The sequence below is a fragment of the Oncorhynchus mykiss genome, chromosome 16 (assembly GCF_057628025.1).
Source record: "Oncorhynchus mykiss isolate SJ-2025 chromosome 16, ASM5762802v1, whole genome shotgun sequence".
Taxonomy (NCBI): Eukaryota; Metazoa; Chordata; class Actinopteri; order Salmoniformes; family Salmonidae; genus Oncorhynchus; species Oncorhynchus mykiss.
The window spans coordinates 57,289,052-57,392,156 of NC_143037.1; the positions used below are offsets into that span (position 1 = coordinate 57,289,052).

At 44.9% G+C, this 103,105-nt stretch overlaps 3 protein-coding genes and 1 pseudogene across 6 annotated transcripts; 2 read left to right on the forward strand and 2 right to left on the reverse strand.

Annotated features, from left to right (window-relative positions):
* Positions 1-11,263: 11,263 nt before the first annotated feature.
* LOC149976932 (uncharacterized) lies at positions 11,264-12,468 on the reverse strand. The gene is made up of 2 exons (XM_090201614.1): positions 11,552-12,468; positions 11,264-11,342 (listed from the first exon to the last, which is right to left on the reverse strand). Exon 1 carries the CDS (start codon positions 12,466-12,468, stop codon positions 11,563-11,565), a length of 906 nt encoding a protein of 301 aa, XP_090057740.1. The 3' UTR covers positions 11,264-11,342; positions 11,552-11,562.
* A 1,380-nt stretch (positions 12,469-13,848) lies between these two features.
* LOC110491106 (semaphorin-3ab) lies at positions 13,849-52,025 on the forward strand. Of its 3 annotated transcripts, none has more exons than XM_036947311.2 (17): positions 13,849-14,467; positions 30,396-30,550; positions 31,904-31,966; positions 32,205-32,324; positions 33,542-33,635; positions 33,818-33,937; positions 35,015-35,160; positions 35,293-35,407; positions 41,896-41,968; positions 43,407-43,551; positions 47,009-47,228; positions 47,315-47,403; positions 47,524-47,565; positions 48,136-48,293; positions 48,605-48,666; positions 50,158-50,300; positions 50,414-52,025. In XM_036947311.2, the coding sequence occupies exons 1-17, from the start codon at positions 14,368-14,370 to the stop codon at positions 50,864-50,866; spliced, it is 2,298 nt and encodes a 765-aa protein (XP_036803206.2). In that variant the 5' UTR covers positions 13,849-14,367; the 3' UTR covers positions 50,867-52,025. The 3 variants fall into 3 exon arrangements, with proteins under 3 accessions (XP_036803206.2, XP_036803207.2, XP_090059610.1); XM_036947312.2 differs by having other exon boundaries at positions 13,973-14,467; positions 48,139-48,293; XM_090203484.1 differs by lacking the exons at positions 13,849-14,467; positions 30,396-30,550; positions 31,904-31,966; ... (3 more) ...; positions 35,015-35,160; positions 35,293-35,407 and adding an exon at positions 36,652-36,784.
* Positions 52,026-56,196: 4,171 nt separating this feature from the next.
* LOC110492313 (uncharacterized) lies at positions 56,197-66,693 on the forward strand. 2 transcript variants are annotated; one of them, XM_036947314.2, is made up of 6 exons: positions 56,197-56,310; positions 62,820-63,463; positions 63,670-64,036; positions 64,470-64,639; positions 65,302-65,385; positions 65,501-66,693. In XM_036947314.2, the coding sequence occupies exons 2-6, from the start codon at positions 62,831-62,833 to the stop codon at positions 65,624-65,626; spliced, it is 1,380 nt and encodes a 459-aa protein (XP_036803209.2). In that variant the 5' UTR covers positions 56,197-56,310; positions 62,820-62,830; the 3' UTR covers positions 65,627-66,693. The 2 variants fall into 2 exon arrangements, with proteins under 2 accessions (XP_036803209.2, XP_090059611.1); XM_090203485.1 differs by lacking the exon at positions 56,197-56,310 and adding an exon at positions 57,221-57,324.
* A 717-nt stretch (positions 66,694-67,410) lies between these two features.
* LOC110491107 (hyaluronidase Ba Hy-1-like) lies at positions 67,411-72,752 on the reverse strand (annotated as a pseudogene).
* Between the last annotated feature and the right edge of the window lie 30,353 nt (positions 72,753-103,105).

Sequence of the window (103,105 nt, forward strand, 5' to 3'; positions counted from 1 at the left end):
TTTGATTTGAGAGACTGAAAAACATCTTGTATCTCAAGGCCGTCACTGTTAAACAGCCATCACTAACAGAGAGGCTGCTACCTACATACAGACTCAAATCAAATGCCACTTTAATAAATTGGTCACTAGTCACTTTAAATAATGCCACTTCAATAATGTTTACACATCTTACATTACTCATCTCATACGTATATACTGTATCTTATACCATCTATTGCATCTTGCCTATGCCGTTTGGTCATAGCTCATACATTTATTTATATGTACATATTTTTTATTCCAACCCTTTAGATTTGTGTTTATTAGGTAGTTGTTGTGGAATTGTTCGATTTCTTGTTTGATATTACTGCACTGTCAGAACTAGAAGCACAAGCATTTCGCTACACTCACATTAACATGTGCTAACCATGTGTATGTGACTAAGAACATTTGATTTGATTTGAAGAAGACTCGAGGCTGAAATTGCTGCCAAAGGTGCTTCAACAAAGTACTGAGTAAAGGGTCTGAATACTTATGTAAATGTAAAAACAAAATTGTAAATATTTCTAAAAACCTGTTTTGCTTTGTCAACATGGGGTATTGTGTGTAGATTGATGAGGGGGGAAAGCAACGTAACAAAATGTTGAAAAAGTCAATGGGTCTGAGTACTTTTCGAATGCATTTGGTTCCATAATCATAGAACACAATGACTACATCATGCTTGTGACTCTACACATTTCTTGGATGCATTTTCTGTTTGTTTTCGTTGTGTTTCACATTATTTTGTGCACAATAGAAATTAATGGTACATCATGTATTGTGTCATTATGGAGTCACTTTTATTGTAAAAAAGAATAGCATATGTTTCTCAACAATTCTACATTAATGTGGATGCTACAATGATTAGGAATAATCCTGAATGAATCATGAATAAGGATGAGTGAGAAAGTTACAGATGCACAAATATCATACCCCCAAGGCATGCTACCTAACCTCTCATTATTAGGAGAGACCAGGGTTGGTTGTAACACTTTTCAGCTTTTCGTCAGTTTTCGTCAGTTTCTCAGAGATCATTTATGGTAGTGTACTCAAAACTTTATACAAACAACCTACACCTGTCCTTTACAAATTGGTGAGGTTATTATTTGAAGTCAGAAGTTTACATACACTAAAGCTGACTGTGGCTTTAAACAGCTTGGAAAATTCCAGAAAATTATGTCATGGCTTTAGAATCTTCTGAAAGGCTAATTGACATCATTTTAGTCAATTAGAGGTGTACCTGTGGATGTATTTCAAGGCCTACCTTCAAACTCAGTGTCTCTTTGCTTGACATCATGGGAAAATCAAAAAAAATCAGCCAAGACCTCAGAAAACAAACTATAGATCTCCACAAGTCTGGTTCATCCTTGGGAGCAATTTCCAAATGCCTGAAGGTACCACGTTGATCTGTACAAACAATAGTACGCAAGTATAAACACCATGGAACTAGGCAGCCATCATACTGCTCAGGAAGGAGGCGCGTTCTGTCTCCTAGAGATGAATGTACTTTGGTGCGAAAAGTGCAAATCAATCCCAGAACCAACAGCAAAGGACCTTGTGATGATGCTGGAGGAAACCGATACAAAAGTATCCACAGTAAAATGAGTCCTATATCGACATAACCTGAAAGGCTAATCAGCTAGGAAGAAGCCACTGCTCCAAAACCACCATAAAAAAGCCAGACTACGGTTTGTAACTGCACATGGGGACAAAGATTGTACTTTTTGGAGAAATGTCCTCTGGTCTGATGAAACAAAAATAGAATTGTTTGGCCATAATGACCATCGTTATGTTTGGAGGAAAAAGGTTGAGGCTTGCAAGCCAAAGAACACCATCCCAACCGTGAAGCACGGGGGTGGCAGTATCATGTTGTGGGGGTGCTTTGCTGCAGGAGGGACTGGTGCACTTCACAAAATAGATGGTATCATGAGATAGGAAAATTATGTGGATATATTGAAGCAACATCTCAAGACATCAGTCAGGAAGTTAAAGCTTGGTTGCTAATGGGTTTTCCAAAGGGACAATGACCCCAACCATACTTACAAAGTTGTGGCAAAATGACTTAAGGACAACAATGTCAAGGTATTGGAGTGGCCATCACAAAGCCCTGACCTCAATCCTATAGAAAATGTATGGGCAGAACTGGAAAAGCTGGTGCGAGCAAGGAGACCTACAAACCTGACTCAGTTACACCAGCATTGTCAGGAGGAATGGGCCAAAATTCACCCAATTTATTGTGGGAAGCTTGTGCAGGCTACCCGAAACATTTGACACAAGTTAAACAATTTAAAGGCAATGCTACAAAATACTAATTGAGTGTATGTAAACTTCTGACCCACTGGGAATGTGATGAAAGAAATAAAAGCTTAAATAAATCATTGTATCCACTATTATGCTGACATTTCACATTCTTAAAATAAAGTTGTGATCCAAACTGAACTAAGTCAGTGATTTTTTTATTAGGATTAAATGTCAGGAATTGTGAAAAACTGAGTTTAAATGTATTTGGCTAAGTTGTATGTAAACTTCCGACTTCAACTGTATATGTAAATCTGCAAATGCATGGTGTTGTCTTATATACGAGGAGTGAAGTGTTACAATTTACCCCATGTTCTGGGTTAGTTATAACAGTGCTTGGGATGAACAGAATGTAACATAATGAAAAGTGCATAAATCATGACATGCAACTAATTATTGAATGACTTTATTGAGACCATGAGAGCCACATTGCCATGTTTAACATTTTGTTTGGCAGAAATAATAATAAATACAAATAATAAAGTGTTTATTATTTTACCCTCCACTAAATGGTCTTTCTCAACCAAACAACAACTAGGCTAAACTACTGAACACCTGAATGTTTGTGGTGTGTCTGTTTGTATGTGTGTGTGTGTGCGTGTCTCTGCGCATGTGTGTGTGACTGAATGTTGGACATTTTCGCTTAATCAGAGTTAAAGTTGTGACAGTGCTGTCATGGGGTACAGGCTTGGTGGGACCATATTTTGCATTCTCAGCACTGCACCCAGACCTCCTTGGACTTAGAATTTTTAAAGTGCTCCATGCACACAATGGAGAAGTTTTCCTCGTTGGAGGGACTTGAATCTTCTGCATCAATATGTTCTGTTTTGGCTTTTTTTCTTATGCAGGACAGTTTTTTGTTGTTGTTCAGTGTGGTTTGTCTTGGCTTGCTTCTTTCCAGTTTTTTGTTGTTGTTCAGTGTGGTTTGTCTTGGCTTGCTTCTTTCCAGTTTTTTGTTGTTGTTCAGTGTGGTTTGTCTTGGCTTGCTTCTTTCCAGTTTTTTGTTGTTGTTCAGTGTGGTTTGTCTTGGCTTGCTTCTTTCCAGTTTTTTGTTGTTGTTCAGTGTGGTTTGTCTTGGCTTGCTTCTTTCCAGTTTTTTGTTGTTGTTCAGTGTGGTTTGTCTTGGCTTGCTTCTTTCCAGTTTTTTGTTGTTGTTCAGTGTGGTTTGTCTTGGCTTGCTTCTTTCCAGTTTTTTGTTGTTGTTCAGTGTGGTTTGTCTTGGCTTGCTTCTTTCCAGTTTTTTGTTGTTGTTCAGTGTGGTTTGTCTTGGCTTGCTTCTTTCCAGTTTTTTGTTGTTGTTCAGTGTGGTTTGTCTTGGCTTGCTTCTTTCCAGTTTTTTGTTGTTGTTCAGTGTGGTTTGTCTTGGCTTGCTTCTTTCTAGTTTTTTGTTGTTGTTCAGTGTGGTTTGTCTTGGCTTGCTTCTTTCCAGTTTTTTTGTTGTTGTTCAGTGTGGTTTGTCTTGGCTTGCTTCTTTCCAGTTTTTTGTTGTTGTTCAGTGTGGTTTGTCTTGGCTTACTTCTTTCCAGTTTTTTGTTGTTGTTCAGTGTGGTTTGTCTTGGCTTGCTTCTTTCCAGTTTTTTTTCGGCAACGAATTGTATTTTTGTCTTTTGAGTGCTTTACTTTTTATGCTGTTCTTCCAGTGACTGCTTGGTGGATGTATCTTCCTACCTTTTGTTGTAATTTTCCTGCACCCTGGTTTTGGGAAGGGGCGTACATCAACTGGGTTGTAATCAGAACAGTAATCAGGTTTTTCCCATCACATCCTGGTATGTGGGGAGGTGTCCTGTGAAGTGGCTTGAGAGGTGGCCTGGAAGGCAGCTGGAGAGGTGGCCTGGAAGGCAGCTGGAGAAGTGGCCTGGAAGGCTGTTGGAGCAGTGGCCTGGAAGGCAGCTGGAGAGGTGGCCTGGAAGGCTGTTGGAGCAGTGGCCTGGAAGGCAGCTGGAGAGGTGGCCTGGAAGGCAGCTGGAGAAGTGGCCTGGAAGGCTGTTGGAGCAGTGGCCTGGAAGGCAGCTGGAGAGGTGGCCTGGAAAGCTGTTGGAGAAGTGGCCTGGAAGGCAGCTGGAGAAGTGGCCTGGAAGGCTGTTGGAGCAGTGGCCTGGAAGGCAGCTGGAGAGGTGGCCTGGAAGGCTGTTGGAGAAGTGGTCTGGAAGGCAGCTGGAGAGGTGGCCTGGAAGGCAGCTGGAGAGATGGCCTGGAAGGCAGTGGGCACAGTGGCCTGAGTGGTGGCTGAAGAGGTGACCTGGGAGGAAGCTGGCAAGGCCAGTGTGTCAGCTGGAGCAGGGCGATCAGTGACAAGTGAGGGTACAAAGTCACATTCCTGAAATATATCAGGGTTGTATGGCCAAATGCCAGTGCAGCTGAACCCAGCCTGTATATTGGTGGGTGTTGTGGCACCTGGAAGTGTTGTTTTGACAATGCCTGGAATGTCATATATGGTCATGGTCTTTCCGGGGTTCATCCTCATCCAGGCATCACTGGCAGAGTTCACCATTTTCTTCAATGGCCCGTACACACTCCTTTCCAGGAGCTGGAGCTTGTGTGAGTGTGGGGGGAAAGAAAGCAAGACTATACCAGAGCGCCTACAGAAATGAATGGCCCTGATTGACAGGTGTGAGTTGTGGTTGAAGGACCACCTTCCTTTCCAGGCTGACATTGGTATGTTTGGCGAAGTGTTCAAGGAAAATGAGGAAGTCATCCTCCTGCATCCAGCAAGCTCCATTTCCACTTCCAACACATCCAAATGATCAATCCCGTACAAAGTGGACCTGGTTTACCTTTTGCATGGGAAAACAATTGTTGGGGGGATAGAATTTCCTATTGCATTGCCACGTTTGTACTATGGTTATTCCTGTCTTGTCAATATTCCATATGTCATTCCCAGTGGTGATCTGTCATTCAGGGCAGGTTCGACATTCCAAACCATGTGTTTAATAAGTTGAGAGGTCTCCAATTTTTACTGAAATGTAATTATATCCCTGAAAGATTACCTGTTAAATTGGCTAGATTTCACCAACAATCTTTAATGTCCTGGAAAATATGTTTCCTGCACAATTTTTCCCCACATTAAGCTCTTTTGTGGAATTGTTCAAACATAACTGTAAGGAATAAGTAATTGTTCTACCCCAGCTGGCATGAGAGGAATAGTGACTTTGTTCTTGATGTTTTCGGCAACAGGGGTAATATTCTTTCATATGAACAATTTACAACATTGAATGAGTTTCCAATACTTTTCAGATAGTTTATTTCTGTGATCAAAGCCATTCCCAGTGGTCTTACTACACTAATGGAAACGCATCTTAGCTTTGGTGATGATCACTGAGCTTATCCACAACTCAGTTTGGAAGGCGTGGATTTACTTGAGAAATCTTGTGGTAACAAATACACGAGACACATTTTCCATTCATAGAACCAACATTGTCTGGAAAAAAAGCTTGGTTGATGCCTTACAAATATTGTATACCAAACTAATTTAAGGAAGTGCACCTTAAGATTCTACATAAGATTTATCCATGTAATTCTATGTTATCCAAATGTGCTGATTTTGATATCTGCGTTTTCTTGTGAAAAAGAAGGTGAAAATCTGACTCACTTGTTCTATGAATGTAAATCTTTTCTGATATCGAATACAATTGCACATTACAATTGCACATTAATTGACATATTTTTTACAATATTAATTGAATATATTTATTTTAATGTAATTGACATATATATATATATTTTTTTTTTCTATTTTATGATTTTTCTTTTTTGTATGTTTTTAGTATTTTGTTTATACCTGTGTTTTGTTTTGTTAGATGTAGGGATGTAAGTTGTTGATAATTTTGGATAATTCAGTAAATACATTTTTAAAAAGGAATTGCAAGTGTTACTACCATCCCGGGTCCCCCCTACAATAACAGGGGAGGTTAGCATTTGGGGGGGGGGGCGGGGGGGTTTGTTGCGGATAAAAGCCTGTGCGTGATGATTTAGTGCACATAAAAATAACTTTTGCTGTTAAATTCCCATGTTCCGAGTAAAAAATACATGTTAAATAGGTTTCTATCGCATTTTCAACTCTACTGATTGATTTGTCATTTAAAATATTTCATCGAATGTGCCCATTTCTGGTATTGGCAAGTGGCCTATATCCAACAGCTCGCAGATACAGTGCGAGCTGTATGAGATGACTATGGACAAAAGAGCGAGATTATTTTAATTTGTCAAATGTCAGCCAAGCGTCGATCATCATGTCACCAGAATAATACCCTCCATATTTATTGGAAAGGGACCTCAAACTCATCACACTTTCACCAACCACCCTGTGAAGTTCATCATCATGTATTTTATCTGTAGGCTAATAAACTGCATGATTTCCGAGTCATAGTGTTCCACGTTTACTTCAATATGATCATGGTTATTATATCAATAGTTGCACATAAAAGCGTGTCCACCGCAATTGTTCGCATAATTCATTGTATCGACATAAAAAGATCCCACTTTGTGTAGCCTATTTTATTTTGTCGATATTTCCATCAGGCCTGTCATGACATTTTATTTATCCGACATGTAGGCCACTTTACTCGCATAAAAAGGTTGGATGGAAACCTGGTTATTCTACCGTTGAGACAATTCAGTCTGCTTCGAGCTTCAATATCAATCTGCTTTCAAGGATGCAACTGAAAAGTTCTGAAAATATACAACAGACAACCAACCATTGCAGCAGAAAAATCTGACACAGTTGCTAAAAAGGAAGAAACCTCGTCACCGAGCCCCCACCCCCTTAGCGGGCCACACCACACATCTCGTAAAAGGCCGAAGTATTGCACAGCTTCGCTCTTTCTTGCGCAAGGCATTAGCGGAGCGGTGACGTGGGCTAGAACTGGAAAATCCTGCGCCTCCGCCGACTTTTCATTCTCGGACGGTTCTCTCGCAGCCTCCACCACTGAGACCAGTTTAGTAGCCCTGTGCAGTCAAACGGCGTGTTTATATACCAGGATATTTTTAGCCTTGACGAGTGAAACTATATTGAACCAATATGAGCTCTTCTTTCCCTGAGCCGCCCAATGAGGGAGAGAGGGGGTTTGGAGGCGGGTAAAACAACGAGTATCTGTAGTGAGTGACTGGCTGGGAAGACTGAGACTGATTTTAATTTCTGCGTTTAATTTCCTTCCCGAAACGACACGAATTGCCCTGATTCACCAGCGCCCAAAATTCTTGGACTCCCACAGATGAAAAACACCAAGCCCATGGTCAGGTTATCTGTCTGAACTATGTTTCTGACATTTTGTTGCTTCTGGAAAGTCAAGAAGATGGGCCATTCCCACTGCCGACTGAAGTCAGCTATGTCAATCCACAAATTACTTACTCAGGCACCCCCCCCCCCCCCCCCCCCCCCAAAAAAAACGACAAAATAAAAGCATCCGAACATCTAGACCTATTTTTGCCTAGTACTCTCTAATATATAAACCATATTGAATATTATATAATATAACCAAGAAAATAGATTAGACATGAATAGTAATTCCATGCAGTACTGGCACCATCGAGAGCATCCTGACTGGTTTGCATCACTGCCTGGTAAGGCAACTGCTCGGCCTCTGACCGCAAGTCACTACAGAGGCTAGTGCAAACAGCCCAGTACATCACTGGGGCCAAGCTTCCTGCCATCCAGGACCTCTATACCAGGCGGTGTCAGAGGAAGGCCCTAAAAATGGTCAGAGACTCCAGCCACCCTAGTCATAGACTGTTCTCTCTGCTACCGCACGGCAAGCGGTACCGGAGCGCCAAGTCTAGGTCCAAAAGGCTTCTTAACAGCTTTTACCCCCAAGCCACAAGACTCCTGAACAGCTAATCAAATGGCTACCTGGACTATTTGCATTGACCCCCCCCCCCTTTACGCTGCTGCTACTCTCTGTTTATTATCTATGCATAGTCACTTTAACTCGACATACATGTTACCTCGACTAACCAGTGCCCCTGCACAGTGACTCTCTCTGTACAGGTACCCGCTGTATAAAGCCTTGTTATTGTTATTTTACTGCTGTTCTTTAATTCATTATTGGTAAAAAAAAAATTATGCTTATCTATTTTTTTATTTAACACTTATTTTTCTTAAAACTGTATTGTTGTTTAAGGGCTTGTAAATAAGCATTTCACTGTAAGGTCTACACTTGTTTTCAGTGCATGTGTGAAATACAATTTGATTTGATTTTTAAGAACTCAGTTCGTGGGGCTCAATATCCTATTGAGAGTTAGAAAATTAGTCTAGCCAGCTATCTAAACTTGTGCTTCTACCCCTGCATTGCTTGCTGTTTGGGATTTCAGGTTGGGTTTCTGTACAGCACTTTGATATATCAGCTGATGTAAGAAGAGCTATATAAATACATTTGAATTGTAATAATCATGGCCGAATACTGACCAAGCACACAGGACACGTGCCCAGGGGCCCTGACCTCCAGTGGGCCCCACTGATTTTGTTAGTCACTCTCACTCAGATATCATTAACATGGCATAAGTCATGTCAAAATTCTTATAATTTCAGGAAATTAGCTTTAAAACTGAAAAAATGTTTCTCCGCACTGTGGCAAAATGGGTAGAATTGCAGGAAATTAACTTTAAAAAGTAAAACATTTTCTCCTCCATCAAGAGGGGAGGCCACTAAACCAAATCTCGCTTAAGGGGACACTACTTGCCATGAGAAGGCCTCTCTCTCATGATTCCATGCCTGTTCTTCCATCACTTATTCAAATGTATCAAATAAAACATCCCATTAAGCATCCTAGACAATCTCTCTCTCTCTCTCTCTCTCTCTCTCTCTCTCTCTCTCTCTCTCTCTCTCTCTCTCTCTCTCTCTCTCTCACACACACACACACACACACACACACACACACACACACACACACACACACACACAGCTGCCGAAGAGCGCACACTTGAGCGTCTTTCTATGGTCCTATCATCCCTCCTTTCTGCATTTTCTTTCTATGGTCCTATCATCCCTCCTTTCTTCATGTTCTTTCTATGGTCCTATCATCCCTCCTTTCTGCATGTTCTTTCTATGGTCCTATCATCCCTCCTTTCTGCATGTTCCGTTTCCCATTCCTAGATTGTATTAGGCCTTATAACATCTGCTGCCTACAAGTGTCACCCATACCCCATCCCAAAGGGCTGTAAAATGGTGAGTAAGATAGCTCAGATATGACTTTGTGTAAAGAAGTGGCTTTGGTGTGCGACTTTCTTGTCCGACCCCGACTTGTCCTTCGTCCACCGGCATAGGTGACAAGAGACCTACATGTTGATAATTAATCCTATATGCGAAAACGCTTAAAAATTAAGTTGAACACAGTACATAATTATCGTGGCGATCAGTAGGCCCATTAATGGTTTATTATCAATTAGCAGGTTATTATGGTCAGACGGCCATTGGATAGTTGTATAAATTATTTTGAACTCTCTCCAAATTGCCTCCACAGGTGAGTGATAGACAGACAGTTGATAGTGTGATCCCTTATTGTCACATAACTATTGTAGGCCTATTGGACACTGTGTTAACTAACCTCTAAACAAGCTTAAATGCCATACAATTCTCCTTCTGTGGCCTCCAACTGCTCTTAAAAGCTAGTAAAACCAAATGCATGCTTTTCAACTGTTCGCTGCCCACACCCACCCGCCCGACTAGCATCACCACCCTGGACGGTTCTGACCTAGAATATGTGGACAACTATAAATACCTAGGTGTCTGGCTAGACTGTAAACTCTCCTTCCAGACTCATATTAAACATCTCCAGTCCAAAATCAAACCTAGAATCAGCTTTCTATTTTGCATCAAAGCCTCCTTCACTCACGCCGCCAAACTTACCCTAGAAAAACTGACTATCCTATCGATCCTCGACTTCGGCGATGTCATCTACAAAATAGCTTCCAATACTCTACTCAGCAAACTGGATGCAGTCTATCACAGTGCCATCCGTTTTGTTACCAAATCACCTTATACCACCCACCACTGCGACCTGTATGCTCTAGTCGGCTGGCCCTCGCTACATATCCGTCGCCAGACCCACTGGCTCCAGGTCATCTATAAGTCTATGCTAGGTAAAGCTCCGCCTTAGCTCAGCTCACTGGTCACGATAACAACACCCACCCGTAGCACGCGCTCCAGCAGGTATATCTCACTAATCATCCCCAAAGCCAACACTTTATTTGGTCGCCTTTCCTTCCAGTTCTCTGCTGCCAGTACTGGAACAAATTGCAAAAATCACTGAAGATGGATACTTATATTTCCCTCACCAACTTTAAACATCAGCTATCTTAGCAGCTAAACGATTGCTGCAGCTGTACATAGTCCATCTGTAAATAGCCCACCCAATCTACCTACCTCATCCCCATACTGTTTTATTTACTTTTCTGCTCATTTGCACACCGGTATCTCTACTTGCACATCATCATCTGCTCATTTATCACTCCAGTGTTAATTTGCTAAATTGCCTAAATTGGCCTATTTATTGCCTACCTCCTCATGCCTTTTGCACACACTGAATATAGACTTTCTTTTTTTCTACTGTGTCATTGACTTGTTTATTGTGTTATTGGCTTGATTATTCCATGTTATTCCATGTGTAACTCTGTGTTCTTGTCTGTGTCACACTGATTTACTTTATCTTGGCCAGGTCGCAGTTGTATTCAATCTCATGTTCAATATTCAATCTCATGCAACGAAACCAAGATAATGCACATCCTGTGCCCAGTCCCAAGACAATGTCGTTTAACCAGTTCTTTATATAGCAGTGCTTTGGATAGGGGTCGTTTTTGGGACATGAGAAGCTGCAACGTTTTTATTATTTTCCAGTCTTGCAGCGACGCACTTCGGTAAATTAATGTAGATGCACTTTGGCTCAAATGGTGTTGGCCACTGAGTGGTCTGAGCCACATGGGGGCGCCAAGACCCTATGATTATCAAAAGGACATTGAGTAGTCGAGACCCATATTTTGAGCACGGAAGTGGTCTGGAGTTGAATTCTTACAAGCGTCTCCTGGCACACCAAAAGCTGAAATATACAAGGACAACAGGAGGTCAGTAAAGGGTAAAGGAGAATTAGCCTAGTTAAAGCAAAATATAACTTGTAATCTTTGGGTCACACTTAACATTACAAGTGATGAACATCCCACAGAAAACTTTGACCATGATTTAAAAATTAAAAACGTCTTTCCTCGTTTTACTCATTCCCATGTCCTTTCAGTTCAGCTCAATATTTACCCTGGCCATTTTCAATGTTGTGATGTTGCCTCTAGAATTGGAATCTTCCTTCTCTCTCTTTTTGAACTTCTTGGCCTCTTTCTTCTGTTCCCTCTCCTCCCACTCCAGCGGTCCTCCAGCTTCTGCCTCTTCTGTTCCCTCTCCTCCCACTCCAGCGGTCCTCCAGCTTCTGCCTCTTCTGTTCCCTCTCCTCCCACTCCAGCGGTCCTCCAGCTTCTGCCTCTTCTGTTCCCTCTCCTCCCACTCCAGCGGTCCTCCAGCTTCTGCCTCTTCTGTTCCCTCTCCTCCCACTCCAGCGGTCCTCCAGCTTCTGCCTCTTCTGTTCCCTCTCCTCCCACTGCAGCGGTCCTCCAGCTTCTGCCTCTTCTGTTCCCTCTCCTCCCACTCCAGCGGTCCTCCAGCTTCTGCCTCTTCTGTTCCCTCTCCTCCCACTCCAGCGGTCCTCCAGCTTCTGCCTCTTCTGTTCCCTCTCCTCCCACTCCAGCGGTCCTCCAGCTTCTGCCTCTTCTGTTCCCTCTCCTCCCACTCCAGCGGTCCTCCAGCTTCTGCCTCTTCTGTTCAGCCTTCAGCAGCTTTGCCTGGTTCCTTTGATTCTGCTCCACAAGTGTGATGTCATACGCCCCCTTGTACATCCTTCTGTCATCTATGTGCTCCTCGTTGTAATAGGTTATCTTAATCCTCTTCTGGTAGCGATCTTTAACCTTTTCGTTCACCCAGCGATTCACCTTCCTTCGCTTGATGTTCCCCTTGGGCTCCACACTTCCTTCCTCCTCTCTGAGGTCCTTCCCCTCCTCCTCATTGGCACTCTCCTCCATCTCCTCAGTCTCAGCAATGAGGCTGGAGTACTTACTGCCATTGGATTCAGCTTCTTTCTCCTCCTCCTCTCTCACTAGGAAGGGCTTTGGGTTCCTCTTCATCTGGTCAATGTAGTTCCTGCATTAGGTTTTGTAGGTCTCAGCCTTGGCCTGGTGTTCAGCGTCCTTAGCCTCCTAGAGGAGCCGCTGCTTGGCCTCTTGGATCTCTTCAAGGGGAATGATCCGTCCCCTGTAGACCACATCTACGCCTACACATTTTCGCTCATCACACTCAATGTCCCGTACCTCACATTGGGTCTCGGCAGCAGCCATCGTGGCGTCTGGAGCTTGATTGTGCTCTGGATCTTGGCTGGATTCGAGAGTTGGGTCATTCTGGGTCTGGAGCCAACAGTCAGGTGTGAGCTCGACCTGGGGCCTCGGCTTGTAGACAATGAGCCTAGGCACGTGCACAGGCACAGCAGGCTCCTTCTTCTTGTTCTCATTCTGTGCCTTCTCCAAATACATCTCTTCCAAGGTTTTCTCCCACCTCTGTCACCTTTCCTCTCCAACTATTCTCTCCTCCTCTTTCATCTTCTACTCCCTAAAATCAGATAAGATAAGTCAATTACTTTATTATCCCTTGGGGAATTTTTGTGTGCAGATCTGTGCATACATTAAAACACATCATAAATCATGGACAGCGACATATCTAAACAATTATAGCTAATAAATACAAGTCTGGTCTTGTCCAGGTTGGTAAGAGTCTCCAGCTGTCTGAGTCTGTCCAACTCCCTCAATCTATCATCCTGCTGTTTCATGGCCAGGTAGGTCTCTTCCTCAGTCATCACAACTATCTCCCTCCTCAGTCTCTCCTGGTTCAAGGCTTTTGTCCTGATCTCACTCTGTTTCTGTAATTCTGAGTTTTACATGCTTTATCAACCATCACGATGCTACAACTAGCTACTACTACTACGGTACAGCTGTACTAATACAACTACTGTATTACTGTATTACTACTACTACTGCTACTGCTACTATTACTACTTCTCCATCTGCTTCTACATCTGCATTGCTTGCTGTTTGGGGATTTAGGCTGGGTTTCTGTATAGCAATTTGTGATACATCGGCTGATGTAAAAAGGGCTTTATAAATATATTTTATTGATTGATACTACTACTACTACTACTACTACTACTACTACTACTACTACTACTACTACTATTACTACTTCTACTAATACTCAGTGGTGGGAAAACTACTCAGTTGTCATACTTCAGTAAAAGTAAAGATAGCTTAATAGAATATTAAAGTCACCCAGCAAAATACTACTTGAGTAAAAGTCTAAAAGTATCTGGTTTTAAATGTACTTAAGTGAAGTGGTAGAAAAAGTAGTTTTATCATACTTAAAAGTAAAAAAGTCAACGCTATACATCAAAGGCCAACAAAAGGACTGTTTGATGCAGCGGAGTGAAAGTGACAAGAAAGCAAGAGGGGGTATAGTGAGAGCGAGAGGGAGAGAAATAAGATGAAAGGCACACCACATAGCAGTTGTCTTATTCCCATTTAAAGTAGGTTTTCCTGCAGCAGTGAAAAAGAGGGAAGTAGTGTGTGTGTTTGTGTATGTAATTTGGGAACTCTTCCCCCGCCTCCTCTTTGCCTATACGGAGGAGAGGAGGACTCACTGACAGAGAGAGAGAGAGAGAGGGACATCAGAGGAGATGAAAAGAGTACAGTGGGAGAGGAATCAAAACTCAACAAGGGGAGAAACCCAGACATAACAGAAAAGATACAACAGAGTGAGAGACGCATGAGACAAGTTACACGAAGAGAAGAGATGAGAGGAGACACATCTGATCAGTAGCTGTTTAGCTGAAGCCAAGTGGGAGTAGTGTGTTTTGTTGGACTAGATTTATCTAGGTATCTTTCCGAGCCCACACACATATACTCGTGAGGAGACACACTTGCCTTCCTCGTGAAGTGTGTGTTGTGCTCAGGACTTTGAGTGTGTGTGAGTGAGAGACCATGTGGCGGTTCGTGACCCTGGTCCTCCTAGGCCACCTGGGGAGCAGTCTGACGGGGGCATGGAGAGCCTCCCAGCCTCGCCTGCAGTTCACCCACTCAGGTAAGACAGAACCCCTCTCTCTCCCATTCACACCCTGCTGTCTCTTTGTTAGTGTGCCTCACGTGCTGTATTTTTGTATAGCTCTCCACGCACTGTGTTGTCTATTTGAATTGTATCCGTTCCTTCTATGTCCCTATAACTGCTTCCCTCATACCATTACATAATAAAGGATCAGCTATGTTTGGAAGAGTATGGCAGTTTTGTGTGAAGATTTGTGTGCATGATTGACAAAGTGCGATTTTGTGTAAAGATGATGTGTGTCGTTGAGAGGGCTAATTTTTGCTTCAAAGAATGTGTATGATTGTATATTCATCTGTCTTCTAACAGATTTTTAGTCTGTGCTCAGTGAGTACTGATTGATATTTGAGCTGCTCCATCTACTCATATCTGATAATGCAACAATAATAAACCCCAGTTGGGAGTGATAGTCTAATCGTAATGGTCTGTACTCACACCATTTAAACACACCCAGACATCACACAGACTCTGTGAAGTACAAATAAGAATCAGATTCAAGGCTGAAAAGGACATGGCCTAGAAAGTACAAAAGGAAATTATGCAGGGAGGAAAGCTAGTATTTCAAAATACTCTCAGGTGGGAATTGTCTCATTAATTTAGTTTAGTCAGAGCTAAAGTGACTCAACACAGAGAGAGGTTTTATTTTCTGCATTTTTGATCTGCTGTATTTCAGTGCTTCATCTGGCTGCTTTTGATGATGTGTACTGCCAGATGTGAATTGTGCTTAATACAAGGTGTTTCAAGGTGGTACTGTGGTCCTGTGCGTTAGAGGGAGAAAGAGTGTGTGTGATAAAGGAATTGCTGGGTGTCAGAGATGTGTGGGTGTGTGAATGTGTGCGTCTGTGCGTCTTTGTCTGGGCGTACATGCATGCGTGTTTCAATCCGATGCAGACAACGACACACAGACAGTGACTCTCAGAGGGAGTACCATGTGCTGGTCATTTCCCTCCCTACCTCCGATGTACGTCTGATAGCCTGACTGCCTTTTCCTCTGCTCTTCACGGGTCAGGGGTGCCTGATTCCAGATCAGATCCTAGAAGACCACATGTGATGGAGCTGGTTTTTAACCCCACCATGGCTGATTACCCCATCAGCTTGGCTGCCTGGTCCCTCTCTCTCCAACCCTCCTAGCCTTAATGACTAAATTATCCCAGTTATTCAGTCAAACTTCACATCAGCCAGCCAGCCAACACTGGAGTTAGACTGCCTGCCACCCCACTTATAATGACTCAATTATCCCAGTCGCTTGTAGACTCTGGGCCTGATTTCCCAAATGATAAATGACAGCTGGAGATTGGGTTTGTGCCCCCCACACACAAAAGGGGCATTTTACTGCTGCAGATTCAGTGAAATGTATAGCGGCACATACAAAAGGCTAATGAAGCAATCTCAGCGGTTAAGCCATGTGAAAACCGCACACAAGCGGGTTATAATAGAGTTGGGGTTTGATGATGCTTGCCGTGTCTGGTTTCCTTTACAGTTCACCTGCTGCTCTTGTGACCTGTGATGGTGTATTATTACCCGGTACAGTGATTGGAGAGGCGGCCATACTGACCTAGACTGGGAGTCATTTCATCATCTAGATGATGACACATTCTCCTTTCACCTGAGGGGAGAATTAGTACCCCTCTTCCTTGGTAGCACCCTTGACAACGGCAGACAGTGGTTTTGCAGCCTTGAAGTAAAGGTGTGCGGTAATACTCAGACAAGGACTCAGGCAATCTGATTATGATTTATATCTATGTATTCAGAAAGGTGAAAGGGCAAGGTGTCCACTTGTGCCTGGTTGAGTTGTGAAAGAATCCAGATGTCGGGGAGTGTGTGTTTGTCCGTTTCCCAGACATCTCCAGTCCTGCCTTTCTAATTGCACAGTAATTGGTGAAGTGATAACCCCATTTCCACAGGAAATGTGCCCCGGTTTCCTCATCTCTCTAGTGGCGCACCGAACTAAGTCTTCCTCCTGGGAACTGTGAGCCAGACAACTCAGCTAAGGGGCTCCCCATGTAGAGACACAGACAGCCTAACTCAGTCACACAAACACACAGACAGACAGACACTCACACCCACACACACACTTTCTCACTTACGCACAGGGGTGGGGGAGGGGGGTGTCATAAAAATAAATAGCATAAATACCAATAATTGTAGTAACCCTGAGTTTATAAACGTAGATATGGACTTTAACACTTCAGCATGGTTTTGTGGCACAGTGCAGAAGGTTGAGTGTTCACAGACCACAACGGATGAGCTCACTCTCCCTACCTGTGTCATTAAACTACAATCAGAGCCGGCTGCAGACAACGATCAGCTAGGGGAAATCTGATTTTCAACATTTTGATGCGATACCGTATTTATAATTATATAAAATATATGCCAGGAATTGTCCAGGTCTCTGTGCCAATGCACCACACACAACCAATAAGAAATGCATAGCTGTATACTGATTCCTTTGAGCGCTTGTAATCACGGTTTACGTTTTCAACACCACAATCAAGTAAAGCATGTCATCTATGTGGACGACTTGGGAGAATGATGATCGGCAGCAGAATGCGCTTCAGTATCAGAAGTAAAAATACAGCCAGACTGGCCTGCTACTGTGCCCTTCTATAATCTGTTCAGAGTCGATCCACAACTGATCCAAATGGAATGAAACACTCAAATAACAGGGTTTTTGCAAGAATTGGCAACTGCTGGACTAATTATTACACGCTAGATCATCTAGATGCAGGCGAAAGTGTGCAAGGTGGTATTGAATATGTCACTGTCACCTCAACCTTTTCGACCTGTGTGCACCTACGTTGGAAACTTTCACTCATAGGCTAGGTTGCAGCAACCTCATGATGGGTATAAGGAACATTTGAGTATCATGTAAACCTAAACCTAAACCTAAACCTAAACCTATCTCTGTTATATTGAACTGGGTGAATGGAATATGAATGACACTCATCCAATATGCTGTAATAGAAATAAGTCCATGCTCATTAAAAAATAATAGTCCTCGTTCATCTTAAATGGCACTGGATCAGCTATACCATATTGCAGATAGAGTGTTGCTTCCATCAATGTCATTTTGTAAATATATACAGTACCAGTCCAAAGTATGGACACACCTACTCATTTAAGGGTTTTTCTTTATTTTTACTATTTTCTACATTGTAGAATAATAGTGAAGACATCAAAACTATGAAATAGAATCCCCCCAAATACAGGTGTGCCAAACTTGTAGCGTCCTACCCAAGAAGACTCAAGGCTGAAATCGCTGCCAAAGGTGCTTCAACAAAGTACTGAGTAAAGGGTCTGAATACTTACAGTACCAGTCAAAAGTTTGGACACACTTACTCATTCAAGGGTTTTTCTTTATTTGAACTATGTCCTACATTGTAGAATAAAACTATGAAATAACACATATGAAATCATGTAGTAACCAAAAAAGTGTTAAACAAATCAAGATATATTTTAGATTTTAGATTCTTCAAAGTAGCTACTGCTTGCCTTGATGACAGCTTTGCACACTCTTGGCATTCTTTCAACCAGCTTCATGAGGAATGCTTTTCCAACAGTCTTGAAGGAGTTCCCACATATGTTATTGATTGATTGACTATGACCTTTCAAATCACCCAGCACTCTTCAGCCATTCCTGAACCTGTAACCAAAAACAAGCTACATATGGACAGTATCAAAACAAATTATCTAATGATTCTGTCTCTTCACAGCAGAATCTGCAGAGCTGGGATGGTTGTATCCCCCATATATACAACATTCTATTGGTTGCAAGAATGTTATATAATAATTTAAATTGGAAAATTCTATGTTTTGAATCCGGCCTGACAGCTATTCCTCTATCTTGTGGACTTATATTGAAAATTGGTGCAGATTCGTACGATTTTGTGTGTGGTATGATTACTATAGTCTATTGCAGATCTGGACAAACAATCCACCTACCACTATTGTCACTATGAATAGATGACAGGATAGACAGTTGACTGGTAATGTGTAGTAAGTAAGATGTAAGATGTATAAATTGAAGGTAAAAGCAGAAGTGTTTATTAGTTTACTCCAATTGGGGGATCGGTGGAAGGGTTTGCGGGGAATAATAATAAAGGTATATTCTTTAAAAAAGTATGTATGTCTATATAGGTATGTGTATGTATATACAGTGCCTTGCGAAAGTGAAGTGTTTATTAGTTTACTCCAATTGGGGGATCGGTGGAAGGGTTTGCGGGGAATAATAATAAAGGTATATTCTTTAAAAAAGTATGTATGTCTATATAGGTATGTGTATGTATATACAGTGCCTTGCGAAAGTATTCGGCCCCCTTGAACTTTGCGACCTTTTGCCACATTTCAGGCTTCAAACATAAAGATATAAAACTGTATTTTTTTGTGAAGAATCAACAACAAGTGGGACACAATCATGAAGTGGAACGACATTTATTGGATATTTCAAACTTTTTTAACAAATCAAAAACTGAAAAATTGGGCGTGCAAAATTATTCAGCCCCTTTACTTTCAGTGCAGCAAACTCTCTCCAGAAGTTCAGTGAGGATCTCTGAATGATCCAATGTTGACCTAAATGACTAATGATGATAAATACAATCCACCTGTGTGTAATCAAGTCTCCATATAAATGCACCTGCACTGTGATAGTCTCAGAGGTCCGTTAAAAGCGCAGAGAGCATCATGAAGAACAAGGAACACACCAGGCAGGTCCGAGATACTGTTGTGAAGAAGTTTAAAGCCGGATTTGGATACAAAAAGATTTCCCAAGCTTTAAACATCCCAAGGAGCACTGTGCAAGCGATAATATTGAAATGGAAGGAGTATCAGACCACTGCAAATCTACCAAGAACTGGCCGTCCCTCTAAACTTTCAGCTCATACAAGGAGAAGACTGATCAGAGATGCAGCCAAGAGGCCCACGATCACTCTGGATGAACTGCAGAGATCTACAGCTGAGGTGGGAGACTCTGTCCATAGGACAACAATCAGTCGTATATTGCACAAATCTGGCCTTTATGGAAGAGTGGCAAGAAGAAAGCCATTTCTTAAAGATATCCATAAAAAGTGTTGTTTAAAGTTTGCCACAAGCCACCTGGGAGACACACCAAACATGTGGAAGAAGGTGCTCTGGTCAGATGAAACCAAAATTGAACTTTTTGGCAACAATGCAAAACGTTATGTTTGGCGTAAAAGCAACACAGCTGAACACACCATCCCCACTGTCAAACATGGTGGTGGCAGCATCATGGTTTGGGCCTGCAAGGAGGAATGGGAAAAAATTTCAGTCTCTCGATGTGCAAAACTGATAGAGACATACCCCAAGCGACTTACAGCTGTAATCGCAGCAAAAGGTGGCGCTACAAAGTATTAACTTAAGGGGGCTGAATAATTTTGCACGCCCAATTTTTCAGTTTCTGATTTGTTAAAGTTTGAAATATCCAATAAATGTCGTTCCACTTCATGATTGTGTCCCACTTGTTGTTAATTCTTCACAAAAAATACAGTTTTATATCTTTATGTTTGAAGCCTGAAATGTGGCAAAAGGTCGCAAAGTTCAAGGGGGCCGAATACTTTCGCAAGGCACTGTACATGCAGACATTACAATGGAATCTCCGAGAAGAGAGAATTTGAGTTTGAGAGCCTTGGATTTCACCAACATTTTCACCAACATTTTCAGTGCACCTGCTAGTTTATCCATCAAATATTTCTAGCTGTTTTTAAAGGGGTACGTAACACTTTAAGATTGAAGAAGATTGTAGTTTTAACACACCACATGTTTTGTGGGCCCCATCGTGCGATTGGCAAAGGAGACAATGTCGTGGCGGGAGAGTATCTTGTTCTTGTGGGTTGTTTCCCTGCAAGCTCCACACAGCAGCTGGCTACAAGAGTGTGCAAAGCTGTCATCAAGGCAAAGTGTGGCTACTTTGAAGAATCTCAAATATAAAATATATTTTGATTTGTTTAACACTTTTTAGGTTACTACACTACTGGTACTGTAGTATCACACTGAATTCTGACAAACAACACTGCATATTGCTTTACACCAGTGTGATTTCCCATGTCATTGACTGAATTCATCTCATAAACAAACATGCTACTTAGAGAGCATATTTTCAGTCTTTTAAGGGGAGCTAGAGGATTGACTAGACTTATCCCACACTTAGTAAGGTCCACTGTAGCCTCTCACCCTCTCATGCAAGAGCATTGTAAATAGAATGCTGACAGCAACCCATAGAAAACAGAGCACATAGCCTATATGACAGAGCATTTAATATCCATGTCAGTAAGTTAGTTATGTCATGTTAAGCTTCATGTGATTTATGCTAAATAAACTCATATGCCTCCTGGAAATACCACCACAATCTCATCTAGTTTGCACTGACATTAACATATCCATATCTACAGTTCTTTCCACAGATTCTCGATTGGATTCAGGTCTGGACTTTGACTTGGCCATTCTAACACCTGGATATGTTTATTTTTGAACCATTCCATTGTAGATTTTGCTTTATGTTTTGGATCATTGTCTTGTTGGAAGACAAATCTCCGTCCCAGTCTCAGGTCTTTTGTAGACTCCATCAGGTTTTCTTCCAGAATGGTCCTGTATTTGGCTCCATCCATCTTCCCATCAATTTTAACCATCTTCCCTGTCCCTGCTGAAGAAAAGCAGGCCCAAACCATGATGCTGCCACCACCATGTTTGACAGTGGGGATGGTGATGCTGTGTTGCTTTTACGCCAAACATAACGTTTTGCATTGTTGCCAAAAAGTTCAATTTTGGTTTCATCTGACCAGAGCACCTTCATGAGCACCACATGTTTGGTGTGTCTCCCAGGTGGCTTGTGGCAAACTTTAAACAACACTTTTTATGGATATCTTTAAGAAATGGCTTTCTTCTTGCCACTCTTCCATAAAGGCCAGATTTGTGCAATATACGACTGATTGTTGTCCTATGGACAGAGTCTCCCACCTCAGCTGTAGATCTCTGCAGTTCATCCAGAGTGATCATGGGCCTCTTTGCTGCATCTCTGATCAGTCTTCTCCTTGTATGAGCTGAAAGTTTAGAGGGACGGCCAAGTCTTGGTAGATTTGCAGTGGTCTGATACTCCTTCCATTTCAATATTATCGCTTGCACAGTGCTCCTTGGATGTTTAAAGCTTGGGAAATCTTTTTGTATCCAAATCCGGCTTTAAACTTCTTCACAACAGTATCTCGGACCTGCCTGGTGTGTTCCTTGTTCTTCATGATGCTCTCTGCGCTTTTAACGGACCTCTGAGACTATCACAGTGCAGGTGCATTTATATGGAGACTTGATTACACACAGGTGGATTGTATTTATCATCATTAGTCATTTAGGTCAACATTGGATCATTCAGAGATCCTCACTGAACTTCTGGAGAGAGTTTGCTGCACTGAAAGTAAAGGGGCTGAATAATTTTGCACGCCCAATTTTTCAGTTTTTGATTTGTTAAAAAAGTTTGAAATATCCAATAAATGTCGTTCCACTTCATGATTGTGTCCCACTTGTTGATTCTTCACAAAAAAATACAGTTTTATATCTTTATGTTTGAAGCCTGAAATGTGGCAAAAGGTCGCAAAGTTCAAGGGGGCCGAATACTTTCGCAAGGCACTGTATGTGTATATGTATGCATGCGTGTATGGATATATATATTTACCCAAAAAATATATATGGGGGATTGGAAATGATGCAGACAATTACATTGATGGAACCAATATTCTTTCCGCAATATTAAGCTGATCCACCCCTAAAAAAATAATAAATAAATACAATATTTTTTAAATACAAAGGTGTAGTACGTAAGGGAAGTACCAAAACACCTTGATAGAGGAGGCGCATGCAAGTAGATTAGGAAATGTGGCTATATGGGACACATTATATAGTAAAATCAGCAAAATGGAGAATGTAAATCAAGGAAAAAACACACTACCCTTCCCTGTGCACAATAAAAAACACACTACCCTTCCCTGTGCACAATAAAAAACACACAACCCTCCCCAAAGCAAAAAAAAAGTTTGTCAACCCTCACCTATATTGGACCAGCCCACCCCAGTAAATGTAGAACTGTCCCTCAGTACCAGTCTGAGGAAAAGAGCCAGCTGTCCAAAAAAGGACTCCAACCACAGTGTGTGTGTTTTCACATTTGTCTCTGTGTGTGTCTGTAATTGCGCTTGTCTGTGTGTGTGCGCGCTTGTTGTGTGCGTGTCTGTGTCTCCTGATGCAGGAATGTTCTTAGCTGTGTCACACGCCATACATTTGCCCTAATCACATATACGCCCATCAGTGGCTCCCATGACTGAGGTTCTCTAATGTCAACTGGCTTGGGTCCTCCTGGTGCCACGCTAACTCACGGTCACTCCCGTCCTACTGGTGCCAAGCTAACTCACGGTCACTCCCGTCCTCCTGGTGCCAAGCTAACTCACGGCATCCACATTCACACAGGACAAGAGGAAGAGAGGGTGAAGGGTATGCAGAGACTCGCCCCAGAAATGCCACAGATATCAGGGGAAGTGTGAGGATTGTAGCATGATGGCATGGGGGCAGAGAGGATGGGGCGAATGGGCTGTGAAAATCTGTCAAACGTTTTCCTTGATTTAGATTGACAGGGTCAAGGTCTTAAGGACATTGCTGTCTCCTTCAGCTTGTCTGAGGATGTCTGCACTCTGCAGTAGAGGTCTTCACAGATCGAACCCGAAGACCCGACCTACCACCAGAGCGGCTGATAGACCTGAATGGACCCAACCACGGCTCTGCATAGCTTCTAGCATATTTATTTAATGCTAATAAGGTGAATTCATTGACTTATAGAAGGCCTAGCCAACATATAAAGACATATTTCTTCATCAGAAGAGCAACTTGTGTAATGGTCCTGTGTATGTCTATGTAGAGAGTCAGGCGCAGGACAGCAGATATGAGTAATCAACGTACTTTACTCAAAATATACAAAATACAAAGCAATATAGCGAGCCCACAATAACGGACTGATGTACAACGAACAATCACTCACAAACAAACATGGGGAATAGAGGGTTAAATAATAAACAAGTAACTGGGTGAGTGAAATCAGGTGTGTAAGACAAAGACAAAACAAATGGAAAATGAAAAGTGGATCGGCGATGGCTAGAAGGTCGGTGACATCGACCGCCGAACTCCGCCCGAACAAGGAGAGGGACCGACTTCAGCGGAAGTCGTGACAGTATCTCCCCCCTTGATACGCAGCTCCAGCAGCGACGACCCTGAGGACGAGGTGCAGGGCGATCCGGATGGATACGGTGGAACTCCCGCAGCAACGAAGGGTCCAAGACGTCCTCCACCGGCCCCTAGCATCTCTCCTCCGGACCGTACCCCTCCCACTCCACGAGGTACTGAAGGCCCCTCGCCCGACGCCTTGAGTCCAGTATGGCTCAAGTCCAGGATGGCTCGAACAGCATATGCCGGGGACCCCTCGAGGGGGCGGAGGAACCTCCTGCACCTCAGACTCCTGGAGTGGACCGCCACCACCGGCCTGAGGAGAGACACATGGAACGAGGGATTAATACGGTAATCTGGGGGAAGCTGTAAACTGTTGCATACCTCGTTCAGTCTCTTCAGGACATTAAATGGCCCCACAAACCGCGGGCCCAGCTTCCGGCAGGGCAGGTAGAGGGGCAGGTTTCGGGTCGAGAGCCAGACCCGGTCCCCCGGTGCAAACACCAGGGCCTCGCTGCGGTGGCGGTTGGCGCTCGCCTTTTGCCGCCTCACAGCCCGTTGTAGGTGCACATGGGCGGCGTCCCAGGTCTCCTCCGAGCGCTTAAACCATTCGTCCACCGCAGGAGCTTCGATCTGGCTCTGATGCCAAGGTTCCAGAACCGGCTGATACTCCAGTACGCACTGGAAAGGAGAGAGGTTAGTGGAGGAGTGTCAGAGTGAGTTATGGGCCATCTCTGCCCATTGGATGAACTCCGCCCACTCCCCCGGCCGGTCCTGGCAATGTGACCGCAGAAATAATACCCACATCCTGGTTTACTCTTTCCACCTGCCCGTTACTCTGGGTGAAAACCTGAGGTGAGGCTGACCGAGACCCCCAGACGTTCCATGAACGCTCTCCAGACCCTGGATGTGAACTGGGGACCCCGATCAGAAACTATGTCCTCAGGCACCCCGTAGTGCCGGAAGACGTGTGTGAACAGGGCCTCCGCAGTCTGTAGGGCCGTCGGGAGAACGGGCAAAGGGAGGAGATGGCAGGACTTAGAAAACCGATCCACAATGACCAGGATCGTGGTGTTGCCCTGTGAGGGAGGAAGATCTGGCAGGAAGTCCACCGACAGGTGCGACCACGGCCGTTGTGGAAGGGGTAGGGGTTGTAACTTCCCTCTGGGCAGGTGCCTGGGAGCCTTGCACTGGGCGCACACCAAGCAGGAGGAAACATAAACCCTCACGGCCAAGGTGGACCACCAGTACTTCCCATTAAGGCAACGCACTGTCCGACCGATGCCAGGATGACCAGAGGAGGGTGATGTGTGGGCCCAATAGATCAAACGGTCGCGGACAGCAGACGGAACGTACAGGCGCACAGCTGGACACTGGGGGGGAGTGGGCTCTGTGCGTGACGCCCGCTCGATGTCCGCGTCCAGCTCCCACACCACCGGTGCCACCAGGCAAGAGGCCGGAAGAATGGTATTGTGATCCATGGACTGCTCCTCTGTGTCATACATCCGGGACAGTGCATATGCCTTAGCGTTCTGGGAACCTGGTCTGTAGAACAGAGTGAAAACAAAACGGGTAAAGAACATGGCCCACCTTGCCTGGCGAGGGTTCAGTCTCCTCGCCGCCCGGATGTACTCCAGAGTGCTGTGGTCAGTCCAGATGAGGAAAGGGTGTTTAGCCCCCTCAAACCAATGTCTCCACACCTTCAAAGCCTTGACAACAGCCAACAGCTCCCGGTCCCACACATCATAGTTTTGCTCCGCCGGGCTAAGCCTCTTCGAAAAGAAAGCACAGGGGCGGAGCTTTGGTGGCATGCCTGAGCGCTGAGTGAGCATGGCTCCTATCCCAGCCTCGGATGCGTCCACCTCCACTATGAACGCCAAAGAGTGATCCGGATGAGCAGCACGGGAGCTGAGGTAAACAGGGCCTTCAGGTGACCAGAAGCCCTGTCCGCCTCACCCGACCCCTGCAGCCGCACCGGTCCCCCTTTCAGCAGTGAAGTAATGGGAGCTGCTACCTGACCAAAACCCCGGATAAACCTCTGGTTTGGCAAACCCTAGAAACCGCTACACTTCCTTTACCGTGGTGGGAGTTGGCCAATTATGCACAGCTGAAATGCGGTCACTCTCCATCTCCACCCCTGAAGTGGAAATGCGGTACCCTAGGAAGGAGACGGACTGTTGGAAGAACAGACATTTCTCAGCCTTGACGTACAGGTCATGCTCCAACAGTCGACCAAGCACCCACCAGGAACACATGCTCGGTGCGCGTAGCGGAATATATCAGAATGTTGTCAATATACACCACTACACCCTGCCGGTACAGAAAATCTCGTCAACAAAGGCCGGGAAAAGTGATGGAGCATTCATCAACCCGTACGTTATGATGAGGTACTCATAGTGCCCCGAGGTGGTACTAAATGCCGTCTTCCACTCGTCCTGCTCCCGGATACGCACCAGGTTATAAGCGCTCCTGAGATCCAATTTTGTGAAGAAGTGCGCCCCGTGCATTGACTTGATCGCACTGGCGATGAGAGGCAGCGGGTAGCTGTACCTCACAGTGATCTGATTGATACCCTGATAGTCAATACAAGGCGCAGACCTCCATCCTTGTTCTTCACAAAAAAGAAACTTGAGGAGGCAGGTGAAGTGGAGGGCCGAATGTATCCCTGCCCCAGGCATTTGGAGACATCTGTTTCCATAGCCGCCGTCTCCTCCTGTGACAGAGGATACACGTGACTCCTGGGAAGTGCTGCATCTACCAGGAGATTTATTGCACAATCCCCCCGTCGATGGGGCGGTAATTGAATCGCCATCTTCTTACAGAAGGCGAGAGCCAAATCGGCATATTCTGAGGGGATGCGCACGGTGGAGACCTGGTCTGGACTTTCCACCATATTCGCACCAATGGAAAACCCTACACACCTCCCTGAGCACTCTCGTGACCGCCCTCTGTTGCCACGAAATAGTGGGGTCATGACAGGCCACCCAGGGTAGGGCCAGCACCACAGGAAATGCAGGAGAATCAATAAGGAAGAGACTGATTCTTTCCTTGTGACCCTCCTGCGTAACCATGTCTAGTGGAATGGTGGCCTCCCTAATCAGTCCTGACCCTAATGGTCGACTATCTAGGGCATGCACAGGGAAGGGCATATCCACAGGAACAATGGGGATCCCTAAACTATGGGCAAATGAACGATCATTAAAATTCCCAGCTGTGCCTGAATCTACGAGAGCCTTATGCTGGGAATGTGTGGAAAACCCAGGAAAATTAATAAACACATATACTGTATGTTAGCAACAGGGGGCTCTGGGTGAGCCTGGTGCCGACTCACCTGGGGTGACACGATAGTGCCCTGCCTGCTTCCTCGACTCCCTGAGGAACCCCACCAGCACCGACAGGCAGTGTGCCCTCTGCGGCCACAGATGGTGCAGGGACTGGCCCCTCCTCCGGTCACCCTAAGCACAGCACCTCCCAGCTCCATGGGCGTCAGAGTGGGGGATGGAACTGACAGGCCCCGATCTGGACGTCCAGTAGGTTGTCCAGCCGGATGGACAGGTCCACCAGCTGGTCCAACGTGAGGGTGGTGTCTCGGCAGGCCAACTCCCGACGGACGTCCTCTCACAGACTGCACTGATAGTGATCGATCAAGGCCCTGTCATTCCATCCCCCGCTGGCATCCAGGGTCCGGATGTCCAAAGCGAAATCCTGCGCGCTCCTTGTCCCCTGCCTCAGGTGGAACAGACGTTCACCTGACCCTCAGGAGGGTGGTCGAACACTGCCCGAAAGCGGCGGGTGAACTCTGCATAATGGTCCAATTCCAGGGTTTTGCCTGAGAGGCATGATACGAGGGCGGACACGCTCTGACGCCCCGAAGGAGCCGGGTGGACGGTCGCCAGGTTGAGCTCCAGCTGGAGTAGGAACCTCTGGCATCCTTCAGCCGTCCCATCATACTCCCTCGGGATCGCGAGTCGAACTCCGCTGGGACCGGGTGAAGGAGGGGTGGACAGTGGGACCTGCTGTAGTGGGGCTGGTGGAGCCACTGGAAAACCTCCTCCTCTCTCCCAACGATCCATCGTCTGCAGCACGCGATCCATGGTGGTGCCCAGATGTTGCAATATGGTTGCGTGACTCTCTTGGGAGTCAGGTCCGGATCTAGGCCTGGTTGTCGTCGGGTCCATTTGGGTTCGGGTGTGATTGTCCTCCAGTCCTTTCGGGTCCAGGTCCAAAATGTTGGACCTGAGAAGACCTCTACTCTGCTGTCTTTACAAACACGTTGAGTTTAACCGGACTGAAAATACTGTACATGGCTGTTCTGAGTTTAGACACATTTAGAAGAAAAAAAGTTGTTTGTGATCTCAGATTTTGACTACTTTTGGGGGTATTTTTAACTAAGGCGGTTGGTGTGTTGGGAGGAAGTCAGGAGAGTGGCAGTAAGAATGTGCGTGTCTGTATGTGTCTGTGTGTGTGGTGTGAGTGTATGTGTGATGTGTGTTGGTGTGGAGACTACATGTCAGTTTCTATAAGGGGGATTTGTGCTTGGAAGAGGCAGGAATGTGTTTTCTGTTACCCTGAATAAGAAGTATTCATCATATACTCAGAATGATGGGTGCTCTGGACATTGGTTCTATAGTCCAGTGTGTGTATAAGTATGCAGTATATACATACACTGAGTGTACAAAACATTAAGGACACCTGCTCTTTCCATGACAGATTGACCAGGTGAATCCAGGTGAAAGCTATGATCCCTTATTGATGTCACTTGTTAAATTCATTTCAATCTGTGTAGATGAAGGAGAGCATATGTTTAAGCCTTGAGACAGTTGAGTCATGGATTGTGTATGTGTGCCATTCAGAGGGTGAATGGGCAAGACAAAAGATTGAAGAGCCTTTGAACGGGGTATGGTAGTTGGTGTCAGGCGCACTGGTTTGTGTCAAGAACTGCAACACTGCAGGTTTTTCATGCTCAGCAGTTTCCAGTGTGTATCAAGAATGGTTTACAACCCAAAGGACAACTTGACACAACTGTTGGAAGCATAGGCAACAACATGGGCCAGCATCCCTGTGGAACGCTTTCGATACCTTGTAGAGTCCATGCCCTAACGAATTGAGTCTGGAAGGAGTTCTTAACGCTTTGTACACTCAGTGTACAGTATACACTCAATGACCAGTTTATTAGGAACACCACACTGTTCACGAAAATGGTTTGCTCCTACAGACAGCGAGTCACAGTCGTGGCTTGCTATATAAAGCAGGCGGACAGGCATGGAGGCATTCAGTTACTGTTAGAAAACCCAGCCAGTCAGCGGCAGTGCTGTGGTAGGCAACAGCTCGTTGATGAAGAATGGCAAGAATCGTACAAGCTAACAGGTGGGCCACAAACTGGCAAATAAGATGGTTATACTCTTATCAAGGAATTTGATGGTGATATTTGGGACGTGTCACTCAACAAGTTTGCCAACAACCAAGAGTGTGTGTGTGCCAGTTTGTCAATCTAACTCTCAGTCCTCCCGATATCTTTAAATTAAATCTTTGCTACCTCTTTCGCCCAAAAAATGAAACTGATTCAATGAACTCCAAATGGCACTTTCTTTTATTTTTGTATTTTCCCTCAATAACAGGCCGTCTGCTCCAAATGAACTCTCCATTTGATTATTTTTTCTCTTTCATGCCTTCTCCTCATCGATTTATCCTCTTCTCAAATCTGTGTCGTTTCTTCCACACTCGTCATGTCTCATTTCTCAGTCTGTCAGTTTCATCACAATGGCATCAGTCTAATCTCACTGTTCCAGTTTTACCACCAGACACTGTCTGTCATTAAGTCTCCATTTTCTCCAAACCCTCCTCCTTCTATCTTCTATCAAACACATATGCGAGCTAAGCTTGAGCTAAGCTTTCCTAAAGGGAAACAGATACTTCTATGTGTGAGGACAGTTAGACGAATGTAAACGAATCCATCCTCAAAATTCCTTCCTATGTGATCTCAAAGCTTATAGACATCTGCTGTATGTTAGTGTAGATCAGTTTGTGTGGGAGATGTGTGGTTTCACAATAAGAGTAGACTGATAGAAGTGGCGATTGTCATTCTCTGCTACTCTTAGCTATCCAGCTATCGGATCTATCTTGTACAGCCTCTATCATAGCTGTCATTGTATCCCTGTTGTAATCACCCACTATCGTCTTATCTGTCTGGAGATGTACTAGTTACTTTTCTCTGACGGACTAGGACTTTGACTCTGCCCGATAAGAGTGCTTGAGAAATGAATTGATGAATGTGTGATAGACACTGTGGGACAGGGTTTGTGCTGTGTCATATTATGTCTGTTTGTGGAATGGAGTTGGACTTATGCAGAGTCCTAGCCACAGAGTACTACAACTCATATGATTGATGGATGCAGCCTAGTACCATTCATTAGCTGGTCTTTGGTGTATCATCTGAGATATTATAGCTGGTGTGTGACTATGTGTTTTTGATCTCTCTGCCTTTCTATCTGTATTTTGTAAACTGCCAATAAATTGTTTGTCCATGCTGTCAAGTTGTATTCGTCATTAGATTACAGATGCAGTATAACTGTAATATTTGATTTTGTACCATATTGTGACTGTACCCTCATGCCTCTCTGCTGTACCGTGTCCATATTAGGACATCCTCAGTACTGTGCTTCTGATTGTTGTATTAATCTCTGGATTTCTCTCTCTCTTTCAGAGCTGGTCCAGAATGGCCGTCTCCTGTCCCTGCCCCTGGCGGCGGGGGACATGCACTCTCTGCTGCCAGACGAAGATGGCCGCCGGCTCTACGTGGCCATGAAGGACAACCTGCTGTCCACAAGCCTGGACGACATCACACAGAACCCACACATGGTCAGACTGCCTGGCTCTCTATAGGCTTCTTTCACATAGGGGCATTTCACACTACAGAGCCCAACCGAGCCTAACCTAACCAAGCTGCACTGAGCTGGCCTAGTGACACATCCACCATAGTTGTTGGAACTTATTTAAAAAAGACAATGTGAAAAGCGATTATCCAAACCACAGTATGGCTCTGGTCTGCATGATAGTGTGAAAAGGGTAATAGATTCAATATAATCACATTAACACATTCATTCATACAGTACAGCTACACTCACCAGTAAAGAAAACTAAGGAAAACCATAACTCAGAAAACCTTGTGAGAGAAGGGGTTGGATGACTGTCACAGTCAGGGTGTGTTGTCCAGTGTGTATGACTAATGCAATGTAAGGGATAATTAAGCCCAATTTGATGGTAATGAGAATATGGATGGTGAAGCCATCTCCAGCTGTCCAGGCTCCCTTCCTCTTTCCATCAAGCCCCCTGTGTCTCTCAACCAACCACTCTCTTTCAGACCAACACTCATTCTAATACCCACAGATCCACACACACACTCTGTCCACCTCTCTACTGTATGTAACCATGTCCACTACCAGTCATATCCTAATTTCTCTCCTTTTCCACTTCCTCTCAGACTCTCATTCTAATACACATAGACACACATTTATACAGGAAAGCTCTCATAGAGTAGCACGTAGTGTATAAGTGAAGGTTTCACTCAGCCCTGTTCCCATTTCTGCCTGGCAGGAGCTTGACTGGAGCCATGAGCCCTCTAATAAAGCTATCCTCTGATCAACCAACCCCTGAGGCATTCCTATTGCCTGAGTCCCTCACCACCAGCCCACATCACTCACACTGACAGAAGAACTGTGTGTGTGTGATCACTCTCTCCAACATTCTATTTGTCCATGTCCACTACCAATCATATCCTCCTTTAATTAGATTTTTTCTCCCTACCACATTCAAACCCCCAGTTCCTTTTCGGTATATTACTAATTGAATTGCATGTTGCACAGGGATTCGTGTAGTTTCTATGCATTTCCATGTCTTTGTCCATGTGACGGAGCATAGAAGCGTATTTTCAGCTGCCAATGTATAAAACTCCCATCCAAGAAATGTTATTTGTCACAGATGGTTGATTTATATAAGGTTGTTTTTCACAGTGAGAAACATGGTGGTCTCTGATTCTACTCCTCCCTCTGGTATTCACTGATAATGAAAACATCTTTATCTTATCACATGATCTCTGCTACGGCCCCTAAATGACTAACTCAGTGAACATGCTATGGAGGTTAGTCATCTAAGGTGGCATCATACCGGCTAATCATGGTAGCATGACATTTATACTGGCACTTCCTCTTTCAGCTCTACTGGCCAGCAAGTCCAGACCGGGTCCAAGAGTGTTTGATGGCTGGAAAGGACCGGGAGGTGAGTGGTTATGGTGTACACACACACACACACACACACACACACACACACACACACACACACACACACACACACACACACACACACACGCACACACACACGCGCTCGTGCACACACACACACACACACACACACACACACACACACACACACACACACACACACACACACACACACACACACACACACACACACACACACACACACACACTGTGCTAACTTCTAGTCTCCCCTACAGTTGGAGTGTGCTAACTTCCTGCGGGTGCTACAGCCCTACAACCAGACCCACCTATATGTGTGTGGAACAGGAGCCTTCAACCCTCGCTGTGCCTTCATCCCCACCAATGTCTTCCTCCAGGTAAAATCACACGCTCGCGCGCTCACACAGACACACACGCACGCATGCACACACACACACACACACACACACACACACACACACACACACACACACACACGCGCGCGTACCCGGAGTGGTTTGAGAAACACACTCTATTGATGCCTATCTCAAGCTTTCCCTCTCTGTCCCTCTACATCTGTTCTATAGCAATAAATCCTATATCCGTGTGTTTTATTTGACTATAGGTCTAGCTGTCTACCCCTATAGCTGCACTATCTGTTGGTATACCTATGTGTACTGTACTGTGTACCGCTATACCCTGATACCAGCCTGTCCTATCTGTCTCTGTGTGTTTACCACATGTCTTAACAATGCTTAGCTAAACTCACTCCCTCCCTCTTCCTCTTTCTCGCTGTCTTCTTTCACACACTATTTTCCCACCCTACTCTGGTCCCCAGTGTGTTGGTGTCTGTGTTTCTGAGAGAAGGTACAAAACCCATTAAAGGTGTCTGTGTTTCTGAGAGAAGGTACTAAACCCATTAAAGGTGTCTGTGTTTCTGAGAGAAGGTACTAAACCCATTAAAGGCGTCTGTGTTTCTGAGAGAATGTACTAAACCCATTAAAGGTGTCTGTGTTTCTGAGAGAATGTACTAAACCCATTAAAGGTGTCTGTGTTTCTGAGAGAAGGTACTAAACCCATTAAAGGCGTCTGTGTTTCTGAGAGAATGTACTAAACCCATTAAAGGTGTCTGTGTTTCTGAGAGAATGTACTAAACCCATTAAAGGTGTCTGTGTTTCTGAGAGAAGGTACTAAACCCATTAAAGGTGTCTGTGTTTCTGAGAGAAGGTACTAAACCCATTAAAGGTGTCTGTGTTTCTGAGAGAAGGTACTAAACCCATTAAAGGGGCTCAGAAACACGAGGGGAGGCTGTGCTGTGAGCGGCCGGCGGCGCTGCCTCCCTCGCATTGCATTTTACAAAATGTTCACCCAAATATTTACAGCCATTACTACCTCATTAATCTATACAAGTCTGGGAAAGTTTCACAGGTGTACTGTACATTAGTCATGTGGCAGTGTGATTGTGTGATTGTGTGTGTGTGTGTGTGTGTGTGTGTGTGTGTGTGTGTGTGTGCGTGTGTGTGTGTGTGTGTGCGTGTGCGTGTGTGTGCGTGTGTGTGTGCGTGCATGTACACGCTGTGTATAATGTGTTTATTAAATTATGTTTATTTGGCAGTCGGAGCGACAGACTCTGTCATTTGGAGAGACTGAATGTGGGAAGGGAAAGTGTCCATACGATCCACACCAGAAAACAGCCACAGCCATTATTGGTAAGACCATGACAGTACGTGTGAGAATATGTCTTGTGTGTGAGTAAGTGCACACTAATAAAATAACCTGTTTGCTGTCCTTGTAGGTGGATGTTGATGATAATGTGTGTATATATGTGCTGTTCCATAGGGTAGGCCTATATAGTATGGTGAATAATGTGTTTGTCTGTATTCATGTACAGATGGCGAGCTGTACGCTGGGATCTCTTCCGACTTCATGAGTCGAGACTCGGCCTTCTTCCGCAACCTGGGCAGTCGTCACGTGATCCGCACCGAGCAGTACGACTCCACCTGGCTTCAGGGTAAGGAACTTGGTCTCAGCGTTCTAGGATTCTGTAGGGACCTCTCTATAGGCTTGATCAAACAATAACAACTAAATCATTTCTCTTCATTCTCTCTTTCACTCTTACTCATCACAACATTTTCCTTTCATTCTCTGTCATTTGTTTTCTTTCTCTTTCATCTCTCTTTCGATCTTTCTCTCTCATTTGTAAACTCTCCCTTCTCTCTATCTCTTTCTCTCAATTCAATTCAATTGAAGGTCTTTATTGGCATGGGAAACATATGTTAACATTGACAAAGCAAGTGAAGATAACAAACAAAAGTGAAATAAACAATAACAATGAACAGTAAACATTACACCCACAGAAGTTCCAAAAGAATAAAGACATTTCAAATGTCATATTATGTTTATATACAGTGTTGTAACGATGTGCAAATAGTGAAAGTACAAAAGGGAAAATAAATAAACATAAATATGTATTCTTCACTGGTTGTGGCAACAGATCACAAATCTTGTTGCTGTGATGGCACACTGTGGTATTTCACCCAGTAGATATGGGTGTTTATCAAACTGGGTTTGTTTTTTCTAATTCTTTGTGGATCTGTGTAATCTGAGGAAAATATGTTTATCTAATATGGTCATACATTTGGCTGGAGGTTAGGAAGTGCAGCTCAGTTTCCACCTCATTTTGTGGGTAGTCAGTGTAACAGTATAACTTTAGACCGTCCCCGTTTCACATCCGTTACATGAGCATATAGTCTGTCTTCTCTTGAGAGCCAGGTCTGCCTACGGCGGCCTTTCTCAATACCAAGGCTATGCTCACTAAGTCTGTACAGTCAAAGCTTTCCTTAAGTTTAGGTCAGGCACATTGGTCAGGTATTCTGCCACTGTGTACTCTCTGTTTAGGGACAAATAGCATTCTAGTTTGATCTGTTGTTTTGTTTCTCTCTCTCCCTTTTTTCTTCTGTCTAATTTGCAAACTTTCTCTCCCCCCTCTCTCTCCCTCTCTCTCTCTCTCTCTCTCACTCTCTCTCTCTCTCTCTCTCTCTCTCTCTCTCTCTCTCTCTCTCTCTCTCTTCCTCTCTCTCTCTGTCAGATGCCCAGTTTGTGAAGGTGGCCTCGATGGCGGAGACTGATAACCCAGAGGATGACAAGGTGTACGTGTTCTTCACTGAGCGGGCTCAGGAGGCAGAGGGGGCTGCTGGGAAGGTGCTGTACTCCCGAGTGGCACGTGTCTGCAAGGTAAGATCTCTACGTGCCTGTGTTGTGTCTGCTGGTATTGACGTGTGTGTGTGTGTGTTGCCTGTATGTGTGTTTGTTTATATTTTTTCTATCATAGTTGCTGTCTATGTCGATCTGTTCTAATCTGTACAGAATGACATCGGGGGTCAGAGGAGTCTGGTGAACAAGTGGAGCACCTTCCAGAAGGCACGTATAGTCTGCTCCATCCCTGGATCCGACGGGATACAGACTCACTTTGATCAACTACGTGAGTATCAACTATCAACTTTACCTCACTCTTACTTACCAGTGACCACACACATGACCATAAGATTGCCGACCATAACCATGAATACAACAAGTCAAACATACAGACAATCATCCTAAAGTACAACAGACATACCATATGTCTTCAATAGTATTCAATCTCAATAAGACCGCAGTAGGGGAGGGAGTGAATGTTGTACAGACTGTACTGGTGCTGAAACAGATATGGAAGTGAAGATTCTATGCTTGGCCAACAGAAGGCCCAGTGTTTGATCATGCAGCCAGCATAACTCCACTCCACTCCACCCTGGCTTGTGGTATTCCACACTGTTACCACGGTGACCAGCAGCCTTGTCCATTTACCCTGCTCTGCCTCTGTAGTACTTCAGCCCTGGTCGCCCAGGCAACTGCTCTGAAGTCTCTTAGTCTCTGTTAGAGAGGATTTAAGAGTCTGGTACTGTTCTTCTGCTGTTTCATCTTCTGTTTTTCATGTGTGTTATGGGGTGATTAGTGTGTGTGTGCATGTGTGTGTCTATGTTTATGTGTGCACTCTGCCATGGGTGGTTATATAGGCCATGGTGTATCTGTAAGTGATGTGATCAGTAGCTGGCCTCGCTGAGAGTGAGACAGAGAGACAGGACCGGTCCCTTATCACATCTCTCTTTGTAAAGACAACCAGACAGTAGAATAAACAACCTGAGCCCTACTTCACCCCCTCCTTCCTTCTCTCTGGGGTTAAACTAAGTCAACTACACACATTATGACACACACACGCACACACACACACACACACACACACACACACACACACACACACACACACACACACACACACACACACACACACACACACACACACACACACACACACACACACACACACACACACACACACACACCCCTTTCTGTCCAACCCAACACGTCTCAGCCAGGACAGTGAGTGGGAGGATGACCATAAACATCCCCACACAACAACCTGCCCCGGGACATATTGCAGCTGAAAAGATCATCAAAGATCATCAGCCCAAGAATGCCGCCGGTGTTTAGTTTACGCCATGCTCCGTCGGCCAGAAACACTACGAATCCCATGAGCGCCTGGTGTGTGTCCGGGTCCCTCATGGTGGAGGAGTGGACACAGTCTGAGTCAGGTTGTTATCTATGCCGGAACTTCAACAGGAATATTTGAGCAAAACTTGTGTCAGCTTTGACAAAAGCCACTATCCTGGCAGGTCATCTCTGTTTGTACAGGTGAAAGGGATCGTTGACAGTGTTGAGTACTCAACCATCAACATTTACTGAATACATTAGTTTCTAATCCTACAGTCAGAATGAAGTGGTTCCAACAGTAGTCTTGGATTGAAAGCTTATGAGAGACATGGTAAGCGAAAGTCTTAGAGTATCAGAGTTTAGTGGCATTTTTTATGGGTTTAATTATAGCCCACTGGGCACAGACATCAAGTCAATGTCTATTCCACGTTGGTTCAACATAATTTCATTGAAACGACGTGGAAACAATGTTGATTCAACCAATGTGTGGCCAGTGGGAGAAACATGTAAACATTTAAAAGGTGTAATTGGTCAGAATCCCATCAACAGAATTCACTGCAATGTTGTTATTATGTTGTTATTCAGGACTGTCATACCATGGGTTTGGACCAGGACACAATGACTATTAGACCACATAGTTGAGGTATGAACACCTCGGTCCCGAAGCAGAGGACTAAAAGGTCTTGAGTAGTTTGTTTTGGGTTTATAGATTTCAGGGATTTAGAGGAAGTTCCTATGTGTGTGAGTGTAGCCAGGGGGTATGCAAGACAGAACCCACATCCTAGTCCCTAGATAGCCCAAGTCTGATGAGGGAAGAGGAGTGAGAAGGAGGAATGAAGAGGAGGGGTGAGGAGTTGAGGAGAAGCGGTCGTTTTTTGGGATAAGGCTGGGAAGGATAGGGGCTGGAGCCTGAGGGGTGCGGGCCAGACAAGGGTATCTACCCTCCAGGAGAACAGATCCCTTTGTTTAGAGGAACTGACACAGGTAGAGCCCTCTGGAAAGAAAAGTAGAGACACAGAGAGAGTGAGAGAGAGAGAGAGAGAGAGAGAGAGAGAGAGAGAGAGAGAGAGAGAGAGAGAGAGAGAGAGAGAGAGAGAGAGAAAGAGAGAGAGAGAGAGCGAGAGAGAGAGAGAGAGCGAGAGAGAGAGTGAGTGAGTGAGTGAGTGAGTGAGTGAGTGAGTGAGGAGAAAGTGAAAGACAAAGAAATGTAGAGGAAAGAGACTCCCAAAATGGGGATTTGAGAGAGATGATTGTTCAGACAGAGAGAGAGAGAGAGAGAGAGACAGCCAGCAGTCTCCACAGCATGGTGTACCCAAACTCCTCTGCTGTGTGTTATGCCCTGGGCTATGCGGCGGCGTGTGTGTGCAGGGGTGTGTGTGTGGGAGGTAAGATTAGATTCCCACCAGACTGATCTCATCGAGGCCACCTGAAGCAGCAGGAATGTGAGAATAGTTATACGCTTCATTGTGTACCACACCACAACTACAAGCCCACCATACATACTGTCTGTATGCTAGCGTGTGTGTTTGTCTGTTTGTGTGTTTGTGCGTGCGTGTGCGTGCGTGCGTGCATTCCTGTGTACGTGTGTGCATGTGTTTGTTTGTCGCATCCAGTATGTCTGTCTGTACAACTGGTTCATGTAACTGTGTATACACAGACTGTGTGTGCGTAATATTTATTTATGTTTTTTTTTCACCTTTATTTAACCAGGTAGGCTAGTTGAGAACAAGTTATCATTTACAACTGTGACCTGGCCAAGATAAAGCACAGCAGTTCGACACATACAACAACACAGAGTTACACATGGAATAAACAAACATACAGTCAATAATACAGTAGAAAAAATAAAAATATATATACAGTGAGTGCAAATGAGGTAAGATAAGGGAGGTAAGGCAATAAATAGGCCTTGGTGGCGAAGTAATTACAATATAGCAATTAAACACTGGAGTGATAGATGTGCAGAAGATGAATGTGCAAGTAGAGATACTTGGGTGCAAAGGAGCAAGATAAATAAATAAATACAGAATGGGGATGAGGTAGTTGGATGGGCTATTTACAGACGGGCTACGTACAGGTGCAGTGATCTGTGAGCTGCTCTGACAGCTGGTGCTGAAAGCTAGTGAGGGAGATATGGTTCTCCAGCTTCAGTGATTTTTGCAGTTCGTTCCAGTCATTGGAAGCAGAGAACTGGAAGGAAAGGCGGCCAAAGGAGGAATTGGCTTTGGGGGTGACCAGTGAGATATACCTGCTGGACCGGGTTATACGGGTGGGTGCTACTATGGTGGCCAGTGAGTTGAGATAAGGCAGGGCTTTACCTAGCAGAGACTTGTAGATGAACTGGAGCCAATGAGTTTGGCAACGAGTAGAAAGTGATGGCCAGCCAACGAGAGTGTACAGGTTGCAGTGGTGGGTGATATATGGGGCTATGGTGACAAAACGGATGGCACTGTGATAGACTGCATCCAATTTGTTGAGTAGAGTGTTGGAGGCTATTTTATAGATGACATCGCCGAAGTCGAGGACCGATGGGATGGTTTTACGAGGGTATGTTTGGCAGCATGAGTGAAGGATGCTTTGTTGCGAAATAAGAAGCCGATTCTAGATTTAATTCTGTATTGGAGATGCTTAATGTGAGTCTGGAAGGAGAGTTTACAGTCTAGCCAGACAGCTAGGTATTTGTAGATGTCCATATATTCTAGGTCAGAACCGTCCAGAGTAGTGATGCTGGACGGGCGGGCAGGTGAGGGCATTGATCGGTTGAAGAGCATGCATTTAATTTTAATGCATTTAAGAGCAGTTGGAGGCCACGGAAGGAGAGTTGTATGGCATTGAAGCTCGTCTGGAGGTTAGTTAACACAGTGTCCAAAGAAGGGCCAGAAGTATACAGAATGGTGTCATCTGCGTAGATGTGGATCAGGGAATCACCAGTAGCGAGAGCAACATCATTGATGTATACAGAGAAGAGAGTCGGCCCGAGATTTGAACCCTGTGGCACCCCCATAGAGGCTGCCAGAGATCCGGACAACAGGCCCTCCGATTTGACACACTGAACTCTATCAGAGAGGTAGTTGGTGAGCCAGGCAAGGCAATCATTTGTGAAACCAAGACTGTTGAGTCTGCCGATAAGAATGTGGTGATTGACAGAGTCGAAAGCCTTGGCCAGGTCGATGAATACGGCTGCACAGTAATGTCTCTTATCGATGGCAGTTATGATATCGTTTAGGACGATTGCATAGCGGAGAAGGTACGGTGGGATTCAAAATGGTCGGTAATCTGTTTGTTGACTTGGCTTTCGAAGACATTAGAAAGGCAGGGTAGGATAGATATAGGTCTGTAGCAATTTGGGTCTAGAGTATCTCCCCCTTGGAAGAAGGGGATGATCGCGGCAGCTTTCCAATCTTTGGGAATCTCAGACGATACGAAAGAGAGGTTGAACAGGCTAGTAATAGGGGCTGCAACAATTTCGGCAGATAATTTTAAAACGAGAGGGTCCAGATTGTCTAGCCCAGCTGATTTGTAGGGGTCCAGGTTTTGCAGTTCTTTAAGATCATCAGCTATCTGGATTTGGGTGAAGGAGAAATGGGGGAGTGCAGGGCTGTTGACCGGGGTATGGGTAGCAAGGTGGAAAGCATGGCCAGCCGTAGAAAAATGCTTATTGAAATTCTCAATTATAGTGGATTTATCGGTGGTGACAATGTTTCCTTGCCTCAGTGCAGTGGGCAGCTGGGAGGTGGTGCTCTTATTCTCCATGGACTTTACAGTGTCCCAGAACTTTTTGGAGTTTGTGCTACAGGATGCAAATTTCTGCTTGAAAAAGCTAGCCTTTGCTTTCCTAACTGACTGTGTATATTTGTTCCTAGCTTCCCTGAAAAGTCCATATCAATGTCTTGTTTGTGTACATGTTCATGTGTCATATATTTGGTCAGTGGTTGATCTGTGTCATGGGGTTGGGAGGGATGGAGGACAGTGTGGGGCCATAGGAGACAGAGAGGCAGAGAGGCCTAGCTGCAGGGCAGGAGAGGCCTAGCTGCAGGGCAGGAGAGGCCTGCTGTAGGAGGATTGGTCATGGAGGATCAGCTCGTCTTCAGCTCTCACACTGAAATATACTATGTATGTAATACTAATACTAATATACTATGTATGTAATATGCATATTACTGACTGGAATTCGTTAGGTTGGCCCACTCAGCCGTACCACCATACCATACAGCATTAGTCACATGCACACAAATAGGAACACATTTGTATATACACACACACACACACACACACACACACACACACACACACACACACACACACACACACACACACACACACACTTGTACACTTGCTCACTCGCATGCTCACACACACATACGCACACATTTCGTATCCGATGATGACTTCCACTACTGCTTGTGGGTTTGCTGACAACTGTATAATTCGATGCGGGATGCACATTATCTGCCGTTGAGGCCAGTCTCCTTGCCAGACTAGGCACCGTCCTTTTTTCCGCGTCCAACTGCACTCTTTGATGGCAGAGGCCTGGCCAGGTGGAACAGTCCACATCAACATTCTGGAGGGAGGCAGGATTTATCCCACACTTCTTTAGTGATGTCTTCAGTTGGTTCTTCAGCTGCCTTTTCTGCCCAGCTGAAGAGCAATGGCCCAATTGTAGCTGTCCGTGCAGCATATTTTGTGGCAAGCAATCCTCTGGCATCCGGATAGCATGGCTGAGCCATAGTGGTGTGTGATGGACTCGTCAGTGCTCCTGCAGTTGGTTTTCTGTAGGATCTCTGAGTGTGGAACACGATTCTGGTCACTTTCAAAATGCACACCCCACCTCTGGATTATTTTACTTTATGAGGGTAGACCCATCTGCACTTCTGAGGGTACGGAGAAAACAACTTCTTGGGCCGTGTGTGTTCTTCAGGGCATCATAAAAGTGTCATATCTGTCCGCACAAGATTGTATTTCTTGTGCTTTGAAGATCCACCAGTCATTTTGTAGATGTCGTAGAGCACTCTGTGCCTCCCTCCACTGAACATGCCATTACTTTTGAGGGCTTCAGAAGTGGGGTTGTTGAGTGTGGATTTATGTACCTTGTCTGTGCTGTGGATGGTGGATATGTACCTTGTCTATGCTGTGGAGGGTGGATATGTACCTTGTCTATGCTGTGGAGGGTGGATATGTACATTGTCTATGCTGTGGAGGGTGGATATGTACCTTGTCTATGCTGTGGAGGGTGGATATGTACCTTGTCTATGCTGTGGAGGGTGGATATGTACCTTGTCTATGCTGTGGAGGGTGGATATGTACATTGTCTATGCTGTGGAGGGTGGATATGTACCTTGTACCTGTCATGTCACATATTTAATAATGCAAATCAGCCCTATAATCAGTTTGACCCAAGTTTCTCACCTAATGCAACATGTATCCCTTCTCTTCTCCTTCCAGAGGACATCTTTATCCTCCATGATGGGAAGGAAAAGAAGAACCCTCTGATCTATGGACTCTTTACCACATCCAGGTGATTCAGCCTGTTTGTGTGTGTGTGTGTGTGTGTGTGTGTGAGAGAGAGAGAGAGAGAGAGAGAGAGAGAGAGAGAGAGAGAGAGAGAGAGAGAGAGAGAGAGAGAGAGAGAGAGAGAGAGAGAGAGAGATACTGATATGCGTCATCAGTAACCTTGGGAAAATCCACTGCATTATTATTAACAGCAGACTGGTACATTTCCTCAATGAAAACAAGGTACTGAGCAAATGTCAAATTGGCTTTTTACCAAATTACCGTACAACAGACCATGTATTCACCCTGCACACCCTAATTGACAACCAAACAAACCAACAAAAAAAAGGCAAAGTCTTCTCATGCTTTGTTGATTTCAAAAAAGCCTTCGACTCAATATGGCATGAGGGTCTGCTAGACAAATTGATGGAAAGTGGTGTTGGGGGTAAAACATACAACATTATAAAATCCATGTATACAAACAACAAGTGTTCGGTTAAAATTGGCAAAAACACACACACATTTCTTCACACAGGGCCGTGGGGTGAGACAGGGATGTAACTTAAGCCTCACCCTCTTCAACATATATATCAACGAACTGGCGTTGTAAATGACTATCGTAGCTGGAAACGGCAGATTTTTTTAATGGAATATCTACATAGGTGTGCAGAGGTCCATTATCAGCAACCATCCCTCCTGTGTTCCAATGGCACATTGTGTTAGCTAATCCAAGTTTATCATTTTAAAAGGCTAATTGCTCATTAGAAAATAATTTAGTAATTATGTCAGCACAGCTGAAAAGTGTTGTTGATTAAAGAAGCAATAAAACTGACCTTCTTTAGACTAGTCTAGTATCTGGAGCATCAGCATTTGTGGGTTCGATTACAAAATGGCTAGAAACAAAGAACTTTCTTCTGAAACTCGTCAGTCTATTCTTGTTCTGAGAAATGAAGGCTATTCCATGCGAGAAATTGCCAAGAAACTGAAGATCTTGTACAACGCTGTGTACTACTCCCTTCACAGAACACTGCAAACTGGCTATAACCAGAATAGAAAGAGGAGTGGGAGGCCCCGGTACACAACTGAGCAAGAGGACAAGGCCAGCATCCTGGAGTCACCTCCTCACTGTTGACGTTGAGACTGGTGTTCTGCGGGTACTATTTAATGAAGCTGCCAGTTGCGGACTTGTGAGGCGTCTGTTTCTCATACTAGACACTCTAATGTACTTGTCCTCATGCTCAGTTGTGCACCGGGGCCTCCCACTCCTCTTTCTATTCTGGTTCGGGCCAGTTTGCGCTGTTCTGTGAAGGAAGTAGTACACAGCGTTGTACGAGATCTTCAGTTTCTTGGCAATTTCTCGCATGGAATAGCCTTCCTTTTCAAAATGATTTTCTTTCTCAAACAGTTGACAGTTGATTGAAAGGTAATAATGACTGACACACTATCCCCTCTCTTCCCCACAGTGACGTTCTGAATGGTTCAGCGGTGTGTGTGTACCGCATGCAGGACGTGGTAAGGGCCTTCAAGGGAAACTTCTACCACAAGGAGGGACCACAGTACAAGTGGGCCGAGTTCACAGGAAAGGTCCCCTATCCAAGACCTGGCACAGTAAGTTCTCTACTAATGAGCTGTCATTCCCTGTCCATCATTACTCACCATATTCTGATTCGTCAAGTTAAAGTGGCAAGAAAAAGTACAGTTGAAGTCAGAGGTTTATATACACCTTAGACATATACTTTTAAACTCCGTTTTTAAACTCAGTAATCCAAGTAAAAATTCCCTGTCTTAGGTCAGTTATTTTTTATTTTAAGAATGTGAAATGTCAGAATAATAGTAGAGAGAATGATTTATTTCAGCTTTTATTTCTTTCATCACATTCCCAGTGGGTCAGAAGTTTGCATACACTCAATTAGTATTTGGTAGCATTGCCTTTAAATTGTTTAACATGGGTCAAACCTTGCGGGTAGCCTGCCACAAGCTTCCCACAATAAGTTGGGTGAATTTAGGCCCATTCCTCCTGACAGAGCTGGTGTAACTGAGTCAGGTTTGTAGGCCTCCTTGCCTGCACATGCTTTTTCAGTTCTGCCCACACATTTTCTATGGGATTGAGGTCAGGGCTTTGTGATGGCCACTCCAATACCTTGACATTGTTGTCCTTAAGCCATTTTGCCACAACTTTGGAAGTATGCTTGGGGTCAATGTCCATTTGGAAGACCCATTTGCGACCAAGCTTTAACTTCCTGACTGATGTCTTGAGATGGTGCTTCAATATATCCACATAATTTTCTTTCCTCATGATCCCAATCTATTTTGTGAAGTGCACCAATCCCTCCTGCAGCAAAGCACCCCCATAACATGATGCTGCCACCCCCGTGCTTCATGGTTGGGATGTGTTCTTCAGCTTGCAAGCCTCCCCCTTTTCCCTCCAAACACAACAATGGTCGTTATGGCCAAATATTTATATTTTTGTTTCATCAGCCCAGAGGACATTTCTCCAAAAAGTACAATCTTTGTCCCCATGTGCTGTTGCAAACCGTAGTCTGGCTTTTCATGGCGGTTTTGGAGCAGTGGCTTCTTCCTTGCTGAGCGGCCTTTCAGGTTATGTCGATATAGGACTCGTTTTACTGTGGATATAGATACCTTTGTACTGGTTTCCTCCAGCATCTTCACAAGGCCCTTTGCTGTTGTTCTGGGATTGATTTGCACTTTTTGCACCAAAGTACATTCATCTCTAGGAGACAGAACGTGTATCCTTCCTGAGCGGTATGACAGCTACATGGTCCCATGGTGTTTATACTTGCGTACTATTGTTTGTACAGATGAACGTGGTACCTTCAGGCGTTTGGAAATTGCTCCCAGGGATGAACCAGACTTCTGGAGGTCTACAGTTTGTTTTCTGAGGTCTTGGATGATTTCTTTTGATTTTCCCATGATGTCAAGCAAATAAGAACTGAGTTTGAATGTAGGCCTCAAAATATATCTACAGGTACACCGCCAATTGACTCAAATTATGTCAATCAGCCTATCAGAAGCTTCTAAAGCCATAACATCATTTTCTGGATTTTTACAAGCTGTTTAAAGGCACAAACAACTTAGTGTATGTACACTTCTGACCCACTGGAATTGTGATACAATGAATTATAAGTGAAATAATCTGTATGTAAACAATTGTTGGAAAAATTACTTTTTTATTAATTGTTGGAAAAATTACTTTTTATGTGTGGAGTGGTTGAAAAACAAGTTTTAATGACTCCAACCTAAGTGGATGTAAACTTTCGACTTCAACTGTATGTGAACCCTTTGGATTTACCTGGATTTCTGCATACATTGGTCATCAATGTTGATCTGATCTTCATCTTAGTCACAACAATAGACAAACATTCTGTGCTTATACACACAAATTATTGTATTTTTCTTGTCTATATTGAATATACTGTATAATTGAAACATTCAGTGTAGGTTGGAAAAAGTATGTGAACCCCTAGTCTAATGACTTCTCCGAAACCTAATTGGAGTCAGGAGTCAGCTAACCTGGAGTCCAATCAATGAGACGAGATTGGAGATGTTGGTTAGAGCTGCCTTGCCATATAAAAAACACTCACAAAATTTGAGTTTGCTATTCACAAGAAGCATTGCCTGATGTGAACCATGCCTCAAACAAAAGAGATCTCAGAAGACCCAAGATTAAGAATTGTTGCCTTGCATAAAGCTGGAAAGGGTTAGAAAAGTATCTCTAAAAACCTTGATGTTCATCAGTCCCCAATAAGAAAAATTGTCTATAAATGGAGAAAGTTCAGCACTGTTGCTACTTTCCCTAAGAGTGGCCATCCTAAAAAGATGACTGCAAGAGCACAATGCAGAATGCACAATGAGGTTAAGAAGAATGCTAGAGTGTCAGCTAAAAAGACTTACAGAAATCTCTGGAACACGCTAACATCTCTGTTGACGAGTCTACGATACGTAAAACAGTAAACAAGAATGTTGTTCATGGGAGGACACCACGAAAGAAGCCACTGCTGTCCAAAAAGAATCCATTGCTGCAAGTCTGAAGTTTGGATGTTCCACAGCGTTACTGGCAAAATATTCTGTGGACAGATGAAACTACAGTTGAGTTGTTGGAAGGAACACAACACCATGTGTGGAGGAAAAAAGGCACAGCACATCAACAACTGTAAAGTATGGTGGAGGGAGCATCATGGTTTGGGGCTGTTTGCTGCCTCATTGCCTTGACAGCTTGCTATCATCGACGGATAAATGAATTCTCAAGTTTATCAAGACATTTTTCAGGATAATATTAGGCTCTCTGTCCGCCAATTGAAGCTCAACAGAAATTGGGTGATGCAACAGGACAATGACCCAAAACACAGAAGTAAATCAACAACAGATTGGCTTCAACAGAAGAAAATATGCCTTCTGGAGTGGCCGAGTCCTGACCTCAAACCGATTGAGATGCTGTGGCATGACCTCAAGAGAGTAGTTCACCAGACATTCCAAGAATATTACTGAACTGAAACAGTTTTGTAAAGAGAAATGGTCCAAAATTCCTCCTGAACATTGTGCAGGTCTGATCTGCAACTACAGAAAATGTTTGGTTGAGGTTATTGCTGCTAAAGGAGGGTCAACCAGTTATTAAATCTAAGGTTTCACTTTTTCCACCCTGTAAATGTTTACACGGTGTGTTCAATAAAGACATGAAAGCGTGTTATTGTTTTTGTGTTAGTTTAAGCATACTGTGTTTGTCTATTTGTTTTAACCTAGATGAAGATCAGATCAAATTTTATGACCAATTTATTCAGAAATCCAGGTATTTCCAAAGGGTTCACATACTTTTTCTTGCCACTGTATACTGAATGTAGCTGGGAATGAGGCTCTCTACCAGTCAAAATTAAGGAATACAAGCACTATCTTTGACCCAACTCAAGCTCAACAAATATTCTAGTCCAAAGGCACAACTTTTTACAACTCTTTTTTTTACAACTTTAACCATGTTTTGCCCAACTCTTTCCATTTCATTGAATGCTTGATGCCAATGCAGCTCTCCCTATCTCTCTCCCTCTCCCTTCAGTGTCCCAGCAGTACATACGGTAGCTACAGCTCCACCCGGGAGTACCCTGATGACGTCATCTTCTTCAGCCGTACCCACCCTCTGCTGCAGGAAGCAGTGCTGCCGCAGGGAGGGCGCCCTCTGTTGGTCAGGGTGGGAGTGCACTACAAATTCAGCCGACTGCTCGTGGACCGAGTAGAGGCAGTGGACGGACAGTATGACGTCCTGTTCATTGGCACAGGTGTGGGGATAGGTTTTGTGTATGTGTGCGTGCACGTGAGTGTGTGTTTGAGTACAGTACAAGCAGGAGTGTCCTCTGTGTTGCAGACTCAGGCCAGGTGCTGAAGTCTATCCCCCTCCCTAAAGAACACGGTGTCACCCAGGAGGTCACCCTGGAGCAGCTGCAGGTCTTCCAGGTACAAGTTTGTTGTATCCTTTCTTTGACAAATCTGTAGTTTTAGATCATTTTTTGACATATCTGTAGTTTCTTCTGTTGTCTGGTTTACCCTAACACCTTTTCCCCTCTCCCGCCACAGCACAAGTCACCTGTGACTACCATGACACTGTCCAAGAAAAAGGTAAGAATGATGCACATATATACCCTCCCCCCCAAACACACACAAAGCTCCCCATCTTATATCTCCAAGAAGAGCTTAATCATTAGTTGCTATGGTAACCACAGGGCGATGAGGAATCCCACTGGGCACAGACGCCAATCCAACGTCTATTCCATGTTAGTCCAAAGTAATTTAATTGAAATGACATGGAAACAACTTTGATTTAACCAGTTTTTGCCTAGTGGGCTGGTGCACATTGAGATGATGAATCTACATAAACACACGTAAACATGCTCTGTAGCAGTCAGTCTCAGTCGTGTGTGAATTTGGAAAGTGTGAATCATCGAAAGCATAATTCCTGAAATAACTGACGGTTGTGGCATTTGCTCTCTCAGCCATTTTATAATGATGTGTTTTTCTTCTATATTTTCTTTTTTCTTTTTGTGTGTTTGTGGGTGTGTGTGTGTGTGTGTGTGTGTGTGTGTGTGTGTGTGTGTGTGTGTGTGTGTGTGTGTGTGTGTGTGTGTGTGTGTGTGTGTGTGTGTGTGTGTGTGTGTGTGTGTGTGTGTGTGTGTGTGTGTGTGACTACAGCAGTGGCTGTTTGTGGGTTCTGCGGAGGGTGTGGCCCAGTTGGCTATGTTCCAGTGTGAGCTGTACGGCCAGTCCTGCACTGAATGCTGTCTAGCCAGAGATCCCTACTGCACCTGGGACGGACACGCCTGCAGCACCTTCATGCCCATTGCACGCAGGTGGACACGCTTAGCTCACACGCAACCCAGACTTATAATCCAACACTTACTGTATATCTAGCTAGCACTTCACACAGTTACAGTATAGAACTACAGTATAAACTAAACATGAATAAACATGCTGTTAAAATAGAGAGGAAAATAAAGTTGTAAGTTTAAGTCTATGACATGCCAGCTCACTCTCATATACTCAGTACCCACTCGTCCAATACATGTCTATGTAGCTATAGGCCTGCCCTACTCATAAATGCTCACATTTAGTGCATACTTTTATCTAACATTATGTCTTTTTTGGTTTCCTCACATCGAAGGAGGAACGCTCGCCAGGTTGGTGATGAGGAGGACCCTCTGACACAGTGTGTCAGACAGGGAGGTGAGCAGAGACTGTCAGAAGCCGCAACCCCACAGACATACAGTACCAGTCAAAAAGTTTGGACACACCTTCTCATTCAAGGGTTTTTCTTTATTTGCACTATTACCTACAGTGTAGAATAATAGGGAAGTCATCAAAACTATGAAATAACACATATGGAATCATGTAGTAACCAAAAAAAGAGTTAAATAAATCCAAATATATTTAATATTTGAGATTCTTCAAAGTAGCCACCCTTTTCCTTTATGACAGGCATTCTCTCAACCAGCTTCAAGAGGAATGCTTTATCAACCGTCTTGAAGGAGTTCCTATATATGCTGAGCACAGCGGTCCAACTCATCCCGAATCATCTCAATTGGTTTGAGGTTGGGTGATTGTGAAGGCCAGGACATCTGATGCAGCACTCCAACACTCTCCTTCTTGGTCAAATAGCCCTTACACAGCCTGTAAAGTGTGTTTTGGGTCATTGTCCTGTTGAAAAACTAATGATAGTCCCACTAAGTGCAAACTAGATGGGATGGTGTATCATTGCAGAATGCTGTGGTAGCCATACTGGTTAAGTGTGCCTTGAATTCTAAACAAATCACTGACAGTGTCAACAGCAAAGCACCCCCACACTATCACAACTCCATGCTTCACGGTGGGAACCACACATGCGGGGATCATCCGTTCACCTACACTCTACTCTGCATCTCACAAAGACACGGCGGTTGGAACCAAAAATCTCAAATTTGGAGTCATCAGACTAAAGGACAGTTTTTCACCGGTCTCATGTCCATTGCTCATGTTTCTTGGCTCAAGCAAGTCTCTTCTTATTATTAAGAAGTAACTCTGGGTCTTCTTTTCCTGTGGAGGTCCTCATGAGAGCCAGTTTCATCATAGCACTTGATGGTTTTTGCAACTGCACTTGAAGAAACTTTTAAAGTTCTTGAAATGTTCCGCATTGACTGACTTTCATGTCTTAAAGGAATGATGGATTATCGTTTCTCTTTGCTTATTTCAGCTGTTCTTGCCATAGTATGGACTTGGTCTTTTACCAAATAGGGTTATCTTCTGTATACCACCCCTACCTTGTCACAACATTACTGATAGGCTGTAACGCATTAAGGAGGAAAGAAATTCCACAAATGAACTTTTAACAAGGCACACCTGTTAATTTAAATGCATTCCAGGTGATTCCCTCATGAAGCTGGTTGAGAGAATGTCAAGAGTGTGCAAAGCAGTCATCAAAGCAAAGGGTGGCTACTTCTATGAATCTCAAATATAACATTTACTTTGATTTGTTTAACACTTTTTTCAGTTTCTTCATGATTCCATGTGTGTTATTTCATAGTTTTGATGTCTTCACTATTGTTCTACAATATAGAAAATAGTAAAAATAAAGAAAAACCCTTGAATGAGTAGGTGTTCAAACTTTTGACTGGTAATGCATACTAGCTTGGGTTTCTATATAGAGCAGACCTTGTGACAATTTTCTCTGTCTCTGTTCAGCTGGTCTACAGGTGAAAGCAGAGCAGAGAATGATGATGGTTGCTGAGGGTAACAGCACCTATCTGGAGTGCATGCCCAAATCCAGACATGCAGCCGTCACCTGGTACATACAGGCAGGAGAGAACAGCCCTGAGCTGCATCAGGTACATACTGACACACAGGCAGTTACAAACACACACACACACACACACACACACACACACACACACACACACACACGCTGGCCTACACACTCACACTTCTCTCTGTGTTGCAGTTGCAGTCAGGAAAGCAGCTGGTGGTGATTGAGAGAGGTGTTCTGATCCGTCAGGCCGAGACGGGTCATTCTGGCGTGTACCACTGTCAACTGGAGGAGCATGGCTTCCGTTGGACTGCCGTCACCATCCGTCTGAGTGTGTGGAGCCCCTCCCGTGCCCTCTCCTGGTCCCCTAACAACCCCAACCCAAGCCCAGATGCCTTCCAGCCTTGGTACAAGGACGTCATGGCCCTCATCCATCCCAGCAGCCTGGAGAAGCACTGTCAGAGGCTAGGCTTCCGACAACGCCGGAACCGCAACCGCGACCAGGATCAGACCAAGGACACCAACCGGAAGACAGGGGACGGCCCCAGGGGCGAGAGGCACAAACATGGAGGCCGGGGTGGAGGTGGAGGAGGAGGCGGGAGGAAGAGCAGGAGCAAACCCCAGCAGAGGTCTCCACGAAGTGCTTAGATGCTCTACTGCCTAGAACATGCTTTCTTCTGACTTACACCCTCAAACACTGTCTCACTTTCTCAAAGACACACACACACACTAACAAAAACACATATTCATGTAGATTGGGGACATAGGAGGTTCAGTGTGGGCTGGACTCAGAAATGTGAATGTGGTTGTGTAGCGTGTTGTATGAAGGATGCACAGCATGTCCAAGAGACTGGTGAGGAATATATTAAGGCATGAAGAGGACCTGGAAGAATGTGGTGTCTCAGAAGACACACTATGTGAACTTGTCTGAGGAACTGACTGGGTCTGATGTACAGAGGAGGTGAAGCTAGCTGGGATCTGTCCCAACGAAAGACAGAGAGGGAGTCAAAAGGACTCAAGCACGTGAGAGAGACTTATGTGTCTCTGAGGCACAACATTTGTGATTTGTCTTTGATGTTTAATGTAAAAAAAAATCTTATTTAACTATGTGTCGTATTTATTTATGTTTTGAATAAAAAGGTTTGTTTCAGTAGTTGTATAAGGTCAGTTTGATTTAGTAAATGCTCTGTGGTGTTCATCAGGCTTTCAACTCAAGCTTGACTCCACATAACTGGCATCATTGATGCTGGGTGTGTTTGACATTAGTGCATCAGAGGAATTAAAAGGGGGAAATCTGAGTCAAACTTGCAAGACTGCCAAAATGAAATGCAGCAAAGCTAAAGCACTTCTAATGCTGTAGGAAAATAAACTTTAGTTTTATGTTCTGGAGCAGCTGCATAAAAGCAGAGAGAGACAGAGACATTTTTAATGTTGTCAGACTTCTTTACTGAGCAATGTCCTCGCGGCGCGTGTGTGTGTTCTCTGTGTGTGTGTGTGTGTGTGTGTGTGTGTGTGTGTGTGTGTGTGTGTGTGTGTGTGTGTACTTTATTCACTACCTTAAAGTATGATGGAAAGTATTTTATAATGAAACATGTAATGTTGATGCTTTCCTCAAAGACCTTGTTCAGATCCTTCCCTGATTCATTATGCGCTCATGTATTTAATTGTGTAGCGTATATTTATATCTCTGTGCCAATATTTGTTGCATGTGATTTTCCAAATTGACTTTAAAATTAAATCAAATGTTTTCAATTGATCTCTCCCAAGTTAAGGAGACACCCAATGTAAATATAAAATTCTGCCAGTATGTTTTCATACGTTTCCTTTTTGTGCTATAGGAAGCCTGTCAATCAACAAAAGGAGCCATACACGCACACATGCAGTGCATTCGGAAAGTATTCAAACACCTTGACTTTTTCCACATTTTGTTATGATACAGCCTTACTCAAAAATGGATAAACAACTTTTTACAGATCAACAATCTACACACAATACCCCATAATGACAAAGCAAAAACAGGTTTTTAGATTTCTTTGCTAATTTATAAAAAATTAAAAACAGAAGTACCTTATTTACATAAGTACATAAGACCCGTTGCTATGAGACTCGAAATTGAGCTTAGGTACATCCTGTTTCCATTGATCATCCTTGAGATGTTTCTACAACTTGATTGGAGTCCACCTGTAGTAGATTCAATTGATTGAACATGATATGGAAACGCACACACCTGTCTATATGAGGTCCGACAGTTGACAATGCATGTCAGAGCAAAAACCAAGCCATCAGGGTGAAGGAATTGTCCGTAGAGCTCCGAGACAGGATTGTGTCAAGGCACAGATCTGTTTAAGGGTACAAAAAATGTCTGCAGCATTGAAGGTCCCCAAGAACAGTGGCCTCCATCCTTCTTAAATGGAAGAAGTTTGGAAACACCAAGACTCTTCCTTGAAGGAGGTGACCAAGAACCCGATGGTCATTCTGACAGAGATCCAGAGTTCCTCTGTGGAGATGGAAGAACCTTCCAGAAGGACAACCATCTCTGCAGCACTCCACCAATCAGGCCTTTATGGTAGAATGGCCAGATGGAAGCCCACTTGGAGTTTGCCAAAAGGCACCTAAAGAACTCTCAAACCATGAGAAACATGAGTCTCAGGTCTGATGAAACCAAGATTTAACGCTTTGGCCTGAATGAGAAGTGTCACGTCTGGAGGTAACCTGGCGCCATCCCTATGGTGAAGCATGGTAGCGGCAGCATCATGCTCTAGCGATGTTTTTCAGCGGCAGGGACTGGGAGACTAGTCAGGATCGAGGGAAAGATGAACGGAGCATGATACAGAGAGATCCTTGATGAAAACCTGCTCCAGAGCGCTCAGGACCTCAAACTGGGGCAAAGGTTCACCTTCCAAAAGGACAACGACCCCAAGCACACAGCCAAGACAACGCAGGAGTGGCTTCAGGACAAGTCTCTGAATGTCCTTGAGTGGGCCAGCCAGAGCCTGGACTTGAACCGGATCAAACATCTCTGGAGAGACCTGAAAATAGCTGTGCAGCAACGCTCCCCATCCAACCTGACAGAGCTTGAGAGGATCTGCAGAGAAGCATGGGAGAATCCCCCCAAATACAAGTGTGCCAAACTTGTAGCGTCATACCCAAGAAGACTCAAGGCTGAAATCGCTGCCAAAGGTGCTTCAATAAAGTACTGAGTAAAGGTTCTGAATATTTACAGTACCAGTCAAAAGTTTGGACACACTTACTCATTCAAAGATTTTTCTTCATTTTTACTATTTCCTACATTGTAGAATAAAACTATGAAATTACACAATAGGAATCATGTAGTAACCAAAAAAGTGTTCAACAAATCAAAATATATTTTATATTTGAGATTTTTAAAAGTAGCCACTCTTTGCCTTGATGGCAGCTTTGCACACACTTGGCATTCTCTCAACCAGTTTCACCTGGAATGCTTTCCCAACAGTCTTGAAAGAGTTCCCACATATGCTGATAACTTGTTGGCTGCTTTTCCTTCACTCTGCGGTCCAACTCATCCCAAACCATCTCAATTGGATTGAGTTTGGGTGATTGTACAGGCCCGGTCATCTGATGCTGCACTCCATCAATCTCCTTCTTGGTCAAATAACCCTTACACAGCCTGGAGGTGTGTTGGGTCATTGTCCTGTTGAAAAACAACTGATAGTCCTGCTAAGCGCAAACCTGATGTGAGGGCGTATAGCTGCAGAATGATGTGGTAGTCATGCTGGTTAAGTGTGCCTTGAATTCTAAATAAATCACTGACAGTTTTACCAGCAAAGCAGCACCACACCATCACACTTCCTCCTCCATGCTTCACAGTGGGAACCACACATGTGGAAATCATCCGTTCACCTACTCTGCGTCTCACAAAGACACCATGGTTGGAAACAAAAATCTCAAATTTGGACTCAGACTAAAGGACAGATTTCCACCCGTCTCATGTCAATTTCTCATGTTTCTTGGCCCAAGCAAGTCTCTTCTTCTTATTGGTGTCCTTTAGTAGAGGTTTCTTTCCAGCAGTTTGACCATGAAGGCCTGATTCATGCAGTCTCCTCTGAACAGTTGATGTTGAGATGTGTCTGTTACTTGAGCTCTGTGAGGCTGTTAACTCTAATGAACTTATCCTCTGCAGCAGAGGTAGGTAACTGGGTCTTCCTTTCCTGTGGGGGTCCTCATGAGAGCCAGTTTTGTTTTAGCGCTTGATGGTTATTGCAACTGCACTTGAAGAAACTTTCAAAGTTCTTGAAATTTTCCGCATTGACTGACCTCTATGTCTTAAAGTAATAATAGACTGTCGTTTCTCTTTACTAATTTCAGCTGTTCTTGCCATAATGTGGACGTGTCTTTTACCAAATAGGGCTATCTTCTGTATATCACCTTTACCTTGTCAGAACACAACTGGTTGGCTCAAACACATTAAGAAGAAAATAAATTAACTTTTAACAAGGCACACCTGTTAACTGAAATGCATTCCAGGTGACTACCTTGTGAAGCTGGTTGAGAGAATGCCAAGAGTGTGCAAAGCTGTCATCAAGGCAAAGGGTGGCTACTTTGAAGAATCTCAAATATAAAATGTATTTTGAGTTGTTTAGCACTTTTTTGGTTACTACATGATTCCATGTGTTATTTCATAGTTTGATGTCTTCACAACTACACAGTAATAAGGCTGTAATGTAACAAAATGTGGAAAAAGTGAAGGGGTCTGATAACTTCCAAATGCACTGTACACGCACATAGCGTGCGGACACATGATAGATCTGAAGGATTTATATCATCCATCTTTATTAGTCCACATACACATTATCCATCATCGACTACTCACATTCCAATATTGTTCAATGCAAAATAATGCATTTGACATTATCCTGCTGTAAATCCGCAAACATACAAAACATTAAGAACACCTTCCTAATATTGCTCTCAGAACAGCCCTTTATTTGTTGGGGCATGGACTCTACAAGGTGTTGAAAATGTTCCACAGTGCTTCCCACGGTTGTGTCAAGTTGGCTGGATGTTCTTTAGGTGGTGGACCATTCTTGATACACATGGGAAAATGTTGAGGGCTAAAAACCCAGCTGCGTTTCAGTTCTCGACACTCAATATCATGCCACAAGGCAAGACCCAGATGCAGACACAGGAGGCAGATGGTTGGAGTCTTACAATGTTTATTAATCCAAAGGTGTAGGCAAGAGAATGGTCATGGACAGGCAAAAAGGTCAAAACCAGATCAGAGTCCAGGAGGTACAGAGTGGCAGACAAGCTCGTGGTCAAGGCAGGCAGAATGGTCTGGCAGGCGGGAACAGAGTCCAGAAACAGGCAAGGGTCAAAACCGGGAGGACTAGAAAAAGGAGAATGCAAAAAGCAGGAGAATGGGAAAAACACTGGTTGACTTGGAAACATACAAGACAAACTGGCACAGAGAGACAGGAAACACAGGGATAAATACACTGGGGAAAACAAGCAACATCTGGAGGGGGTGGAGACAATAACGAGGACAGGTGAAACTGATCAGGGTGTAACACTCATACCAGTGCGCCTGGCACCTACCACCATACTCCGTTCAAAGGCACTTAAATATTTAGTCTTGCCAATTCACCCTCTGAACAGCACACATAAACAATCCATGTCTCAAGACTTAAAAATCCTTCTTTAACCTGCCTCCTCCCCTTCATCTACACTGATTGAAATGTATTTATCGGGTGACATGAGTAAGGGATCATAACTTTCACCTGGTCAGTCTGTCATAGAACGTTCCTAATGTTTTGTACACTCAGTGTATAACATGAGTACATAAATAATGAAATAGCAAAGTGGGTCTTACAAACAAGATATCCCATTAGGTCTGAACTGAATAAAGGAAACCACACATTAAACAATGTTCAGTGCATTGTGTTATTGGGATGGTCATGGTTATGTTTGGGCGGATCTCAATCACCATGGTTCAGATGTGGTTGAACCTGCTCTCTGTCACGTTTGCGGTCTGTAAGCTGTTCCCACACAGGACACCACATGGCTCAGGGCCTTTAGGTCTCCTCAAGTCCAACTGAGGCTTCATCTAAATGGTGGTGAGATAGCGTTTAAACATATGGTTTGTATATTGTGTGTGTTTCCTTAGATACCGGTGTCCTATAAAACAAATAAACAGATGAACGTACAATTGACAATGTTGGCTGTTGGCTCACTATTTGAGCACAAGCGAATGTATTGTGACACTATAAAAAAAACTAATTATTTTTGTGTGAAGAATTACCTCAGAGTCCTTGAGCACTGTGAGTTAGGCCTTGTAGGTTAGGGTTATAGGTGTGAAGACATATATCCCCAGGGATAGTCTGTGTCCTGTATCTGCTCTGCTTCTGCCATCTTGAACATCACAAGATTGTGGCAGAGAGGCGCATGGGTGGGGCTCTCTCAGCACAGCTTACACATTCATGGCCATGTGGCAAATACTGTAGCTCGGTGACATCAGAAGTGATGGGCAATGGTCTCTGTCTCCCTCTGTGGGGAAGAGAGATAACTGCATGTGTAACAGTATAGACTTTACGTCCGTCCCCTCGCCCTGACCTGGGAGCGAAAAGATGAAGGCACTGGAGGCAAAGCTCATAAGTACACCACAGGAGGTTGGTGGCTACTTAATTGGGGAGAACAGGCTCGTGTTAATGGCTGGAGCGGAATCAGTGGAATGGTATCAAATACATCAAACACTTGGTTTCTATGTGTTTGATGCCATTCCATTTGCGCTGTTCGGGCCATTATTGTAAGCTGTTCCCCCCTCAGAAGCCTCCTGTGATACACAGATATGATTGACTGTGTTTGATTAAATTCCATTTAATACAACTTCATTCTGAAATTATTCAGTAATTACAATTATTATGGGTTTTATTATATTCATGAAACATCACATACTTACTACTGCATTTAATCATCATGTCAGACATTTACTGTGGTGAGCCAGGCCTGCTAGTTTTTCTATGATTATGCGGAACTATTGCGTTCTCTACTGCAGGTTGTAGGGATAAACATACAGAGCGGACTGGACTAAATTTCATGGTTGACTAGATCTCTTGGAAAACATTACACTGGTAAGTGTTTATTTATTTGATTACGCTAAAAACATGCAGATATTTGATTTTCCTTAAAGTTAGTGGTAGAAATAAGTATTCCCACACATTTCCGGGTGATGGTTACTCTTGACAGACACGGAGTAACAACGGAACTGAAAACAAGATAACACTCCGAGGCCTGGCTGCTAGCATCGACAGCTAGCTAGATAGCTAACGTCATCTGACTGCTGAGTAAACTGTTCGTTTATGGCTGATGAAAGCAATGTGTCAACTTGCTTGTTGGATGTTGTACCCATTCTTTATGATTTTTACATCATTAGTCTAATAGTTCGTATTGCTCAATGTTTTACAGCCTCCTGTTGCGAGCTGATTAAACGTTAGCTTACTAGCCGTAACGTTAGCTAATCACACTGACAGCTTGCCTGAAGATACCGGCCCTACCGTAACTCTTGTTTACACTGAGCTGCACTGGGGTAGGAACGCAATCATGGTTACATTTTAGCAGAAGATACTACTCTACCATTAAGCTAGTTTACACAAAGCTTAGAATGCAATCAAGGTTACATTATCCTGCCCTGAACTTAGCCACTGTTACTAGCGGGCTACCACCCAGTACTCTACCCTGCACCTTAAGACACTGCTGCCCTATGTAGTACATAGTCATTGAACACTGGTCACTTTTTAATAATGTTTACATACTGTTTTACCCACTGTATGTATGTATGTATGTATGTATGTATGTATGTATGTATGTATGTATGTGTATGTATATATTGCATTCTGGTCAAGGCTCATCCTATATAACTACTGCTGTACACACATTTTCTATTCATATACTGTCCAATTGGCTGCCCGCAGATCAATTTCCTCCTTGGGGCGAACTCAGTCATGGTCTCAACTTACTGTTGCGAGGTAGAATACACAAGGTGCAATTTTGAAATTTGGTTGCGCATCAACAGTTTTCTCTTGTTATATCAGTCACTGATGGTCACCAATTAGCCCATGTCAGCTAAATGTTTCTATTGGTAAGTTAATCTAGCAGCAAGTTATCTAAACTTGTATGTCGAATTTGAGCCTGGGGGGCTCAAAATTATCATTATCAAAATTATCATTATCAGATATCATATTAAAAACTGCAAGCATTTGTCTCCGCCCCATGGCAAAATGAGTAGAATTGCATGTAATTAAAACACTGCGGCCCCTCATGAGTTGTGATTAAAAAAAATTGCCACACCGCATCAACGTTGCCCATCCCTGGTCTTTACACACCAACATATATATTTATATTCCGGACTTTGACATTTCTCTTTTTAATATTTATACATTTTGGGGGATTTTTGTGTATTGTTCGTTATTATTGCACTGTTACAGCTGTGATAACATTTGTGTAAGCGACCAATAACATTTGATTTGTTTAAGACACCATGGAGCTGGCGCGGGATATGGGTGGGAAAATGTACCTCAATGCAGGGATGGGATATGCCACTTTACTCCAAATGTGACCTTTATCCACACCGATACATTGAGAAGATTGAAATACTACCAGTTTTCCTGGAGAACTTCCCTTTTCATCCTCATGCTAGCTAGCAGTAGCCACCGCAGCCATTTTGGAATGGCAGTTTCTTCGTCTTTGGTATCATGACATTCGTACATTTGTTTGTGCATGCCGCCACCTATTGTGCAGTAGTGTGTGGTCGATCACGTTACATTTTGTGATACAAAAATAAAAAGGAAGAGGGAAATGAAAAAAAATTCACCACCAACTAACCCTACACCTATATACCACTATTTCATACAAGTAAAAATCCACACCCCATTCAACTACTTTGACCCTAACTGATCCTACACCAGGCCAATGGCATGGAAGGACGGGACTCTTTTGTTCAACACACCTTAACTCTTCTGCAGTAAAACTCAAACACCCAAGTACTTCTCTGCAGATGCCACCACAACATCTGTTTTCTATAAATGACGTTCTATTTCTGCGGTACAGTTGATAACCATGGCAATGAACGCTAAGATGCCAACCTTATGAAGCACAAATGCATATCACTCTGTATTGGCCTAGCTCTACTGCTCACCCTTGACCCATAATCCTCTACTGTTTTCACTGCCTCAGCATACTGCACCTTCTGTTCGACACTGACCCTGGCACCCTCAACCTGTCTCTCTTGCACCGGTAACTTCTGATCCCCAGCAACATGGGCACCCCCACAATTGACACACAGTTTTTCCACTGATACTATACATTCGTTTGTCTCATGTGCTCCTGCACACTTCTCACATCATGGAATCTCCCTCCTACACACTGCTGCAATATGACCATAAGCTTGATATCTAAAGCACCATAGTGGGTCCGGCACAAAAGCTCTCACGGGATAACTGACATATCCTAACGTGACTGTCAGGTAAAGACCTTCATGTCTTAAAGTATTGATGGACTGTTGTTTCTCTTTACTTATTTGAGCTGTTCTTGCCATAATATGGACTTGGTATTTTACTAAATAATGCAATTTTCTGTATACCACCCCTACCATGTCAGAACACAACTGATTGGCTCAAATGCATTAAGAAAGAAAGAAATTCCACAAAATAACTTTTAACAAGGCACACCTGTTAATTGAAATGCATTCCAGGTGACCACCTCACAAAGCTGGTTGAGAGAATGCCAAGAGTGTGCAAAGCTGGTACTGTATAGTGTATCAAAGAATACACAGTGTGGTTTGTACTTGGCGCCATTCTTCCTGAAACGCATCTTCCCTCTGCACTCCGCTCTTCTTTTTCTTCCTCGCTGTCCTTAATGACGTCTGTTCGTTAACCACGCTATTGCAGTGCCTTCTTCCTCTGTATTGCTTTCAGACCACACTGAGGGCGTTTTTCCAAAACCCAACATCTGTTTCTTAGCCAGACTTTTGGGCTATCTCCGTACTCTCCATGCTTGCTCAACCACGGAATGGCAGTGTCAGCCAATCAGCTCCTTTTGTTGTTCAACACAACGTGCCATTCCGTAATGACTGCTGTGGTTGAGGACGAAAAGGGCAGTTTTCCGGGAAAACTAGCAGTAGCCTTCGATCTTCTCGATGGAGCATTGTGGATAAAGGTACAGTGGAATCCCTGAATTTAAATAAGTTTTCTGACCCATATCTCGTACTGGCTCAACGCTGTCTTAATGTAACCATGAATGCGTTCTGACCTCAGTGCAGCTCAGTGTAAACAAGTGTAACGGTAGAGTTGGTGTCTTCTGGCAAATTGACAGCCAGCTCGTTAGCAACCTGTGTTTTTATGAGGTAAGCTAGCTAATGTTAGCTGTTGTTGGCCAAAGATATTCTTACCTCGTATTGTACTCACTCAACCTTTGTTATATTTTAGTTTTCATGTGTTTATTAGTAGAGGTCGACCGATTATTCGGAATGGCCGATTTAATTGGGGCCGATTTCAAGTTTTATTTTTGGGCGCCAATTAAAAAAAATAGATATTTTTTTTAAATATTTTTTTTACCTTTTTATTTAACTAGGCAAGTCAGTTAAGAACACATTCTTATTTTCAATGACGGCCTAGGAACAGTGGGTTAACTGCCTTGTTCAGGGGCAGAATGACAGATTTTCACCTTGTCAGCTCGAGGGATCCAATCTTGCAACCTTACAGTTAACTAGTCCAAAGCTCTAACCACCTGCCTCTCATTGCACTCCACGAGGAGCCTGCCTGTTACTCAAATGCAGTAGAAGGCAAGGTAAGTTGCTAGCTAGCATTAAACTTATCTTATAAAAAAACAATCAATCAATCATAATCACTAGTTATAACTACACATGGTTGATGATATTACTTTTATCTAGCGTGTCCTGCGTTGCATATAATCGATGCAACGCTGGGGGATGATTTAACAAAAGCGCATTTGCGAAAAAAGCACAATTGTTGGACGACTGTACCTAACCATAAACACCAATGCCTTTCTTCAAATCAATACACAGAAGTATATATTTTTAAACCTGCATAATTAGCTAAAAGAAATCCAGGTTAGCAGGCAATATTAACCAGGTGAAATTGTGTCATTTCTCTTGCGTTCATTGCACGCAGAGTCAGGGTATATGCAACAGTTTGGGCAGCCTGGCTCATTGCGAACTAATTTGCCAGAATTTTACGTAATTATGACATAACATTGAAGGATGTGCAATGTAACAAGAATATTTAGACTTAGGGATGCCACCCGTTAGATAAAATACCGAACTGTTCCGTATTTAACTGAAATAATAAACGTTTTGTTTTCGAAATTATAGTTTCCGGATTTGACCATATTAATGACCAACGGCTTGTATTTCTGTGTGTTATAATGAAGTCTATGATTTGATAGAGCAGTCTGACTGAGCGATGGTAGGCAGCAGCTGGCTCATAAGCATTCATTCAAACAGCACTTTCGTGCGTTTTGCCAGCAGCTCTTCGCAAGCACAGTGCTGTTTATGACTTCAAGCCTATTAGCCTAATGGCTGGTGTAACCGATGTGAAATGGCTAGCTAGTTAGCTGGGTGTGCCCTAATAGCGTTTCAAACGTCACTCGCTCTGAGACTTGGAGTAGTTATTCCTCTTGCTCTGCAAGGGCTGCGGCTTTTGTGGAGCGATGGATAACGCTGCTTCGAGTGTGGCTGTTGTCGATGTGTTCCTGGTTCGAGCCCAGGTAGAGGCAAGGAGGGGGACGGAAGCTATACTGTTACACTGGCAATACTATAGTGCCTATAAGAACATCCAATAATCAAAGGTATATGAAATACAAATGGTATAGAGAGAAATAGTCCTATAAATACTATATTAACTACAACCTAAACCTCTTACCTTGGAGTATTGAAGTCTCATGTTAAAAGGAACCACCAACTTTCATATGTTCTCATGTTCTGAGCAAGGAACTCACGTTAGCTTTTTTACATGGCACATATTGCACTTTTACTTCTCCAACACTTTGTTTTTGCATAATTTAAATCAAATTGAACATGTTTCATTATTTATCTGAGGCTAAATTGATTTTTATTGCTGTATTATATTAAGTTAAAATAAGTGTTGTAATTGTCGTTATTACAAATATTAATTTTTTTTATCGACCAATTTAATTGGTATCGGCTTTTTTGGTCCTCCAATAATCGGTATCGACGTTGAAAAATCATAATCGGTCAACCTCTATTTATTGGATTGCGTTGAGCTGCAAAGTAGTATTGTTGACAGTTTAGTTTGGTGGGTCTTCCAATGTATGCTGGCTACCGGTACTAGAAGTTGCTTCGACGCAACTAAGCCAGTTTGTTGGGACGTTTGGCTGTTATCAAGAGATTAATAGAAAGCATTGTGTGTAATATGTTAAAGTCTTTCTCCCACCGTCCCTTGAAAGCAAGCAAGCCCCAATTACAAGGATAAGCTAGAGCCCTAGGTGGGCAAGTTGATGTGCAATGATTTGTTGAATCCAACCCAGTTATTTATAGTTGTATGCATAGGGAGTAGGAGAGCGTGTCTGTTATCTAACATATTGAATGCAGCAGGTGGAGGGATGAGCCTCTTCCCTGTGATTGACACATATGTGCCGGAAGCAGCCAATGGGGTGGATACACCAGACTCCCCTGGATCCTGCAGTGAGAATGGCCCGCACATCTACTCCCCTACTACCCCCTCGCAGCTCCTGACGTTTGGGGGCAGGGTGCCAAGGCCTGGGCACGGATCCCTCGATGGGACCCCTGAAGAGACTGAGAACCGTGTGGATGGAGAGAGAGCATGCCATGTACAAGAAGACCCCATAGACACTCCTCACAACTACATGTCCCATTCGGACAAACAACACAAAGACACGCTCATATCACAGCCCTCCCGCCCCACTGCCACATGCGCGGCAGACACAAACCCACACGCGGCCCCTCAAGACATGTCCCTCCCTGGACCCCTCCAAACAGATGAGCCCCTAAATGATGTTCTGTCTAGAGACTCACAGCATACCGCCACCGCAACAAGCATTCCATCCAAAGACACAGCCCCACAGAGGGACACTCCCAGTGCAGACACACTTCCGTCAGAGACAGAACACACAGAGCCTTGTAACTGCTGTTCTGTAGAAACAGAGGAGGAGAAGCAGGAGGAGGAGAGCGAGGAGCAGCATTCAGGAAACACCCAGGCGGAAGTCTCAGCTCAGGTGAGTCTGCCATATTGACCGCTACTGCCCCTGTACATGAAGAGCCAGAGCCAACAGCTCAAGAATAGAAAATTGTACTTTAACCATTGTAATGCGGAAATGTTTTGTTTTTGTATGGATTTTTTGACCACCTGCAATAGTAAGGATAATACATGTGTTTGTTCATACGTCTGGTACCGGTATGTAAGACTGCCTCTTCCTCTCAGCTTACAGAGGAGCCCTCAGCAGCAGCTCCCAGCCCAAGCTCTGCCCCAGCCAAGAGGAATTCATCAGACAGCAGCCCCTGCCCGCCCCACGTCATGGCCCAGGTGCATGTGCGGAACGTCCCAGAGCGGGAGCGCATCGTCCGGGGCATGCAGGACAGCAAGAGTCTGGATGAGATCAGCCAGGCGTGCGGGGGAGGGGGTGGCGGCCGGGGGGGGCAACCAGAGGGCCGCAGGGCCACCATCTCCTCTGCCCTGGAGCTGGAGGGAACAGTCAGCCACGACGGGGACCTGACCCACTTCATCTGCCGCAACCTGGAGCAGAAGATCAAGATGAGCTCCAAGCCCAGCCTGGACTGTGACTGTGACTGTGAGTATAACACCGGAGGACGGATGGTTATTCACCTGGGTTGTATTCATTAGGCACCAAACTGACTAAAACAGGGAGAGATCACCTGAACTTGTCCAGTAAGATACACTTGTTTTCTGTTGCAAAACGTTTTGCTACGGTTTACCTGAATACGACCCTGGTGATCAGTGAAATGCTGATTCACAAACTGCCTTTTCTGTTATGATTTTAGTGATGCGTCAGTGTTAAGCTGCAGTTGAAGGCCGAGTTCCAAATCAAATAAATTCTTCCCCTTTCCTCTTGTGATTAGATTAGCACCCTCAGGAAGGGTGGGAGGACGGATGAGTGTCCTAGCACTGCTTGGATGAGGGAGGCTGATTTGGTTTGCTTTGTAGACTGTCGATAAGGTAGTAATTTCCTGTGTGTGTTTCTGTCTCTCTCTTTCTGTGTCCAGCGGACTGCTCGGGTTCCATCAGTAGCAGGGGTCGGGGGTCGTCGTTGCGGCAGCCGGCAGACATCCCTCCCATCGACCCTGCTGTCCTGGTGGACCTACAGAGACACACTCAGGATGTTGCCCACAGTGTGGAGCTGATGATGCGCAGCCTCAACGGAACCATCCAGAACGTACGTGAGCTCAGTTTGTTCACAAACATGGACCATTTTGATCTGCGTTCAACTGTCCTTTTAGTCCTGCCCTGATATACATTGCTTATTGTAAGTTGCTGATATTAAGGGTTTGCTATTAAGGGTCTGCTATGTTAATAGCTGAGTTTACAAAACATTAAGAACACCTGCTTTCCATCAGACAGGTGAATCCAGGTGAAAAGCTATGATCCCTTATTAATATCACCTGTTAAATCCACTTCAATCAGTGTAGATGAAGGGGAGGAGACAGGTTAAAGAAGGATTTTTAAGCCTTGAGACATGGATTGTGTATGTGTGCCATTCAGAGGGTGAATGGGAAACAAACAATTTAAGTGCCTTTGGTATTAGGTGCCAGGTGCACTGGTTTGAATGTGTTAAGAAGTGCAACATTGCTGGGTTTTTCAAACTCCACAGTTTCCAGTGTGTTTCAAGAATGGACAACTGTGGGAAGCATTGGAGTCAACATGGGCCAGCATCCCAACATGGGCCAGCATCCCAGTAGAACGCCTTCGACACGTTGTAGAGTCCATGCCCTAACGAATTGAGGCTCTTCTGAGGTTAAAAGGGGGTGCAACTCAATGTTAGGAAGGTGTTCCTAATGTTTGTACACTCAGTGCATGTCTTTATCTGTGTGTGTCCAGATGACAGCGCTGAGTGTGGGATACATCCAAACCTACAGAGACTCAGTGGACAGCCTGGGGGAGTCTGTTGACATGAGCATAAAGGTGAGAGAAGAGCGAGCTTGGCTAGACATGAGGTAAATTATGATCAATGACAATCATGGATGCTTGTTGTGTCATAAGTATATGATGTGTGCTCACTTCCTCCATGTGTTCATAGGGAATGTACACGCTGATGGCGCGCTGTGAGGAGCTTGATCGTTCCATGCAGCCTATCCACACACTGGCTGCCCAGATCCGGGACATCAAGCGCACCCTGGATGCCCTGGAAGCTATTTGCAAGTAGCCCCTCCACCCTGGAGACCCCTCTCCCCCAGAGACCCTAGTCCACTGCAGACACTTTGTTAACCTAATGACCCCCCTGGAATCACTGCTACTAATCATGCCAGCTTCATGGGTGATCTACATTAACCCCCTCTCCTTACCCCTCCACATGGAGACGCCCCTCCCCGCCCCTGAGATCCTCGCTCGGCTAGGAACCTGACAGAACTTGAAGGAAACTGAACACTTGATGCTTTTCTTAATGTATTCCCGTCCGACCCACTTGGTTCAGATTGCACTAACTGCTGCTGCCCACACGGTGGCACTCTCTCCCTCAAGTTATCATTACTTATTGTGTATCTATTATTTTATGTTTTACTTTTCTATTATTTCTCAGTTTTCTTTCTCTGTATTGTAGGGAAGGGCCTGTTGTTTATGAAGCATGTGCCGAATAAGGTCTGATTTGTATGGAGCATGAGCTTTAGGAACGGTTGTGATAAGATTTAGATTTCTTAGGCCGGTTCCAGAAACTGCCTGTGGCAGGTTTTAATAGTGACATGAGACAGCTGAAGGTGTGGGGGTACATATTATATTGTATAAAGGGCAGTCCCTCCATGTTATATACCTGTTAGTTATCAGGCTGTCCTGTGTTCCCTGGATAGATTGTTGTGCTTTAGGAGACTGTGGTACCTTTTGTCACATCACAGGTTGGCTGGTAGGTAGGCCTGTCTCAATTTCTAACATATCTATTTGGCTTAAATTGTGTTGCCATGGTGAGAGGTTCTGGACAGCCGTTACGTGTAACATGCCCTTACAGGACTTGTATGTTACCAGATGTCGTCAGACCTGCTGAAGACCCACCTAGATAAGGCAGCACCCGCACACTGGATATAAAAGGGGATGGGCTGTAGGACTATAGACTTTGGGGGGATGCATGTTTGTCTGGAGAGAGGGATGGTCTCCTCTAACTGCTCTTAATAATATCTCTGTACAATCAGAAGCACCTTTGTGCATATCTTTCTGTAACAAAAAAATGATTTTTGTCCTAAGTGTATATTTTAAGAAAAATAACAAATTTACATGAGCTGCAAAGAGTAGCTGTCTGTTTTTGTTCCTTGTTTGGTTGTGATGACATGAGTGCATAGATACAGGACATCTAGAGTGCATCCAATACATTTTATATAACATATTAGTTCATTTCCACAGAAAAAAAGGCATGATTTATTGTAATCACAGTAGCATGACCAGTAAGAACACAAAGGTAATGGTGAAATCGTCTCAGTTGATATGACTGCAGAAACATGTTGTAGAATGTGTGTTTGAGGAAACCAACTTGGGAACCATATTACAACAAAGCCATTCACATGTAAGGAATAGAGAGAAGAAAAGTGTGCAGATTAACAAAAATTAGTACATTTTTGTCATTTAGCAGATACTCTTATCCAGAGTGACAAACTTTTCATCTAGTCTGCTTGGGAATTCGAACTAGCGACGTTTCAGTTACTGGTCAAATGCTCTTAACCGCTAGGCTACCTACCGCCCCAGAAACATCCAGTACTGCCCTGTTATGAAGTGAACGCACACAACTGTCGATGAGACAAGAAAGTACGGCAATGTTAACCGCATCCTATGAATAAAAAGTGTATTTGTTTGTTTAGACAACACAGACCCCAAAAAAGGATCCACTTTCCAAAATAAAAGTATAATTTTCAGATTTCATTTTTAGAAATAGATATTTTTTGTACCATGCTCCTTTGTTATACACTAATGCAACAGTCTTTAGCCTGACCTGATAGTCCTGCAGGTTAGTCAGGAGTTCAGGCATAAGTCTGTGTTCAGGCTAAGGCTTAAAGCTGTGGTTAATACCAGCAGTAGAGGTAGGAGAGGTGCAGTGAGTGACGGTCCACTGTGGTTCAAGAGAGCAAAGGTGGGGCTGGTTCCCTGGTTCAGCTCACTCAATAAGGGGGGATTCAGTCTGGCTGGAAGGGCACTCTGTGCCCTGACCTCAGCCCTGTCCTTGAGGACCTCATCGGTGACTGGCCCCTCCAGGGACACTCATAACACTGCCACTTTAAGTCCCTCTTCCAGGCCTCCAGGTTGCAGGGTCCAGCTGGTCTGTGACCTGCACCATCTCTACCTTCCTCTCTGTCATCAGAAAGTTGGAGGGTGGCAGGTGCAGGTAGGCGGAGCTCTTGGATTTGTGGCGCAAGCAGTGGCCACGCCCCTGGCATAGATAAATGGCTGTGGTCACGTTGACGGCATACGGGCCCAGAACCTCAAGCATGAATGTGGCTAGCTCTGAGCAGGCTGTCTGGGGGGAGACACAGACAGAGGGGAAATGTCATTCGCAAACCTCAGACACAGTTACATTAGTACGACTGACAATGTATGGAAGATTTAAGAGATCTGAGTCCTTGTCAATAGCGACCTGTCATTCAGGGCAGGTGGGGCAGAGCCCCACATTTTTAGCAATGCCTGTTTTGCATGTTATTTTGGCATTAATACATGTCACATATCAGTTTGCAAACCATGTCAAAAAATGTAAATATATCATTGAGTTTATAAAGCTCATTACAATCACAGTCTCTTTTGTTTTCTTGAATAAGGCAGCTCCAAAACGCAGGTGTTTCATCTAAGCTCAGTGCTTTCTTTGGTGGTGGGGCAAGCCAGCAGAAAATATGGAGCGTTGCTTCGTGATTGATTCAGTGTTTTGTCACTCATGGGGACACTACATCACTGCCAAGTCTAAGGGTATAGATTGAAAATTCAAGCCCCTTGGGTGCTGCCATCAAGTTACATTAGAAGTGCCCATCCAAGAAGGCTCAAGGTCGTTGGCCACAGATAAAATTACGTCAAATCACGTTATATGTTGTCGTGACGTTGTATTAGTTAATGTGACTTGTTCATCGAATGATTAAAGTTTCTAATTGCGTGATTAAGTGAATCAAGCAATTATTAACTCATTAATCTGAGGCACCATGGGAAAACTAGTTTTTATTGAGTTTCTATTTCCCAAATTAACTCAAAGAATATCCGAATATCGATTTTACAACAGCCGCTAATTAACCAGTTACCTCTACAATCTCGTTCTGAACGCCTTGTAGCCCGTGAATCTGCACGGACCCGGGTCTCACCAATGAATTCGTACCACACCAATCTTAGTTTAATATTTATTTACTAAAAAGCTAAAATGATGATAAAAGATACACATAGACAAAACACATTATAGGCTATTGATTAGAACTTAGTACAACGGGCCAACACACTATGGCGCGTGTTACCCACAATGGGGATTTCAAAAGAGAGAGAAAAAAGAAAGTACACAAGTGAAATATACATTTGGGTGAATTTGTCAGCTACGCTATTCTAACCCTAGCCTTGCCCCAAACTGCCGCTCTTATGGGTCAGAATATAATGATGTAATTACGTGGGGATGCTCTCCGAGGATTCTCTGCGTAGGCCTTCAGCTGTTCGATGACGCCCTACTCCGGCGCACCTCTCTGAGCGTCCTCCCGATGTCAGTGTCATTTTTGGCTTAGGAGTCTGTTCCCTCACCCTTTGCTCTGGAAGGAGTCTTCTGAGGACAAACAGCTCTGTAGCTCAGAGCTCACAGCATAGGAATGAAACCCTTTAGATACCACGATTCGATGGGAGATGGAGGCTAGGTGGTTCGACTTGAATTCACCCACTTAGACACAGCTACTCATCCGTAGCTTGGATAGAAAAGGATTTCTTTGTCCTCAAACTTGCGTTGCGTTCTGGGTTCGTTGACTTTTTAGACCTTGCTGCAGCTTGGGTCACGTAGTCTTCTAGTAAATTCTATACTTACAGGTTTTATACCCTTGGGTCAGGAGTGGGCGTAACCGCTTTTTAGGGCAATTCACTGGGAGTACCAAGTTAATGAGGCAAGGTCTAGATTTGATTCAAATCCTATTTTAAACAACTAAGTTAACATTTCATCTTCCCCAAAACATTCTCTTTGATTTGGATATGTTCCATACAATGTACAATGTATAAACATCAAACATCTACTATGAAAACTTCACGTTACAATGTTTTCGTAATAACGTCATCTATTAACCTTTAATAACAAAACAAAAATGACATACATTTTCATATTCCATCTATCGTCATGACCACCATTGTGGCTGACATTAACCATTGTTCCAAAGTCCCTTTATTTAATGTTTAATGTTCTAAGGCTGGTTCTCCACAGTAACAGGACAAAGGAATTTGTCTGTGGCCTGAGATTTACCAGGGCCGTGAGGGGTCATAAAACCCCCCACATCTTCAGACCGCTAAGATCTCTCCTCCTCTGTTGGGGTTGAGAGATAATCTGTAGGGTTGTGGTCTCCTGTAACCTGACCTGGTCAGGACAGTCATGACAATGTACAGTAGCTTTGGTTGGACTGATCTTGTCAACATCATACTTTCAAAATCTTAGCTAGCAGTTATCATCATGAAGCAAGTCGACAATCTACTGGCAAATCCTTTTTAATCCTTGTCATATGAAGAAAAATGAATGATAAAATGTCTCGATGCTCATCGGCCATTGGACATAAACATTACATTACATTACACATTACACATTCACAACAAGTTGGAAATAGCAAATTGGAAATAGCAAATTCAACAATGAGTGGTTTGGAAGGAATCAGTGGCTAAATACAAGCTTGCAAAGCAATCACTAGCCTGCTATTCAGTGGAGTGGATGTGTGGTCCCAAGTCTAAGATTAAGGGGCTCCTTTCCTAGTTTAAAATGATAAACATTCAACATTGGCCATGCTGTCAATTAAGCATGATTTGTGCCGCGGTCAAAATAACAAGTCGGAACTGCAAAATCTCAAAATCTGACTCGTAAGTTCAAGACAACTAGGAACTCAGGAAAAACGAGCTACGACTGGGAAAATACGTTTTGAACTTTCATCCAACTCGGAATTGTAAATCCGGGTACTCGGGCCTCTTTCTAGAGCTACGACCTGAAGATCACTGACATCATCAAGATTCAACCTTTTTATTTTTTTAGTTCCCAGTTGTCTTGAAAGCACCATAAATCCAGAGAATGCCAGACTTCGATGACAAAGTTTGATGACAAAATTTGCCCGTGAAGGACTGCCGTGCTACCTTCCTGTTCAAGTGAGCACAGCACAACAAGGTGAGTCCAAAAATGTCTTGTATGCTGCTGCATAAATGATGTCATACGCCAGGGAGATATGTATACTGTAGCTAAGAAAGTAATACTAAGTGTATGTTGTGTAGTAAGCTGGTAGTAGCCCATGTGCCTCACCCTAATAATTTGGTCTATTTTCACCTCTTAACTTCACCTACTGTTCTAACTTGGTGTGCACATGTAGCCTATAAACTGTGTTTGAGAAATGTCTGCTTATATGCCCCCTTTATTTATCCTATGGTTCTGACTTGGTGTACAGGGAGAACACTGTAATAACGGCCCATGTTCTGAATTATGTCGCTGTACATTTCAAAAGTGATGAACAAATAGTTATATTGATGACGTCCTTCCTAGTTCACTCATTGTCTTAATCGAAATTACGGATTGCCTCTAATCAGCTTGTCATTCCCTTATGCCATAGTTTGTACATCTCAATTGTCAGTAGAAACCACGTTTTTTTAAGCAAGTCAGCCATATCAGCTATGTTTTTCTAAAAGGCAGTATATGAGGCTGAATGAACTGTTTTGCTGCCAGACAAGGCACCACTGATAGCCAGGTGTAGCAGTGGTAAGGTGTTGGGACTGCTGTTGGGACAGCTTTATTTATGTAGGCCCTAACAGTTTGTGGGCACTTTTTGTCACTGTTATAGTGCTATTAATGTATTGGTTAGTGTTGTGTAGGGGCTTTGCTGGCATGCATCCCACATGTTATTTTTTTCCCCACCAAGATTTACACGCTAAAATTGCCACTGGTCCTTGTAGAGAAGACACTTGGATCGTTCTCCCAGAGGATAACCCCTGCTACCCCCATGGCAGCACTCTAACTAATACCGTTGACCAAGTCCACCTGAGGGAACATCACACATTAGTTACAGACCCACCAGACAGAGAAACCACTATCAAAAATATGGCAACATCCACTTCCACCCAGCACTATCTCTCACCTCATACAGAAAAGAGTTAGTTGACGTATAGACACTACTGACTAATAGGAACACAGGAAGGTCGTAGGCGGTCTCAGCCAAGCCTGTCACTCTCAGTGCCTCTCGGATCTGATTAGATGTGTACAGTCTGGCCCTTGAGATCCCGCCCTGCAGCTTCTCTAACGTGAGGGCAAGGTAGAGGGCTGAGCAGCGTTTCCATAGCCATAGCGGCACGTCGTTCAACGCCATTTCAGCAGCGAGACAGCGGCCCGTGTAATTGGATATCGACTGGGGGGGCCAGAGTTGTAGTAGTTGGGGTACTAGGACACTCTGCGCTCTGTGGGGCGGAGCCTCATCTCCTACAGTGTCTCCATAAGGATGGACTGGGCCGCCATCTCAAAGTCCACCTGGGGGACGGGATGACATCATTATTATGAGACAACTGGCATAGTGAATAGCATCTATAACATCTGTTTATCCTATTACTATAAACTGGCACTGTCGTGATGAGGATCTTACCTGAGACCACTTCTCCACCTCCTCTGTGGTCCAGTTAGGGAAGAATGTCCTCAGTAGAGCCCTCCATGTAGATGCCCTGTTTCTCACGGTTCCTTCCCCACTGCTGGGAACACTGGCCCCAACCCAGTACCCCCATTCCCTGGTACCCCGGTACCCCGGAGAGGGTAGCGCGGCCGCGAGGTCCTCCTGTGTATTCTGGAGGTGTCCTTCCGGTCTGAGTTGTTGGGGAAGGCCTCCGTTCACAGGCTGGTCCTGGTCAGTGTAATAAGGGTACTTCCCCAGAGTGTCCTCATAAAACATGGCCAAGCAGCCTTCTCTCTCCATCCCAATGGCTCCTGGGTCGGGACGTCCAGAACCCGCCTTGTTGGCTACTCCCCATAGTACTAGGAAAGGCTGCCCTGGTGACAGAGAGATGCGGGCAGGCTTTGTGGGACCACCAAGGCAGCGGGAGGTGAGGAACATCAAGAGGAGGAATGGTAGGAGGGCCCTGTGTGGCCCAGTGTTGAACCCTGCCTGGACCACGAGCTCAGTCCACGCCATGGAGCTGACTGCTGCCTCTGTGTCTCACCACGGTTCCAGGTCCTCACAACCAACCATAGCCCTGGGAACAAAACACTGAAAGACCCTCACCTCAGCTGTCAATATGTGGAGGCAACACATTGCTACAGTATGTAAAGTTAACAAATGACATGTATATTCTTTGAATCATAGTCAACAATAACAATTTAATCACCAAAAACCTGACGTCAAAAAACAAATGACATTGCCAGGCTGCCCCAATCACTCCTAGGGCTCTATTCAATCTGTAGCGTTAGGGTAAAGAGCCGACATAGGCATATTTTACTGTGAATGCTGTCTCCTCTAACGAGGGAACATTGCCTTTACATTTCAATCACGCTGTAACGCTGAACTTCAGCAATACGGATTGAATAGAGTTCCTAGTCATCCCCATGTCGCCACCAGTCAGTATTTAAACCTTTCTCATTGACTGGCGAGATTCTTATGCAATCTTATTTGGGCCTCCAAGAGTACAGGCCTGAAACAACAAAGGAAAAGATGATTGATGAGGTGTGTGTGTGTCAATGGCAGCACCAGCAGAGGATTACCAAGAGTTAATTACCAAGAGTTAATTACCAAGAGTTAATTTGATTCATTAGTGCCGCCCACATTGGCCAGAGATGCTGCTCAGGAATACTACTCAGTAGTGCAGCAAAGGGAGCCATGCCAAAGACAACTACAAAAAACCAACAGTCTTTTTGTTATACTACACTATGATGTTTGATCACTACCGCTATAGCCCTGTGAAAGACAGTAAATCCCTAATACCGGACATTTTTAAGAATCTGTCCTATTTTGGGTAAAGCTCTAATCTTTTAACAGTAATCTGCTTTTGTTTGTTTTACTGATCAGGGGTGAAGGGGAGGGTACACCACCAAGCATGTGAACATGTAGGATTCAATGTCAAACCTAAAGGATTAACTACCTCGGTCTAAGAAATCAGTCAACCCGATATCATGGACAAGAACTCATTGTGCTGTTGTTGGGTGGCAGGTAGCCTCATAGCTGCGGAAGGTAGGGGTCCCCCCCAATATAAAACAGTGGGGTAAAGTGTGTCACGGTGCGTGAATGAGGACCCAAAAGCGAATTAACGTAAACAGAACTTCTTTAATAACAAAACATAGGTAGGCTCAGATGGACCGGCAGATTCCGACAGGACAGGACAAGGTTGCAGCAAACATGACGATAGTCTGGTTCAGGCATGAAAAACACAAACAAGAATCCGACAAAGACAGGAACAAAAACAGAGAGAGATATAGAGGACTAATCAGAGGGAAAAAGGGAACAGGTGGGAAAAGGGGTGACGAGGTAGTTAGGAGGAGACAAGGAACAGCTGGGGGAAAGAGGGGGAGAAAAGGTAACCTAATAACGACCAGCAGAGGGAGACAGGGTGAAGGGAAAGGACAGAAACAAGACACAACATGACAGTACCCCCCCACTCACCGAGCGCCTCCTGGCGCACTCGAGGAGGAAACCTGGCGGCAACGGAGGAAATCATCGATCAGCGCACGGTCCAGCACGTCCCGAGAGGGAACCCAACTCCTCTCCTCAGGACCGTACCCCTCCCAATCTACTAGGTACTGATGACCACGGCCCCGAGGACGCATGTCCAAAATCCTACGGACCCTGTAGATGGGTGCGCCCTCGACAAGGATGGGGGGGGGGGGAAGACGAGCGGGGGCGCGAAGAACGGGCTTGACACAGGAGACATGGAAGACCGGGTGGACGCGACGAAGATATCGCGGAAGAAGAAGTCGCACTGCGACAGGATTAATGATCCGAGAAATACGGAATGGACCAATGAACCGCGGGGTCAACTTGCGACAAGCGGTCTTAAGGGGAAGGTTCTGAGTGGAGAGCCAAACTCTCTGACCGCGACAATATCTAGGACTCTTAGTTCTACGCTTATTAGCAGCTCTCACAGTCTGCGCCCTATAACGGCAAAGTGCAGACCTGACCCTCTTCCAGGTGCGCTCGCAACGTTGGACAAAAGCCTGAGCGGAGGGGACGCTGGACTCGGCGAACTGAGATGAGAACAGCGGAGGCTGGTACGAGGCTACTCTGAAAAGGAGATAGCCCGGTCGCAGACGAAGGAAGCGAGTTGTGGGCGTATTCTGCCCAGGGGAGCTGTTCTGACCAAGACGCAGGGTTGCGAAAAGAAAGACTGCGTAAGATGCGACCAATAGTCTGATTGGCCCGTTCTGCTTGACCGTTAGACTGGGGGTGAAAGCCGGAAGAGAGACTGACGGAAGCCCCAATCAAACGGCAAAACTCCCTCCAAAATTGAGACGTGAATTGCGGACCTCTGTCCGAAACGACGTCTGACGGAAGGCCATGAATTCTGAAAACATTCTCGATGATGATTTGTGCCGTCTCTTTAGCAGAAGGAAGCTTAGCAAGGGGAATAAAATGAGCCGCCTTAGAGAACCTGTCGACAACCGTAAGAATAACAGTCTTCCCCGCTGACGAAGGCAGTCCGGTGACAAAATCTAAGGCGATGTGAGACCACGGTCGAGAGGGAATGGGAAGCGGCCTGAGACGGCCGGCAGGAGGGGAGTTACCGGACTTAGTCTGCGCGCAGACCGAACAAGCAGCCACGAAACGACGCGTGTCATGCTCCCGGGTGGGCCACCAAAAACGCTGGCGAATGGAAGCAAGCGTACCCCGAACGCCAGGGTGGCCGGCTAACTTGGCAGAGTGAGCCCACTGAAGAACGGCCAGACGAGTAGGAACGGGAACGAAAAGAAGGTTCCTAGGACAAGCGCGCGGCGACGGAGTGTGAGTGAGTGCTTGCTTTACCTGCCTCTCAATTCCCCAGACAGTCAACCCGACAACACGCCCCTCAGGGAGAATCCCCTCGGGGTCAGTGGAGGCTACTGAAGAACTGAAGAGACGAGATAAAGCATCAGGCTTGGTGTTCTTAGAGCCCGGACGATAAGAAATCACGAACTCGAAACGAGCGAAAAACAGCGCCCAACGCGCCTGACGCGCATTAAGTCGTTTGGCAGAACGGATGTACTCAAGGTTCCTATGGTCAGTCCAAACGACAAAAGGAACGGTCGCCCCCTCCAACCACTGTCGCCATTCGCCTAGGGCTAAGCGGATGGCGAGCAGTTCGCGGTTTCCCACATCATAGTTACGTTCCGACGGCGACAGGCGATGAGAAAAATACGCGCATGGGTGGACCTTGTCGTCAGAGAGGGAGCGCTGAGAAAGAATGGCTCCCACGCCCACCTCTGACGCGTCAACCTCGACAACGAACTGTCTAGAGACGTCAGGTGTAACAAGGATAGGAGCGGATGTAAAACGATTCTTGAGGAGATCAAAAGCTCCCTGGGCGGAAACGGACCACTTAAAGCACGTCTTGACAGAAGTAAGGGCTGTGAGAGGAGCTGCCACCTGACCGAAATTACGGATGAAACGACGATAGAAGTTCGCGAAGCCGAGAAAGCGCTGCAGCTCGACGCGTGACTTAGGGACGGGCCAATCAATGACAGCTTGGACCTTAGCGGGATCCATCTTAATGCCTTCAGCGGAAATAACAGAACCGAGAAATGTGACGGAGGAGGCATGAAAAGTGCACTTCTCAGCCTTCACAAAAAGACAATTCTCTAAGAGGCGCTGGAGGACACGTCGAACGTGCTGAACATGAATCTGGAGTGACGGTGAAAAAAATCAGGATATCGTCAAGGTAAACGAAAACAAAGATGTTCAGCATGTCTCTCAGGACATCATTGACTAATGCCTGAAAGACAGCTGGAGCGTTAGCGAGGCCGAAAGGAAGAACCCGGTATTCAAAGTGCCCTAACGGAGTGTTAAACGCCGTCTTCCACTCGTCCCCCTCCCTGATGCGCACGAGATGGTAAGCGTTACGAAGGTCCAACTTAGTGAAAAACCTGGCTCCCTGCAGGATCTCGAAGGCTGAAGACATAAGAGGAAGCGGATAACGATTCTTCACTGTTATGTCATTCAGCCCTCGATAATCTATGCAGGGGCGCAGAGACCCGTCCTTCTTCTTGACAAAAAAAAACCCCGCTCCGGCGGGAGAGGAGGAGGGGACTATGGTACCGGCGTCAAGAGCTACAGACAAATAATCTTCGAGAGCCTTACGTTCGGGAGCCGACAGAGAGTATAGTCTACCCCGGGGGGGAGTGGTTCCCGGAAGGAGATCAATACTACAATCATACGACCGGTGTGGAGGAAGAGAGGTGGCCCTGGACCGACTGAACACCGTGCGCAGATCGTGATATTCCTCCGGCACCCCTGTCAAATCACCAGGCTCCTCCTGTGAAGAAGAGACAGAGGAAACAGGAGGGATAGCAGACATTAAACATTTCACATGACAAGAGACGTTCCAGGAGAGGATAGAATTACTAGACCAATTAATAGAAGGATTATGACAAACTAGCCAGGGATGGCCCAAAACAACAGGTGTAAAAGGTGAACGAAAAATTAAAAAAGAAATGGTTTCGCTATGATTACCAGAGACAGTGAGGGTTAAAGGTAGCGTCTCACGCTGAATCCTGGGGAGAGGACTACCATCCAAAGCGAACAAGGCCGTGGGCTCCCTTAACTGTCTGAGAGGAATGTTATGTTCCCGAGCCCAGGTCTCGTCCATAAAACAGCCCTCCGCCCCAGAGTCTATTAAGGCACTGCAGGAAGCTGACGAACCGGTCCAGCGTAGATGGACCGACAAGGTAGTGCAGGATCTTGAAGGAGAGACAGGAGTAGTAGCGCTCACCAGTAGCCCTCCGCTTACTGATGAGCTCTTGGCTTTTACTGGACATGAAGTGACAAAATGACCAGCGGAACCGCAATAGAGACAGAGGCGGTTGGTGATTCTCCGTTCCCTCTCCTTAGTCGAGATGCGGATACCTCCCAGCTGCATAGGCTCAGCACCCGAGCCGGCAGAGGAAGATGGTAGTGATGCGGAGAGGGGGGCAACGGAGAACGTGAGCTCCTTTCCACGAGCTCGGTGACGAAGATCAACCCGTCGCTCTATGCGAATAGCGAGTTCAATCAAGGAATCCACGCTGGAAGGAACCTCCCGGGAGAGAATCTCATCCTTTACCTCCGCGCGGAGACCCTCCAGAAAACGAGCGAGCAAAGCCGGCTCGTTCCAGTCACTGGAGGCAGCAAGAGTGCGAAACTCAATAGAGTAGTCTGTTATGGATCGATTACCTTGACATAGGGAAGACAGGACCCTGGAAGCTTCCTCCCCAAAAACAGAACGATCAAAAACCCGTATCATCTCCTCCTTAAAGTCCTGATACTGGTTAGTACACTCAGCCCTTGCCTCCCAGATTGCCGTGCCCCACTCACGAGCCCGTCCAATAAGGAGAGATATGACGTAGGCGATACGAGCTGTGCTCCTGGAGTAAGTGTTGGGCTGGAGAGAAAACACAATATCACACTGGGTGAGGAACGAGCGGCATTCAGTGGGCTTCCCAGAGTAACACGGCGGGTTATTGATTCTGGGCTCCGGAGATTCGAAAGCCCTGGAAGTGGCCGGTGGATCGAGGCGGAGATGGTGAACCTGTTCTGTGAGGTTGGAGACTTGGGCGGCCAGGGTCTCAACGGCATGTCGAGCAGCAGACACTTCCTGCTCGTGTCTGCCTAGCATCGCTCCCTGGATCTCGACGGCAGAGTGGAGAGGATCCGAAGTCGCTGGGTCCATTCTTGGTCGGATTCTTCTGTCACGGTGCGTGAATGAGGACCCAAAAGCGAATTAACGTAAACAGAACTTCTTTAATAACAAAACATAGGTAGGCTCAGATGGACCGGCAGATTCCGACAGGACAGGACAAGGTTGCAGCAAACATGACGATAGTCTGGTTCAGGCATGAAAAACACAAACAAGAATCCGACAAAGACAGGAACAAAAACAGAGAGAGATATAGAGGACTAATCAGAGGGAAAAAGGGAACAGGTGGGAAAAGGGGTGACGAGGTAGTTAGGAGGAGACAAGGAACAGCTGGGGGAAAGAGGGGGAGAAAAGGTAACCTAATAACGACCAGCAGAGGGAGACAGGGTGAAGGGAAAGGACAGAAACAAGACACAACATGACAATACATGACAAAGTGCTTAAGTAAAAATATTTGAAAGTATTACTTAAGTCGTTTTTTGGGGTATCTGTACTTTATTTTACTATTTATATTTTGACAACTTTTATTTCACTACATTCCTAAAGATAATAATGTACTTTTTACTCTTTTTGACACATTTAATCATGCACTCATACAGTATACTCTAATCCAAGTCACTCCCTGTCTGGAAAAAGTACAGTGCCATAGCCTAAGAAATCCCCCCACTAAACTTAAGAATCAGACTCTAAACTTAAGAATCGACCTCTAAACTTAAGAATCGACCTCTAAACTTAAGAATCGACCTCTAAACTTGGCAACAGAATCTTTATTTGGATTTCTTTAAAAAAACGTATCCTGCTCTTTCTGTGGAACTTTAATGTGGAAGAGGACTGGAAAATGTTGCCATCATTGAAAAAGACAAATTTACTGAATGAGGCAATGTCTCATCCTTCCTAGAATTTGTCTGAAAAGCTAAAAGACAGAAAGAAGTGTGTCATGCATATGTCTGTACTTTGGTCTTTTTCATTTCCCTCATGTTTCTTACTTTCTCTATGCTTTTCCCCAGTATCCATGTTCCTTAGGCAGCAGCTCTGTATTTTGTTTTCAATCTATCAATATTTTCTACAGTTTCATATGTCTATTTGGGCCTGAACATCAGCATAGAATCCTAATGGTGATTAAAAATATGTACTAAAAGTAATATAGTTTGGTTTGAAAATCACTAAGCAATAGTGGTGGTAAATGTGCCTGTTTTCCATGCTACAGTTTGCGTGTGTCCATTCGCCCATGTGTGGATTGGCGGAGAAGATATTCCTGGCCGGTTGAAAGACCTGAGATTATGAGGGATCTGAGATGAATCCTGCACTCTGGTGCCCATCACCATGGAAACAGATCAGGTGGTTTGGGTGACCTACAGGACAGGTGGGTGTGGTGTTGAATGATCTGTGTGCAAAGCACTGGTGGTTGACTGGGGTACTGGCAGGTCGCAGGTCAGCTGGCTGGGTGGCAGCAGGTTTTTAGGTCAGGTGGTGGTGGTACGCCTTCAGGACGGCTCGCAGTTGGATGCATTGCTTCTAAAGTTGTATGTATAAGGTGGTGGTTGGGTAGAGATAAGATGAGAGTAGGTCCCCTTTTACACTGTTTCATAGGATATATATTTTGTAGAATATATTCTGTTCACACTTACAGCTTCAGCAACCTTGGGTTGGTGATTGGGGTAGGTAAGGTTCGTTGGTTGGTTACGGTGTTGGTTTTACTTTAACTCCAGAAGCTTGCTGCAGTTGTATCCCTCAAGTAAAGCACCTCATGTGTCAAAACAGACGCTTCTGGCCCTGCGGCTGAAACTGTACTCCTCTCATGTAGTGCGTTTTATACTCAGAGACTCAATTAAATATATATACTATATATACAAAAGTATGTGGACACCCCATCAAATTAGTGGATCTGGCTATTTCAGCCTCACCTGTTGCTGACAGGAGTATAAATTGAGCGCACTGCCATGCAATCTCCATAGACAAACATTGACAGTAGAATGGCCTTACTGAAGAACTCAGTGACTTTTAAAGAGGTACTGTCATAGGATGCCACCTTTCCAACAAGTAAGTTTGTCAAATGTCTGTCCTGCTAGAGCTGCCCCGGTCAACTGTCCATCTGTACATGCTCTACAAACTATCAGTAACATTTCAACTAACTATATACTAACCCTAACTTTAACCTTATCCTAACCCTTCTCTCTAAACCTAACCCTAGCAAGCAGTTGCTTATCAACAGATAGTTTGTTGATAGTATGACCATCTGTAAAACATAAGTTGGAAAATATTGTCTCGGGGGGGGGGGGGGGGGGGGCAGAGGGTTAAATACACAACATCTAATTGATGGAATTGGAACCAGGTGTGATGGAAGACAAGACAAAACCAATGTAAAATTAAAAGTGGATCGGCGATGGCTAGAAGGTCGGTGACTTCGACCGCCGTACGCCGCCCGAACAAGGAGAGGGACCAACTTCGGCGGAAGTCGTGACAATCACACATCCCTAGTCGAAGGTAGTCACTAGTTGCCACCACCACAATGTTCCCATTTCTACAATCTCTCTTCTTTAAATGTTATTTTAAATCTAACCTTAACCACATTGCTAACTTTTTGCCTAACCATAACCTTAAATTAATGTTAAAATTAGTTTTTCATTCAATTTTACAATAAGCCTATAGTCAATTTCGACTTTGTGGCTTTGGTAACTAGTGGAAACCCTAATTGAATCCAAACTCTTCATTGTGACAACGCTGAAACATCAATTCCTGGGCGAGACAGTGCCACATTTTCATTTGTGCCAAAATCAAAACAGAAATGTGACATAAACAAAAATGTAACATTACAATTGTTTTTCACACCAAAAAACATCTGATTAGTCAAGTATTTAATCAGTCGTCTTACTCATGAAGGGGAGGATGACGCAATCTTTGCAAGAGAGATTGGTCCTCGACTCTCAGTCATTTCAATCAGGGTAATTACCCTGTAGTTAGCACAGGGAACAGCGCGAGCAGAGACGACGTCTTCACATCAACCAAAAACATGGTAGACATTGACTCTGAGTGATGAAAAAATTAAAGTCCTCAGCAACAATTATTAGAATAATTGAATGGATGTTTTGTGCACAAAAGTGGTGACTAAAGTATCTTATTAGGAATTTTCATATCTGACTTCTCTATGTGGCCATCTATGGAAATTGTCTTTCTGGGCCGGGTGTCAGTTAAACTGCAGTACCCAAGCAAAACTGTAGGAGCAGTCAAAACAGTGCTTCTAGACCAGAACCCTGGCCCTGGAGCAGATAAGTACGGAAGTACGGAAGTCCAGCAAGGAATAAAAAAAGTATTCACTCGTTATGTCGAGATCATCATTTATTTATCTCATATGATCACGACATAACAAAAGTTTTGTTGAGATTTTCTCTGTTGTTGTAACAAGAACCCGCGAGAGAAGTCACACATCCACCGTTGTGGTTGGTGGACAACAAATATTCCCTATGTACCACATTCTAGGCCAAGATTTACGCTTTTGCCCTCCTCAAGCACTATCACAAGCCAAAAGACAGACACTCTCGGCCAATCAGCCAACCATCTTTTACGACTCACGTGTTACGGGGGATTTTTAGCTAGTCTTTCAGGTGCCAGGGACGTGAATTCCAGGACAAGGGGGGGGGGGGGGGGGCTATGCCATCAATAGCGCAAGGCCATTTAAACACGTTTTCTGGACAATGTATCAAACTGAAGGACTCATGACATGTTGAGAACTTGAAGCATACTGTGAAATTTCTCTTCTGATGTCTTTAAAATGGGTATAATGTGTATTTGCTGTAACATGAAATGTGGATATTTCACCCAAGGCATGTTTGGAACCTACAGGCCGCATATTTCATCCTAAGGACTGTTGAACTGTTTTCTGTACAATAGGACATGTTGTAGACACTTATGAGGAAATGTCAGGTTTGTGTCAATGGACAGGAATGTGCTGGATTCTCAGAATCAACTGGGTGATCCCTGTGACACGCTGTCTGGCCTAATCGGCCCGCCCTCCGTGAGTATCCGTATGAATTACAGGACTTGCTATCAGACATTACGTTTCTTTGCGCGGCCACACCAGTTGAACAGAGTGATCCATACCTCCTTTGAAGCCAAACACCTAATGACGAAAATGTATTCTATTCAGACCGAAGCAATCATCCCAGAGGTGGCCCTGCGGAACACACAGTGGTCTCATTTTAAACAAAGTAACTAAGTTCAACATCCATCCCGCCTGTGATCAGAGAAACAATTAGCTGCACGGAAACAACTCTAATGGACTTTACTTTCCTGGACTGAGTACTGACAGAGAGAGAAGTGGGTATCGCTGCTTGGGCTGTGAATTATTTAGGCCTGCTGGCCTCAGCACTGCTGTCAAGAGACACTTGGACAACCATCCATCCCTGCTCCATCCCATCCTAATCGGAATCCAACTGGGCAGGCAACACTGACATACAAGTAATATATCCCTGTTATATTCTTCATCTCCTCTGAAAGTGGCATTGTGTGTGTAAAGTGGTGGAAGTTATAAGAGTATTGTAAGACGGTTTAAAGTTTAATTTACAAACCCATGATCAATACTGTCTCGGCACTCTCCACATCGGAGGCTAATTGGTAGCCTAGTTCATGTCTTTTCCTGGTTGGTGCGCTCTAGAGTTTCATGGTTGTGAATGCCTAAATTGAAGAAGTCCTCACATTTTCTCTTTCAATGAATAAGATCATGTCATTCTCAAAAGTCTTGTGAACGTTCTGTTGTATTTGCCTGAGTTGAGTACAGAAACCAGTTATACTGTGGAGACTCTCACCTCAATAACTGTGTTGTACCCCATTGTACCCTGTTTTATAACATGTCTTTAACAACCTTGTTTTCCAACTTATTAAGTCTAGTAAATAAAACCTTAAATTAATTATTTGTGGCACTGAGTTCATTTGCAAGCGTTTGGGCTGATAAGTCAGGATTCGGCCTTGTAGGCTCTCTGCAAGGAGCCTTACATTTGAAACAGCTTACAAAGCAGCGTCTGGATTTATCAGCTTCTGAGGCTGCTATTGAAATTGATCAGCCTGTCAGGAATGGAGCTCACCCACTCTGTAAATATAAATATTATCTATAAAACATGAAGTGTCCCTTACAATTATACACATATCAGTTATGAAAGCTAACAACCAGCATAGATAACAAGCTAGCTAGATATCTATCTAACTAACAAAACTACCTAACTTGCTCACTCGCTCAAAAGACTAGCCAAGTTAGGTGCATTGTTGATTGCATGTGATTGGCTGTGGTCTGGTAGGTAGCACAAAGCCTGGGAGACAGTGCTGCCTGTCAGGCATCATTCAGAGTTTAAATGCCCCACAAGCTCTTAGTTCAAGGTAAGGGGTGTTTAGCTTGCTAACATTCTCATTTATAAACTGATAATGAGCTCCAAACACTAATGAAAGCATGATGTTAGCATGAAATGTACCATCCCATCGTGTAAGTAAGTAAGAAGCCTTGGCTTCTTGCGAGCCGGAATGGCTCATAGGGCAGGACCCTATCTCCTGCTTCTGTAGCGTGGGGCTCTGTAACCAACTTCATATAGCCACCCAGAAGAAAGGCACACAGACGCCCACACTCCAGGTTGTCTTGGTTTTTATCTGCAGTAAAAGATATCAAACGATAACGACAGGCATTGACAGGACAGTCACAGCCACACGTTCACTGCTCTCAGAATATCTCTCTCAGACTCTATGCACAAAGTGATCATATAGTATAAATGCGTTGTGCTTAGAAAATAACAAAAATAAAGTAAAGCATTCCTGCAGTAGAAGATGTCAAACAGTGATGACAGGAATTGAGAGGACGGTCACAGCCACACGTTCACTGGTTAGGTAAGACACAAGATATCTCTTTGAACGCAACAACAGTAATAATGCATGTCCTTTTTATATAAACCTTTTAAGGTAGTAAGAAAATACATTCACTTAATATTTCTATAAATCACCTGCTAGCAATAGCTAGAGTGACATTACAGTGCACTGACTGACGGTGCCCGTTAGCTCGTCATTAACATGGCTAGCTAAGCCAGCAAAAACTTGGTTAACTTGCTGAAATAGGCTTTAAAGACATTAACAGCAACATAAATATATACATAGCCACATTCGCTATTGACTTTGGAATACATGAACCAGTTTTCAAAAGACACTATTGTGTTATACAGTTTTAAACAATTGTTTTATGTACAGAGGAAATAGACTCAAACCTGCTCTCATAATATCTCTCTCAGACTGAAGAGCAGGCAGACCAACTTTCCAAATAGGGGAGAAGAACTCAAAGCCCACTAGTTGTTCTTTCAAGGAAAATCATTTTTAAAATGCTATTGACAACCTTAGTAGAATGGCAGCAAATATTTTTATGAATTCGACAACACATAATGAAAGGAAACTTATATCTGCCACATCCTAATCTGTTTCACCTGTCTTTGTGCTTATCTCCACCCCCTTCCAGGTGTCGCCCATCTTTCTAGCTTTCCTGGTTTTTGACCATTCTGCCTGCCCTGACCCTGAGCCTGCCTGCCGTTCTGTATCTTGTCACAACACCCTGGATTACTGACCTCTGCCTGCCCTGACCCTGAGCCTGCCTGCCGTTGTGTACCTTTTGGACTCTGCTCTGGACTACTGACCTCAGCCTGCCCTTGACCTGTCGTTTGCCTGACCCCCTGTTTCTGTAATAAACTTTTGTTACTTCAAAACTGTCTGCATCTGGGTCTTCTCCTGAGCCTTGATAGTACGAACTGGCCATGACGGACCCAGCAGACTCGGACCAGCTCCGCAACGCCGTCTGCTCCCAAGTAGCCACCATTGGAAGGCACGAGGAGTTGCTTCGTGGTTTTATTGAAGGGTTCCAGACCTTGCCCAAACGCCATGAAAGCACGTTGAACACATTGCTGGAGAAATTCTGTGGGTTGTCTGTCAGGCAGCCTACCATGACAGTACATTCCCAGCCAATCAGTAACCCGGCTGTTAGCCACCCCGGTTTCCCGAGACCCCGCTTACCTCCCCTGAATGCGTCGCTGGAGAACCTGTCACGACACTTCTCACACAGTGTTGTCTCATCATCGAGTTGCAGCCCTCCTCCTTCCCCTCGAACCGCTCAAAGATAGCCCTCCGGGACATCAGCGTGATGAGGTACGCTATCACCTGGGCTACAGCAGTGTGGGAACAACAGTCAGCCTTATGCTTCAGTCTGGAGGAGTTTGTGGCAGAGGTGAAGAAGGTTTTGATTCTCCATTGTCCCGGAGAAGCTGCCCAGAAGTTCCTCCAGCTTCGGCAAGACTCCCGCTGTTCGACACTGTAACCGCTGTTCGACACGTTCCTGCATGGATTATCGAAGGAAGTTAAGGACGAATTAGCAGCCCGGGACCTACCGATGGATCTCGACACACTCATTGCCTTGACCATCTGGATCGATGGGTGGCAACGAGAACATACAGTAGGAAGGAGAGGAGGTCTGATTCCACTCGCCCTCCCAAGGATTCTACCTCGCTTCTGAGGCATTGCCTGAAGTCAGCGCCACCTGGCCCGTGACGTCTTCCGGTGGGCTCAGAAGTTGCCCCTGACCTCTCCACCATTCCTGTGGAGTACCAGGTCCTCCACAAGGTTTTCAGTAAGGCCCTTCAGTTCCTTCGCACCGACCCTATGACTGCGGGATCAAACTTCTCCCAGGAACCACACAGCCCCGAAGACGACTGTACTCTCTGTCGGGTCCGGAGACCAAGGCTATGGAGACCCATATCGAGGACTCCCTAGCTGCAGGGTGTATCTGTCCTTCTGCCTCCCCCGCCGGCACAGGGTTCTTCTTTGTGGAGAAGAAAGACAAAACCCTACGCCCATGCATCAACTACCGGGGCCTCAATGACATCACGGTGAAGAACCGCTACCCACTACCACTCATCGCCTCGGCCTTCGAGCTGCTCCAGGGGGCCACAGTTTTCTTCAAGTTGGACCTGCGGAATGCTTACTATCTGGTGCAGATACGGGAAGGGGACGAGTGAAAGACTGACTTCAACACGGCCAGCAGTCACTACAAATATCTGGTCATGCCATTTGGCCTTACCAACACTCCAGCTGTGATCCAGGCCCTGGTCAATGACGTTCTCTGTGACATGTTGAACCGGTTCATCTTCGTCTACATCGACGACATCCTAATTTTCTCCCAATCAGCCCAAGAAGATGTGTTCCATGTCCGACAGGTCCTCCAGCGCCTCCTGGAGAACCAGTTTTAGTAAAAGTGCAGAAAAGCGAATTCCATCGCTCCACCGTCCCCTTCCTTGGTTACATCATTGTTGCAGGGAATGTAGAGATGGAAACCGGGAAGGTAAGAAAGGTGGTAGATTGGCCCTAGCCTACGTCTAGAGTGCAGCTGCAGCTTTTCCTGGGATTTTCCAACTTTTATCGCTGCTTCCCCACTGTCTGCACTCACCTCTCCCAAGGTTCTGTTCACGTGGTCCCTAGCTGCGGACTGGGCATTCCCATATTGATTCATCCTGACCTGTCCTGTCAGTTCGTTGTGGAGACCGATGCTTTGGATGTCGGAGTGGGGGCTGTCCTGTCCCAGTGTTCTGTCCTTGTCCTCAAGTTACATCCTGCGTCTTCTTCTCCCATTGCCTCAACACCACAGAGAGGAATTACGATGTGGGGAATCTTGAGCTTCTCGCAGTGAAGATGGCGTTGGAGGAGTGGAGACACTGGTTGGGAGAGGGCGGAACATCCGTTCTTTGTGTGGACGGATTACAAGAACTTGTAATATCTCTTCACTGCCGAGGGTCTCAAATCCAGGCAAGCTAGGTGGGCCCTGCTTTTCGTCCGGTTTAACTTCTCCCTCTCCTACTGACCGGGATCCAAGAATATCAAGCCGGATCCACTGTTACACCACTATAGCCCCGCGGCTACACCCTCGGACCCTGAGACCATCCTTCCCATCTCGTGCCTGGCGACGGTACTCATCTGGGGAATAGGGAAGCAGGTCCATGAGGTGAACCATTCCCAGCCAAACCCTGGGGGGGGGGGGGGCAGATAACCGGATGTTTGTTCCTGACGCTGTCCGCCCCTTGTCCCTGGAGTGGGCCCACTCCTCCAGGCTTACCTAACACCCGGGCACCCGTCGGACTTTGGCCTTTGTGCGGATACGTTTTTGGTGGCCTATCATGGTCCCGGACGTCTCCGCGTTCGTTGCCGCCTGCACCATCTGCACGCAGAACAAGACTCCTCTGCAAGCTCCGGCTGGTCTCCTTCAACCAGTGCCTGTCCCTCACTGTCCCTGGTCTCACATATTCCTGGACTTTGTCACCACCATCCTGACAGTAGTGGACCGGTTTTCCTAAGCCGCCCACTTAATTTCTCTCCCCAAGCTACCCTCTGCCAAAGAGACGGCCCAGCTCATGGTGCAGCAAGTCTTCCGGATCCATGGACTCCCGGTGGACATAGTCTCCGACCAGGGTCCTCAGTTTTCATCCCGGTTCTGGAAGGCGTTCTGCACACTCATTGGGTTGTCGGCCAGCCTGTCCTCCGAGTTCCACCCTCAGTCCAAAGGCCAGTCGGAGCGAGCCAATCAAGACCTGGAGACGACACTTCGTTACCTTGTCTCCGCAAACCCCACCACCTGGAGCCAGCAACTCGTGTGGGTTGAATACGCCCGCAACACCCTCCCCTGCTCTGGCACTGGGTTCTCGCCTTTCAAGTGTTCACAGCCCTTTGTCTCCTGTTTCTATGCCCACCGCTCTTCCCTGTCTCATAGACGGACAACTGGCGTACACGGTGAGGCACATCCTGAAGGTTCGACCGCGGAGCAGGAGATTCTAGTACCTGCTTGACTGGGAGGGATATGGCCCGGAAGAGAGGTGCTGGGTACCCGCTAGGGACATCCTGGACCCAGGCCTCATCGTTGAGTTCCAACACCGGCACCCCGGTTAACCAGGTATGCGCCCAGGTAGGACGCCAGGTGGCGCCCCTCCGGGGGGGGGGGGGGGTCCTGTCACACCCTGATCTGTTTCACCTGTCTTTGTGCTTGTCACCAGCGTCTCCAGGTGTTGCCCATCTTCCCCATTATCCCAATTGTACTTATACATGTGTTCTCTGTTTGTCTGTTGCCAATTTGATTTGTTTGTTTCGTCAAGCCTGTCAGAGTTTTTCCCGTGCTCCTGTCTTTATCTAATTTCTGTTTTCTAGCTTTCCTGTTGTTTTATCATTCTGCCTGCCCTGACCCTGAGCCTGCCTGTCGTTCTGTACCTTTCAGACTCTGCTCTGGACTACTGACCTCTGCCTGCCCTTGACCTGTAGTTTGTCCGCTCCACTGTTTCTGTAAAAAACTTTTGTTACTTTGAAACGGTCTGCATCTGGATCTTCTCCTGAGCCTTAATAATATCACACATTTTTCTGAAGTAAATGGTTCCATCCATTACTCTGCCCACAAACTGCAGTGTTCTTTGATATTTAAATTGAACGCAGTGCAAGCGAGGTTGATGGAAACTCTACATTTCACTTTGTCACAGCAGCTTGATGTACAAGTGCACCCCCTGGACAGGACGATAGTCTTTCACAGGGCCTTACCCCCAGTCTACTGTATCTCCTCAGTGCTGAGTGCCAAGCAAAGGTGCATCAGGTCCCATTTTTACAGTTTTTGGTATGACTCGTCAAGGGATAAAACTCACAACTTTCCATTCTTAGGCCGGACACTCTAACCACAAGGCCACTTAGTGTAACAATTAATAAAAATGGATGCGCTGGTCCACCGTGCCCTGCCACCTCAACCATACTGTCAATCTATCATGAGTATGTTCACTCCTATTTATAGAGGTTATCTTGTGATCTCGACAAAACAACTTTTGTTATGTGGTGATCATGAGATAAATAAGTTGTGATCTCGACATAATGATTCGTTGCCATAGAAATGTACCTAGCTAAAAGGTTAGCCACTTCCGTATGACCGTTATCCCGAGTTGAACTCAGAGTTGACCAAAGTTACCTTGCTAACTCCTCAAACCTGCTTTGTAGTATACCCCTTAGCAGTGAACCACAGTAAACAGCAAAGAGCAATGGTTATAAAGTTAGTCGGTTGTTGGTCAAATCCTCTCGGCGATGGTCTAAGTGTGGCTGTGAAGGCCACCTCCTGAGGCCAGGCTACCACTGAGCTCCCTGTGTATCCATCCATCCGCTCGCCCGCCAGCCAGCCAGCCAGCCAGTAGCTTCAATCAACAAAGTACAGCCCAGTACAACACAGCACACAGACACACCACACAAGCATTCGAGTTTGGCTGACATTGCAAGACTGGACTAAGAGTAGAATTGTTTCCAAGTGTAGGCTATGCTATTGTGCTGTGTTCTACATGACTCCATCCAGTAGGAATGTAAGCCAAATGGGAGAAAATAACATCCTCAAAAACGGGGTTTTAACACTAAATAGCGTGTTGCGTGTTTGAAAATCCCACCTATAATAGTAATAAACATGTGAATAAAGTCCTCTTCATGGTCCTGACCCAAACCACTGGTATACTGAAACATTGACACTGGGAGCTCTGTGAGATTACAAAATTGGGTCAAATAATGAATTTCCACACTAAATTGCGGTATTGAGGATATATTGTGGCTACCTCACAATTTCTGTAGGAGCCTGATTAGTGAAAAAAGTTTCCAATCCTTTCACCTTTCAGTGCTAGTGATGAGGTGAAAATGAGAAAGGGAAAGGAATCCATTGAATAGTGTTAGGTCAAAGTCGATGCCCACTGTGAAGACCCTCCTGTGATTAATGTCTCTGAGCATTGATCAGTCCCACTGAGCGTGCTAGCTAGGTGCATTATATGCCCAGTGAGGCAGAGAGGACTGTGGAGCCGAGGTATGTCAGGCTAGGTCGGGCTGCTTGACCTGTGACCTGCTAGCTGTTGGTGGGGGCCCTCTGTGGTCTGTAGCTGATTGGAGTTGGCAGGCCGGACAGCCCCTCAGAGGAACTGGGCTTTGGGCCACAGCTGCAGGCAGGCTCCCTGATGCCCAGAGACAGAACATCCCCCCCACCCCTCCTGCCCAAAGACCTTCCCCCAGACAAAACTCCTCAAGTCTTTGAACTGGACCGCTAATCCGCAGCTCTCTTCAGGTGGCTTGTCCCCATGGAAGCGGGAATGGGGGAGTGGAGTGTGGTGTAGGGAGGGGAAGAGAGGGAGTTCACGGTGCAGGAGGTAGTTGTGAGGAGGGGGGGCGCTGCCAGGGCGGTTGGGTCCTTTAGGGAACCAGATGACAATGGAAGCAGTTGGACATGGCACAAAACCAGAAAAGGGTCCCACAAAGAGAGAGCGAGAGAGCGAGAGAGTGACACATGGACCAGGACAATGCTTCTCTGGATGGAGGGAGAGCAGGACGATGTGGGGAGGGGCCAGGCCAGTTTGCTTTGATCTCTGTCTTATTTAGAAAAGGATAAATGGAATTAGAGGAGCAGGACGGAGTTGAAGTAGAGAAAGGGGGGGGGGGGGGGGGGCAGATCCTGTATCCTCTGCTCTTGAATGGAGACACATGGAAGGAGCTGAGGTAAGGGGGTGGGATGTTTCTAGGTCCACCAGCCATGTCAGAGCAAGGATGTGGGGGGAAAGGAATTTACAAATGAAAGGACGTTTTTATTTTAATACGATAACATTTTTCCATTTCACTGCTCCACCAGCAGGCAGTTCAGCTCTTTAAGTGCAGCAAGCTGCAGAACAATGTCTTAAAGGGGAGCTGGCAGGGGGTACAGAGACAGAGAGGAGGGCTGTGGAGGAAGGAAGGGTTAGATATCTTAGAAGGAGAGCAGCCATGACAGGCATACAGTACGGCATGTAGTCAGTACATTACTATAGCTATTATACACACTACATGATTCTAAGAATAGTAGGACAAATCGTGTCTTATTCCAACAAGCAAGTACAGCCCGTTCGTTAAAATCTATAGCAGGTCATTTGTGCGTAACGTATATAAGTTTTGTATTTTTAAAATGTCCCTGCCCTGACTTTTTCTCATCCCGAACAGGTGAACACAATTGATTCAAAACAAGATAGAGTGTAGCCTGTTGTGTGACAAAAACAATCTTAAGGGCCCAATCCAGAAGCCGCTATCCTGTCCTCTTTCCTTGGCCTCGGTTCCTGGACTGGGTCTTTGAGTTCTGGCACTGACGTCTGTGTTACCAGGTCCTGTCTAACAGTGTTACTGCCAGCCTTTGAAGCTGACAATGTTATTGAAAGTGTGGGAGTCTGAGCCGAGATACAGAGGTGGTACATGGACACAAACAGATTATCACTGCCCTGCGAATGGAATGGCTTTTGTTTCTCTCATTGAAAAATGTGTCAAAGTAACCACTTGATGTCTGTGTCTAAATGCTTTTCCCCACCTGCATACCACAACACGCATTTAAGGCTTTATGGATACATTCTGAATCGCTCCCAAGATTGAAAAGGGACATTCATAGTTGAAATATTAGGGGCATTTGAGGTAGGGTGACAAGTGTGGATCACACAGAGTCCCATCATCAGCCCTTGAACTGAACCATGTCAAAAGGTCAAAGTAAAGGGAGTCGTGTGGCAGTTGGGGTCAAGGTCGGGTCCATGGGCTGATCTGTGGGGCCGTGTGGAGAGCTACAGGTCATTTAGGCTATGTGGGTGGGTCAGGAGCCCTATTGGAGGTTCATAAGGCCATTGTAAGGGGTTCAGAGACGGGAACAGGGACAGAATGTCACTGGTTTTGTATATGTGTTAGGGCTAGAGGGTCTGTGGACTTGGATTTGATGATCCATGACAAATACAGGGAGGAATAGCTCCATCAGAGATGCTGTGTTAATCGAACCACTAGATTTGTGTGTGTGTGTGTTTATGTTTGTGTGTGAGGTTGTATTTTTCTGTGAGGTTGTGTTTGTGTGTGACGTTGTGTTTGTGTGTGAGGTTCAGGATGTGTGTGAGGTTGTGTTTGTGTGTGAGATTGGGGGGGGGGTGAGGTTGTGTTTGTGTGTGAGGTTGTGTTTGTGTGTGAGGTTGGGGGTGTGTGTGAGGTTGGGTGTGTGTGTGAGGTTGTGTTTGTGTGTGAGGTTGGGGGGTGTGTGTGAGGTTGGGGAGGTGTGTGAGATTGGAGGTGTGTGTGAGGTTGTGTTTGTGTGTGAGGTTGGGTGTGTGTGAGGTTGGGGGTGTGTGTGAGGTTGTGTTTGTGTGTGAGGTTGAGTGTGTGTGTGAGGTTGGGGGTGTGTGTGAGGTTGTGTTTGTGTGTGAGGTTGGGGGTGTGTGTGAGGTTGTGTTTGTGTGAGGTTGGGGGTGTGTGTGAGGTTGTGTTTGTGTGTGAGTTTGTGTTTGTGTGTGAGGTAGGGGGTGTGTGTGAGGTTGGATGTGTGTGTGAGGTTGTGTTTGTGTGTGAGGTTGTGTTTGTGTGTGAGGTTGGGGGTGTGTGAGGTTGTGTGTGTGTGTGTGTGAGGTTGGGTGTGTGTGTGAGGTTGAGTGTGTGTGTGAGGTTGAGTGTGTGTGTGAGGTTGGGTTGTGTGTGAGGTTGGGGGTGTGTGTGAGGTTGTGTTTGTGTGTGAGGTTGGGGGTGTGTGTGAGGTTGTGTTTGTGTGAGGTTGGGGGTGTGTGAGGTTGTGTGCGTGTGTGTGGTTGGGGGTGTGTGAGGTTGGGGGTGTGTGTGAGGTTGTGTTTGTGTGTGAGTTTGTGTTTGTGTGTGAGGTTGGGGGTGTGTGAGGTTGGGTGTGTGTGTGAGGTTGTGTTTGTGTGTGAGGTTGTGTTTGTGTGTGAGGTTGGGGGTGTGTGAGGTTGTGTGTGTGTGTGTGTGAGGTTGGGTGTGTGTGTGAGGTTGAGTGTGTGTGTGAGGTTGGGTTGTGTGTGAGGTTGGGGGTGTGTGTGAGGTTGTGTTTGTGTGTGAGGTTGGGGGTGTGTGTGAGGTTGTGTGTGTGGGAGGTTGTGTGCGTGTGTGTGGTTGGGGGGTGTGTGAGGTTGGGTGTGTGTGTGAGGTTGTGTTTGTGTGTGAGTTTGTGTTTGTGTGTGAGGTTGGGGGTGTGTGAGGTTGGGGGTGTGTGAGGTTGGGTGTGTGTGTGAGGTTGTGTTTGTGTGTGAGGTTGTGTTTGTGTGTGAGGTTGGGGGTGTGTGAGGTTGGGTGGGGGTGTGTGAGGTTGGGTGTGTGTGTGTGAGGTTGGGGGTGTGTGTGAGGTTGAGTGTGTGTGTGAGGTTGGGTTGTGTGTGAGGTTGGGGGTGTGTGTGAGGTTGAGTGTGTGTGTGAGGTTGGGTGTGTGTGTGAGGTTGGGGGTGTGCGTGTCAGGATCTTAATCATGCTTGACTCTGAATGAGGTGGAAATGCGTTGGGAAATGTGACTGAATTTTCTTGCTTGAACTTCACATTTTGTGCTTGAGTGAGCGTGTCTGTTCTGTGGTCTGGGAAGCAGGAACGAGTCCGTGTGTGTGTGTGTGTGAGTGTGTGTGTGTGTGTGTCAGTGTGTCTGTGTGTGTGTGTGTCAGTGTGTGTGTGTGTCAGTGTGTGTGTGTCAGTGTGTGTGTGCTTCTGGTGGGAGGGGAAGATTAACTGTCATTGGTAGGTGATGCTGACATCCTGCAATTTGTGTCAAGCACTAAGAGCGCAGTGAGTGAACTGAACTGGGAGTACACAGACACACACACACACACACACACACACACACACACAGTGGAATATCATTTTCAGGGTTCACCCTGTCAACCCGCTTCCCCCTGCCCTCTCCTGCCCCTCTGCCCTCCTGTTGTGGGATGGCACCAGTGGTGTGGCAGTTGTCCCCACACCCCCACAGAGATGCAGACATTCACAGCCCTCTTCAACTGTACCAGCGGGGTCCTCCTCTCATCATCCCCCCCTCTGTGTGCAAACACATTCCTGGAGCCGCTGACCCGCTCTCCCTGGGTTACCATAGCGACCACTGCTTCTCCATAGCGACCATTACTTCCCTAAAGCACACACAACAAGGGGCTTCATCTCCAGGTGACCAGTTTAGTCTCTCTCTTTCTCCTGTCACTTTCCTTCTCCACTCCTCCACTAGCTACCTCTGTCGTTCACTCTCTCCCTCTCCCTCTCTCTTTCGTCTCACACTGTCTCGGTCTTTCCTTTGCTCTATTAGTCTGTCGTCGGTGAGGTCCAGGGATATATGCTTGCAGAAAAGAGTCAAAACTTTTTGAATTTCCTCAGTCTGTAGTTTCTAAACACTTTGAGCACGGTTGCTGTGAACTGATCCCATTCACAGTGGGAAAATGTGATATTACAGTAACAACGCATAATACAAACATGACATTATTGGACACTAGAGAAAATGGGATATGATCTGATGATGAAATCACGCCCAGGCTTGAGCATGTCCCGGGTAGCCTCTCTTCTCACAGCCAGACAAGGCTTCAGGTCTCTGGGTGGTCGCAGGTAAAGAAAGGCCATGTTATGTACTGTCTTATCATCAGGCACTGTCCTCTGTTGTTTCTTCCTATTCATCTCCATTGAAATGAACCCTGGTGCTGTTCGTTCTAACCTCAGCTGCCTGCCATCCCAATCCCATTCCACTGCTGACAGGCCCTTGGCATTGACAGAGATCCGCAGTCAAATTCATATTTTTTATTCTCCTCATTCATTTTTTGAGGTCGGCGCTTGCTTTTTGTGTGAGAATGATTGTAGCCTTTACAAAAATAAAATGCCCCGCATCCCTCCTCCCCCCTCTCTGACAGGACTGCCGGTTTCCTAGCGTGTTCTGACCTTTCTCCCGAAAGACCATAACAAGACCAACTGAGAAAAACAGAGAGAGAGAATGTGTATGTAAATGGTTTAATTACACTGTACTGTAATGGAAGTCAAAACACGTGCATGTGTGCGTGTGCGCATGAGTGCGAATGTGTGTGTGTGCGCATGAGTGCGATTGTGTGTGTGTGACTGTGTGTGTGTCAGAAAGAAAATGTAGATTAGTTATGATGACTGGGGATGGGGTTGATGTAAATAAAGATATTTACTGCATTCCATCTTCCTGCTGTAGCCATGACAACTTCATAGCGGGAATAGATGTCTGTCTTACTGTGCTGACATGAATGTAGAAGGAAGCACTGTTTAACTCCCTTTCCTCCCCCTAACACACACACACACACACACACACACACATCCTACACCCCTTGAGAATACAGCTTTTTCCGGTCTTATAGTAACACTGGCCATAAGACTGAAAACTATGGTGGGCTGGGGATGTGGGGGAGAAAAGGAGGGACTTTCCTTACAAGTGGATTTAAATGAGTAAAATATGTTTAGTGATATCTAGCTTTCTTCAACATCAGATTGGTAACTTTACTGTTTACACTAACCTTGGACACAGTGTGGTCAAAGCCACATTCCTGCTTCATGTGTGAGTGCAGCTATTATATTAGCATACCTTAAATATCATGGTATATAGACAAACAAAATAAGGATAGCAATTCACACTATACAGGAGCTTCTAATCTAAACCATATTGCACATAGTGTTGCACACTTGATTAATGCAATGATTCACAAATGTGTGCATATTTAAAAAATATATATTTTAAAAGCCTTTCATTTTCCATTTGTCTAACAAAGCAAAAATGCTGTCTACTGGTATTATGGTAAGTAAGGTCATCCTTGCAGGGAGATTAGTTGTCCTTACACTGTACCACTCAGAGGGGGGGGTATGTGATGTAGATGTCCCCCACACTACCTCCGGAGGTGGTGTGGGAGACATCCCTTAAAGAGAGATTTGAGTCTAGATCTGTCTCTTTAGACTACACAAGTATCTCTCCTGGACCTAGTTTATGTTGTCAAAGTTCAGTAGTGTAGTGCAAAGAGGCCCTTAGCCCCAGAGCGAACCTAGTCTCTAAAGTACTCCTAAAATAAACTGTAACCTGGATATAAATATATATCTCCTCAGTCTTCACTGTCAGCAGGACAAAGCAGAGGCAGATTGTGACCAAGCACAGACTCACTCTCTGGCCCTGTGTCCCTTTTCTTCCACAGGAAACAGGAAGTCCATGACTGCATCCCAAACGGCAGCCTATTCCCTACATATTGCAAGAAATGCAAAGAGAAAAGGCTGCCATTTGGGACTCATCCCCATTCATACCTACTGCTGGATATTTAACAGATTAGCTGATGATTGCAGGGCTGCACTGCTTGATAGAACAACGTTGGAATAGATGTGTGTTTGAAAACGGTGTCTCAAACAGGACTTTCAAAGTGATTAGCATTTCATTCAGCTCTCAAAAACCCAGAGAAGAACCAATCAATAAAACATTTTGAGAAATTAAAATAGATTGTGGAATTAGAGATGGATTGCAAGCTTTTGTGTGTGTGAGTGTAATAGTGTTCTCTGTCAGAAGTCTTCTGTCACACTTGGTAATGATCAAAGTCCTCCTCTGGAAACCCTACTGAACATACATACTCAGTCATCTGAAGCAGAATTGCTCATCCATGCAGCTCAACACATTTGTACCACAACTCTTTCCCTAGTATTCTTCACAGGTAGAGTTGTTCTACTAGTGCTTGTGTTTCTGATAAAAACGGTGATCTTTTGCTATTCAAATCCTGCTATTGTCTTGTTGGAAGACAAATCTCCGTCCCAGTCTCAGGTCTTTTGCAGACTCCATCAGATTTTCTTCCAGAACGGTCCTGTATTTGGCTCCATCCATCTTACCATCAATTTTAACCATCTTCCCTGTCCCTGCTGAAGAAAAGCAGGCCCAAACCATGATGCTGCCACCACCATGTTTGACAGTGGGGATGGTGTGTTCAGGGTGATGAGCTGTGTTGCTTTTACGCCAAACATAACGTCTTGCATTGTTGCCAAAAAGTTCAATTTTGGTTTCATCTGACCAGAGCACCTTCTTCCACATGTTTGGTGTGTCTCCCAGGTGGCTTGTGGCAAACTTTAAACTACACTTTTTATGGATATCTTTAAGAAATGGCTTTCTTCTTGCCACTCTTCCATAAAGGCCAGATTTGTGCAATATACAACTGATTGTTGTCCTATGGACAGAGTCTCCCACCTCAGCTGTAGATCTCTGCAGTTCATCCAGAGTGATCATGGGCCTCTTGGCTGCATCTCTGATCAGTCTTCTTCTTGTATGAGCTGAAAGTTTAGAGGGACGGCCAGGTCTTGGTAGATTTGCAGTGGTCTGATACTCCTTCCATTTCAATATTATCGCTTGCACAGTGCTCCTTGGGATGTTTAAAGCTTGGGAAATCTTTTTGTATCCAAATCCGGCTTTAAACTTCTTCACAACAGTATCTCGGACCTGCCTGGTGTGTTCCTTGTTCTTCATGATGCTCTCTGCGCTTTTAACGGACCTCTGAGACTATCACAGTGCAGGTGCATTTATACGGAGACTTGATTACACACAGGTGGATTGTATTTATCATCATTAGTCATTTAGGTCAGCATTGGATCATTCAGAGATTCTCACTGAACTTCTGGAGAGAGTTTGCTGCACTGAAAGTAAAGGGGCTGAATAATTTTGCACGCCCAATTTTTCAGTTTTTGATTTGTTAAAAAAGTTTGAAATATCCAATAAATGTCGTTCCACTTCATGATTGTGTCCCACTTGTTGTTGATTCTTCACAAAAAAATACAGTTTTATATCTTTGTTTGAAGCCTGAAATGTGGCAAAAGGTCGCAAAGTTCAAGGGGGCCGAATACTTTCGCAATGCACTGTATGTGTGTGCATGCGTGTGCTTCAAATGCCTGTGTATTATATTGTATGTCCGTGCATGTGTGTGCTTTTCAGTCGGTACTCGGCTGAATCAGGAGTTCCAGAAGCTCCCGTTAGGTCGGAAGCATAAGAGAGGGGCAGGGATGGGCGACGGCCTGCCTTTGTGCTCTAAATCCAGGGGGAATCCACCACCCATTGTGGCTCCTGGATCGTGTGCCAGGCAGAGAGCTGAGAGGGGATTTCTAATAGAAGCTCTGCACAGTAGACGAGATGACTCGCATGTTGTTTTTTTAAACTCTGTTTCTGTTATTGTTTCCCTAGATGGACCCGTTGCACAGTCAGTCCCAGAGCCGAGAGCCCCAGAGCCCAGACCATGACAGGGAGGTGGGCCTGGAGAGGTGGGTCTGTAGGGCCTGGAGAAGCAGGGGCTCAGGTGTGTGACTGGGGGAGCAGGTGGAAACATCCAGTACAGGATGAATGGGCTATTAGCCTCTTCAGAAAAGCCCATCACATTCCTTCTCTCTCTAACAAACAAATTCTGTAAACTACACTGAACAAAAATATAAACGCAATATGCACAATTTCAACGATTTTACTGAGTTACAGTTCATATAAGGAAATCAGTCTATTGATTTTTTTTTTATTAGGCCCTAATCTATGGATTTCACATGACTGGGAATCAGTGGCAGTCGGTTCCGTTTAAGACAAGGACTTATTTCTATTATAGCATATTGGATGAGTGTCATTCATATTCCATTCACCCATCTCAATGTAACATCGATAGCTTGAGGCTACTACATGATACTAAGATTTTCCCTGTACCAATCACAAGGTTGCTACAACCTAGCCTATGAAGTTTACAACATAGGCGCACAGATCTAAGAATTTTGAGGTGACAGACAAGGTGACAGACAGACAAGGTGACAGACAATTTCAAGGTGACAGACAGTGAAACATGCAATATCGCCTTGCACACACTTGCCTACATCTAGCTGATCTAGGGTGTAATCATTAGTCCAACAGTTGCAAACAAGAATTTCTATTAGATAAATTATTGTATGTTTATCCCCATTTCTTTCCGTTTCCTTCCATTTAAGAAACGTTTTTCAACAGAATCAGTGGAATGAATACACTCCTGATCACACGCAAACAGTTCACTTTCATAGCAGCCACATAAAAACAGCATGATCATTTTGCTCATTGTATATATCAGTGGAGGCTCCTCAGAGGAGGAAGGGGAGGACCATCCTCTTCAGTGAATTTCATAAAAATAAAAATAGTGAAACATTTAAATAGTTATCTTTTTTAGATAAAACATACATATATTCACATGACCAAATAATTGATACAAACACTGTTTTGCAATGAAGGTCAAGAGTAGCCTCAACAGCACTCTGTAGGGTAGCACCATGGACAGCTAGCTTCCATCCTCCTCTGAGAGCATTGACTAGCTACAGCTAGCTAGCACTGCAGTCTATAAAATGTAGTGTGTAGTTGACTCAAAGAGAGAGAAAGACAATAGTTTAACAGTTTTTAACAAATTAATTTCTTCAAACATGAAGGAGAAGCTGTGTAAGTCTATGGAAGGGGGTGATTATTATATTATTATAATAATCAATTATTTGGTGACGTGAATATACTGTATTTAGTGTAGTTTTATCTAAAAAGGATAACTTTTTTATGTTTCACTATTTTTTTTTTTATGAAATTCACTGAAACATGAGGTGATGGCAGCGGATTAATGGCACGACAATGGGCCTCAGGATCTCGTCATTGTGTTCGCTGTCCATAGCTTATACCTGCCCATACCATAACCCCACCACCATCATGGGGCACTCTGTTTTAATTGATTTAACATTTATTTAACTAGGCAAGTCAAGTTAAGAACAAATTCTTATTTACAATGACTGCCTACCAAAAGGCAAAAGGCCTCCTGCGGGGACGGGGGCTGGGATTAAAAATGTAAATAAATCAAATAAAAATATAGGACAAAAAAAACACACATCATGACAAGAGAGACAACACAACGCTACATAAAGAGAGACCTAAGACAACAACATAGCATTGCAGCAACACATGACTACACAGCATGGTAGCAGCACAACATGGTAGCAGCACAAAACAGGGTACAAACATTATTGGTCACCGACAACAGCACAAAGGTCAGGAAGGTAGAGACAACAATACATCACGCAAAGCAGCCGCAACTGTCAGTAAGAGTGTCCATGAATGAGTCTTTGAATAAAGAGCTTGAGATAAAACTGTCCAGTTTCAGTGTTTGTTGCAGTTCATTCCAGTCGCTAGCTGCAGCGAACTGAAAAGAGGAGCGACCCAGGGATGTGTGTGCTTTGGGGACCTTTAACAGAATGTGACTGGCAGAATGGGTGTTGTATGTGGAGGATGATGGCTGCAGTAGATATCTCAGATAGGGGGGAGTGAAGCCTAAGAGGGTTTTATAAATAAGAATCAACCAGTGGGTCTTGAGACGTGTATACAGAGATGACCAGTTTACCGAAGAGTGCAGTGATGTGTCCTATAAGGAGCATTGGTGGCAAATCTGATGGCCGAATTGTAAAGGACATCTAGCTACTCGAGAGCACCCTTACCTGACAATCTATAAATTATGTCTCCGTAATCTAGCATGGGTAGGATGGTCATCTGAATCAGGGTTAGTTTGGCAGCTGGGGTGAAAGAGGAGCAATTACGATAGAGGAAACCAAGTCTAGATGTGGTTTTAGTCTGCAGCCTTGATATGTGCTGAGAAAAGGACAGTGTACCGTCAAGCCATACTCCAAAGTACTTGTATGAGGTGACAAACCTCAAGCTCTAAACCCTCAGAGGTAGAAATCACACCTGTGGGGAGAGGGGCATTCTTCTTACCAAACCACATGGCCTTTGTTTTGGGGGTGTTCAAAACAAGGTTAAGGGCAGAGAAAGCTTGTTGGACAATAAGAAAGCTTTGTTGTAGAGCATTCAATACAAAATCCAGGGAGGGGCCAGCTGAGCATAAGACTGCTCATCTGCAAAAAAATGGATGAGAGAGCTTCCTACTGCCTGAGCTATGTTGTTGATGTAATTGAAGAAGAGTATGGGGCCTAGGATCAAGCCTTGGGGTAGACCCTTGGTGACAGGTAGTGGCTGAGACAGCAGATGTTCTGACTTTATACACTGCACTCTTTGAGAGAGGTAGTTAGCAAACCAGCCCAAAGACCCCTCAGAGACATCAATACTCCTTAGCCGGCCCACAAGAATGGAATGGTCTACCGTATCAAAAGCTTTGGCCAAGTCAATAAAAATAGCAGTACAACATTGCTTAGAATCAAGGGCAATGGTGACATCATTAAGGACCTTTAAGGTTGCAGTGACACATTCATAACCTGAGCGGAAACCAGATTGCATACCAGAGAGAATACTATAGACTTCAAGAAAGCCAGTCAGTTGATTATTGACAAGTTTTTCCAACAAATTAGATAAACAGGGCAAAATAGAAATAGGCCTATAACAGTTAGGATCAGCTTGATCTCCCCTTTAAATAAAGGATGAACCGTGGCTGCCTTCCAAGCAATGGGAACCTCCTCAGAGAGGAGAGACAGGTTAAAAAGGTCAGCGATAGGTTTGGCAATTATGGGGGCAGCAACCTTAAAGAAGAAAGGGTCTAAACCATCCGACCCAGATAGTTTTTTGGGGTTCAAGTTTAAGGAGCTCCTTTAGCACCTCGGACTCAGTGACCACCTGCAGGGAGAAACTTTGTAGCGGGGCAGGGTTAAAAGAGGGAGGAGCATAGGGGCTCGTCGCATTAGAATGGGTGGGAGATAAGGAAATGTTGGATGGGCAAGGAGGCATGGCTGAGTCAAATAGGAATCCTGACTTAATGAAGTGGTGATTAAAAGGCTTCTTGTCAGTAACAACCACATCATCAACTTTAAGTGACATGGGCAGATGTGAGGAGGAGGTTTTATTCTCCAGGTCTTTAACTGTTTTCCAGAACTTCTTGGGGTTAGACCCACAGAGAGAGAACTGCTCCTTAAAGTAACTAACTTTGGCCTTCCAGGTTGCCTGAGAGCACTTATTTCTCATTTGCCTGAACGAGAGCCCGAGAGCATGCGTGTAACTCTGCAAGATCACGGTCGAACCAGAGGCTGAACCTGTTTTTAATTCTCATTTTCATTATGGGAGCATGTTTGTTAGCAATATCACTGAAAAAATCTAAAAAGAAGGTCCAAGCATCTTCGAAAAGGGGATCAAGCTGATTCTATACCAATTTACACTGTTCACAACGTTGACATCAGCAAACCGCTCGCCCACACGACGCCATACACGCTGTCTGCCGTCCGCCCAGTACAGTTGAAACTGGCATTCATCATTGACGAGCACACTTCTCCACCATGCTAGTGCCCATCAAAGGTGAACATTTGCTCACTGAAGTTGGTTATGACGCGGAACTGCAGTCAGGTAAAGACCCTGATGAGGACGACGAGTACGCAGATGAGCTTCCCTGAGACGGTTTCTGACAGTTTGTGCAGAAATTGTTCGGTTGTGCAAACCCACAGTTTCATCAGCTGTCTGGGTGGCTGTTCTCAGATCATCACGTAGGTGAAGAAGCTGGAAGATGGCGTGGTGACACGTAGTCTGCGGTTGTGAGGCCATTGGACATACTGCCAAATTCTCTAAAACGATGTTGGAGGCGGCTTATGGTAGAGATATTAACATTCAATTTTCTGGCAACAGCTCTGGTGGACATTCCTGCAGTCAGCATGCCAATTGCACGCTCCCTCAAAACTTGAGAATTCTGTGGCATTGTGTTGTGTGATCAAAATGCACATTTTAGGCCTTTTATTGTCCCCATTACAAGGTGCACCTGTGTAATGATCATGCTGTTTAATGAGCTTCTTGATATGCCACACCTGTCAGGTGGATATATTATCTTGGCAAAGGAGAAATGCTCACTAACAGGGATGGAAACAGATTTGTGTACAACATTTGAGAGAAATAAGCTTTTGTGTGTATGAAACATTT

Bases quoted from the DNA above. Each gene is read 5' to 3' on its own strand.
- LOC149976932 (XM_090201614.1), bottom strand. From the start codon at position 12,468: ATGAAGAGGAACCCAAAGCCCTTCCTAGTGAGAGAGGAGGAGGAGAAA.
- LOC110491106 (XM_036947311.2), top strand. From the start codon at position 14,368: ATGTGGCGGTTCGTGACCCTGGTCCTCCTAGGCCACCTGGGGAGCAGT. The intron at 32,325-33,541 runs GTAAAATCACAC...TTTATTTGGCAG, and splicing joins CCACCAATGTCTTCCTCCAG to TCGGAGCGACAGACTCTGTC. The intron at 47,229-47,314 runs GTGTGGGGATAG...TCTGTGTTGCAG, and splicing joins CGTCCTGTTCATTGGCACAG to ACTCAGGCCAGGTGCTGAAG.
- LOC110492313 (XM_036947314.2), top strand. From the start codon at position 62,831: ATGAGCCTCTTCCCTGTGATTGACACATATGTGCCGGAAGCAGCCAAT. The intron at 63,464-63,669 runs GTGAGTCTGCCA...TCTTCCTCTCAG, and splicing joins AGGCGGAAGTCTCAGCTCAG to CTTACAGAGGAGCCCTCAGC. The intron at 65,386-65,500 runs GTGAGAGAAGAG...ATGTGTTCATAG, and splicing joins CTGTTGACATGAGCATAAAG to GGAATGTACACGCTGATGGC.